The 143,376-nt window shown below is 30.6% G+C and overlaps 12 protein-coding genes across 14 annotated transcripts; 5 read left to right on the top strand and 7 right to left on the bottom strand.

Annotated features, from left to right (window-relative positions):
* Positions 1-1,083: 1,083 nt before the first annotated feature.
* Positions 1,084-4,376, bottom strand: LOC107011661. The gene is made up of 3 exons (XM_015211244.2): positions 4,212-4,376; positions 2,039-2,539; positions 1,084-1,880 (listed from the first exon to the last, which is right to left on the bottom strand). The coding sequence occupies exons 1-3, from the start codon at positions 4,300-4,302 to the stop codon at positions 1,297-1,299; spliced, it is 1,176 nt and encodes a 391-aa protein (XP_015066730.1). The 5' UTR covers positions 4,303-4,376; the 3' UTR covers positions 1,084-1,296.
* Positions 4,377-23,561: 19,185 nt separating this feature from the next.
* On the top strand, positions 23,562-27,396 carry LOC107011306 (potassium channel KAT1-like). Of its 3 annotated transcripts, XM_027914380.1 has the most exons (12): positions 23,562-23,827; positions 23,906-24,124; positions 24,215-24,376; positions 24,471-24,528; positions 24,614-24,931; positions 25,021-25,150; positions 25,586-25,695; positions 25,784-25,882; positions 25,968-26,000; positions 26,269-26,454; positions 26,551-27,004; positions 27,073-27,379. In XM_027914380.1, the coding sequence occupies exons 1-12, from the start codon at positions 23,646-23,648 to the stop codon at positions 27,177-27,179; spliced, it is 2,058 nt and encodes a 685-aa protein (XP_027770181.1). In that variant the 5' UTR covers positions 23,562-23,645; the 3' UTR covers positions 27,180-27,379. The 3 variants fall into 3 exon arrangements, with proteins under 3 accessions (XP_027770181.1, XP_015066224.1, XP_015066225.1); XM_015210738.2 differs by lacking the exons at positions 25,586-25,695; positions 25,968-26,000 and adding an exon at positions 26,144-26,176 and having other exon boundaries at positions 25,021-25,260; XM_015210739.2 differs by lacking the exon at positions 25,586-25,695 and having other exon boundaries at positions 23,563-23,827; positions 25,021-25,260; positions 27,073-27,396.
* LOC107011307 (mannosyl-oligosaccharide 1,2-alpha-mannosidase MNS3) lies at positions 27,246-35,866 on the bottom strand. The gene is made up of 6 exons (XM_015210741.2): positions 35,789-35,866; positions 31,256-32,214; positions 29,727-29,979; positions 28,966-29,163; positions 28,082-28,230; positions 27,246-27,994 (listed from the first exon to the last, which is right to left on the bottom strand). Exons 1-6 carry the CDS (start codon positions 35,864-35,866, stop codon positions 27,742-27,744), a joined length of 1,890 nt encoding a protein of 629 aa, XP_015066227.1. The 3' UTR covers positions 27,246-27,741.
* A 10,594-nt stretch (positions 35,867-46,460) lies between these two features.
* Positions 46,461-52,648, bottom strand: LOC107008899 (proteasome subunit alpha type-5). The gene is made up of 9 exons (XM_015208110.2): positions 52,492-52,648; positions 52,303-52,384; positions 52,111-52,191; positions 51,014-51,127; positions 50,815-50,916; positions 49,557-49,615; positions 47,681-47,783; positions 46,960-47,025; positions 46,461-46,879 (listed from the first exon to the last, which is right to left on the bottom strand). Exons 1-9 carry the CDS (start codon positions 52,503-52,505, stop codon positions 46,787-46,789), a joined length of 714 nt encoding a protein of 237 aa, XP_015063596.1. The 5' UTR covers positions 52,506-52,648; the 3' UTR covers positions 46,461-46,786.
* A 3,991-nt stretch (positions 52,649-56,639) lies between these two features.
* On the bottom strand, positions 56,640-57,377 carry LOC107008822. Its single transcript, XM_015208013.1, has one exon. It carries the CDS (start codon positions 57,246-57,248, stop codon positions 56,805-56,807), a length of 444 nt encoding a protein of 147 aa, XP_015063499.1. The 5' UTR covers positions 57,249-57,377; the 3' UTR covers positions 56,640-56,804.
* Positions 57,378-64,298: 6,921 nt separating this feature from the next.
* Positions 64,299-66,892, top strand: LOC107011124 (pheophytinase, chloroplastic). Its single transcript, XM_015210485.2, has 2 exons — positions 64,299-64,457; positions 65,590-66,892. Exon 2 carries the CDS (start codon positions 65,596-65,598, stop codon positions 66,748-66,750), a length of 1,155 nt encoding a protein of 384 aa, XP_015065971.1. The 5' UTR covers positions 64,299-64,457; positions 65,590-65,595; the 3' UTR covers positions 66,751-66,892.
* A 356-nt stretch (positions 66,893-67,248) lies between these two features.
* Positions 67,249-69,601, bottom strand: LOC107011125 (F-box protein At5g46170-like). Its single transcript, XM_015210486.2, has 2 exons — positions 68,267-69,601; positions 67,249-67,642 (listed from the first exon to the last, which is right to left on the bottom strand). The coding sequence occupies exon 1, from the start codon at positions 69,415-69,417 to the stop codon at positions 68,314-68,316; it is 1,104 nt and encodes a 367-aa protein (XP_015065972.1). The 5' UTR covers positions 69,418-69,601; the 3' UTR covers positions 67,249-67,642; positions 68,267-68,313.
* Positions 69,602-76,158: 6,557 nt separating this feature from the next.
* LOC107011508 lies at positions 76,159-76,738 on the top strand. Its single transcript, XM_015211033.2, has one exon. The coding sequence runs from the start codon at positions 76,307-76,309 to the stop codon at positions 76,538-76,540; it is 234 nt and encodes a 77-aa protein (XP_015066519.1). The 5' UTR covers positions 76,159-76,306; the 3' UTR covers positions 76,541-76,738.
* A 178-nt stretch (positions 76,739-76,916) lies between these two features.
* On the bottom strand, positions 76,917-91,222 carry LOC107011507 (cullin-4). The gene is made up of 17 exons (XM_015211032.2): positions 90,887-91,222; positions 88,242-88,357; positions 87,815-88,161; positions 84,491-84,671; positions 84,020-84,142; positions 82,405-82,692; positions 80,910-81,035; positions 80,701-80,802; positions 80,566-80,619; positions 79,921-80,027; positions 79,745-79,805; positions 79,514-79,645; positions 79,257-79,394; positions 78,524-78,604; positions 78,271-78,351; positions 77,856-77,936; positions 76,917-77,202 (listed from the first exon to the last, which is right to left on the bottom strand). The coding sequence occupies exons 1-17, from the start codon at positions 91,146-91,148 to the stop codon at positions 77,089-77,091; spliced, it is 2,394 nt and encodes a 797-aa protein (XP_015066518.1). The 5' UTR covers positions 91,149-91,222; the 3' UTR covers positions 76,917-77,088.
* Positions 91,223-103,351: 12,129 nt separating this feature from the next.
* On the top strand, positions 103,352-105,715 carry LOC107009624 (glucan endo-1,3-beta-glucosidase 14). Its single transcript, XM_015208972.2, has 3 exons — positions 103,352-103,508; positions 103,599-104,656; positions 105,118-105,715. Exons 1-3 carry the CDS (start codon positions 103,448-103,450, stop codon positions 105,196-105,198), a joined length of 1,200 nt encoding a protein of 399 aa, XP_015064458.1. The 5' UTR covers positions 103,352-103,447; the 3' UTR covers positions 105,199-105,715.
* A 3,041-nt stretch (positions 105,716-108,756) lies between these two features.
* Positions 108,757-117,972, bottom strand: LOC107011382 (katanin p60 ATPase-containing subunit A-like 2). Its single transcript, XM_015210864.2, has 11 exons — positions 117,818-117,972; positions 115,292-115,429; positions 115,175-115,212; positions 114,969-115,034; positions 114,729-114,836; positions 114,111-114,177; positions 111,967-112,051; positions 110,958-111,118; positions 110,282-110,383; positions 109,488-109,710; positions 108,757-109,248 (listed from the first exon to the last, which is right to left on the bottom strand). Exons 1-11 carry the CDS (start codon positions 117,854-117,856, stop codon positions 109,115-109,117), a joined length of 1,161 nt encoding a protein of 386 aa, XP_015066350.1. The 5' UTR covers positions 117,857-117,972; the 3' UTR covers positions 108,757-109,114.
* Positions 117,973-135,771: 17,799 nt separating this feature from the next.
* On the top strand, positions 135,772-137,898 carry LOC107010417 (gibberellin 2-beta-dioxygenase-like). The gene is made up of 3 exons (XM_015209700.2): positions 135,772-136,266; positions 136,830-137,181; positions 137,376-137,898. Exons 1-3 carry the CDS (start codon positions 135,848-135,850, stop codon positions 137,628-137,630), a joined length of 1,026 nt encoding a protein of 341 aa, XP_015065186.1. The 5' UTR covers positions 135,772-135,847; the 3' UTR covers positions 137,631-137,898.
* Positions 137,899-143,376: the final 5,478 nt, after the last annotated feature.

Below are 143,376 nucleotides of genomic sequence, written 5' to 3'. Positions count from 1 at the left end.
CTCTTTGGACTAGGAAGACATCTCTATAAATAGGGATTTTTCTAACCTAGATTAGATTAGAGAATTCTATACAATACTTGCCCACCCAAGTATTGAGAGAGTTCAATTGTTGATTGGGATCACTGTAGAAGACTATAGAACTGGAGTTGGATTTACTTCAAGATATCTGCACACGCTTCAAGAGGTAATCCTGAGTTAATTTTCAGCATACTTTGTATGTGATAACTATTTGTGATTGTTATTTATGTTCATGCAAGATGTATGATTCTGGAATGCTTCCGCTGTGTATGCTATTTTCCAACACTATATATCAGATAAATATAACTTTACGATAACTCCAAGGCTTCCGAAAAAGGAAAAAGAAAACCTACCATGGAACAATTTAACATTATTTAACCCAGATAGGAAAGTACTTCTACATCATATATATGGATTACATAAAACGAGTTGGCAGAATGAGCTCTTTCAGTTAGAAATAAAGTAAAATCAACTCCATGAAGTACAAATTAGAAAAAGAATTGAAGTTGGATCATAAAAAAATGAATAGATTGAGTTATCAACTAAATGAAAAAAAAATCCATTTAGGAGGCAACTGCCAACTAGTATCCTCACATATGCAAAATAATTGTAAATTTACGTGACATTTGGTAAGTGCAATCAATGGCAAAACGAATCCAAAATATAACGAAGTAAGCATACGAAAATGTTAAGGGGGATTCAACATCTATTTAATATAGAAAAAAATAAACGATGGAATTGTCCAGCGAAGAGTTTAGGGTTAGTACAAATTAGGCAAATCGTCCGGGTTCATACCCTGAGTGCAACACTGTGAACTACCAGGAGTGGTTTCTCTACAGGAACCTGAAACTGCCAATTTTCATGTATCTTTACAGTAGTATACATTCCTAGTCTCAACACAGAATCGGACAAACAAAGACAGGGCACCTTACTCTACCTTCGCGGGATAAAGAGGTTGTCTCTCATAGTCATACATCATTATAATTTCAAATATGCAAACAGAGCCAAGTATAACAAATAGATGTGTAGTAGTACTACTATTTGTCATAGCACCACAAAAGATGATGGTGTAAAGGATCCCAAGATAAACAAAATGAAGCACTTTCAAATTTCAATTGCAAAAATAGCAATACATACTACATTGACACGAGAAGACATACATACCTTCTATTTAATACAGCCAACTTTCTTATGCTGGGGCGTCCGATTCTGGACCTCCCTGCTGTAGTACTACATTGGATCCCCATATACGTTGAGTGGAACAGAAAGCTATTCATCTTAACAAAAAACGAAGACTAACAACCAAAACATAAACCCAAACCCGAACACCTTGACTCTGCTAGACCCAGACAGTTCAACCCTCACATCATCCACAACAGGTCCACAAAGAGAGCTCATATCATCACTTCTTGTATTGTAATAGATACTATAGAACGCTATACGTGTCCTGTCCGCCTTGGCCGTGAAATTCAGGTTAGCATTCTGAAATGAAGAATTGAAATTGGGAGTGTAATGTATGTTTTGGGCTTGATCACCAGCAAAGGCCATGATTGCTAGTGGTTCCTTGCATGAATCCCCTGCATGGCCAAACAAAAATGTCAATCTGTATGGCTTGTTAGGCTTGGTTTCAACCATCTGCGATATAATGCCTTCTTTTCCTGAAAGCAATTCTATTGCTCTCTTCCCTTCTGGAACTGTGAAGTGATATGTATCGATGTATCGAACGGCTCGATTTGACTCAACTATCCAACCAGGGAGCGACGATGTTTCCTCGTCTAGGTTAGTCGGGAGAAGAACACCAAGAGAAGCATTCCTGAACATCCATGGACCTTCTTCAAAGTCTCCATTAAGTACTGCATTATCTGTTCCAATAACCAAATTAAATAACAATTACTAGCTTTTATATCTACACGAATGTTTCAAATCAAACTATATCCCATAAATTAAAACGAAATACAATAAAATTTTTTGACCAAAACAGGCTAAACAGCTGGAAGTGGGGAAATAGAAATGACCTTACCTTTTGATTTATCTGGAACGAAAAGCTTCTTGATAGCAATATCATCAATAATGGGTCCACAAGTGGGGTCATCTTCCATGCCAGGATTTGTAAAAACGACCCGCACATCATCTTCTTCAGCCTGAAAGGCCCACGCGTAAGAATCCCAGCCCTGAACATTGTACAGTGTCTGAAGATCAATGGTCTGTGAGGCAGGAGGAACTGAAACGTTGAGTGACTCTAGCTGAGCGCAAGTGCGAGCCGCGCTGAAAGTGATTGAGTAAATGGAGCCTTTCTCTACTTTGAGCTCTTGGCTTATCTCGGCGTCGTTTCCAAGCCGAACTGCGTGTCTACCTTGTGGTACGATGAGGATCATTCCACCCTGTTTTTGCCCGGATTCTACTACCTCGACGGTGCCGTTTGATTTCCAGCTGGGGATTTCAGATGGACCGTCGGAGAATCCATCGCCGGAAGAGAAACCACCTGACGGTGGGGTCTCAAAATTACCGTTAACTAACGGACCTGCAAAATGTAAGGTTGGATTGAAAATTAACGATGTGCTACGAATTATAGAAACACACACTTTAAACTAAGCAATTTAATTAACAATGCTTTCACATAGGCAATAATATTTCATTCGGAATTCTTTCAAAAAATATATATGTATTGATTTTTAGTATCGCCTATCCTAATTGTTTGTTTCACTTCGGTTGTTTATTTTATGGAATCATAAGCTAATTTTTAGAATTGATTTTTAAGATAACATGTCTAAGTTAATGCATACTATTTATATTAATTTTATGAGATATTTATTATATGACACTAGCAATTAAAATTCTACTCACCAACACTAGAATATATGAAAAAAACTATCTAATATTTTGTCTGAATTTAAAAGTGAGAAATGAATATGTGAATTTCATAAGATAGGTTTTAGAAAAGATTTAAACTAAACGTCCATTGTCTTAAATAATAAAAAAGTAGAACTAAAAGCACCAAATATCTAAGATAGGAAAATTATATGAAATAGCAAATAATTAATTTAAATTAAATATTATAGTCAGTTTTTTATTTGTAATTTCCAATATAACATTCCATGTTTTCTGTCATACCACTTGTATATCGAAACATACAACTCAATTGAATTATACAAATACAAGACCCAATTATATGCCGAATATACAAATGCAGGACCCATTAATATATCGAAATATACAAATAGATCAAAATATACAAATGCAGGTTGCATTTGTATACCAATATATACAAATGCCGAATCCATTTATATATTGAAATATATATATACGGGACCCATTTGTATACTGAATATACAAATAAGCCCAAATATAGATTCTTTATGTATATGTATGTAAAATAAACAAATTAATAGTCATAGCAAACATAAAATTTGCTATGAAACACAATTATACAAAGATATAACATACAAATATTACTTTTATATATGCTATAAAATTGCTCTATAAATAAAAGAATTTACTATTGAGGCTACTTGAAAGTCGTACCAAAAGATAATGTAATGATATAGAGGAACATTTCACTCAGAGTTCACGCGGTAGAGGTAACTCTCTAGGCCCTAAAATGTAAAAACGGTAGTAGTATTGATATTAGCTTTGCCTACTTTACCTTCCCAACTCACGAAATTACCAAAAAAAAAGTTACCATAACTAGACATCTACAAGTTGTTAAAAATTTTGTTTATCTCATTTATTTGACTTTATGTGACACTATGTAATTTGACGTAATATTTAGAAGAAATCATACAACTAAACTTTATATTACTAAATTACTATTAATAGCATTACGACTACATAATCATGATTTTTACTTCACGACGATCAACATCAACAAAATGATTAGTGATACTTAATTACAACTAAATGCTATACTAGTACTATTTACTTAAATACCGTGAGTACTATTTTTTATTTGATAACATGTTGCTCTGGTACTTACCAAATTAATTTTGTTTCAGATATCTACAAATATATTATTTGTGATTAAATGTTCATACCAATGAGTCTCAAAAGCTTAAATTAGCATACATTTGAAGCTAAAAATGAAGATAGAAGATATTATTTACCAGATCTCATACCAAACAGAGGTAAGTTGAAAAAAAAGTTTGATAAGTAGGTTCTCAAAGTGAAAAATTGGAAGAGAATAGAAGAAAGCTAACCATCTTGAACTTGTCCAGCGGCAGAGCAAGCAAGTAGCAGAAGAAATGCAGTGACCCATTTGAATTTTGTTGAGCTTGAAGCTATTTCCATGGCGACAAAGAATAAATTTCCCTTTTTTTCTATTCTAACAACACTCTGCTTTGAGTGAAGAAAAGGGGCAACAGCAAAATGTCCTTTTTATCCAAGATTCACGCTCTTTTTTTCTTTTTCATTTTTTATTTTTGTGGGGGGCCTCTTGCTCTTTTTTTTTCAATTTTCTTTTATCCTTTTTCTTTTTCTTTTTTTGTCTATTTAGTTTTCTCCACCAATAGTTAAAAAATTGTTATTAAAGATACATAATTTAATTAAGAACAAATCTTTAAGGTAGTGTGAAGAATAAAAAAAATCCTCACTTTAATTTGTAATAGAAGTAAAATTCTATGATCACGGTTTGATTTAATTGTAACCCGTAATAAATTGTTGTTATTAGTCTCTCTCCTTAGATTCCTCGCTCGCCACTCTCCTGATCTCACTCTGTAGTTTCTTTTTCGTCTCTCTCAATTTATACAAACACAAATGTACAAATTATTTTTGTGTTATATTAAGTGATAGAGAATTATAAATATACATATCTTTTCATTCGTCTCTGTCACCAGAGAATCTCGCTCGTCTCCCTCCTAGATCTCGCTCGTCACACTCCCTTGCGTCTCTCACTTTATACAAACACAAATATATAGATTGTGTTTGTGTTCGTATAAATCGAGAAAAAATTGTATATACAAATATGTATATTTTCGTCGTATACACTTATAAGCATACAAATACAGATCGTTCTTATACAAACGAGAGGCCTGCCAGCGGTTTATTCAAAAATGATGCTTCTGTCAGCGATTTATACAAATCTGATGCTCCAAACGCAATTATATAAACTATAGTTATAGCATACAAACATTTTTATGTTTGCTAAACCTAAAAGTCACTCTTTTTTAATAGCTTAAACAAAAAAAAATGGTAAACATATATCAAATGATGTGTTGTAGTTGATAGGAGTGATGATTCTTTAATTAGAGGTCTTGAATTCGAGCCTTTAAAATGAAAAAATGATTTGTAGAAGCACTTCCTTTCAATAAGACAATTTGAATAAATTAAACTTCAATATGTATATACCAACTTCAAATTTTTTTAAAAAATGAAGAAAACATTATTAAATGTATCTATGATGGAGCATCATATTTTAATTTTCTTTTATAATCTTTTGATTGGTATTGAAGGGGCTAGGGTTTATTGAGGTCGACTTTAAACAGCTAGAGCTAATTTGCTTTTAGGAGTAACTTTTTCTTTTGTTGATCAATGAATGATGAAGGACATATGTTTTTCCTATTACAATAATAAAAAAAAAGGTGTTTCTTAAGAGAGACTTTGCTAAATTAAGATTCTTCTAATTTCATATTACAATATTTTTTTGTTAAGTACATATATATTATTCTTTTGGTTTTTATCTATTAGAGAATAATCTTTTATCAAAGATATTGTTGGTTTTTTTAACAAAACTTTGATTCAAGAAACCAAAATTAAATAAATTGTCTTGTTGTGAGACAAACTTTGGCCTACCATGCTCCTCTTGATCCCACTATCAATGCCAATTTCAGTTGATAATACAAGTCAAAAACAGGAGTAAAATTAGGATCCATTTGAATATGATTGGAAGATGATATTTTATTTGAATATATAATTTAAATTTGTTAACATATTTTTATATAAATAATAAAGAAATATTTGTGATCATGAGTCTTTAGTATATCATTTCATAAGATATTAATAATATATTTATGTTGAACATGATTTTTTAATTTTTTTTAAATATATTTTTATAAAATTTAAATGTATGGGCCAAAAGATTCATTTTTAAAAGATCAAATTTTACTTTTTTGAAGAATTTAAAATTTGAAATTGAAGTTCGAATTTTATGCAAAAAATCATAAACAATATTGATTTTAGATTGAAACTGAGATTAATGTATCAAATCCTTTACTCAAACATCTAGTTAAAGATTATTTCTTTTGTCTTCCACTTTGTGATTTATATATTTACAATGAAACTAATTTAAATTTACATTAAAAATTTCATCAAAAATATTCTATTTTCAAGACTTGAACGAAAACTTAGTGATTAAACTAAGATTTTTATTACAAGATAAATAGACAAAAAAAAAAAAGAAACATCAATATCTACTTTAATAACTTTAACCTTATAGAGAGATTTTCTAAATAAAAAGTAAAAAGTTCACCACCCCTTAGACATCAAACTTATCATCAACACATACTAAATAACTAATCGTAGAATCTCAATATATTTAGTCTCAAAATGTATCACTACAAAAGTAGAATTTTTAAATATGTTTCAAGTTTCTACCCCTTCACACCAAGCTCCTACTCTCACTCCCCATTTCATAATTTTGTCTAGCTCGTCTAAAAATTTATTTTAATTTTTTATATTTAAATATTGAACATGAAAAATATTTTTTTTTGCGATATTACACTCTAAAAAATAGGATATGCATGGTTATAGTTAAGAAATCAAACTGAATCACAATTCGAATCAAACCGATATTTGATGCTTAGGTTTAATTTTAAATTTTGAAAATCGATATTATATGATTTGGGTTTGATTTTACCAAAAACGATCACAAATAATGACTAAATCAAATTGAAAAATTAAATATAAATATTTTACTAAATTTTAATCTAACTTAAGTTTTAACTTACCATTTTCTGAAGCTCAACATTTAAATTTTTAGCCTAACTATTACAACCTAAGTCTTAAGTCCGTCAAAATCTATTATTTTTGTCTTTATCCTATTCTACCTCGTATAAGATAATCACAATTTTTCTTAATTGAATTATTTTATTCGTGTAATAATAACTCTAGCATTACTTAATTAAACCAACGTTAACTAATAGCTTTCCTCTGAATTTTTTACTAAGTTCTTGTGTCTACCGAGATATATTTATCCTAAAAAAATATTATTTTCAAGCATAACAAAATAAGAAAAATAAAATCAAACCGATAGTGACTAAATCAATAGTAATTTTTTCATTTGATTTAATTTTTAAAATTAATTAAATTAATTTTATTTTATTTTTATCAATAATCCAAATGAATTTAAATAAATAAAAAAATGTAAGAGATATAGGGGTTTGTGTTACCCACTTCATATAAAGAAAGCATAAAGTACATTCCGCGTTTTTTGATTTTGGTGTTTCACTTTCTCACCTTTAGTGGGACCCACAACACACGGTAGGGTCACCGCCGAATTTTAGAAATTTGCGAAACTTCAATTATTAATTTCTCATGATTTGTTTAATGAGTTAAATTTTGGGATTTTTTCATGTTAAAAAATCGTAATTAAGGGAATATTAGCACAGAAATCGAGGTAATGGCGGGAAATACTCTATAATGTCAATAGCAGTCAAAGTTGTTCTACTTTATAGTACAACAAGAAGACTTTTAAGATTCGTAGATTTAAATTATTTGAGATGATATTAAATTAAAATAAGATAAAGTAAATTTTAATTGTTTTAATTGGAAGTATAAATAGAAAATTTTAGAGGGAGAAGTATTCATAATGCCTAAGTTTGTTGTGAATTATTAATTTATTTTGGTACAATTGATAGTTTTTTAAAAAATGTTTCTTTACCTGATTAATTAAATTTAAGTATATTTTTCATCTTGCACCACGAGTTAAATACAGTCCTAAATTCTCATCAAGTTTTTAAAATGTTTTTAATTTTTCTAAATTTTTGTTAAGAGTGTTAAAGAATGACAAAAGTCTCACATCGATGTTTAATGAGATAGTGAACTCCTTATAAGTCTTGAACAGTCTTCCTCTATTTGAGTTAGCTTTAGGGTTATGAGTTAGGCTATCTTTTTGGGTGTGAGTTAGCCCTAAAACCTAATTTAACGTGGTATCTATCCGTCTCACCCGATATTAGAGCAATTTTATTAATAAGATGAGTGAACTCCTTATAAGATTTGATCAATCCTCGACATTAATAATTTAAGAATAAAATTAACAATTTACGTCAATTGAACATTATTTTACCGTCCAAAAGAAAAAACAAATGCAGCAAGGATGTTCGCAGATATTTTTTAATTTGAGTGCCATTCAAGTTGTTCATTATTGTCTGATAGTTTCCATGATGCAAATATCGAATAAATTTTTAAAAGAGAGACAAAAATTTCTCTTCTTTTTATTTATATTTTTTCTATTAAGATCCAAATTTTTAATGACTTTATCTTTTTTAATTATTTAAGATTTGCATTGAAGCATTGATAAAATTTTAAATATTTTAAAACTTATTTGGAAGTGGTATTTTTATCGTGATTTTTTTAAAATTTAAGATTCGAATTCTATTATTATACCACAATTATATCAATAATATAGAGATATTTTACATATAAGCTTATATGATACACATATTTTACATTAAAAACATGTCAAGCACATTAATACTGACACAATTTTTTTTTGGCTCGATTGTATTACCATTTACGTTATGGCATTATTTTATTAAATCAAATAGAAATACAAAAAAATGTATATTGTCAATCTCAAGTCATTGTTTAATAAGTTTGAAACGAAATAACGTGATGTGCCAAATTAAACCAAAGATTTTAATTATTTTTTTTCTCCGTATGAAAGATCAGTTCAGTAGCTCAACATTAAATTTTGTTTTGCATAATTTTTTTTTATAGATATTTATATTTATTTCAAAACATATGGTGATCAAATTCAAAAGTTCGTACATTGACTTTTCAATTTTCTCTAATTCACACTCTCTAGAAAAATAAAAGCCTATTGGTCACTCGATCTTATAATCGAAAATAATTACTTCTGAATTTCAAATTTCTATGTTGTTATGCTAAAGTCCTATCTGATATATTATTTATAACTAATATACTCCTCGATATGTTATTGATTCATATATATTTTTGTCGTTATACAAATGACTCACATATATCTTTTATTGTTTCAAAAAAAGTTCACATAGGCCACTTATCTAATGGAAATGAACGGTGGGCCTATTATAATTTAGGTCCTGGTGTGATATTGACTCACATATATCTTTATCGTTATACAAAAGACTCGTATATATCTTTATTGTTTCAAAAGGAGTTTACATATGCCACTTATCTAATGGAAATGAATGACGGACCTATTATGATTTAGGCCGGGGTGACTGGTGATTTTGGGATCCCGTAAAAAATGCTTCAAATTAAAAAATGGGACATCTATAATAAATTTTACAAGAAAATAATTGAAACATAAATAAATTTGATTATTAAAATAATAAGTTTTTATTTTTTCATAGCAAAAAAGTCATAAAAAAATATACGTGTGAGGAGGATCAAATATACCCCATACGAAATATATATTTTTTTAAAAAAAGAATAAAAATTACACTAAAATTAATTATTTTCTTTATCCGCCATAGGAAAACGGTATATCTGAGTCATATATATTACAGTAGGGATATATATGAATAACTTTCATTATGAGGGTATATCAACTTTAAGGGTCTGGCAAACAAACATGTCATTGTAATTACTAGGTCGTGTACCAAATTCAATTATCAGGTGACTTTCTAAACAAACTCTAAATGACAAAGTTAAGGAGAATATCATATCGTTTTTCCCTTTAAAATTCCTTGACAATGCTTGATGCATTTGGGCCGCTCGTCATGGGATAAATGGGCCGGCAAAACGATTCTACGTAGCATAAGGCCCTTAAAGAATGAAAAGCCCAATGACTGTCTGTCGAAGTGGACTCTCTACTTTGTACTTGCTCTAATTTTGTCGTTCCAACTTTATTTATAGCACCAAAAACTATGAAATTAAACCATGAAATTGTGAGTTTAAGTTTTATACGCCACAATTTATTTTAGAATAACTTTCACATATAACAAACATAAAAATCATATTTGTATGCTATAGCTATAGTTTGCATAATTGCGCTCCATAACAAACATAAATATGTATATTTCGCTACACATATACAAAAGGAAACAATTGTATAATTTCGCTATACATATACAAAAGAAAGCAGTTGTATAATCTGCTTGGTATACATATACAAAAGATCAATTGTATAATCTATGTTTGTATAAAGAAAGAAAGAGAGAAAGACAAAAGAAAAATGGGCAGGGAAAGATTGTATTTGTATAATCACAAGTGTATAGGACGAAAATAAATGTATTTCTATTTGCATAAAGCGAGAGAGGCGAGTGAGCGAGCGACAACTGGGAGATTGACGAGCGAGATCTGGGAGAGGGGAACAAAAATATATGTATATACAATTTTCTCTCGCTTTATACAAACACAATCTTTATACATTTGTGTTTTTGTATAAAGTGAGAGAGGGGAGTGAGCGAGCGAGAACTGGGAGAGTGGAGAGCGAGATCTGGGAGAGGGGAGAGAGGGAAACGAATATATATATATATATATATAATTTTCTCACTTTATACAAACACAAACACATTTTATACATTTGTGTATGATAAAAGAGAGAGAGAGGCGCGGGAGAAAATGAGAGTGGTGAGCGAGATTCACCAAGAGAGAGCGAAATAACAACAATTTGCTATGTGATATGATTAAATCAAACTATGGTTATATCATTTAATTTGAATTAATAATTTGTTATTATATATAATTTTTTCTTTATTTTATTCATGATTCTTTATTCAGAAGATATCTTACATATAATTTTTTCTTAATATGTGAAATTTGAAAGTAAAATATATATACCTCCCATGACCCGTAAAGTGATTATTCCTACTTACAAGTCTTACACCACAAGTATAAAATAATTCTGCTAGTTTTTGCTATATTTTCTTTTTTATAATTTGAAATTCTTCTAAATCAAAGTATACTTATTAAAGAATAAGTAATACTTTTGTTGGTTTTGTAAAAGTGCCTTGTTACTTTTCTAACGACATAATATCATTTCATATATTTTTTGTTTCGAATCATATAAATTAAAAATCTTCTTTACTTTTTTTAACTCTCGACTCTGTGTCAATAGGTCGTATGCATTATATATTCCCCCATGTCACCTCATCCTGTTGGGCCCTCATCAATCAATGAAACATTCGACCCTTTGGGTGTGGGAAAAGTCGTAGAAAGTAGAAACTATATATTACTATATATATATATATATACACTATATATAATATAATATTATATTATATGCTTTGTTAATCAAGGGAAAGAGCATACATTATACATATGTGATATGTTATACGTTAGATGAATCTAATTTGTAAAGAGACATGAATATCAAGAAGCACTTTCTTAACATCACACATGTTGTCTACTTTTTCATTTTCCTTTTTTTGCTTATATTCTTCAATTTGATAATTAAAATGCAAATAATCTTACATGGGAATTCAATGAAATATGCATATTGCCTAGTTATCACCTGGGAAAAGAAGTGGCTTATTGCGCTAAATCATTAACACATTTGAATACTCTAATTCATTAGTGAGTGAGGGTTTCTGTTTCAACCTTTATGGAACATTATAACTACTTGTACTAAACATTGTACTCTCTCTCTCTCCATGATTACGAGACACGCTTTGTTTTTAGTTAGTTTTAAAAAAAAAAATTACATTTTTTATATTTGATGATAATTAAATTTTAAAATATTAATGATGAAAAGGTAAGCAAATATTAAATTTCAAAAGTTTTACATCTTTATTAAATTTCGCGTCAAGTTAAATAATTTAACATAAGATTGAGGTGGTGGGAGCAACTAATTGTATTCTCTCATTCTCTTTTTCCTGTTTTGCTTTTGTGGATTCACGAAAAATAGAGCACTAGAACAATCTAGGGGTACCATACGGCATTTGTATTTTTTTCATGATTTGAGGGCTATTTGCGGCGTATTCAATTTTGAATGAAAAATGATTTGATCCTCCTTACAATGTATTTGATCGTTAGGAATATCAGGCGATCAACTAGCGATGTTTTTTTTTAATGAATTTTGTAGGAATTTATGGGATTAAGTTTTTGAAATTTTGAAAATTTTATTCTCCGATTTTTAATGAATACGCAAGAGCTTATGAGTTATTTGAGATCTAAAGTCATTCGATTTGATTTTTCAGCAACATGTTAGCTGTATATATGACTATATATAATCCCAAATCTTGAATGTATATTGGAACATATCTCAACAAAATGACATTTTTCTTATCCGTTTTCATACTTAGGTATAGTTATTCTGATTGATTTAATTTGACTTTTTTTTTTTGTTTGTGTTTTTTTGACCGACACCTATATCTTAATTTTGATATTTCATTTTGGTGCATGCCTCACTAGTATTCTCATGTTCTTTCCTGGACCCACTAGATTTTCTTTTGGTAAATCATTTTCCATTTTGCAATCTTGGCAGGCTGTGGCATGGAAGCTAGTGGAGTTTTGTATTATTTTTACTCTTTTTTTTTTTTGAATTAAAAAAAAAAAGATTTCAAATCTTTATCTTTTTACATTTTATTTGACCTTTATACTAAAAATAATTTTTTTTCTTTTACTTGCTCGTCTTTCAAGTATTATTAATAAAATAACGTTGTAAAATTAATAGAGAGCGTCAAGTTATGACAAGTGTCAAGTAAAATAAAACGGAGGTGTATAATGTGATTGACTACTTTCCAGTGATGTTGCTTTGACCCATTGGTCGTTTATCATGTGCAAGCCTCTCAACGCTTAGTGACTTTGATCGCATTAAATAACAAGTATCTGGTTCCAACCGTCTGCCTTAGACTAGCTTTCTTCATTTGGATTTATTTTTTAAAAAAGAAAAAAAGTTACGCTCAATATTTTTTTAATATTTATTTTGGATTTTTGATTGGTTTAAATTCGTTTGTTTATAAATCTTTTTCAATTCTAAAAACAAGATCTATAGAATCTTATTCATCTCATCATAATATTCAGAGATCTCTATTTATGACTCTTGTTGAGTTTTTGGTATAGGCCATGTGAATTTTGATATGGATTTTATTTTTTAATCGAATATGGGGAGAGGGTTAAAAAAACTCAATCCTCTAATACTATGCTTGTACATTATATTTCTCATTTTATGTATACCTAGCTAGTTTTAATTTCAAAATAATATGTTTTTTGTCAGCACCTAGTTGTGCTCAGTATATTGGCAGTTAGCGCCTTCGAAATATTTTCTATTTTAAGTTAGCGTTTAAAATTAAACTTGACATATTTTACTCTGATATAATGATAAATGCAAGCATATTTCAATCATGTCAATCTAGGTTACAAAATTGAATCATGATGTTTAAGAAATTAAATGTTTAATGAGTGGTTGATTACGAATTACTACTAAATTAGTACTGAAATGAGTTTCAATCAATCTAATATAACTTGCAAATAATAATTCTAATTGGAATACATTGAGACGCATTGAATATACACTAATGTGAAGAAATAACAATTATTATTGTCTTAATTAACTAGTTTACGTGATAACTAGCTTAGTACGCAGCCATCGATGACCACGTACACAAAAAGAAAAGTATTAACACATAACTTTGTGTTTGCATTTGACAGGTAACCCAACAAGATTCCTAATTTTGACATGATAATTAGGCAATAAACCAAGAATTTGAATATTTGTGCAATTCAGCATCATTGCCTAAATATCTGCTTGGATTTTTTTGTACAAGCCACAGTCAAATCAACTACTTATAATTAATTAGGCAAGATAATATTAATCGAACGTAGTTAATTATTAAACCCCCCCCCACCCCCCCCCCCTCACCCACCCCCAAACCTTCCATCACCAAAATGATTGATTTATTTTCGAAATTAATAAAAGTGTATATCTACGTAAGTTTCCAACGAAAGAATCGTTTAAATTAACCTTCAACTTTTCAATATCATAATTTAGCTAACCATAATGAAAACTTAGAGTTTTTAAAAATCACTTAATTTAGCTAATCAAATGAAAAATTAATGAATAAAGTTTTCCGTAAAATAATGCATAATATTCTTCAAAGACTTAATATTGAACATCATCTAATAGTAAAAATGAATGTTTTTTTAATGAATGTACGAAGTTAAACTGTGACAAGTAAAATAGAAAGGAGGGAGTATTTCAAAACTTTAGTGTCCCTTTTTATTAAAAAAATATTTTTTACATGCTCTAATTCAAATTAATGCAAGATCAAATGTGCTAACATAACATAAATGAAAAATGGTCCCACTTCCAATCATTTTCAACTTAAATAGTTATAATTAGTGTTCATTGGTTAAACCAAAGGACCACAACCCATGGGTATGGCTAAACTTAGCCTCAAGAATATTCATTCTTTGTCTTATCTAATTTAAAGAAACAAACAAAAACACTCATTTCCAATTAAGTTAAAAATTTTCCTTGGATGAAAAAAATCATGTATTTATTCTCATCCTAATGATCAGGTAAATTGAACTTGTGTCAAATTTAAATGTGCTCAATGTGCTATCTTAACATATGACATATCACCAGAGATTGTGATAAAGATAGGTATAGTTGAACAAGGAGTACTGATTTTCCCTTTTTATTGTACAATTCTTTTTCTATACAACTTCCTTACTTAATATATTAAGGTTTTCTTATTTGTCTCAACTTGTATTTTCATCATTCTTTAGCTCTTGTACACGTTTTAGGTGACTTCTTGTTGCAACAGATTTGGCGATGAATCTGACAAACTTGCGACAAATTTGGCGATGAATCTGGCAAATCTTTTTTACACATATATTTGCATTTCTTTGTCTATCATCAAAACTTTAATTTTCTCTGTTTGTAGAATTATCAGATTCTAACAGGTAAATCATCTCAACTATATATCTCGAATTTGAATACTAAAAATAGATCATATTCATTTATATCGTTTTAATATAAAACGTTTTCCCCGAATAAAACTTCCTGATATTGATCCAAATAAGTAAGGCCTAAAGTAGCTAGGCAGGGGGTAGAGCTAGTGGGTGGACCATGAAAGTGGCTCTTCACATGAACTGACACTGGAAAACTAAACCAGAATAGCACTAGTCTGTGGGTGCCTTATTCACTACATGCAATAATAGATGAAAGAAGGCAATTGGGTGAATCTAATCTTCATCAACTTGGTCCTTGCCTGCCCTCTCACTTCACGTCGGAGCAGAGACATATTCAGAATTTTAATAATTTATTAATTTTTGAATAAATTATCGATATAACACATAGAGATGATTTTTAACTTGATTTCAGCGGACAATATGTCTTCCAATTTTGAGTGTGCACAAGTAGACACTTAAACTTGTATAAAATTGAACAAGTAAACACATGTGTCCTACATGAAATAATACATATAGGATGCCCACGTAGGACACAAAATTGCCATGTAGGGTGCCATGTAGGACGAATGTGTTTATTTGTTTAATTTTATACAAGTTTAAGTGCTTACTCGTGCACAAACAAAGTTAAATGTCATAGTTATCAGCTGACACCAAGTTAAGGGTTATATTTACGTACTATACCTAAATTATTAATACATATAATGTGAATGTTATTAAGGTTATGAATGTTGAGTTTATAATTAAAACTCTAGCTCTGTGTTTACGTGAACTTAGGTTATTATTTTGATTGAAATCTTTTCTATTGCGTAATTGTACAAGGCAAGATCGATTTCACACTAGAAGTGGATTAAAGAGTGCAAAACAGTACCTTTCTATCGTACTTCAATGATTGAGTTCTAGTGTTTTATTCATCTTATAAAAAAATACATTGTAAAACATGGAATAAATTCTAAAGTTATTTTATTGCGTTTATTATTTGAGTACTAAATGCATGATGTATCTATCTTCATTGATGATTTTTCTTTAATGAAAAAAAAGGGATATTGTTACTTTAGAATAATAAAGAATAAAGAAATATCTTCTTCTAATAATAAGGCAAAGCAAAGGCTCGTGACTTATCTGTATTACTGTCTTTCTGGTACATACAAGTTGATCATCACATATAATAATAGTACTATGAATGGGGACCTCTCCAACAAGGCAAATAACTTATTTTTTTGGTGAATATTTTTAAAATTTATATCGATATTAAATTTAATGATAAGTAATTAATATCGATAAAAATTCTAATATTTTTATTAATATGTATAGTTATTATAGTGTTATATATATATTTTTTATACGCAACTCGCCGATCACCAATATGAGCTCAAAATCCTGATTAAATTTATAATCAATAAATAAATTAACATGTTATTTGCATGATTAAGAAGTTCTAATTAATTAAGAAATGTTATGGTTAGTTTCTTAAAATGATGATTTGAAATTCTAAAATCCTAAAACTATAGGTAGGTAATGGTCAAAAATATTATACCAAGCTAGATTCTCTAAGAGAGCATTTTGATATAGTGAAGCATTTTTTTCTAGTCAAGGACCACAAGACCATAAAGATGAGATATATAGACAAAATTATTGGAAAGTACTTTCATAGAAGGTATATTTCGGAACATCCTTACCGGTGAGTAGTTTTAAAAATTTATTTGATCAAATGGAAGCTAATAAGAGATTTCAAATTCAATTTTTGAAAGTATAGAACTTCTTGACATAGAACGTATTTCAAACTCTAATGTAGTGATCATAAGTAACTTCTGAATTTAAACTTTATTGGTTCTAAATTTTTGGACAAATGAGTTATAGTTAGTGTATTTTTCAAACTTATCTATATATAGAATTTGAATCAAAACTATTGAGTTATATCAAATCCACATATCTGTTTTAAAAGCCACAATCACCTTTGCCTCTGTTAATAAACTTACATAATACAAATTTGAATTAGTCGGATCGAATCATAAAAGGAAAAAATTATGTTAGGACCAACTTTTGCTGAGGACCACGGTGTGCAGCATCCCGTTTTAAGCCCGTAATTATCTGCACTTCACGAGATTTTTTTCTTTTTTTTTTTTGGCAAAAAAGGATTAATAGGGGTTAAATAATCACAAGAATATTGTGACTCTCTTAATTAAATCTACCAAATTAAACTTTAATCATGATACATGCATCACTTTTGACTTAAATATTATATACTTTATTCAACAATTTTGTTAAACTCGTGAGTATGATCCTACTTAACTAAATAATTAAGAGACCTAATCCAGAAAGTTGAAAAAACAATAAACAAACAAATTATTATTGTTAATGAAAGAAAAGTTGAAAGAGACATTATTTTTTTTCAAGTTTATAAATTTGCATTTTGTTTCTTATTCTTTTTGTCCTTTGTTAATTTTGTCTGAACTCCAAATAATTGGGAAGAGATTTTTAAAATGGAAAAAAGACTTTGACTTTCATAAAGAGAATACATAAAAATTTATATTCTATTTTATCATCTCATATACTATATGTGTCTACACATGTAATAAATTAATAAATATAGTTGATTAAAATAAGTTATCTTTAATTAGACTTTTTGGTCTGGTGGTGAGGATTTTTCTCAAAAGTTTTCTTTATTCATCCAATTTAACTAAAAGTCAAGAGAAATTGACTTTCTTGAAACTTCAAGAAAAGGATCAAACTTATTATTTTGGGGACTACCAATCTAGCCTTTTTTTTTTCTAGCATGAAAAAGGCTTAATTAATTAATTAATTAATTAGTATTTAGTAGTACTAATTTCTTAAATGTATTTACTAATTAATTAATTTAAATGGGATGGATTGAGAAAGGGAGATTAAAGGACAATAAGAGACTCCCTAGGTGTGGGGTTGTTTCTCACAAGGATCTTGAGTAGGTGCTACCAAATTGAACTACAAAGTTCAATGAAGATTATGCCAATATGATATGTAGGTGATTAGCTAGGGAAGGGAAAGTAGTTAATAGACAGAGGACAAGAATTTTGACGGAGCGATAAATATTTTTTTATCTTTAACAAAAGTTCTCAAGTTCGAGTTTATAAGGTACAACGCCATTTTTGTTAAAAAGCATTTTACCTCTTAATATAAAACTTTTCGATATAAATTTGAATTTAATCACGTAGATATCGACACCAAACAAGAAAAAAAATAATAATAATATAATTTATGTCTTAAGTTACATGAAACGAATAAGTTTTAGGAGTGATAAACCAAACTTATTAAATACGTCGGAATTTTGATTGCATTAGTAACATGCCAAACACTTTGTTTGGAATTAGGCTTTAGCAATCCAATATAAAGGAGGTGTCGAGGTCACCTTCGTTAGGGAGTCTTTACCTTCATATGACATTGATTTCCTGTTACGAATTTAGATTTAATCAAATTTTAGTATAACTATTAAATTTATATATATTTACGTCTTTTTTTTCCTGTTATTATTTTTCTATGATATTCCATTGCTTCTAGATTTTTACCTAATATACTTGTTATTTCAAAATACGAATTAGCTAATTTATTAATAGCTTTTAATAAATGTTATTATGACTCGAATTTTCGGATCACGAATGAATGGATATGATGTCAAGTGGGCTAATTAAATTGTAACTTAGGAAACAAGTGGAGTGGATGTGGCCAAACTTAGCCAACTCCATGGAACCTACACCCACTAATTCTCACATGTGATGCACGTGGCAGTTATATCTAAAAAATCCTTTTCTTCTAATGCCCAATCTTTTTCAATTTTCACTTTAAAAATATTTTATTTGAATTAAATAATATATCAAAAATATTTTCTTTCATTTGTTTGACCTATATTTTTTTACTCGGATTTTTGAAAGAGTGATATCTTTTAAAGTGAATTTTCAATATATTTAAGATTATAAAATTAAAAAATATTTTAATATATTTAACACATATTTAATTTTAAATTATATAAAGAAAATTAAAAATTGAAACAAAAGGATTAACTTTTTAATTTGTTGGTCTTGTCAAAGGGCAAACTACTAACAAAGTTAAAACGGATTGAAAAATATGAAAATATAAATAAAAGAAAAAGACAAGGATTATTATTATTCATATCTCTTGACATTGACAAAACGAAACTATTTGTATTTAAGATCCAACTTCGTTGGCATAAGCTTAGAGAAAAAATAATAATATTATTATTTTCAAGAAAAGTTACTTTTTGGTATTTGATACTATTAAAAATAGAATTTTTTTTAAATCAAAAAGGTAGAAAAGTTACCCCTCACTTCATTTGAATGTAGAAAGTGAAGTATTTTCATATTATTCTGAGTGAATTTTGAAAATATTACACTTATTTCTTACAATTATACACATCACATTTTTGAGATTACATGAAAACTATGCTGCATATATATCACATGTCCATTATTGGTTGTTATAAAGTTAATAAATTTTACATAATATAAAAATTTAAAATTGGTATATCTATTTCCTTATATATAATTTCTATTTACATATTGGTCTTTTGCTCGTATCGAATAGCAAATTAATAATGTAAAATAAATACAGTAGCTATCGTTTGATTTATTTGTGTTCCTTAGCAAATAATTTGATTTATTTGTATTCCTTAGCAAACTGTTTGTTAGTGTCGCTTGCCTCTCTCGCTTTATACAACATAATTGTATAAATTGTGTTTTCGTTTGTATAAAGCGAGAAAAAATTGTATATACACATGCAAATGCATATATCTCCGTCCTATACACTTATAATTACAGCGAAATGGGCATAGCTTTCAGTTGTATATATACAGCGAATTATATATTTATATATTTGTTATGGAGCGCAATTATGCAAACTTTGCTATAGCATACAAATTTAAATATTATGTTTGCAAGTTGCCGTTTTATTTTTATTAGGCCCATTGCAACTAAAAACAGTTTTTACTTATAATAAATAAATATTAATAAAGAGTGATAAAATCTTTATTAATATTAGTTAACTGATATTGAATTTATTGTCAGTATAAGCTTTGGAGATATTTACAAAAGTTGCTACATATCACTAAAAATTTATTTTTAACAACAATTAAATTATTGCAATTCATCAATTATTTTTCACTTTCCATATCATTGTTTTTTTATTTATAAGGTGGAGTTTTTTGTTCCATATAAGAGGATGAAATTAAACAATAATTTTTGTGTATGTATGGTAGGGTAAATTCCTATATGGATTATACTAGACCACAAATAGAGGATATCCTTTATATTTTACTCTATGGTCTTAGTTAAAAGAGACTAGATTCTTTATACATATTTTAGTTTGTTGTTTTATTTTTTACACAAGAAGAAGAGACTTTACACATTTATTCTTCTTTATAAGTTTTGGACCACTTGTGACGCTACTATTAGGTCATGTAAAGAATTATTTGCATTTTTGCCTTTTAAACGAGTTGGTGTCTTAGTATGTTTCGTAGGGAGGGAGAAAAATATTTTCGAAAAATATTTCTTTGTTTTTTTTTGTATTTGATTGATACATTCTAAGTTTATCGTTTCTTCCCTCAACTCTCACCCCTCGACCGATCCCACCCTTGCCACTCTCAATCTCATTCCGCTTTCATAATATTTTGCTAATAACGCTCTCTTAGAATGATACTTTCTTGCTTACTTATCAAACACTAAAAAATAAATAAGAAATTCACTTGCTTTCTAAGAAAAAAAAAATTCCTCTAAAATATTTTTCTTTTATATAAAATACAGCCTTAATTTTTTATGTTGTCCTTAAAAGTTGGATTTATACCTCTAGCAAAACAATCATTATGAAATATTATAATCTAAAAGTATAAATTACGTCCAACAAAATAATTATATAATTTAATTAGTTTTTAATAGATAAAAATTAAAGACCAGCTTAAAAAAAAGATGAAAATGGAAGTGCAAATGACACTATCTTTCAAGTAAAGGAGAAATATAGCTCCTTAGCCTAAAATATAATACTATTGATACAAGTATTTTTTTTTTTTAATCTTGCCCTACTATTCTATATTCGTGCTAGCTAGGAGTCCATTCGAGATTTGAACTCGTTATCAAAATTATTTTCATATTTAAAATTCGAACACAATATCACTAATTAAAATTAAAATAGTCTCATTCATAACACATGTCAAAACTATTAATGATTTTAACCCAAAGTTTCTCTTAAACTAAATTTGGTTTCTAGTACAAGTTCTTTCGAGAATATAATGATGGCTTGTCTTATTAGAATTCCTCACAAATTGAGTAATTTTATATTGATTGTGATTAGTTTTTTACATTCAAATTTTAAATCGATAATTTGAGCAAATTTATAAAAACCAAAATTTTCTATACTAGAAAATTTTACTTTGACTCGCCAACTTATAGAACCTTATATATTAAAAGCATTAGATTAATAATTAAGCAACCGTACGTGTGATCCTTGGATTTGTATGTCACTATTGCTGATCGATTTGACCATATTATTCCACAATATTTTACAAAATACATTTGGTTACGATTTATTTTTGCATGTACACGTTACGAAGAATTATGACTTTTTATCTTCATTAAAATTAAATAAAAAATATAATTTATATCGAAAAGTCATACGTTAAAAGATAAAATAATTTTTAACAAAGATAACTGTATTCAATAAGATTCAAACTGAGTTTTTTGACTAAAAATAAATATTTACTTACCCTCTACCACAATCTTTTGATAAATAGAGTTCAATTTTGCTACAATGCAAATTAAGTCGGCAAAACATCTTTCCCAAATAATGTGATTTTCATGATAAAATTCCCCCTCCTAAGCCCTACCAAATGGGGTCCTCCCTCCTCCTTAATATTCCCTTTCATCATGATGATGATATCGTCACCACAAAGAGGTGGAATCAGAATTTTTTATTAAAAAGTTTTAGACATATGAAGGAGTTAAAAGTTGTTCAACGTTTATTACATGTAAAAATAATTTTAATTATATATAACGAACATATTTTTTTATTGAAGAAGATTCAGATAAACCCTTTAATCTTATCTGACTTGGCTCTTCCCCTAATTATCATCATTAAATAAAACTTAATAACTATACCCTTTCCATTTAATCTCTCCCACCTACACAAACACCTCATTTTCTATGAAATTTCATGCATGTGGCCGTGTGCTATTAATTGCTAAACCAACCCTTCACCCGTCTCTATCATTTTGCATTCTATACCAACATTAACTAAAACAAAATTTGTAATATATGATACAATTTGTGACTTATAAGTATACAAAAGGGATTCAATGAACTCTAAACATCAAGCACATGGAACCTTATGTATGGAGAAGACACAACAACATTTGTTAGGCATGTACATCATTTCAATTTTCAAATAAAATAATACTACGATTTTATCGACTTTTTACAAGTCCATTATTCCGTCTTCAACTTTAATAGAGAATTTGAAATTGAAAAGGTATAGTATAAATGAGAATATCGTAGTTCCAACGTCATTTCCAATTGTATCCCTAAGACATGATCACAACTTAAAAATCAAACTTACATTGTAACAACAACTACTTTATTAATAACATAAGGTTAGAAAAATTGATTCTTTAAATTTGAAAAGGAAAGGATAAAAAGGAAGTAGATTTTTTTTTGTTACTTATAAAAAAACTAAAGTTTTCTCACATGGAATTTGATTTCTTATTGGTCCACGTGTTTTCCACAAAATAGTTCCCCAAATCCTATTTGTGATTTGTTGGTCCAATTTTAGAAAATGAAATGAAAAACACCTATCTTTTTTTTCACTCAAATTCCATCCTTACAATAAAATGCTTATTCTTAAAATTTCTATCTTGGTGGAGATCCCACCACCATTACCATTTTCCCCCAAAAATCTTACAACATTATTTCCATTTTTCTTTCTCTTAATTCTCTCACAAAATTTCCTTTGCACCTGAATTATTATCATGAAAATCATGTCTGCCACTTCAACAACCGTATAACTTATATCTCGCCACGTCATTTGTTTACTGTGTTTGAATATCTTTCTTCTCCTTTTTACTTGCATTTGCACACTCGAGCTTGAAAACAGACTCTCTATCTCCACTAGGTAACAGTAAGGTCTGCATGCAGTCTACTTCCTCCGGACCCCACAACAAAGTCTGCATACAATCTATCTTCTCCAGACCCCACAGCAAGGTCTGCATACAACCTATCTTTTCCGGACCCCACAACAAAATTTGCATATAGCCTACCTTTTTCGGACCCTACAGTAAGATCGGCATACGGTCTACCTTCTCAAGACCTCACTTGTGGAAGGAAAGATACCATAAGAAGTAGCAATGTCACGTTCTTAAAGTTAAATGCTTTTTCAAAAGAATCACAATAAAGAAACACTTGACCCGTGTATCACCCCAACTACTTCTTCAACTACAACCTCTATATATATAAACGCGCTAAAAAATAACTAGTTTAAATATTAGATATCGCGTTTTCAAAGAAACTCGAAAAATTAAAAAAAAAAAGAAGCAATATATAATAATGTCATTTTCTTATGCTAAAAACTGTTTACAACGGTTCTGTGTGGACGAGTTCCAAATGGATACAGAAACCACACATAGTGGTTTTTTCTCTAGTGATCTTCTCCCATCACTTGGAGCTCGAATCAACTACGCTACTAAACTCCGAAGATTCATCATTTCGCCTTATAATCCACGTTACAGGTAAGATAAATGACTCTGACTGACTGATTGACAAATTATTTTTTCCGCTGCTGAACTTAATGATTGTTATGATTTCAGGTGTTGGGAGATGTTTCTAGTTGTTATGGTTATTTACACAGCTTGGATTTCTCTGTTTGAAGTTGCATTCTTGTCATACAAGAAAGATGATACTCTGTTCATTGTTGACAACATTGTTGATTGCTTCTTTGCTATTGACATTGTACTTACTTTCTTCGTCGCGTATCTTCATCCAGAGTCTTATCTGCTTGTTGATGAACCTAAGAAAATAGCAATAAGGTATAGTTAAAGATTCAATCTTTATGTACATATAAAGAGAGGGAATGAGATTTTCTAAATTTCTAATTATATGTCAATGTGAGTAAACAGGTACTTATCAACATGGTTCATTTTCGATGTATGTTCTACTGTACCATTCCAATCGTTGATACTCGTCTTCACGGATCATAAAGAAAGCGGAGGAGTTGGATTCAGATTGCTCAGCATGCTCAGATTATGGCGTCTCAGACGAGTCAGTGCCCTGTTTGCAAGGTCCAAAACACCACACTGTATTTGGTTTCTACATCATGAATTATGATCAATGCTAAAAAAACTCACATATATAAGCCGGTTTGCTTTCCTTCAGACTTGAGAAGGATATCCGGTTCAACTACTTCTGGACGCGATGTACAAAACTCGTATCAGTAAGTCCTATCCATGCTTAAGAAAAAAAGATGATTTTTTAAAATATGTTTTTGACAAGCAACATGTGGTTTGTTTGGAGTTCAGGTGACATTGTTTGCAGTTCACTGTGCTGGATGCATTAACTATGTGATTGCTGATAGATATCCTGATTCGAAAAAGACATGGATTGGTGCTGTATATCCAGATTTCAAGCAACTAAGTGTTGGGGATAGATACATAACTTCATTGTACTGGTCTATTGTAACGCTGACCACAACCGGTTATGGAGACTTGCATGCTGAGAACTCAAAAGAGATGCTGTTTGATATCTTTTACATGTTATTCAACTTGGGATTGACATCTTACTTAATTGGAAACATGACTAACCTTGTTGTTCATTGGACTAGTCGCACCAGAAACTTCGTATGCTTCTTCTTCTTCTTCCTCCTTCTCTCTCTCCATATATCGCGTGTTCTTCATCTTAAACCTGTGAAGTCTTGTTTCTTTTGTAGAGGGAGACGGTGAAAGCAGCTCAAGAATTCGCGAAAAGGAATCAGTTGCCTCCAAGAGTACAAGATCAGGTTTTGTCTCACATGTGTCTCAAGTTCAAAACAGAAACATTGAAACAAGAAGAGACTCTTAATGGCCTGCCTAAAGCCATTAGAACAAGCATTGCACACCATCTGTTTTTTCCTATAGTTCAAAATGTTCATTTGTTCCAAGGTGTTTCGCGGAACCTCCTTTTCCAACTGGTAATTTTCTCCCCTTCCCTTGCCGTCTCTTTTGTTCTCTCGATCACTCTTGCATTGGTTTTAACAGTTNTGACGTGGCACTCAACCATTGGTTGTAATTTAATTATTTAAAATAATTTTTAACCCACCCATTACTTTCCCATTCATTTTTCCCTTATTACCCTTCTCTCTCCCCACCCCCCCNCATTTTAACTAAACCCACCCATTACTTTCCCATTCATTTTTCCCTTATTACCCTTCTCTCTCCCCAGCCCCGCAAATCCTAAAATATGAAGGGAACAGAAAAGAAAAATGTAAAGGAAAAGCACTATTACTGGTTTATCAAATGGCCTGCCTAAAGCCATTAGAACAAGCATTGCACACCATCTGTTTTTTCCTATAGTTCAAAATGTTCATTTGTTCCAACGTGTTTCGCCGAACCTCCTTTTCCAACTGGTAATTTTCTCCCCTTCCCTTGCCGTCTCTTTTGTTCTCTCGATCACTCTTGCATTGGTTTTAACAGTGTGATATTTTGATTTCTAAGGTTCCTGAAATGGAAGCTGAATACTTCCCTCCGAAGCAAGACGTAATTTTGCAGAATGAGGCACCAACTGATCTGTATATAATAGTTTCAGGAGCAGTGGTAAGTTAGTTTATAGATTTTGTGTATACTATTAAAGCTGTGTTTGTCATGTTGTTAATCAGTATGTTATATGTTATTGTTGCAGGAATTTATAGCACAGATTGAAGGGCTAGAGCAAGTATGTATATTACTACATNGCACCAACTGATCTGTATATAATAGTTTCAGGAGCAGTGGTAAGTTAGTTTATAGATTTTGTGCATACTATTAAAGCTGTGTTTGTCATGTTGTTAATCAGTATGTTATATGTTATTGTTGCAGGAATTTATAGCACAGATTGAAGGGCTAGAGCAAGTATGTATATTACTACATAGTAACTATTATTATTTAGTGTCAACTTTAGGATATATAACTAAATCTCTCTTCTCAATCATGTTCCCAAACAGATAATTGGAAAAGCTGTTGCAGGAGAAATATTTGGAGAAATAGGTGTTTTATGTGGGAGACCACAGCCATTTACTGTTCGAACAACCGAGATTTCTCAGATTCTAAGGCTAAACAGGACATCATTGATGAACATTCTTCGAGCAAATCCAGAAGATGAACGGATAATTATGAACAATCTAGTGATGGTAAGTAAACCAGATTATGTACTGGTAAATTATCCACTGTTGTTATTGCTTAGGGAAAAAAAACGAATTGACAAATCGATTCTTTTCGTTAATCAGAAACTTCAGGGATTTGGAGGTTTTGGTTATGTGGACCACCAAACAAATGCAGGACCAGAAATCAAAAGGCATGATGATATCACACTTACTAGCATAGATATCAATAATTTGGAAGCTAGAGTTAAGAAGCAAGAGAAAGATGATGGACAAGAAGTAAACAAAACCATGAATGATTTGTCAATAAATCTTGAAAATAAGAGTGAGCATAAAGTAGAGCTTATTGGACCAGATGAGGGAACAAAGAGCTGTCAACTGAAGCCTGAGGTCCCCTTTTGTTCCAACTCTTGCCTTAAAAGACCCACATGTAGTACCAGTTCAAGTGGCTCTCAAGGTACAAAATCTACCCACCATAAGAAGAGAATCACCATTCACATGAAGAAAGCATCATTGAATCACCAGTTTGGGAAACTAATCATTCTACCTGATTCACTACAAGAGCTCTTCAGAGTAGCAGGTAAATTACCTTTCATTTTGTAAAAGTTGAAAGAACGCCGATCATTCTTTCTCACTCTCCAACTGCAGGTCAAAGATTTGGAGGTTGCGATTTCAAGAGAGCTGTAAATGCAGAGGATGCTGAAATAGATGACATTGATGTCGTCAGAGATGGCGATCATTTGTTTTTCCTTTAACACAAATGCTTGAGCATAGAATATAGTCATCATTGATCACGAAGGAAAATTATCAAAAGTGTAGAGAAGAGGTTCAAAGCAATTGTATATTGATCTCATTGTGTAAATGTTAGGCTAAATGATTCAATCTTTGTATCTCCAAAGGGAGAAATCAAAGCTGTAGATGTAACACATCAATTACAAGAATAAGTTCCAACTTACTACAGAAGGATTACACCATCCTGTTCTTTCCCTGAATAACAACATAGAGCTTTAAGCCTTGAACTCTTTTTAAAAATTGTAATTATCTCTGTATGCACTACACAAACAAGATGTTCATCGAAAATTCCCCGCCTCAAGTATCACTTGAGTAGAAGTTTCAGGAGCATTTCAGATGGAAATTTCAGGGAGCTTCTTCTAAATGGAACATTTGTGAATAAGCTTCCATGAGGTCACTAGCAACCTAATGAACCTACTAAAACGAATTTAAATGCCATCTGAGATTGCTGAAACATGTTCTTTTGGGTCATCTGAATCTCCGCTAATACTGAAAAAATAGTTCTTCTTGCAAGCAAAGTATCTATCATACACTTCTAGAAATTATTGGAATAGGATGAGCTTCTGTGTTGAATACATACTCATCCAAAGGGATCGTGGTGCTATTACCGAACAGCAAATAGATGTATTTGAGTGTTTCACCCAAGAAAAAAGTCTCCATCTTGTCTCTTCTTTGTGGAGGAATAACAGTTACATCGTCAAGAGAAGTGTAACCTCCAGAATCAATCTTAGTGTACTTCTCAAATGCCTCAAAAATTTGCCAGCCCCATTCACGATACCTGAAGAAGAAAGAGTCCACAAAGTTAACAAACTTAGTTGTTCAAGCCCATAAAGCAAAAGCACACAACTTTAAAATAAGAACATACTTTGAATCGCCAGTAATGCGATACAGATAAAACAATGATTCAACAGTTTCAGGGCGCAAAAGATTGTGACGATCAGCAGGCTTTATGATTATGTCATTCAAATATTTTGAACTTTTGTTCCCACCACCAGGACCACCTTCAGAATTTCCCTGCTCGAAGAAAACAAGATACCAGAAAAACATTTATGATGCAAGAATTTTTCCAATTATGTCATAATAGTACTTCAAGTCAGGGTAGACATACAAACACTATCATTATTTTATATTGCGTCTCATTAATGATGATATTAGATTGTTCCAGTCAAGATAGGCACATTATCACTCTGATTGTTTTCCAGATTTGTTTGATTCCCCCTTTGGATTGGCTTAATAAAAGTAGCTGTTACGTCAAAAATAAAAAGTCAACCTGAATGACTTTTAAGTCAAAAATTAAAAAGTAGGGGATATCTACTTTTGGTTTTTGACTTATTTTAAGTCTGTCAAACCCTTCCCAACTTATTTTAACTCAATTTTGACTTATTTTAAATTACTTTTTATATTTGCCAAACACTTCCAAAAGTCAAAAACCGACATAAAAGTAGGTTTGACCAACTTTTAAGTCAATCCAAACACCCTCTTAGAAGCTACTTTTATTAAGCCAATGCACAAGGGCCCTAATTCTTACATCTTTTACAACTGATTAATCCGTGTTACATCTAGACATAAAAGAGTTAAAACACAGATCAGAAGTTTAAAATATGCAACAGGATTTTTTTAACTTTCAAAAAACTCACCTTCCTCAGAAAAGAAAAGAAAAAAGACCGATAAAAGAAAACTGAAAAAACCACCTTACATAATATGATAGTTGCCAAAAGTGATGAAGGAAATAAAAATGTTTCAACTCACCTCAATATTGAAATAAGCTATTTCTGGAGCAAGGCCAGTAGAGGTTACTGAGTATATTTCCACGCAAGTCTTAGCCAGATCTTCAGCAAGCTTTAGGTTTTCCATATCTTCAAAAGTGAGCAAGTTCTCTCTCATAGCTCTTTCCTTTGTCAACCCCTTTGTAGCACCAAGGGCTAGGGTACCAGGAAGGAAACACACCTGCGGATGATGTCAAATGATATCAAACTTATAAGAGCAGACATCAACATTTAAGATACGGCTTTCATACATTTAGGGAAACAAGTCTCATTGTGAATAGAAAAGAAAGAGGCAGGAGAAGATTAATTTCCTTAATTAAGATTCGAGATTATATACTTCAATAAAAAGCACATTACTAAAATGTATACCCTAGCTAGTGAGGTAAAGCTATATGATATCTGCAACTTGTATTCCATCATAAATCAATGCACTCAGAAGAAGAAAATCAAAGTTACGGCCAGTGATTTTAGTATGTTAGTGAACTCTTTGAGCGAGCAAAATGAATGAAGAATTTGGAGAAAAAGAAAAGAAAAAAATGTTCTATCAGCATAAGAAATTTATAATAGAGAAGGAAAGGATTTCCATGTTGCTTAAGAAGACTAATTATTTTTCAAAAGGAAAAAATAGAATTCTGCGGCTAACTGTGGCATCGTGCAGCTGATTCCCTGTTAGTCCCATTTTGACCTTTTCACTTTACAATGCTGAAGTATATTTGAAAAAGAATAATAAGAGAAATGGCATACCAGGTGATCCATCTTTGGACTGAAACCACCTTCTTGCCCATATGGCAATTCTCCCACAAAGACCAAGCCATTTGGAACAGATTTGCGAACAAGAAGGTGCCTGACACCTTTAATTGCTTCGACATACATATCGTACAAGTATGAAAAGTTAGTTCCTTTCTGCTGAAGCCACACTTTGATAAGATACTCATAATAGCTATCACCACGAGATCCAAGTCTAATATTGTCTCCACTAAACTGTCCGGATTGAGGGCTGACATCATCATAAGCACAAATGATGAGTCAACTGGTATAACAGTTCTGTATTTTCTTAATCCAACAGTAGACAAGTAAGAATAAATAAATATAAGAACCACCCATTCTTAAACATGTAATCTGCAGGGTTAAATTCCAGCTTTTGCTGAGATACTTACATGGCACAAGAAATGGTGAAATATCACTTGAAGTGGCTGAGCATGGAAAGAAAGATGTGGCGGTGAAAGCATATGCTGAAGCAAGTGAACAAGATAATTTCACCTCGACCCATTCAGAGATCCTAACCACAACTAGATGCTAGTCTTTCATATGTTAAGGAAGCATGAATATATATATGTGTGTGTTGTGTGTGTGTGTGTGTACTAATAAAGGTACTCGCTTATTGCAGACATGCCCTTTCTTTCTTTGGTAGTAATGGTGTCTGAGCCAGCTTACATGCAACTCAATGAATCCACCTAGGTACCTACTACCTTACACCTGTACAAGTACCGGTTAATTCTATCCTAATGTACACATCTAGCATGGTTCTATAACAAGAATTAAATGTACTGATAAGGATGCCCATATGTTCTGGTTGTGGAGAGGAAAGTGAAATTTAGGTTTAGACTTCGTTTACGATTAGATAACTTGGAAATCATGAACAAATAGTGAAGACATTTAAGGATCCTTGGCAAGAAAGATTTGTGTTTCAAATTTTGAAACATGTCTTGCAAATTATATGCAGGATTTCTGGAAGAGAGCACAAAAGCATTTTTCTAACATGATACAGTGAAGAAGGAATTGGCAATGGAAAAAATTAGTTTAGTGCAACTGTAAGTAGGAATTTAGAATCAGGAGACAGAAGAGTAACCAGCAATACATATACAACTAGATATAGAAAATACTGTTCTGGTTTTCTTGCATGTTGAATAGTAGAAGTTAATTGGTTCTACAGATATCGAGTGAACTGTAGACCATCTTCATCATAAGATGTTCTTAAACAGTTACTCTTGTCAGGAAAGCTATATTTACTTTAACAATAAAATAAAGAAACAGGCAGAACATAAAGAAGCCTTTTTTAAAATCATATGGTTATGTTACCGTTGCATTGAATGCCCTACATTATTAGAAGTTGCAATATATCTAGCTCCCTAAACAAAAATAACTGGTCAACAAGACGCATTTCAAGATACTGGAATTATTGCAGAACATGATATAATTACTTTTCAGATACTCCGAGGGCAAGCATCTGCCTATACAAGCTGGCATAGGAAAATACGATCTTAGTTACTTACCTAATGTATATAGGGACCAGTCCCTCCACCTTTGGCAAAGTCTTTATATGTTGTAGAACCTTCATGGCTTCTGTGCTATACTTTGGATCACCTGTTAAATAACTAAGATAATTAAATTCAAGCTGTACAGTTGCAACTTCCGCAGTGCTACTCAGACCATCAGGAGCAGGATGTGCAGACTTTTCACGCAGGACTACATCACTGTATGGAATATCGGATGGACTTGCTGTAAAAGCAGTAAGTAGGCGATCAGCCAAGTTCTTAGCATTTTCCAGGTAAATAGATGGATTAGGCCCTTTCTGTTCTGGAATTCTCCCTTGACTTCCACCACTTAAGTGATAAGCACTCAAAAGACCACCTAGAAGTCGTATTGTAGTTTCAAAGAGATTTACTTGGCCTTTCTTTTCAATCCTCTCAGGAAGATGTTTCTCAATCCACGAGCCTGCTTCATGAACGACTTCATCAGCTCCCATAATCATAGCCGTGTCTAAAGCGTCAATAATTGTAGCTCCCAAACCTCCTAAACCATTAACCCCTCTATGGCTCAAGGGCATAAGTTCATCATAACCCATGGCATGGGCTTTGTATCCAGACCAGGCATGGATAAATGCATCTTTCACCTTCTGTTGTCTTGCCACCCATTCTGGCTCCTCTCTTTTCATGGACTCTTGAATGGATCTATTCCTACTAATTATTTCATCAGGAGATAACCGGGGTGGAAGTCTAGGTGGTTTCCTCCAAAATCTCCTGAATTTACCACTTCCATGAGTCATGAGATTTTCTCCTTCCTTTGATCCATCATTTTTTGCTATACCATCAGACACGGGATTGACAGCACTTTTATTAGTCAGTACTAGATATGCTAAACCACCAAGCATCAGTAACACGAGAAGTTTCCCAGTGCTACATTTCAAATAATCTCGTTTCCCATTACTGGTTAATAGAACCTGAGAAATTACCTGAAAAGATAAGCAGAACTATAAAATTTCAGCATACAAGAGAAACTACAAAATTCTGCTGCAGATATACTAAGACCTTTCAAGGAATGAAAATGATCTGGAAGCTATCTCAATTTTAAAAGCAAGAATTTATATGTGCATTACTGGTGCTAGGGAAGATAGTCAGAGATAAAGCACACTTCTAATATGCAAGCTATAGGCAAAACCCAGCATATATGGCCATTTAGGTGCTACAAAAACAAATTATTTAAGTAAAGGTAAAATAGCAAATTCAACATAATTTGGTTCCTGAAGTCATTAATGTCACAAGTCAGGCTCACTACATTGTGGGCAAATACTGACGTGCTCCGAGTCTCAGCCCACTGTCCTCACTCGGGTCTTGGATCCATTGAATTTGTCCTTAATCTTCCTAATGTAAGCTGCAAGTACACGTCTAGCTTTCAAACGACTCCATAGAACCCTCCAAAGGACTTTGGGGGTGTTCGAATTGACTTTTTTAAAGTGGCATATAAGTTAAAAGCTAAAAGCAATAAGTTGGGAACACCCAATTTTTGGCTTTTGACTCTTCTTTTTGTTCTTTTTCAGCCAAAAAAAATGCTTAAAAGCACTTTTTGTGTTTTTCGAACACTTCCAAAACAAACAAAAAGAGTTCAAAAGTCGAAAGCTACTTAAAATAAGTCAATCCAAATACCCACTTTGTCGAAAGCTTTTTCTAGGTCAACAAACATCATATGTTCCCTCTTCCACTCCCTATACTGCTCCGTCAATCTCCTTACGAGATGTATGGCTTCAGTAGTCTCTGGAAAGATGCACCATAAGTACACTATATAAAGGTTGCTGCCCGTTAAGTTAGGCCTTAGTCCTAACTCACACCTCAAAAGCTAGCTCAAATGGAAGAGGATTGCCCAAGCCTTATTAGGAGTCCACCCATCTTGTTAACCACCAATGTGGAACTTTTGTCATTCTTTAACACCCTACTTCATGCCCAGTGCTTCGCATTTAATGCATCAACAATTTTGATTTTGGGGGCCCTCATACCATGTTAAATTAGGCCTATTTCACACCCCAAAAGCTAGCTCAAAGGGAGGAGAATTACCAAATCTTTATAAGGATTCTTCCACACCCAAATTAAAAAAGAATTTTCACATGTTTGACCCATGGAAAAAAATTAGGTCCGCATGTGAGGAGCGTGTTGAGAGTATCATGAACTAATAAAAGTGTGTTCTCTCTAAAATTAGAGAGAACACAATTTTTATTAGTTAATGATATTCTCAACACTGCCCATACCAAGAAGAAAAGAAAATTTTTGTAAGGCACCAAATATACTATTTAGACTACATCAAAGCACTCCGTATTTCTATGAAAAAATCCAAGCTACTCGAATTCATGATATAAGATATGCCAGAATTGACAATAATATGAGAGAAAATGGAAAACTGCTCTCTTTCTAACTTATGAGGTGCAATTTCCATTTGAAATATTCAAGAATATTTAACTGTCTGCCATCATATCAAATCCTTAAGCTAATCTTCAGAACTCCAATTTATTTGAAATTGAAATATGAATGGCAAAATGACACTTTTTATATCACAATTTTATGTTATTTTATTATTATTTTTCCTATTTTTCCTATTTCATCTTTATTAATGACGCTGATTACGTGGCATGAATCATGAACTTCAGATACATGGCAACAGACTTAATTAGAAAGGAACAGCTCAATATGTGAATGAAATACTTTTTCACACTCTTTAGAACAGTCAAATCAGACCATATTAAAGGGGTTAATGCTGTTGTAAGCAAATCGCTACGCAAAGCTGTGAGCAATTACCACTCTTTCCAGTCGAGATTTCCAACTTCCTCCTTTCTTTTGATCATGTCTTAGATTATCAACTAAGCTCTGAAGGAAATTAAACTGGACAACTCTTTAAAACTCAATTCCGTTACTCAAGGTTATTATAAGGAGCAACGTAGATGATAATGAATATATAACCAAACCTATCAGTGAACTAGGCTATTACATGAACACTACCAAGGGTAGTGAGTGTAACAAATTCATCCAATAAACATCTAAAGAATATGGAGAATACATATTAAAAAAGAGAAGACGCACAGAGAAGTATTTAGAAAAAGACTGATAGCTGAATAGAACATTAAGATCCCTTCCCAGGAAAATTCAGCATATTGATATCACATTCCCTCTTTTGTACAATTGTTTTTTTATGAAAAGGTAAAGCTTCTTTTGAATAATGGTTTCACATATCCTTTACCAAGAGTCAAACAGAAGTACCTTCTCTTGATGTAATTTTTTGGAGTTTTATAATTCTTTTTAGTATTGTGCATATGTTTCCTAAATATCAGAGTTTTACAATCAAATCACAAATTCGTCCAGGTCTGATCAAGGTCTTAAAATTGATCGAGTTCACCATCAATAAGCACAAGACTTAAATGATACACTAATCATTAGCTAAACTCCAGCTTTCCACCAATAACCAAAAGGAATCATGTCTCCTTAGGGTAGAGATTCGCCGATTAACCTTTGGGGTTGAGAAGAAAGGAATGTTTAGTAAGAGACAACAATGGTCTTATCCATAGCTACTCTAATTGGTTTTTAATTTAGTTCTCTCAAATATGTTAGCAGTAATATTTTATATTTATCCCATGGCAATGGGGTCCAAATCTTATATTTGAAATAGAAACTAAAATATAGTTATCACCACCTTCAACCAAAGTTGGCTATCTCTTTTTCTTATGTAGCCTTTACAGGCTGAGACGATAATAACGCTTTAAAAGGTGTCCGGATACTAAGATGCACAACATAAAACTTGTTAATTATATCGCGAAAAGGTGGTTTCGTGTAAGTACAACACTGTTGCAGCACCCTTTCATGTTACAAACTGCATACCAAGTCCAAATATTAAAATCCTCCCCCCGAACCCCACCGCCAAAACCACAAAAAGAGGGACATAACGAAAACTTTCAGAATGAGATTGCCGATGGTTAAAAGGCTTTAAAAGAGAACTCAGCTCAAAAAGGAAAGTGGTACATTAATATAAAGATATAGTATACTACTTAGCTCAACAGCTTACTTGAGACTCCTTCAAAAATTAGACAATCTAATATTCAAATCAAGATTTTTTTATGCTAGCTATATACCAAATCAAATTTAAGAACAACCATGTTTGACTTGCATATATTTTATCTTTATTTCCCGTATTCCGAACTGGCTCTTACTTTCTCAAATTGAGTGATTTATGAACATTATTTCCCATTTTAGCCACAATTTCACCAGGGCATACTTCAGTTCACATCAGAGAAAAAATACAAACAAAAAAAAAAAGAAAAGTTATCTGATCATATCTTTCAGTTAGCAAAACGACATTTCATAACCAAAAAGCCCCCTTTTCCTCCTCTCAAACTACGCAAATAGACAAATCAGGTTATTTCCAAGCTGTTCTATGAAGAAAACAAATCAGCGCACTTCTAAACTAATCCTTACTCTAATCAGAGATCGAAATTCAAAAAAAATTAAAAACAAGATTCAAAGGAACGAATTCTGATTGAGCTAGCTGACCTGAGATACGGATCGCTGTCGGAACTTGGCGTTATCGTAGTGCACATCTTTCGTTGAATAGGGCAATGATTTCGACATCGTCTGTTTCTCGATACAAAACAAAAGAGCAACAACTTCAGATTCTCAATTTGGCTCTGCCTTATAGCAGCCGTAAACGCGTGTATATTTCCTACTATAGTACAGTGGCGCGTGCGCGTATATAGGAGTATATTATTATACAGACCCAGATGGATATCAAACTGGGTGTCGCCGGAATCCGGAGGTGACCAACGATGGAAGAGTAATGAGATATGGTATTTGAAAAAACGACCAAATTAGTCCAATTAACCATGGTTAAATTTTACTTTCCACGATATTTATGTCAAATCAATAAATACATATAATATGATTGTAAATACTTTTATTTATTAAATAATAATTCAATTTAGAAGATCGGGTGAAATAATAGCAAACATTTAAACCACATTAAAAGTTATAATTACTGTTTAGGAAAAATCTAATTTGCATCTATAGTTTCGTTCAATTTTATTATTGACTTCGATTTATATAATTCGTCTAATTTATATAAGTCTAGAATTTAAATAATTTGATTTCTGATTGTATAATTAAGAATTTGTATATCTTACTCTAGCTATTTGTATACGATTTATAAAACATTCCTAATAAGTTACCATATTTAAATATTAGCAATCAAAATATATAAACATACTCTAAATAATTTTTAAATGCATAAATATAGAATTCGTATATACTTATCATATTTGTATACTCGCAAGTAAAATACATAAGTAGACAGAAATATACAATTCGTAGCCAACAAACAACCAGAAATATACAACCGCAGCCAAGCAAAATATATAAACGAGTTCTGGATAATTCCTAAATGCATAATTACATAATCTGTATATAGTTGTTATATTTGTATCTTCGCAAGTGAAATACAGACGGAAATATATAACTGCGGCCTTCATATCAAACAGGACTACAACTACGAAGCGCAATTAATGAAATTATACCAGGCTTGAACCTGATACCTCTGATTAAGGGTGAAGCACACCCATGTTGATAGTTATAGAACCTTATTATGTCTATCGTATTTGTTATTTTTTAAATTTTCATTAAATTAACAATGAAAAAAATTACAATTATATAAAAAAATTACTTATTCTCGCACCATTTTGTTTTTCAATAACCTAATCCTTGTATCGCTTATATATGTAATATTTTTGATACAGTGCAAAATAATAAATAAATTCAAGTATGATTTAGATGGTATTTGGGTTGGAAGTATGTTATATATAGATTAATGTAAAAAATAGTTATATATATAAACCGGCTGTGTATGTCAAATTAGTATTATAAATTTATAATGTATGATTTAGATCTTTTTATTAACGTTTAGACAAAATAAAACATGTTCTTACTATTGAGAAGGTTAGTTTTGTTATTTTACCATTTAAGCAAATTTATACTACTCAATTACTTATTATAGCTGTAGTTTGCTATAATTACCAATCAGGACTAACACTATACATTAATTATGTGGGCTAACTTCGAATTTATATAATTAGTCACATTTGTATTTGTATAAGGGTTCGCCGGAATATACAAATATATATGTATAATATACTCGCCTCTCTCTCACTCTCTGACCTCTCTCGCTCGCCTCTCTCCTCCATCTCTCAACCTCGCTCGCCTCTCTCCTCTCTCTCCCAATCTGCTTGCTTTTTATATAAAATGCATATGTATAAATTAATATACAATTATCTAACCAATATACATATACAATTCACCTCTCTCCTACTCTCTGCCCTCTCTTGCTCGCCTCTCTCCTCCCTCTCCCAATATCGCTCGCCTCTCTCCTCCCTCTCCCGATCTCACTCACCTCTCTCATCCATCTCCCAATCTCGCTCGCTTCTCTCCTCCCTTTTCCAATCTCGCTTGTCATATATACAAATACATATGTATAATATACAATTATCTAACTAATATACATATACAATTCACCTCTCTCCCACTTTTTACCCTCTCTATCTATCCTCTCTCCTCTCTCTCCCAGCCTCGCTTGCCTCTCTCCTCCCCATAACATGTAGCTACGAATTATAATTATCAAATTATAGCTATAGAAAATAATTAGACTATTTTTTATTTGCTATATGTGAAAGTTATACATATATATATTTTATGTGGATATCAGTTGGGCCAAAGTCCCATCCAATGTACACTTTAATTAAGTCCAAACATGGTTAAAATACTTTCATCAGCCTATTTTGCTAAATATACTCCTTCACCTACCTTTGTGGCACATTTTATTTCTTCCAAAATAAGTTTTTTTTTTCTTTTTTTAAAAGAAATTATTTATTACTTGTTATTTTCTTATTTGGTTGAAAAAACAATTCCATTCCATCAGATTTTTTTCTTTGTTATTTTTCCGACTCGAAATAATATACATTCTATAAACAATATCTGATTCTACGTACCTTTAATTGTGGGCGATGATACACAAAAAGAAATTGCCATGCAGCTATTTCAATGCTATAATTTGAAAAAAGAGAAAATTTAGTGGGAGGAATAGGAAGTAATAAACAATCAAAATTCAGAAGTACTGATTATTCATTAAAAAGGAAAAAAAAATATATGCCTTTTTAAAAATATCACGTTACTAGAGAACTTCAATCGAATCATTAACGATTAAAAACATATCTTAACTATTATTTTTATAAATTTCATACCTCAACAATGCATTATTTGATATCTCCTTTTCCTGCCTAAGTTATTACTGGCGATGTTATACTAAAACACATACCAAAAGAAGGACCACAATTATCAAGGGATCGGAAAAGAAAAGATATAGCTGGACCCCTTCATCGGAAAATTATGTTAAACGTATAACATTGAATTACCACTTAACACTATTCTTAGCAACTACCTTCACCACTACATATACTCTTAACCATGTGAGTACTTATTAATCTTGTATGTGGCGTTGTTTATACTAAATTTTAAAGCGATTGAAAATAAATTACAATCACAATAAAATAAAAAGAAACGTGTAATTTAATTCATCAATATTACGGGTACAATTTTGTTCTCTTCTCATCAGATTTATCTGTAATGATTTAGATTTGATCTATATGGATATTTCATCGATTTTTGAAATATTCGAGATCTTGATCTTTAAACATATTATGGGATATTTTGAGATATTCAACATTTTGATCTCTTTATAAAAAATTTCGATATGCAAAATTTTATCACGAAAGTGACCGAGCAAGCAGATGATTTCCCCTAAGGCACCGATGAACCAACGCCTTCGTATGTATAGTACCCTTTATATAGGCATAAATTAGGGTTTAAGGTTGAATAACCTACACTTTCTAGAGTCTCAATTCGAATAGAATACGTCTTGTATAGTCCCATAAAATTTCAATATCTACGGGCATATTAATTGAAAGTATCATTATAGAAGGCGCGTGATATAAATGCATTAAACTACTAGATTTGATGTAGTAGAATTTTGGTACTAGTAGTATTTATAATTAGTAATTACATGTATAGAATTGTGTAACCTATCGAGAGAAGAGTTAGGAGTTTTGGAGTTAATTAGGACGCATGATGAATGTGCATGGAGTAAACGGAAAGTAAGAAACTTTGTTTTTAACCCCATGAGGCAAGCAACTTCCCTCAAATGGTGGAATTTCCATATGCTTTTTCTTCCTATTTCATCCCCTATCATTTGGACAATTAACATTTCTGATATGGTACAGTGGTGAGACTGTTTCACCGAGTTTAATTTTGAGTATAGAGAAAATTTTGTTATATATATATATATATATATACTCATTTCCTTCTCTTATATTTTCATCATCACTTGTTTAATTTCTCTATGGTGCAGTGGTAAGTGGTGAGACTGTTTCATCGAACTCTGAGTATATATAGAGAAAATTTTGTTATATATAACTATTCATTTCCTTCTCTTACATTTTCATCACCACTTTGTTCAATTTCTCTATGGGAGCGTCAAGCACTCTGCATCGTGCGATTCAGATTTCACCGAAATTCTAATGTGGATTTCAAATATCGAAAATTTGGACAATTGACTAAATTTTATAGTACTACTCTATTCAACTCTATATAGTCAAACAAGAAATTAACAGCTACACGAAACATACTTACAAGTCAAAATACACAGCAGACATCTTTCTTAAAATCATATCTTTCTCACGTGCAACAATAGAATAAGTTTGAACTTTTGTTGGTGATCGATTGTTCAAAATGATAAAATATTCAAAAACTTAGGTGTATTGAAAATATTTTCTAAAAAAATAAATGGTTTGATTTCTTATTATTATTTTTTTATTGATACGTAAGTAAAAAAATATTACTCCATCGTAAAAACATTTATATATATTTATCCATAATCAAGGCATGTATCTAGTCTAAGTTACTAAGTTACTCTTAATCTTATTTTTAGTGTAGCATTCTGATGAATACAACATTTCTCAATTAAATTCAGTAAAACTCTTCAAAAAACTTAGTTAAAAGTATATAATTTTACTTGAGAATTGCAGAGAAAATTGCTGCTTGTTATTATAAATTTTTTTTCGTTTTACAGTATTCATTATACTTCACTCACCACTCAATACTGTTAAGAGTATTAATTATTGACTTCACTTACACTTTGTTTAGGTTGTTTTTTTTATATATCGTTTCATAATGCACCGTATCGTCAAGTGTTGATCAATACAACATTTGAATAGATCATTTTTCCTCGTCATATAATGTCACATGTATGAGCATTTTAAAATATAATCTTATAAGAACAGTAGGGTACGAGATAGATTTATTAAAAATATGGTATAAAGAATAAAATAGGATTAAGAAGATAAATTGAGAAGATGAAAAAAAAAGGTAATGCAATGCAATCACACCAAAATAATTGCTACACAAAATGGACTTATCGTTATTACCTAACGATGGATTAAAATGACAGACTATAACAAAATTTAAACAACAATCAAAACTAACACGTCATTGAAATTTAAACAATACAATACAATACTGCAATAACCATCCAAACAATTTGTTTTTATCAAAGAAAAGAAAATAGAATCACTTCAATAATAATACAAAAGAAAGATATATACTAGTCATTGATTCAGCACCATGGCAAAAACACAAAATAGTAGCTAAAATTTATATCAAGAGAACTTGTATATGTCATTATAACAAAATAATGAGGAACGATAACAAGAACAAACTCAATATATCGTTTTATATATTTGATGATCAAGAAATTCATCATATGAAATATTAATTGGAATCATGTTACTCTATACATTTTTAGTTGATCTATGGTGTGTAGGGTAATTTATTATTAGGCCTAATAGAAAAATGACAAAAAAAAGTAACAGAATTAGGGTATGTGTTATGACATGGTGAAGATCCTGAAGGAGGCACATAACCTTTTGGAAGCATTGCTCTATACGTTCTTTTTCTATCTGATGAACTTTTTCCCCTACTCTTCAACTTTAATGTTCTTGTATTCATCTTCATCTTCATCTTCTTCGTATTCGTTTTCGTATTCGTATTCATCAACCCTACTCCTTCTTGATTCTTGATCATGTCATGATCATGTAAAGATGATGGAACTTCTGATCCAAGATTCTTGGAATACTCAAATTCTTTTGAACAAGTTAAAGAGAGGTAATAAAAGAAGAAGAAAATTAGAAGAAGATTCTTTTTCTTGATATTATTCATATACATTTTTAAGAGAATTCTAATTTGGAATTAATGGATTGAGAGAGAAAAAGAAGGGCGGATTAATTGATTATCTTGTTTGACTTATATATATATAAATAACGAATGCCTTTTTGGGAAGAGTAGATATTCATTCGTTACGATTAAATCCAACTACATCAGAATCAGAGTCTCGTATTAGATGGACATTTTCTATTTTATATTGATAATTTTAAAAAAATTATTAATAAATTGATAAAAAAGTTAATTAATTTTATTCTAATTTAAATATAAGATAACTATTTTTTAATAAGATATTTATCTAATATCGAACTGATAATCGGAATAATATATGTATAGGTATATGGGAGAGAAGCATAATAGTACAGTTTGACAACTTTAGGCTCGTGGTAATGTTAACATTCCGTGGAACATTCATGACTATTAGATGCGAAATAAATGTAACACTTCTATTTCACTTACCCAAATGATATAACTTTGAATACGACCTATTTATTAAAAGGAAAAATTACTAGTATTCGTTTCGTGCTTCATTTGTGTGAATTATATTTGTTATAATCATTTTTTAATTTTATGATTGGACTATGAACATATTAGTTAATTCGAGTTTTTATAAGTTGTTTGTCTTGCTTCTCGTCGAACATTAGTGATAGTTAGAGGCGGAACCAGAATTTTCGATAAGGGAGTCCAAAATCTGAAAAAATAGACGCATGAAATAGTCGAAGGAGTTTCACATTTACTATATTATACCTAAAAAAATTATTTTAACTAACCATATGAAAATAATATAATTTTCTGCCAAAAAAGGTTTGAAACCCTAAAAATATGATGGCTCCGCCACTGGTGGTCATTGCTAGAGTTTTATCTACTACTCGTATATAAGTGTCAATATGCACTTAACTGAGGGTCAAAATGTCTGCTTCACCTATGTGCTTATTTACATAATCAGTTGTTTGGTCTATTGGTTAGGCTTGACAATTTAGCCCCAAGATTCAAGCCTTGCCAACATTTTATTTTGTTTTTCTGTTTTAATTTCAGCTTTTTTTTGCCATAAATCAATAGTATTTTTGATAATTAAAGACCTCTACATCTACTAATTGATTTACGTGATTTTCAGCTTGATAATTTCTGTTTTACTTAGTAGAGGTCTTTAATTAATTTTATCTTATTTATTAATTTGAGGTTTTTGACATTTCGTATTACGTAAATATTTCTTATTCATATGTTAGTTATTTCATCTTAACCATGCAGGAATGCGTCAACATGTTTGCTTCACATGTGTGGTTCCACACTATAATTAGTAAAATGTTGACTCTTGAAATTTTATTTGTGTTACATATATATATTGAGTTAAGAAAAGTAACATATATTGTATAAAGTACGTAAAGGTTATATAAATTACAATTATTAACAAAATAAAATATTCAAAAAATATATTAAAATTTAATTAACTCGCTAAATTTTACCCATCACATAAATTAATAAAAAAATAGATATTGGACCCCTACTAACATCGGCGCATATGTCTAGTATAACTAATAATGGTACTTTAATTAATATAGTCATTTAAATACTTCTATTATTTTAATAATAATTGTGATAGTTTATGTAATAATTGAGTCAATTGAAAATGTTTTCAAAACTAAAATCAATAAGAGCTTACGTAAGATATCAACATTTGTGGTGTTATATAAAGTATATTAATTTATATATACATATCTCATGACTTACAAATTATTACAAGAAAAGTTATACTCCTAATTGAAGAAAAAGAAAAATTAATAATAAAATTATAATTAACTATCATGTATTTCAAAAGATATATGTTATTTTCTCTCAGATTCCAACAAGGGTTATTTCCAACTTCAAGAATGTTTGTCATTCGTGAAAAGGCATTATCTCTTATCTTTATTTCATGAAAGTTCATTTCTGTAACTTTAAATCTGTCATGATAAAACGCATAAACGATGACTAGTCAAATCAAAATTGTATGTTTTGTACATTTCATAGGACTCTTTGCTTTTCTTTTAGTATTCAGTTACTATGCTATGAAATTCAATGTTACAGTGGTAATGCTTCATTTCCGGAAATCATGAATCAAACTAGGTACATGACTAATTTTAATTGGTATAACATTCGATCTAAAGAAAGTTGAGTTATTTCATGAATGATTGTTATGTATTATTATTTCACAATAGATCATATTATATATATATTTGTATCGTACATTTTAAATAAATAAATATTTGGATAGATTGTATTATATTACGTTGTTTCTAATGTCACACTTTTCATAATTCGAATGATAAACCTACAGGAAAATTAGAAAACGAGGTACAAGTACTATGAAAGATAGAGTAAATGATAAAATAGAATTTTTAAACTATTACGTAAAGACAAAATAAGAAGAAAATAATAAGGTAACATATAATCACACCATATCATATTTACCTAAATACGATATAATAAAATCTAAGTAACCATTAAAATAAATATTATACTTAAACTACCTATACAATATAATAGACAACAACCATCATATGCATATTCATCTGACATAATTTCAACATTGAGTTGATTACGAAGATTGATGAAACAATAAGAACGAGTGTGGAGTTAAAAGGGTAAAAAAGATTGTCAAAAATTTCAAAAGGGCATATTAATTTTTTTTAAAAACCAAAACGGTAAAATCGCTCACGATGTAGCGACTTGTACCTTTTGAAAAAGCGAAATCGCTGCAATAGCAGCGATTTCTTAAATTTGCATTTTCTTTTTTTTAAAAAAAAAATTAAACAAATCGCTCCACACGGAGCGATTTTCAAAATAAAATAAAAAATTTCTATAAGTCGCTGCAGAAGCAGCGACTTCCATCAAATTTTTTTTTTAATTTTTTAAATTTATTTTTTGCTTTATTTAAAAGAAAAATTGCTTCAATTTTTTTTTTAAAAAAAAATCATTGGCAACAATTTTTAATTAGTTTTTTTTTAAAAAAAATCAAATCCATGTAAAGGCAGCGATTTACACTAAATTTATATTTTTTAAAAAAAAAAATCAATTAAACGCTGCAAAAAAATTAGCCGATTAAATTAAGTTTTCAAAAAAAATAAAAATTTAAGTGTAAAGCAAAAAATGTGTTAATTAAGAATTCATAACATAAAATGAATTCTCAATTAACACATTTTTTGCTTTACACTTAAATTTTTTTTTTTTTTAAAAACTTAATTTAATCGGCTAATTTTTTTGTAGCGATTTAATTGATTTTTTTTAAAAAAATATATAAATTTAGTGTAAATCGCTGCTTTTACAACTATTTGATTTTTTTTAAAAAAAAACTAATTAAAAATCGCTGCCAATGATTTTTTTTAAAATAAAATTGAATCAATTTTTCTTTTAAATAAAGCAAAAAAAAATTAAAAAATTGATGGAAGTCGCTGCAGAAGCAGCGACTTATAGAAAAAAATAATATTTTTTTTTAAATTTTGAAAATCGCTCCGTGTGGAGCGATTTGTTTAATTTTTTTAAAAAAAATAAAAATGAAAAGGCAATTTTAAGAAATCGCTGCTATGGCAGCGATTTCCCTTTTTCAGAAGGTATAAGTCGCTAGCGTTTTTACCGTTTTGATTTTAAAAGAAATTGATATGCCCTTTTGGAATTTTTGACAATTTTTTTTACCCTTTTAACTCCACACTCCAATAAGAACAATAGAGAGAAATTTCTTTGTGTTTATAGAGAAAACTCAAGATAACAATGAAGAGGGGTAAATATGAGTTAGTCCAATTTTATTAAATTCATATTTGACCAAATTTATTTTCACTCGTATTTATATATATAAGTAAATCACAATCTAAACATTTTCAATACACTCAAATTTGACAAATTCGCCCATTTGTCACCCTTATGTGTGTCGAAGTCTGAGTTAATAACTCATAAAATTGTTTAGTTGGCAGAGGTATAAAATATCACGAAGAATAATGTTGAATAAGGTGTATTAATAATGCATGTACAATTAATTATACAGAGATTATTTTTTATATCTTATTTGATTTGTGTATTAAAAATAATATCTATTACATAATTTCTAAAAAAAGAACTCCACAAATATGGTGAAAATGATGTAAAAACAGTTTTGAGGAACAATTGTGTTTTTAATCATTTTAATACATGCGTTAAAACTAAGTGCATTACTAATATATAATTTTTCATGTATTAATTATTTTTTATTTTTGGTCCTCTAGCCATTCTATTAATATTGAAGCTGCAAAAGCATTGATGGGACAAAGCCCAGCATCTTGGGTTTGAAAAAGTATTTCAAAAAACATACTACTAATACAAAACTTAATACATGCGTTATTATTTCTAATGCACTCTATCAAACAAATTTCTTTCATGCTAGGATGCACGTGACTTCGATTTTCTATCATTTGTGACAATATAATAATGTTCAATTTTTCTCGTTGTTACTATTCTTTGTTCATGAGGAATAAACCCCAAAGAAAGTAGATTAATAGATAAATTAAACCTAATTTGTCATTTTTATCGTTATTAATTATTATCAAATTTATGATTAAAATAACTACATACTTATTAATCATTGAATCAATTTATAACTAACTAATAAAGGATAAAATTAGAAGAACACTCTAAAAGTAGTATTGAAAACTAAACAATTAAGTTAATTTAAAAAATAAAAAATGTCTCAAAAATTAATTTAATATAGAAGGGAGGGAGTAGTTAACAAAGGCATGGAGCTCATGTTTCAATTTACAAGTCTCTTTACTTATAAATTTGCTTCAAAAAACAATAACTGTAACTTTGTTATACTCATTTAACCATTCTTTAATTTCAAAATTTTGCATATTATGTTTAAAAAGTCGTAAGTTCATTACTTTTTAAATTCCGTATCCAATTAAACTAAGATACATTGGAAATATTTCATTCAAGAAAATGTAAACTCCTATTTATATAATCCTACATAATATTGTACTTGCCTCTTGCTTTCAGAACACTTCAAAACTCCTATTTTCAGAACAAATCCCAACTCATAAAGCAGCAAGAGATATAGATGGACTTAAATCCTTGAAGCAAATAATGTAATGAGCATACAGAAAACACTTGTCTGAATCAATTCCTAGCCTTGGAAGAAGGAAAAAAACAATCCAATGACCTCCAGGGCTGCAGCAACAAGCAAGTATTTGTCATACAAGAAAAATATCATAACGAGCGTGATCACATGCTTTCTTATAGGCGGCTGATAACCTCTTCCACCTCCGATGGTGAGTATAGATGGTAAGTTGGAGATACCCTTGCAATATCAACATTATTGGGAGTCACCTGAATCAAATAGTGGGAGCTTTTTCAGAAACAAGGAACGAAATCATGAAAATGGAAGTGTCATGAGGCTTATTGCTTACCTTCTCTTCCATCACTTGCTTAAGAATGGACAGTGCTATGGTTTCAGCCTCTTTAAGGGTAAGGTCCTGCAGGAAAAGCAGATAATCGACTTTAGATCAGCTTTAAGAACCATATAAAAACTAAACTCCAGCTATTCGGTTCCAGAAATAGCCACCTACAGTTTTAAATTTTAAGAGTGAAAAGTGACTGATTTACTTCCCTCTATTGGAGGAAGAGAAGAGGGGAATGGTATTAGGGGTTGAATAGGCAACGGAAAGCATCAAACAAACCAAGCTGCTGCAGACTGGACAACAGTTATGAAGATAGAACACGAGATTTCTTGAATGCTCGTTTCCACAAACATCTATTTTCGGAAGTGTGAAGGCTAACATGCTTATTTAAAAACGTACAAGTGGGTGAGCGCATCACCAATCAAACTATCTACTCGAACTAATAAGGTTGGACAGCATGTTTGAGCTAAGCAATTTAGGGCGAAAATATGAGGGGAAACCCTCCTCTACTTCTCGGCCATCCATGGAAGATACTTTATATATGCGGAACTCATGAAGTTCACCAGCATTCAAGCATCCAAACAGTTGAAATGAGGGTGAATAAAAAAAGGAACAGGACCTATTATTATATCTTCCACTATCAACATTACCTCCAGCCTGCTGCAGACTGGACCGTAATTAGGACTATAGGGGACATGATTTCACTAGAAAACTAAGAAAACTTAGATACCTTGTTATACTGCTCCTGCAAAGAGCTATCAGCACCTTCAGAACCTGACCCAATAGCTTTAGCATTACATTGCCAGAATGTACCAGAAGGATCAGTATAGTACCTGCACATCAAAATATGGCGACATTCAGCATCTACAAAATTATGTCCCTTGATACCCACAATCAGGGTAGGAAGTAATGAGAGGCCGAGTACTTGAATAAACTATGTGACGTTAACAGTATGCTTATGAAATTCTGAATCCAGTACTTCTCAAATATGGCGACATTCAGCATCTACAAAATTATGTCCCTTGATACCCACAATCAGGGTAGGAAGTAATGAGAGGCCGAGTACTTGAATAAACTATGTGACGTTAACAGTATGCTTATGAAATTCTGAATACAGTACTTCTCTTAGGAATATAGTCAAAAGTCTGATTTTAGCAGCTCATCACACACAATTTATCATGGCCAGTTGGTATCATCATTTCCAGGAATGTGATCTCTTGACCTTTTCAGTATTTAATATTCATTAACAACAACAACAGCAACATACCCCAGTGTAATCCCACAAGTTGGGTCTAGGAAGATAGGATGTATGTAGACCTTACCCCTACCTTTGTGGGGGTAGAGAAGCTCTTCCCAGTAGACCCTCAGCTCAAAGACTATAACAAGGAATTTAGAGATAATATTTGAGCAACATTGTAGTAATTTTGGAGAGGTAGGTTTTAGTGAGCCAGTGCCTAATACATAAGACAACCATGACAGGTAGGTTAATACACAATCATCCTTGTTGAGCTCAGGTCAATACGCAACGACTAATGACCGTTTACCCTTCTCCTGCCGGGAATAGAGAACCATAGTTTATTAAGTAGAGCTTTAAAATGGCATGGATCAAATCGTGGCAATCGGCAGTGCTTCCTGGATAGATTTATGTTAGGCATCTAATTTAAAGCAGATGTTTGAGCACTAAGATGAAATCTCCGTGCTTCTTAATTAACTCTATTTAAGGAAAGTGTATAATTGAACTTACTAAAAGAATGCTTGTCCAGTCTCAAAAAACAAAAACAATACTAGTGCTGAGTAAAGAGCTGTTCTACATGGAGGGGAAGGGACCCTAGAAGCAAGGAAAGACTAGTACTCCCTCCCGTCCATATTAAGTGAATTGTTGGGACTTTTTTCATAGTTCAAAATAAATGAAGTGAATTAAAAGTTCAAGAGAGTTGCTGGGACTTTTTCTATATTTACCCTTCATTTAATGAGGTTCTTAACTACTTCACATTTTCTAGGAGAAAAAATTGGGAATAATCAAAAGGGCAATAGTGGAAAATAGTCTTTGATTTATTAGCCTTGTATATTTTTCTTAAGGTGTGTCATACCTCAACAATTCACTTAATATGAAGTAGAGGGAGTAATATATTAAGTGCTTAATATTCAATTTATATGAAAGCACTTTTGAACTAATTGAGATAGAATTAATTTTACATTAAAAAAAGCTCATTATCTAATAAAAATAGAACTAAAATTTTAGAAGTGATGTTCAATACTATATTAAGATGATTTGTGTAGATTAGAGTGACTTGATGAAATTTATAGAAAACATGGTCAAAAAAGTGTAAAGGAGTTTTTCCCATGAGATTTGGTATTAATGCATCTGAGATGCAGTGGAATTTTAGTCAAATATTTTACACTGTTTTCTCGAGATTCAATATGCATAAGTCCAACTTAGCCGAAGTCAAAGTAGTATTTGAAAGAAAATTTGAGAGAAGAAGAAGTCTCTGAAAGATAATATTCTGGCAGCTCTATCAGACTTGATTCAATACCAAGAGAAGAAAATATTGAAAACAAAATATCATAGTTTCAAATACCATCGTAGAAGAGATGCAAAGACTTACAAGCTGGGACCATTCTCATCATGACCAGCAATGAGAAGGGACACACCAAAAGGCCTGGACTGCATAAAACAAACGAGATAGACCATTAATTCATGAAGGTAGGACATCTAACCTCACAATACTCAAAACATACAATAGGGGAAACTCTAATCCTGCTGAGGAGTAAGTCAACTGTAGAAACTACGGAAGAATATCTATTTCTTCTGACAAACTTCTTCAACAACACTGATAATCTCCAGACATCCAACTTTTTAGAATATGTTATGAAATAAAACAAAAAGGGAATGAAGAAACTAGATCAGCACAAGACAGTCATTAGAGCAAAATGCACACCACAAAATATGATCATGATTAACCAGGTGATTCCAAACAGATTAATTCATACATGATAACATTATAACTTATCCATAAACAACTTAATTAACTAACTAGTTAAATCATAAATAACCATTTGCCCTCTTCCGTTCTCCCCTTTCCTTTTGTCCAAGATAACCAGACAGGCTAAGCATATCTTTTGTCCAGCTTACACTATATAGAATCACCACTCTAACTTCATGAGTTCTTTACAAGCAAGTTCATAAGTATCATGCATCATTTTTCCATAGAATATAGAATGTAAAGAGGAGCAAATGCACTTATATAGCTGATAAACTATGATCCTAGGTCCTAGAACCTAAGAGGATCTCAGACTCAACAGCCAGCCTCTAGATCTATCACTACCCAGCTGGCATATGCAAGAGCATTTGAAATACAACTACAAATTGAGAAACAGACACATATAGAGATGATCACTGCCTAAAAATCTTCACGCTGATCACTGATCTCTCTTTTGGAGGGGGGAGGAGATAAATGTAGTGACCTGTTACCTTTTCATTCTAAAGTTAGCATAGGCAATGTTCGAAAGCACTTGAGATACATGCACAAGTCCTTTAGTGAGACATAAAGAGAAGGGAACAAGGAACTATCACTAATTATATTTATTTTCACCTTGTCACATGAAGTAGTTGCTGGTTTATATGTATTTTACTTATTCACTTGATGAAATTAACATAAATAGCTTAAAATCTAAATTCCACTTCATATAAAGTCATCTTTTTAGTTCCAACTAATATTTTAGACAAAATAACTAGGGAATAGCAAAAGATAATATTGGAAAATGTAAAAAATGCTTTCTACAAAATAAGGCACCACTAATATTTAACTGAAAGATAGTCAGAGAGAAACAAGCAGTACTATACTAAAGTAAAACGAATCTCACCATAGATTCTTCATCACCCTCACCAAATCGCAACGCCAAATCACAGAGAGCTTGGGTAGTGGACTCAACAGTCATGGGCTCGCCATAAGAGAATCTATGGTTCTGTTGAAAGGGGAAGGGAGGACAAACAACAACACAAAATCAGCAATTTACCACTATCAGACAAATACTTGAAGGTTAGAGATGTTTTCCTTAATACCTGAGTTTCAACCCGTGCATGTTCCACAAGAGTCCGTGCATCAGCTATCAATCCACTCATTGCACAGCCAATATGCTCGTCAATTTCCATAATTTTCTCCACACTGCTTGGCTCCTAAAAGAATATCGAAACCGTGTCATGAATGAACAATACAGAAAATAAACTGAAGTTATCAGGCGAGCGTATAGCATGTTCTCTATTATTTAGATGAACCAACTGAGTGCACAAAATAGAGTGATAGCCAAGCAAGCAACAAAAGGGAAATTGGTCTGCAGCTTTTCTAATGCTTGATCTATAAGCCGTGTAGCCTACTATGGATATCTCTGCCACCAAGTTTAACTGTTTCATTTCAATTTCATCAGATGCCCCAAAAGAGACCACCAAGTTTAACTGTTAAAATATAGGTATTACCAATAATATACTAAGCACTAAACAGTGTCAATTTATAGTTAGCACAAATGATTTTTCTAAAATCAAGTAAGGTGAGGCACCAATGATATGGTGACACTAGAAAAGAGACTTCAGAATAGAGACACATAGGGTTGGCATTGCCTTTTGAGGGGTAAAAAGGGGTTTTAATTTTTCCCATTAGTGAACTTGCAACTTTAAACTTCCATTAATCGAGTCAGAGGAAATTTAGGTTGTATAACGCCTCAACGTTCTTCATATTAAACACAACTCCAACCATATTCAAACATGCTTTGTTATTTCCTTATAACGCGACCATTCAATGTTTGTACAATTTATATTTAGAAAAAACGCCACTGCTTCTATGTCGATGTCAATTAAGAAAATTTCAAAGGAAAATGAGTAGTCACAAAGTTAACGCAGAGAAATGTACAATTTGAGTTGTGTTGTGGAGGGGGAATAACTCCTTTCACAAAATTACAAGATTCCCAACAACTAGCAATCATTTCCCCAATCCTGTACCCCACAAAATGCATACTTCAATTTACGTCAGCCAGCATTTCTTATAGGTGTTATTGCTGAAAAATTGAACTTCCCATCCACCTATAACCCATGAACATAATCAATAAACCATACAGAAGTAACAAAAAACCATCCCCAATGGAAAGGGGGAAGCAAGTGTTACAAACCAGAAGTGGTGAAGTAATGCGCTTCTCCACAGCAAGAACAACTCCTTCCTTAGTCTTCAATCCAATTGCAGTTGAACCCAACTTCAAAATATCATAATTTCAAAACCATAAAACCAAAAAAAAAAACACCCATCAGCTATTTTCAGTCCCCAAAAAAAAATTCACACAGGAAGCAAAAATAAAAAAATTTACCTTGATAGCTTCAATAGCATATTCGACTTGAAACAATCGTCCTTCAGGCGAGAAAGTGTTAACACCTCTATCGTACTCAGTTCTTCATACCCAATTTCCAAAATACAGGAAGAAAACAAAATCATTCAATTCCGATTTCATTGAACAAAAAAAAAAGTAGATTAAGCACCAAACAAATGCAAATCTTACCTTGTAAGAAACATCTTTTGTTGAAATTTTGCTACAGATTCAAAAACCCTTTGTTGAGATTTTGTTTGAACTGAAGATCAGTAAGTTTTCTTCTTCTTTTGTTTTTAAACTTGATTAACAAGATATTGTCGCTCTACTTCTTTTTTTGTTGGGCTTTTGACCCGTTGGAGTCATTTGCACTTATAGCCCATTTGCGGGATATGAATTTATATTTTAGTATAGTAATATTTCGTTTGGACATAACTTTAATTTTTAACGAATTTATGTCTCATTCGGAATGATTCCAATTGGTATAGGAAAAAAAATTGTATTGTATGTTTATTGATTATCTTTTTTGTTTATTTAAGATGAATATATAGATTAATCTTTTTATTTATGTATGTAATTTCTAACACGTGTTTGTTTTTTTTAGATAAAAAGGACCAAAAATTAATTGTAAGCACCCCTAATTAGGCATTGTCGTGGTTAGGTTTTTATCTCACACACAAAAATTGAAGTATATAGATCCATTTGGTTCCGATACTTCCGTTTTTAAAAATTATTTTTCTATTTTTTCTTGATTATACTTAAAATATAATTTTTTTCATTTTTTTTGGTCTTTTCTAAAGTCGATATATTTAGAAGGATTTGAAGCAACGATGAGAGAGTTCATTAGAAAGCGAGTTGAGTATTTAGGACGCTCTATTCTTGTTATGGTCTTTGTTACTGGATTATTTTGTGAAATAGTGATTAAAATTTTGTAATCTATGGTCTAATTGAATAATTTTTAATTTGAACATGAGGGTGCAAAGACTAAAAATTCAAAGAAGAACTAATTATATGCCTGAGAAATCTTTCATGATGATTATTTATTCTTGTGAATAAAAGTAAGAATATTTTTGGAGACTTAAACTATTAAAAATATATCAAATTTACCTCTAAATATATATATTTTGGGGTCAAAATGTCCTTGTTATTATATTTTGGCTTAAGATAGTACTCTCTAACTAACCAAATGGACTAAAATTCCTTTCTTCTAATGATTGTTTCAAACAGGGGGCGAAGCTACAGTAGCCGAGGGGGATTCAGCTGAATTCACTGACTTTTTCGTATATTTCATATTTGTAATAAATTATGAAGTAGAATGTATATATATTTCTTGCGAACCAATGATAATAATGAAGCGTTTGGCCCGATGATCATTAAGCACCCTTTGATCGTTATTCTTTTTCAAAATTTAGAATCCACTGATATGAAATTTTGGCGTCACTGGTTCCAAAACAAGAGAGAATGAGAGCCAATTTCACCTTTAAACTATTTTGTATCGAATATTTTTTTCTTTTTTGATTTTCATCGACAATATCCAGCTATTTTTATTAGGAATCAATTAAATTTTAATTTCAAGTAATTACTATCTTATAACAGCAATTTTCAATGCGATAAAAATCAAATTTGACATATAAATAATAATAAAAATAATATTTATTAGGAAAAGACATAGATTCTCCCTTGAACTTGTGTCGAAAAATCAGTTAGAACATTTTAACTATTCAGATGATCTATTACACACCTGAACTTATTTAAAGTGACATGGCAGAGAAAATATTTTCACCTTCCTTTAGGTACGTGAGAAGAAGAAAAAAATGTTAAAATGACAAATTTAAACATGTGGCACTATCTTATTGGTCATTATATAATAAAGTATTATAATTTCTAATATATTAATTATATATTTTTTTAATTTGTGCCCCCAATTTTTTTTAAATGTTTTCACATTTTTCTTTGTTTTGACATCTTCTTCTTCAACAGTTCTTTACAAATTTGTTACCATTAATTATTGTTCATTAGCCTCATATCTATTGACATATATTCAAACTCTTACGGAAAAACTCTTAAAAACTAGAAAGGAGTGCAAAACAAGATGATTTTCATCTAAGTTAATAATGTTTCAATTTAATTAACTTTATAATCTTCATACTCAAACTCATTAGAGGATCCACCAAAAAAGAATATTGAAAAATAATCATTAGAGAGATTATGACTTTTATTGAAAATACAATATGGTTATTTATTCATCAAATTCATGATTATATTTACCTAAATTTTTCAAAATCCATTGAGAAAATGATTACTTTATGTTTGTCTTCACTATTCTTATCAGAACACCAATCACAATGTCATTTTGTCTCAAGCCGCCATCAATAGCATATTTAATTATTCACTACGCACAAAAAACACAAATGAAATGCTTAATTTGCATCCATAAATATCAATAATTTTAAAGAAAAATACAGAGCTGAAAGTAATTTTACAGATCTGGGAGTTGTTTTGTTTCACCGGCAACAATGGTGTTGCCCCCGCCTATTACCATTGTCAACATCTCCTACTTGATAATCATCTTACTATTTTCGTCTTGTTTTCTCTTTTTTTGCTTCAGTTTATGAAGAACAAAGAAGAAATAAATTTAAAAATGTAAAGAGATGGAGAGGGGAGGAAGAACACAAATAGTAGAAATAACTATTTTGGGGAAGTGTGAGAAAATATTGAGGGAAAAAGGTTAAAAGAAATATATAAAATAATTAACGTCATTAAAACGCGTGTATAACATTTTCTCACACAAAAACTGAGATTGTTTTTGGAAGGGATCATTAATACCACTTTAAACAAGTTCAGATGTGTAATAAGTCATCACAATATTCTAAGTGTGTAACTGACATTTCGAGACAAGTTCAAGGGAATCTATGCCTTTTCCCTATTTATTATTCCCTCTGTCCCTATTTACTTGTTTATATTTCCTCTTTTAGATGTCCCTATTTACTTGTCCATTTTGACAAATCAAGAAAGGACAAAATTTATTTTTCTATTATACCCTCATTTAAATTTCTCGAAAATTTCTAAGTTTTAATTCATCTTTTTAAAAATCATATTTAATAAGAATAAAATTATAACTTTATTATGTTAATTATTATTATCTTAATATATATATATATTTTCTAAAGTGGACAACTAAATAGGAACCAGAGATTACTATTCCATAAACCTAATAATTTGAGTTAGAACTAAATCCTTTCTTTTCATGTTCATGCCTTGACTCACTGACACGTTGTAATTTAGGCATCCATTTAGCTGTGCCTATTACACATATGACAACTAAAATTTAGGTCACCTACCTTCTCCTCTCTTAATTGCTATCTGCCCTCATTTGTTTTTCAGAACTTAACTCCAGCTGTTTATCCACGAAGTTATGTGATGGAGTGATAAGTATTATTTCATCCATTTTAATTTAGAGGGCTTTTGAGTATAGAATTATTCATTTTTTGATCAGAAATTTTTAGTTCACGTCCTTTTGAAAATATAAACTTTTCGATATAAATCTAAATTATTTTATTAAACTTAGATACCGACCATCAAGGAAAAAATAAAAAAAAATTTCACCCATTTTATTTCCAAATTCATGACATGTGCCGTCTTTTTCTGCCTTTTCTTCTTATAGGAGTAATAATATCCTCTCTTTTTTTCCCTTTTTTATTTATTTTGGGATGAGAATCTTGTGATTGAGTAGGTGATAAGCATTTATATCGATATTTATTTTAAATTAATAAATAATTGTTATGCATATAAACATACAATGATAGTATATAATCGTGAATACTGAGGGGTAACTCAGCTGGTAAAGGCCTGAGCATAAAGTCCTTCAGTTCGCCAGTTCGAGCCCAGACTAGTGAGACATTATAGATCAATCGCGTTTCTAGGGCTCCGTGAAATTAACTATGATGCACATACTTTGAAACAGCGGGACCCGATGGATCGGATTCGTAAAGCGATATTCAAAAATCGCAGCAAAAAAAAAACTAACAGTACATAATCATGACTAATTGATATTTATACTCATTCCATCAAGTTACATTAACTTGGTCTAGAAGTTATAGTGAACAACTTACGAATTAATCGAAGTTGTTTGAATAGTAAATATCTTTTGTTTGTAAAAAATCTTGAAATGGATTAAGAAAAACTTTGAAATATTTACCTAGTAAAATCATTTTTAACATTCTTACAGTTCAAAATTCACCACATTTTATATTTTGTAAATTTCTTAATTATATGAAAATGAATCAAGATGTAGATTTTATGTATGCAGCTAAAAAGGTCCAAATAGAAAGAGAAAAATATAATCCAGTATAAAATATAGTTCCATTTTCATTTTTAACTTTGGTTACATAGGATAGGATTACAATAGATTATAAAAAAAAACAGTAATTTAATTATTTAAATTGTACTAGTAAAATAAAAAAACACATTATTAATTCCTTAAAATACCCCTGAAACCTTCAACTTCACTTCTTCTCCTCTTCTTCCTCCTCCTCTTCAAAAGCCGACACAGGAAAAGACCTAGAAAGTCCAGTAGGGGTAGCAAAGTTAATCTTCTTACACTCCGGATCGGAAATTGAAATATCAGAAATCGTAACCCAGATGAGGATCTCCTTGCTCTTTACGCCGGTGAGCTTCTTCATCCGGCGATCCTCCACAAACGCCGTCACCTCCGTATCGTACCAGACGAGCTTCCCGATCTTCTTATACTTGTGCTCTTTCGCCTTCTTCTGTTTCAGCCACACGAATCCGGTTTCTGCGTTGCGGCCGACTTCTACGATGTCTTCAAGTGGGAGAAGACCATTAGGCATGTTGATTTCCTTCAGGAGTTCAAGTGATTTCTGCTTGCAAACCACCGGATCTGTGTAAATTTCGGCATTTTCACGGTGGCTTGCGATAACTTGAGACATGTTTTCCGATTTCACAGAGATTTTAATTTTTTAAAGCGATTTGAGGAGGGTGAGGATTGTAATTTTGAATTTGCGAGTACTCGATTTGGGATTTGGGGTATATTTATACAACAAAGGTACGATGTTAAGTTACCAAATTGACCTTTAGATTATTTATTTTTTTATTTTGGAATTCTCGTGACGACTTTTTTTTATGTAATTTAGTAAACGTTCTGCCATACTCTTTGAAATTAATAAAGTCGTTTAACTGCGTACCAGATGCTGACTTTCTTTTTAATTGATATTATATTTTAACATTAATTATTTAAGTATTCTTATTTATAATATTTGAGTGTATTATAAATTTTCTAATTTATAATATTCGAGTGTATAACAAATTTTCTAATTTCGTTGCTTGCACTTATTTCTATTGATATTTTTTATATTTGATAAAAGACCATTATATTAACACTGTCTAATGATAATTTTATGGAGAAAAAAATAATATGTTTGTTCAATTGTAATTGTTAATTAGTGGTGACAAAAAGGGGAATTGTAAATAATACTCTACTTGAGAATTCAATATGGAAAAAATATTTTAATTCTTTTTAGATGAAAAATATTGAAATGCTTTATTTTAATTTTATTTTACGATGAGAGTAAAAAAAAATCCTAACTTTTCAATAAAAATAAATTTATATAGTAACAAGGGAAAAATATTTTTAATTTCAAAGTAAATGAATAGTTGCATTTTAGGACTAAAACATATTAATGCACTTTAATCAATGTCAATACTAATGAATGATTTGCTTATTTTACACTATTATTTATCGTCCAATATAAAACTGAACAAATAAAAAAAATTATAATTAGCAAAAGAAATGTACATTTAAAATATTTTTTTTGACGGGACAAAGATTTCATCTTTTTAATTATAAAGAAAAATAATTAGTTCTATAGAAGAACATAAAAGAAAAAAAAATTTACAATTTTTCTAGTGATATCATTTGGCTAATTCATACTTTACCCATATTATATCCATATTTTTATGGGTTGAACATGAATATCAACCCATATTTTACCCATCGTAAAAAGTCACTCACTCAACCTATTAAAATATAGGAGAGCTAGGCGAATTATCAAAATGTAAACTCATTTTATCGATACTATTGTAAACTATTGATTTTCCACGCTTCTTAAAAAATTATAAATAAAATAAAGAAAGTACAATTGAATATCTTATCTTATCCTATCAAATTTAATGTTACTCTATTTCATGTAATTACTTTAAAAATTATATTTTTAGATCTATAATTCCGAGATAACTATATCCGTAACCCAATAACCCCTACGTAGATTAACCAAATTTTCATTTTTTTAATTTGTGTAGGACCATCCATACCTAGTTTTAGGTCTATCCCTCTACCAAGAAAAAATGGTGGGAGTTTTGAAGGTAGAAGATTAGGGTTTGGGAGTGGGCGGGTGGAGAAGAATGAAGCAACATGTCCATATTTATGAATCTCACCTCAACACTTATTTATTATTTACATATCTCCCAACCAATTCCTCTCCCCTATCAACATTTATCTAAGTCTTTCGCATGACGCAATCGACTCAGTATTCAATAATATTATTCATCGTTGATTTGACGTAGAGATTGATAAGCAGAAAATGATAAGATAATTCATTTAATTGTCATTATTAAATATTAGTCACCTAAATATTGAAGAATGAATAATGAATAACAAAAGCATTTGAAATGATAAAAAAAGTAAAATAGACAGAAAATGATAAAGTATTCATTAATTTTTGAGAAAATACACAAGTACCTCCTCAACCCATGCTCGAAATTCCAGAGACACAAATATATTATATTAAGGTCCTATTACCTCCTGAACTTATTTTATAAGTAATTTTATATCCCTTTTTGGCCTACGTGACACTAGCTTGAGAAAAAAAGTCAATCAGCGTTAACCCCACAAGATAGTGCCACGTAGGTCAAAGAGAGTTAAAAATTATTAGTAAAATAAGTTCAGTAGATAATAGGGCCTTAATATAATATATGTGTGTCTCTGGAATTTCGAGCATAAATTGAGTATATTTTTTCTTAATTTTTAAGTTGAATAATTATTATTAAAAATATCTCAAAAATAATATAGTAGAGATAAGGAAATGAACGAAAGAAGTACTTTTTTATGATTTTTTTTTTTCATAAAATGAAAATGTTAGTAATATTTTGAATGATGAGCTTTTAGAGAAACTCTAGAAAGAAAAAAAATAGTAGTTTATTTTCTTTATCAGAAAAAATAACGGATATATTTGAAACTTATTCGTTGTATTTTAAGCCTCATTAAAATGAAACGACAAGAGAAGCACCCACTATTTGATTAAATGAGGGTGAGACAAGTATTAATTTCACGTATCTTCAAATCTTTTTTTCTTTTTATGTTTCGTTTATTATAAATGGAAACAAAGAAGCTGATAATTTTTTATTATTCCATCTGTACGATAATATTGTTTATTATTTTACATATTTCTTAAAAAATTATAGATAAAAATTAATTTTATTATGTTATTTTTTGAAATATAATAAATGTAATGTCTTAAAAAATAAAATAACGAAAAAATTATAATTAATGATAATTATAAATTATAAATTAAATGTAAAATTATTCATTAATTTCAAAAATTGAAAAAATATTATTGAACATCTCAAAATAATAAAATAAACAACTATCGTTAAAACAAATGAATATTTTTAACTCCAAGATTTTTTAAGTGTTGAATAAGCTAAGCAAGTTTCTCCTTTATCATATTGGGAGTTGAGTATGTTTTTTTTTACGTAACACATAAATATGATCCTTAATTTGTCTTTAATGGATAAGTATGTTCTTCAATTTTTGAATATGCACAAGTAAACATTTAAATTTGTATAAAATTGAACAAGTAGATACACGTGTCTTACATGACATAATACACATAAAATGTCATGTAGGTTACAAAATTACCATGTAGGGTGCCATGTAGAACGATTATGTTTTTTTGCTCAATTTTATACAAGTTTAAGTCTCTACTTGTACACTTTCAATATTAAAAAATCATAATTATCAATTGACGTAAAATTAAAAATTATGTTTATGTATTATACCTTTCTTTTTTCATACTTAGCGGGAAGGAAAGGAACACAAATACACATTTTTGTCTGTGTTTGCATGAAAAAAATATATATTACCTTATCTGTTTCATTTTATTTGATTTTTATATTATATATAAAAAATACTCTACTTATTCATTTTAAAAGTTTAAGAGAGTTTTAATACTTATTATTTATATTATTTAATATTAAATAACTATGTTTTTATTTATTTTTGTATTATATATAAAAAATACTCTATTTATTTATTTTAAAAGTGTAAGAGAGATTTATATAATACTTCTTATTTATATTATTTTTAATAATAAATAACTATGTAAACTTAGTAGTCAAATTTAGAATTCCAAAATATTATTAAAAGTTTAATAAAATAAAAAATGTATTTGAATTAAAAAATTAATACCAAATTAATTTAGTAAGAATATCACAAGGAAAAATCTTTTTGGTCAGAATAATATTTTATCTATGTTATTTTAACTTTTTAAACATTTTTACCCTTTAAAAATAATAAAATATTATAGTATTTTAAAAATACTGACCAAATTTTCTAATCATTTAGCACTTCCCTTTTTAAAAATAAAAAATCAAAGTTATCAAAATTTTCAAATTCTGTACCACTTAGATATAAGAATCCAATATCATGCATAAGTATATGAGATATATAGTAAATGAGTAAATGCTGATGATTTTGTGGTAGTTGAAAGCAATAATATTCCTTTGGTCCTCCATTAAGACTCAAAATTATTGCTTGTCCATAATGAATATAGGTACACTATGTTGCTGTGTTTTAAAAGGCGGAGCATGAGACAAGACATTTTATGTAGTATGGAGCGAGATATAGATATTAGACATAAGTCTTATGAATCTACGAGGCATAGTCTCGTATAGATTCAATTTTATAGTTTTATTATTAAGAATATAAGCAAAAACAGAATTATTTCAATTATCCTTCCATACTAGTCGTAACATTCATGTAGTTTCTTGTCTCTTGATTTTAGTTACTATTTGTTATTTCTTGCATTTTGCTTATGGAATTAGTTTGTTGTAATTATTCTTCAGGATGATTTGTCGTGTGTTTTCTATATTTCTTTGTTGTAAATCTTCGAGTTGTGTTTTCTTGAGTTGAGGGTCTATTAATTAGAAACAGTCTCACTTTTTTTCCAGTAATTTGCTTACACTTTATCCTTTCTCAGCCATGGGATTACACTAAGGGGCAAATTGTTTTTGACATTTTTCAACAACAACAACAAAAATAAACTGATTTAGGGTTTGAGAAGGAAAATTAATGTATACGGACTTTACCACTATCTTAAAAGTAACGAGGATGTTTTACCAAAAGTACAAAATTATAACATACCAATAAGGATTTTGATAGAGTGATAAATATTCCTTCATTCTTAATCAAGAGGTCTCAAGTTTGAGCCCCTTGAAGGCAGATTCACCTTTGTTAGGGACCACTTTACCTCTAATGTAAAACTTTTCGGTGCGAACTCAAATTTAGTCATCTAGCTTTAATGTGAAAACCGAACACGAAATGAAAGAACAAATGTATAAGAGAAGAAGACCAAAGGAGAAAGATGGAAAATTTGGCAAATAAATACCTCAATAACTAGAATTTAAGTATGGAAAATATCAGAACAGTTTGAGGTCCCTCTTCTACTAATTTCCTTTTTCTTTTTCTTTTCCATTTTTGCCCTCAAAATTTCTATTGTTTCACTTGTATTTCTTTTTTTTTCTTCTTCTTTTCAATACTTTAAATTGGATTGGACCAGCTTTGGTACCACTTTGTGTCTATGTCCCAATTCATGTGAATCTGAGTAAAATACTTGAAAAGGATTAAATAAGAGTATGCTTAACGTCTTTTACACCCTTCCCTATTAAAAGAAAAATGGTAAGAGTCCAAAAAATGTATCTAGCGATTAATCATCTTATTTTTAAAACAAATATTAAATCATCTTCTCTTATGTATTTGTCCTTCTACTTTAATACGTATCCTTCACACAACTTTCTATCTACTATTATGACCCTCGTGATGAATTTAAATTCTAAAAAAAGAAGTTCAAAACCTAAATATTGCGAAAGTAAGTGAAATTAATCGAAATGAGGGACCATAACAAAATTTACAAAATTATTTTTAGCGCACTAATTTATTGTGTTATATGACTTTCATTAACTAATGAGGCCTTTGACGGCCATTAAGGTCAATGAACTTATATTACGTAATAAACTAGTGTGCTATATGATTGAAACATTAATGCAAGACTTCTTTTTTTTTTTTTTTGCAGGATTCAGTTTTAAGTGTGTTATTTTGTAAGGTTTACTGTTAGTAATTTGATCATCCATCTTATTTTATGTTGATTATTTAACAAATAATGTTACCAGTTAGTTGTTTAAATAATTTAACTATGAGCTATTGTCAAACATCTCAAGTTAATTATATTACCAACATAATTTTGAGTTTTTGATATCAATGATGAAACTTTATTTTTTCCCTTTTAGAAGAAATAACGAATGTACATGATATTTATTTATCATATTAATCCTTATTAAAACGAAACAACAGAACAAGTATCTATCATTTGATTAAAAAGATGTATATATATATATATATATAACTACATAAAAAGCACTTGAAGTCATAATAATTGACAATTCAAAATATTTAAAGATATATGAAAAATTTAAGGTCAAATAAACTTATTTGAATCGAAATCCAAAATGTTTCACATAAATTGAAACGGATGGAAAAATATCAGAATTGAAGTATGGAAAATATCGGAACAATTTGAGGGAATAATGTCATTAACATGCCTCAAGTTTTATTCACTAATCAAGTATTTTCTCGTAAGATTTATACATATTTTGCAAATTAAATTTCAAATAATTTAAACCTTTAACGATCTAAAAGTTTGACTCGTGGAAGTAAGTTATGTTGGGTTTTGATATAAATTTTGTAACATTGTTTATTGGGATACTTATACATTATTTCTTGTTTATTCGTGGATAATACGAAAATACATGAATATAATATTATTTGAAAGAAGCAAATGAAGAGTTTAGGCAATAAAATGAGAACTCTTCTGTACATATATACACTCCCTAATCCCTATGTTTTACTTTATATAACACTACTACTTTTGGAGAATCAAGCTATATTTTCTGTTTATACAAAAATTTTATAAAGAATTTTGATAGTAATAAAAAGTCAGTATTACTTAATTATTGGATCAAATTAATATTTAAATTGGTATTTCAAGTAAGTCAGGACATAGATACTTTGCCAAACTAAAAGTTTAATTATCCAATTGACGATATGTTTACTATTAGGAGGATATAGTGCCTTTTTAAAATCCCAATTTATTTATATTATATAAAGAACAATAACATCTTATTATATTTAATACTTATTTTACTTGAAAGTAATACATTTTATTTCTAATAAGATGATTTATAGTTATAAACTTTCTATGATTTGTGAGTTATCCGCCTCTTCCTTCTAAAACTAAAATTGATTGGAACACTCTTATTGAAATCTTTTGAATCTTTCTTAGCTCCAATAGAAATGAAATAATTTTCGAACCAGCTGTAAGGCCAATAAAATCAAGAAGAAGGGGATTGAATTCTTTCTTTTATCTCGATCGACTCTAATCGTGATCTTGACTCTATTATGATACATCTCTCTGTCATAATAGAAATCGAGAATGGAGATGATTTCGCTACACTTGTTTTTAGTTGAAAATTCCAACTTGAAGGCCCTAGTAGCACACCCAGTTTGCGAGTTTCTCAACCCGATAAACCCATCATTTATACGCCTGCTATGAGAGGGAGCCTATCTATCCTGTGTAAATTTGAATCGATCGAATTCTAATATACGGAAAATAAAAGAAGAAGAAGTGACATAATAGAAACTTTTGAGGGGAAAAAAATGAAAGCCACAACAATATGGGGTTTAAAAAAAAGAAGAGGCACCTTGTGTCAAATTGAAGACTGACCTCAAACATTTTCTCCCACAGGAAGCTTTTTTCTGTCTTCTTGTGTAAAAAACACAAGTATTCCCACTGTGCTGCTTCTCTCAGGTAATTTCCAAATCTCTGCTTCTGGGTTTCTTCTCTTACACTTGTATTCTTCGAATTTCATGTATGATTTTGAAAGTACTACCTTTTCTCTCTTCGTTAAAAGTTGAAGGATAATTTGGTATTTGGGGTTCATAATTTCATTGTCATTGAGTTCTACACTTGTTATTTTAGTCAAGTAGTTGCCTCTCTTTGATTGATTCAAACTCTAAAACCAAGAAATTTTGCCAATTTTTACTTGTTTCGAAGCAATAGCAGAAGATCAGTACTATAAGAATGCTAGGACTTATGGAGTCTATTAAATATTCAACCAAACAAACTATAAATTTAATCTAAAAAAATCCGGGATATCTATCAAACTTGGGGTTATTTTATCCCACCTTCCGAGCTGAGGCGAATTCGGGATGTACAGACTCTGGGTGCATCAATATTACCTTAGTATTCGAACCCAAGCCTTACGGGTGGATCCTTAATTATATACTAATTTGTAACAGTTCCTCAAAATCGATATACATATATACATGATCTTTTTTAAGTTACTGGGTGCACGTGCACCTCCACCCAGAAGGGTGGGTCCGCCTCTGCTTCCAAGTAGGATAAATTAGTTCAAAGATTATAATCTAGGAATATAATCCCGAGATAACTTAGTGTGCGAACCAAACTGACCCATTAGAGATAACAGCAACCAAAAAGACAAGAAAAATAGGAGTTTAACTATGCATGACTGGTTGGAATGTTTTGGTTAATTCATTTGCTGTATTAAGTATGGCACAAACATTCTTATAGAAGAATATCATGAGAGACTCGATGAATGCAATACCTTTTTTTTTGTGTTTTTTCTAATTACTTATTGTGTCTAACCGGAAAATGTTCATGATTTCATTGAGAAGGAAGTTTTTTTCTTATCGTCATACCACCTTGTTCTTAGTCCAGATGTTCCTTGAATTTGGTATTTTATCGAAATTGTAATTGATGAGAACTCTGTCTCTTTTTTGTGTAAAACTTTTATAGTATGTTATAGAGTATCTTATGCTTGTAGCGTAAAGAGTTTCACCTTGTACATTACCATCCTTGGTCCACTATTATGTTTTTTACGCCCCTCAAAAAGAACGTATCTCGTTTATCTTCCTTGCAGAAAGCAATGGTAGTCGCCGTTCGTGCCTCACCCCTTGTTTTTCTACCTTCATCACCATTTGCTGCCTCCAGGGACTTGAAGAAACAATGTAGTAAAACCATCATCAGTTTAAACATTCATCTTCAAAGTAGTCGTAGCAAGTCCAGCTGTATCACTATTAGCAGCATCAAATGCTCTGCCTCGTCTACCTCGGCCATTGTTTCAAAGGAGGAAGAGCCGTTGCCACTTGAGGTGAATGAGATTAAGACACTGTGCAAAACTTGGGTATGGAGAGGTTACAACATAAATTACTTGAGTTATCAAGGGTGCAACAACGACACTTCTCGCCCTTCTCTACTCCTAGTACATGGTTTTGGTGCCTCTGTCGCCCATTGGCGTAGGAACATTGCCACGCTTGCTCAAAATTACAGAGTGTATGCTATTGACCTACTTGGTTTTGGTGCTTCTGACAAGCCTGAAGGATTTGGATATAACATGGAAACTTGGGCTCAGTTAATATTGGATTTTGTGAACCAAGTTATTCAAAGACCAACCGTATTGGTAGGGAACTCTGTCGGAAGCCTTGCTTGTGTAATAGCTGCTGCAGATCCTTCTCAAACATCCATTCAAGGTCTTGTTTTGTTGAACTGTGCTGGAGGCATGAATAACAAGGCAATTGTTGACGATTGGAGGATTAAGTTGCTATCGCCTTTACTCTGGCTTGTTGACTTCTTATTGAACCAAAAACCAATAGCTTCTTCAATCTTTACTCGGGTCAAACAGAGAGAAAATCTAAAGAATATATTGTTGTCTGTCTATGGTAACAAGGAGTCTGTGGATGAAGATCTGGTGGACATTATTCGAACACCAGCAGATTCTGAAGGCGCGCTTGATGCTTTTGTATCCATTGTGACAGGTCCACCAGGGCCTAACCCAGTGCAGCTGATCCCAAAAATGACATTGCCTATACTTGTATTATGGGGTGATCAAGATCCATTTACTCCGATCGATGGCCCTGTTGGTAGATACTTCTCATCCTTACCTTCTCAAAAACCAAATGTGAGTTTATTTCTTTTAGAAGGTGTGGGACATTGCCCTCATGATGACAGACCTGATCTTGTCCATGAGAAGCTGCTTCCTTGGTTAAGCAATTTACCAGTGGCAGATAATGTTGTTACATGATTATCCTTTTTTGATATGTTATACTTTTTTTATTGATCTTCATGTATAGATGATATTGACTTGTAAATCATGTCACAAAGAATACATTTGTTGGAGCAAATATAATTATATAAGTCACCTTTGTATAAAAAAGGTTCTTTGATTTGAAATAGCCAAAACATTGGGTCATTAATTTGCTATGGCCAATTCCCTGCTAGGGGCTGCATACAGTAGAATTGAGGTCCACCACCTTATCAACATTTAATAGATCCAACTACATAAACATTTGTGTATAGTATAGAGTAAATTTCTTTCACATCTGCATAAGCCTTGGTAGAAGGAGACATCCAAGTGAAATATTCGATGCACGCACAAGCAGACCAACACTATAATTACGACAACATATCTAGTGTAGTCCACTAACAAAGGTAGTGTGCGCATATTTCAGCTGAACACACCCTGGCAATCATAATTTCATATCAATTAACGTAAGCTGCTAATAGCTCCAGCGGCTAAAAATTGAAAAGCACGACAAGGTCAATTTACTGAGTTATCTGGAGCCAGCAGCAAGTTCAACAAGTAAAAAAAGATGCAGCAAGAACGCACATTTCGTAACTCATGAACCCTAAGGTACATGTATGTCATCACATAACATTATGCATAACTACAATATTCACAAAGTCAAAGGTACAAAGCTCTCGTAACATTATCGAGGGGCAATTTGTGCACTCTTAAGAAGCATATGCTCAAAATTAAAACAAAGGCAGATGCCTATAGTCCATCCTTTCAAAGTGATACTGGCTGATCCAAAGCTTATGAATGACTGACTGGTATCTTATCTGCAGAAGCAATGCTGGCTAATAACCTTTTCCTCAGCTTTCAAGTATGAGTTCATCCAACTTCCTCCCGTTCCCTGAAAAACAGAAGAATCAACATACACACTTACGAAACTAGAATTGTTGACATATACGTGTAGTATAATTTTAACAAAATCATGAACAGAAAACAGATCAAGGCCAAAAGGCATAGCTAGTGAATGATCTAGCAGACAATCATTCGACACTCAATCATGGACCAGCACATTCCAACACACGATAATTTAATCAAGAGATGCATTTTCAGTTAGAACTCATTCATTAACACCTTTATAAAGAGAAACAACAGAAAAAGGAACCTAAACATCGTATCTAAAAGAGCTTGAAATACAAATGCTGCTCTGCGAGTCCACGTTTCAAATGCAAGCTAGATATGAAAGTTCAGTTCTTTATCCTCATCAAACAGAAAAATGCTTTGAGCTGAACCTGAAGATCAGGGGCAACATTCTGATGAAACCAAACCATTATACATTATAATGCAGCTGAATTGGTTGGATTGAGCAACAAAAACTACTCTCAAACAAAGACGGATGTAATAAACTTTGAAGTCATTTAAGAAATTATCTCATTGCATTAGCACATATACACTAGTAAGTTGCAATCACATATATATATCATACGAAAATTAAGAATGTATTACTAGCAGCGAAAGATTAAGGTACCCCAGAAATGCATCGACAACGCTATCCAAACAGCATTAATTCTATAATCAAAATGAGTTCATCTCCAAACAGTAAGTCCTTCTTTTCACCAGCATCCTAGCAGCTGTTCCATAAGGCTCCTTGAATGCAGCTCCCACCCAATTCCCATCTGCCCCAACTACCTCTTTCTTGGGCTGTTCACTCGGCCTAATTGCCACCAAAGTGGCCCCTTTGAGCACTGTTCCATCAGGTAATTCCAAATGTGCGGCATACCACAACCGCATATTCAATGCCGGAACCAAAGTCCTTTTGGAGGCCGATGAAGCTGAGAGAGGCTTCACCCTCAGCTCCTCCAGTTGATCTTTGTTCATACACAACACTCCTTGCTCATCTGCATCTGTCAAAACCAAACTATCCAGAGTTTTATGCTCCGCAATTATAGGCTGCAGCAGATAGTGCCTTGCGGAAGCTGCAATTAATGAACTAATCGTCCACACCACCCGCAGCTTCAAACCCCCATTGGTGTAAAACGAATCGGGTATGCTCCCATTATCATTTTCCCCATTTCCATCAATGTTTGGAAGACTACAACCACTGGTACTAGTTACAGGTTGAATCACTGAAGATGCACCAAGTATAATACAATTATCGAGGGTCGATCCAAAATCAGCTCTCCATTTCAGCAACACCCCCTCATCTATCCCGAGCTCACCACTAGGCAATTCGATTCTGAGAAGCTTAATCTCGTTAAAATTCTTCAGAACTTGAGTAGGGGAATGATGGGTCACGGAGTTCTTCTCAAAATCATCACCGTCAACGACAGCTGCGGAAGAAGAGGCAGCACGTCGAGGTGAAATGGAGATGAATTGGGTTATAGATTGAAAGGGTTTGAGTAAACCAGAGAAGACCAAACGAAAAAGGGCAGAGATGGGGTGCCTGGACTTATCAGAAGAGTAACCAGAAGAAGAAGACGGAGAAGAAGACTCATCATCGGAGATAACACAATCCACGCGAACAAGAACGTTGTCAACTTCAGGAACTAGTGAATTGAACCTTCTAGAAACCACAGAACAACGACCCAAAGCCTTAACATCGCCGATCTTGTTGAAGATGAATAGAAGAATTGAGTCTGGTAATCGATCGAAGTGGTCCATGGGTTCGGGGTAAATCATGTTTCCGGTCAGATCTGCAAACTCACCGGCGGGATCTAAGGTAGAAGAGAAAGAAGATGAGAAGCAAAAATGCGGTGCTTGTGTATACCACTCATATCCTTACAGTCTGTGTAGTCGCTATATTGTGATTTTTGAGATGCAACTGCGTGTGGGTCTCTTCTGTCTCTCTTTGGGTGTGTGATGGGTTTACTCCATTTAACATCTAATATGTCATTAACTCCCTCTATTCGGGTCATTATCGTAGACAAATAAAAATAAACGAAAAAAATAGTTTTTTGTTAATAAATAATAATAAATTTAATAATATAAAATTTAAATAATAATCGATCTAAATATTAAATTTGGTGCTGTAGGCCTTATTTTACCATTATTAACAATGTGATTGAGATTGATAAGATTCTTTTATCTCTTTATAAAAGGGAAAATGTATAAGTGTCCCTCCAACTTATGCTCGAAATATCAGAGACACACTTATATTATACTAAGATCCTATTACCCCTGAACTTATTTTATAAGTTATTTTCTATCCCTTTTAAGCCTACGTGGCACTAGTTTGGAAAAAAAAAGTCAATCAGCGTTGGGTCCACAAGATAGTGTCAAGTAGGCCAAAAAAGGATAGAAAATTATTAATAAAATAAGTTTAAGGCTAATAGGATCTTAGTATATTGTAAGTGTTACTCTGAGATTTCGGATATAGATTGAGGAAGTACTTATACATTATCTTTTTATAAAATTAAAAGGTTATAGATCGACGTGATGCAGTTAATGAAGTTGTTTTTGAGTCCTCCTAATCGGCAACTTCTTATTTCGAACCCTTTCTTTTTCTTTTCTGAATGTCCCTCCTATTTCTTTAGTGGCCGTACCCAAAGACTTCTATATCCCTTTAGTATTTAGGCCTACCCAACACGGATTTTGGTGATATAGGCCATGTATTTGTTGTTGTTTTTTTATTTGATATTTGATATTTATGTTAAAATTTAGTTAAATCTGAGTCATATTGGAAAGACGATTTCGTTGAAGAATTGAATCTGAAAACTTTTGATTTTGATTAAGGATGAAAAAGTACTTATCATTTTATCACAACTTTGATCATTTATTATTATCAAATAATATGATGATATAATTGAGATTCTTTTATTTCCTATGATAAATTTTAAGTTCGAATTAGGATAGTTGACAACTTCTTCATAGGAACATCTATATCTTTCCAATAAGCTTATCCACAATTTTCTTCAATCTCTTTGTTAGTAGGCTTATCCACCGCGAATTTCTGTGTTGTAGGCACTATATAATAACATGAAATAATAGAATGGGATGGAAAACATGTAGGCCAGGTAGTGATTGGAATTTAAAGTATTTCATTCCAAGTGTTTGTTGCTAAATTCTATGATTTACCATGAGAGAACATGATATGATTGCGACTTCGTTAGTCCTTAACCAGACATCTCAAGTTTGAGTATTTTAAATACCAAGTCACTTTTGTTGGGAATGCTTTACTCTTTCTCGAGACAAATTCGAATTTAATCGCGCTCCAATGTTGACAGGAAATTCTATGGCAAATGGATTTGATTGTAAAATGGCCCTTTTCTAACTTGAAGCCCAGCAAGTGTATTCTAAAGACCATTTTCTTATGACAAGTAAGCCCAATTCCTAATGCTATTTCACAATCTTATCTCTTTTTATTTATTTGGTTAAATCACTACACAAAATTCTCATAACTAAGAAAATGAATTATCAAGTGTGTAGCGTACAATCAAACCTCTGTATAACGATTCTCAATTAGTGAACTCAAGTAGGGTGAGAGAGTGATTAGAATTTATGAGTTTTAATGCATGCATTGCTTCTAAAAATTGGAACAAGTCTCTATAATTAACATGCATTTAATATATCATAATCAATCATAATATAGAAAAAATTACATTTCTTAGCAACTTCCATTATAATCATAAATGTATTTTTCAAACTAAAAAAAAATGGATATCTTGTTGTAAACATAACTTGTTCTGGTCCACTATTCCTCTTAGTTGTTCAAAATAATTATTGCTCGACATAATATATACTTTCCCTTCCACTCCACGTTGCATTTGCATCTCAACAATATTAATTGCAATAGCTATTTTTTAATGGCCACGTTACGTTACTCTTATAATTCAATAATTTATAGTGTTTTTAATAGCCACGTTACGAAAGTAACGCCACAAGACATTATTAATTTATAGCACGTAGAATAAATAATACTCCATCATAATAATTGTTAGTATGAACTGAAATTACGAATCGCATGCATACAATATATATAAATCGATTCATATGTTAAATATATAATATAAGGAGGTTGTACTCACTATAATAATGAAATAAAGTAAATTCAAAATATTAATTTTATGAATTAATTATCAACAAAAATAAAACAGAACATAACACAAGACGATGAGAATGACAACAACAACAAAAAAAAAAACATAATACTAAAGTATATAGCTAGGTAGATAGCTCAAGTAATTATAGGTACACTATTTATAGATTTTAAAATTTTTCTGGGGATTAGTATGAAAAATTATAGAAAAATAAGTTTTCTACGAATTTTCATAATAATCCCCGCAAATTAAGTTTATTGGAGTTTTCTTTGGAGTCTAATTTGTGTATTAAATCGTTGAATAAACTCCTCGACTCTTTTATTTAATTCCTCTACTGACATATCTGAAAATTCATCATTAATTTCTTCATCTCCATTTAATTGTAAATCATTATATCTCTCGGATTTTGATCTTTGAATCCTTTTCAATTTTTTCTCATTTTTATCCACCGGCATTATTGCTTTTAATTCAGAATTACTCCGATAGAATTTCACTTTACCCTTCTTCTCATTTTTACGATCAGTAATGTTGATTATTTGTTCTTTGTCTTCGTCTTCTTGTTTGTTGTTTTCGACAAGAATTACGTCTTTTATATGTTCTTCTTCATGAGGAATAATAATCTCCTTTTTTTCGATCGTATACGAAGAATAATTAAATGATGGAGTACTAGTAATAGTACTTTTTTCTTGACAAATTTTCATGTAATATTCTTGATCAATTGATGATGAAGAAGAGAAATTAGAGCCAAAATTAAAATCAATAGTAATGATGAGAATAAGGGTGTTGGAAATAAAGAACCAAAAGTTTGTGGTGTTAATAAGAGTATATGGGGAGAGATTGAACATATAAAAGATGGAAATATACATGCAAATTGAAAAAACAAAGGCCCAAAAAGATAACCTTGAATTTCTTTTTTGAGGAATATTAATATTATTATGATTCCTCAATTTGCTATTTTTTATAGGATTTTCTAATAAATTTGGTTGAGGCATGGCCATATTTTTTGAGTTTGGTGGAGGGGACTTATTAGATTTTGTTCAAAGTGAAGAGGGAATTTATAGTGAAAATTATATTCAAAGAGAGAAAGGGACTGGTAAATCATGATTAATCTAGATACTACTATTTCAAGATTGATAATAATTGAGATACTATATTATGGTTACGTATAAACCCTTCATAATTAAAAAGAATTCCATTAAGATCCTGGCCTTTTAATTTTTCAAATATATTTCCGACAATATATACGGTGAAATCTCATTAAGTGGGCTTTGGGAGGGGAGGGTATGCAAAGACCTTATCATATTATCTTGTAGACGTAAAGAGGTTGTTTCCGAATATACATGATACTCCTCCTCTCTCAATTGATATAATGTATTTTTATTTTTAATCAGTTACTAAAAGAATAAAACATTTCTATATAGTAACAATTTAAATTTAAATTTTACTTTTAATGAAATAATATAGTAACACAAACATCTATGCTAGACCACTATTCTCGAAAAACATCACGAAAGAAATATATACGTACTATTCTTTCTATCATTTCTATAGTTATATATATCAATCATCTACTTAATTCGACAAGTCAATCAATTTTCTTGTGAGATTGATATAACTAGCTGGTTCAATGATTTGATTAATTATATTGTATGTACTATGTGACGCCATAATTTTTTTTAGAAAATAGTTGGTTGGTGTATAAAAATATTTTTTTAAAAATAATACTTAACTATCAAATATTAATAATAATATCAATAAATTGGAGGTATATATTTTGATGGCATTTTTGAATACAAAACATAAATAATAATGTGCAGAAGTAATAATTACTTGAACCAGGTAATATGAAATTATTTTTATCGTGAAGAATATGATTTTCCTAAAAGAATTTTAACTAGGCATCTCTTTAATTACTTATTTTCCTGCGTGCTTTCACTCTATTCACAAAAAAAATAAAAGTATAGCACACATGTACTAATTAAATAAGAAAAAAATTCTATAAGAAAAACAACAATTTTGGTAAAATTTTATCGAAATAAAATCTATACTTCTAGAGATATAATTAGAGGTGTCATAAGTAGAGCTAATTAAAACCTTAAAATTAATGGAAAGTCATTTGAGTTAAAATCTTAAATATCTTATGTTACTAAATTTCAATTGGATGAACATTGCATTTATATTACGACTGTCCAATCAAACTCATAACAACTGTCCTAGGAGAATAAGTAAAAATACAAATTTAATGTATTAATATTGAATTTATAGTGATTTGCACGTAGCTCTAATAATTCAAATGATTAGTTGGAAGAACAATATTATAGATTATAGCTTAAGTTTAGACAATATTTTGAAGAAAAATTTATTTATTTCCTCTTTGTTTTGTTCTTAAGAAAAAGTTTAGTAAAAATGAGCAATAATTAGGAGGTATAGTCAAATTACTGTATTATTTATCTCGAATAATTTGAATTGTTATAATAAAATATTATTATAGATAACATAATTGATATTCATCCGTTCTTCTTTAATCGAATTAATGTTTTCTCACAAGTCACAACCTAGGGGGTAGGGACCCCCACCCCAGTAGAAGAAAGATGTTCATGCAAAAGAGAGAAAATGACTATACACTAATACACACATATCATTGAGTTTACCACACAAATTAATTAATTAAAACACCCCATACATATCAACCAATATAGTTCTTTTTAAAAAATTTAATTATATTAAAAGTGTTATATTGCAAAAACTATCTCACAAAACCAAATCAATGCATGGCACTCTTCACACTATATTGCATGCTTTGCTTTGAAAAAGATAATATACTTTATCAATTTCAAGTTATATGTTTTTTACTTTCCATTTTAATTCATTTCATAAAAATAAATTACTATTTTTTTTAGCAATTCTTTAATATTCAGTTTCAACTATTCACAGTATCATAACACTTTGATATATTTGATCATAAGATTTAAAAGTTTTCTATACTTTTTTATAACAAATTCATATAAAACAAACAAATTAAAACGCGCAAAACTTCTTTATATTTGTTTGATTAAATAATGATTGCAATTTGATATGATAGATGGATGTTGTTTTCACAAATGATATCATAAATCCAAAACCTTGTAAGTAATTCATCTCAAATTTGTGCATATCATTGTGTTTGTGGACCCTTTTCCTTTTTTTGCCCCAAACATTGCACTAATTTTTTGACTCATTGCCTTACAAATGTACCCTTACGTGGCAGCCAAGTCATGCCACGTATTTACTTGTGAAAAACATGTCAATTATATAATGTTGAAAATTTTAGGTTTTGATTAATATTGTGATGATCGATTGGTATGGACGATGATATGATCGATTTCATTATCGTTTGATTTTTTAATAAACATAAAAATAGTTTAAACGACAGATATTTGAGACGGGAGGATGTGAAAATGAGGGGAGAGAGTTATTAGTGTCATTTGTCCACTTGTTATTTGTTCTATTGAATTATTTAATTTTTACGTTCTTGCGTGGTCAGATTAATCAGTAATTATTTAGTTGTTAATCATGATTCGGCTAAATAGGTTAGTAAGATAATTAAATTGAATAATAATTTAATAGGATAATCCACAGAAATAAAGACAAACAATTTGGAGTTAAGTAAAAGATGATTAGCGGTGTGAAACATATCACAAGAACATAGGCACGAGTTATGGCGCATTGAAGTAGGATATTTTTTGGCGTTTTGTTTTTCGAAAGTTAATTGATGAATTTTTAAAGTTAAAGTATATTACATTAATTCGATATTTCAAACAAAAAATTTTAATATTAAAAAATTCTATGAAAAGTACTATAAATTTTGAATATCAATATGATTAAAAAAAGTACATTATAAAATATTACTCAGAGTTCTCATAATTTGACTTTAAGAAAATCTATAACAATTAAAAATGTAGGGAAAAAAATATACGTTTTAGCATAAAAAATTAAAAACTTCGTAGATTTGCAAAAGCTAGAAATTTCTCCTATTACATAATTGTAAATAATGTCACTGTTTATTTTTTACATAATTTTCTTTTATCAAAAAAAAATTCTTTAATTTCAACTTTTTATATAATGTTTTAACTTCTAAGTATGTATTAATTAATATGTTAATATGATCTACATCATATTATTGTGTATCATAACAATGTACAAATATTAATCTCATAAATAATTTATTATCATCTATGAATAAATATTATTATTACATCGAGTTATCAACTACCAAGTCACGACGAATATATTTCTTATATGATCTCGTAGATTAAAATTATATAAAAAATAAATGCGTATATCAAAAAACCAAAATACATAATAATTATAAATAAATAACAAAAAGTGTCACGTAAAACGGAAACATAACACAATAAGGTGAAAAAGAAAAAAAGGCCCATTTTGGATCTGGACCTAAGAAATACTTTGCGTGAGTTGCTCTTACTGGTCAACTCTTCTTCTTCAAATCCCAAATCTCAAATATCAGAGAGGGATTGAGAGGTCACAGAGTAATGGGGGCACTAACAACGGCGCTGATAGCAATTGGAGGCGTAGTTCTCGGCTGGATCACCATTGAGATGGCTTGCAAGCCTTGTCTTGAAAAAGGTCGAGAAGCCATTGATCAAAATCTCAACCCAGACTATGACCCAGATGATCAACACAGTATCCGGGAACCTCTAACTGCAAACGCACCTCAAGACTCCGATCCGGATTCCGCTTCTTCAACTGCCGTCAAAATTGTCTGATCATATCCTATTCTCTTCCCTATTTTGCTTCATTGCTATTGCCCCCCTTTACAATTTTTTTTTTTTTTTAGTTTGGAGTCTTAAGAGGGGAATTCGAAATATAAATGCTTTTCTGTTTTTGGGTGTTGTCCTTTTTCCCTATTGTAATATGTTTGTTGAGAAATTCGTATATTAGCTTTGAAGTTGTTTGTTTCTTCAGATGTGATGTTATTGACTGAATCACAAGTTCTAATTAGTTATCGATTAAATTCGAATCGTGCACATGCTAATTTTCTCCAGATTGGGCGTAGCCAGAAATCGAGTGCGGTATAGTCGTATTAACCAACAAAAAAAGAAGGTAGGATAGGAAAAGTTCAATTACTTGGTGATAGAAACATGCAAGAAAACAATTTTGCACATTGTATTGAAAGGATGCACTTGTTCATGTTTTTTTCCCAAAAGAGTAGATATATCTATGTATGAAATAAACGTTAACTTTACAGTTGAATCTGAGAATGGAAGTCATATCTCCAGTCATTTACAAGGAAAATTTTACGCCATGAACGTTTCTAGGCAAGATAGTTGTAAACTTGAGGATTGTTCTTGTCTCGTTCCAGATACTCCCTTTCTATGAGGCTTTCAATCCTTTTCTTCAAGTCAGCTGGTTTCACAGGGAATTTAAGCTGCATCACAAAATAGGTAACAGAGTCAGGGGCGATGCAGTTTGTTCCACAAGATTTGCTCAGTTATGAAAATCACAAAGTTGACACATCAACTAGCAGAGCCTAAACCGTTGTGTGTGGCATTCATAGATGTAGAATTGCTGTTTGAAGTGTACATGAGTTGGAACTCCTATCTTAATCAAATAGTCTAGAATTTCGAATGATAATCAACCACTGAGGCCAATTTGACAACAATTCTACATCTTCTCTTTGTCCAATCTTTAGTGCTGGTATACAAAAGCCAGCTACAATTTATTGGATCCAGAGTTTATGATTTTAACATTTATAACAAATGGAACAAAATGGAGGGTTAAATAGCACAACCTGATAGAGGTGCATCCTGATAACACTTGCATGATTCCAAATGTACTTAAATTCATTGAAACCTTTATTGAAGTTTGTCAAGAAGGAACTTGAGACAGTACTATTTGTACTGGTACTAAATGCAATCACCTGTTTCGATTGAAAGGCAAGACAACCATATGGACAACTGATAGGTTTTAATTAGAAGTCCAGTGTGGAGTTCATGCATCTTTAGAGCTTGAACCATATCCATTTCCCCAAAACAAGATTAAAAACTATCTGTGATACATTAAGTTAAGAAATAACTTCACCTGCTGAAAGAGTTCAGTTATCAAAAGGGTATGACTCAGCACTTTTCTGGTCTTCATTATCCTAACGATAGCAGCATCAACCTGCCGAAGTGGAGACAGAAGACTAGATTATGTCAACAGCAAAGAAGAGGATTAGTCTGAAATTTTCCCTTGGTATCGAGAACCTATATGTTCAAAGAAAATATCATTTCCTAGAGTGATTTCAGCCAAAGACCAGGCAAGGAATCTGAATTTTTTTTTTTATCTGACCATCTATGGTCTTGTAGGAAACAGAAATGTTGATTACCAACAGGAAATTAGATCAAGTTATGACAAAGTTGTGAAGCACTCCAATTAACTTTTCACCAGGTAAAACAGGCTACAGAAAGTTCAACCGAACATACAAGAGTATAGGGGAGGAAATAGGAAAGCAAACCTGGTATTGCCGGTCCTGGAATACTCTTTCTGTGGTGTTTGTGTTCTCCTCAACTGTTTCCTTCATCTGAATGGCATTTACCTGTACACATGGATAAAGGATTACCATTTATATGTCTATGCATTATAGCAATCCAATAATCCCATTATACCAATCAAACTTTTAACTTAAGAAACATGCCAGAATCATTTGAAACAACCTCACATTGTTCTTCTCTTTCTTAGAAATTGAAGCATTAATATTCTCAAAGTACCTTTATCCGATAGAGTGGAGTAGTAAATTGATCATTGAACACAAAGGTATCGTCGTCTTCCACATCTCTTCCTTTTGGAATCTGTAAAACAACTAATTTTTTTCAGCAGCTAAAGGTTGAAACCAGAACGACATTCATGATAAGAGATACATTTTCAATATTTTATTGGGTATGTTGTTGTTGTTGTTGTTGTATATTCTCAATATTTCAAAATGAGTAATCATATTATTATTCTTCTCAAAAATTCAACGAAATTGTCTACTAAGAAACACTCAAATTATATTGCTGTATTGTCTATTGTAATACCTTTCACGTAGTTTCTATTCACTATGTCCTATTTCATGACAACTTATTTGAATATAACTTCTTTTGTTTATGAGGTAGTGTCTGGGCCAGCTTGCGTGTACCTCGACTAATTGCACCGGTTACTTGCTACCTCCTAAAATTATCATTTTATAGTACTTCAGTAAACTTTCTGATTGTGACAGTTAATTTTTCAAAATGTATCAATGTCGAATTCAAGTAAAATAATAGCCTGTTTGAATCTCCCGGTCCAAACCATGTTATTTACTTTGGAATGGAGTAACTATCTTAGTTTTGTTTCCAATGCATCAATTAATCGAAGTTCAATCAATCTTCAATAGCTGGGAAATGGGCCTTCCAAAACTAAATACGTCTTATCAATTTGGGTGATGAAGTAGGTAACAATCTCTACCTAGTAATGACCACCCACCTTCTGGAGAACACGAACTTTACCACATGCAAGAGACTGTAAAGTTCTCCTGAGCTCTTTATCCTCAATTCGAGTTGCTTCCCTCATATCTAGAAAGCTAAGCTTTTCCGCATCATTAAAAAGCATTAAAACAACAGCCTGCAGAAAGAACAGATAGGCAAAAAAACAGCAGACGATTTAGACATCTGTTGCATATGTGATAGAGTTGGCTAGGAGGATAAGTATCTCTGATACATTCAGTGAAAGAGCAAACAAACCTGAAACAGAGACACTGCCAGCTCTTTTTTACCCTTGGGAAACTCTGCTTTTAGAACACAATGTCCCAAAGAATTTTGCCACATCAACCGCCTACCGCTGTATTTGCTCAAGTAGAATTCCTTGAAAATATCCTGCAGTACAGATCCAAGTATAAGGGCATGTGTAGTTTACACAAACATAAATCAAGGCGCAAAGATGACCTAAATTGAAAGTCAAAATTGGCGCAAAACCTGATAGATATTGAGTTCATGGGGAAGCCGAACATCCATGGGCGGATAAGTTGGCCAGTACCTGCATGTCAGCCAGTATAAATGAGTTTTAAATTCAATCAAAATGCAAAACAAAGAAAGAGAAAAGTTTTTCAACTTGGAAAGTAATGGAATGGTTAGTGGGATAAGCAACTTACCCTGTGGTTAATACATGAACACTCATCTCAATTCCTGTTGGGAGTTTTTTCCTGGCTTGAGAAGATTGCTTAAAGGATTCATTTATCTCTTTTGACAATTCAATATCCTGGATAATGGTTTCGAAGATTAAAACAACAAAGTCACTGATTAAAAACAGGCAAGTCCACATGAAATCTAGAAAAATACCAAATTTATTCTCCAATATCAAAGGACACTTCAGACCTCTAGCATAGGTATAACAAAACCAGTTAGAGCCTATAGGATACATTTATTCTGGTAAACTATGGGTATGGGGTAACCGGTCTAACCCTTCCAGTTACATTAGTACACAGAACTGAGAAGCGCTAGAATTAAGGAATTGTGGAGAAAAGGTTATTCTGTTTACCACGCTTTTATAACAATATCTATTCTAGTTCAAGAAAAAAAGGTTATTCTGAACCTGACGTATTTAAAGCCAAGATGAGATGTTCACATTCTAGTAGAGATTTGTCAGTTGGGAACCCAAGATAGATGGACTTTTATCTGAAGCTCAATGAAAACCACTTTTCAGCAGAGCAGAAACCAGGAACTGAAATTATTTCCCCTGACCCACTAATATTTCAACCTCAAAAAACATGATGGGAGATGCATATATCCTTCCATACCTTGAACATTCCTTCCAATTTGTTAGTGAATTGACTACCACATTCAGTCTTCAACTGCACCATAACGAAAAGACTCATTATACAGCAATAAAAACCAAGTAAGAAAAAGCAGAAGTTACACATAAGAGACATCACCTTAGAGATCATGGACTTCTCTGCATCTATTGAAGCACTCTTTCCCAACAATAATCTCTTTGCTAGATCTTTCTTGTAGAATGCCTCAAATACATCCTTACCCTACATAAAGATGATATCATACATAAAGCAATATCTCACATATACAGGTTAATCCGGCTACAGATTCCTTAAGTTCTCTTCAATTACTGCTCATTGTATCCTCTTACCTGTATAAACCTGAACAGAACCAAGACTTTATCAAGTATACCCTCCAATTCCTCTTCCGAAGTACCCTTATTTCCAGCACGAAGCTTCTCGTCCAGAAATTTAGCAATCAGCTCGGCAGGCCGATTCTGTAAATAGCAAAATAATCCAATGAATTTTGTGAATTAATTGAGTAAATACTGCACTTTGGTGTACCAGAATGTATTTTGTATAACAGAAAATAACCGTCAACAGTAATCTGCCCCTTGACCACAAATAAAGAAAGGGTCCAGGAAGACTATTTAGGGGGGGGGGGGGAGTATGAAAAGGATACAAACTGCCCAGAATGGCAGATCTATTAAAGTAGATCAGAACATCTAACATGCTTACTATTTACCACAATCCCGTACAGTAGATCTTAGCGAACAAGCAAGTTGAACAACCAACTTACTGGACTATGATATCACAAGCATGGCTTTAAAAATGTGACCTAGTTAAGATGCTCTGTCCAAATGGTAGGCATGTCCTATAGGCTGAAGCGAGAACTCTAGATAATTTGTAAGATGCAGGTTCAGGTATTTTCAAGTTTTATGCCATATGTTAAAAGAGCGAGAGAACCTGTTAATGGCACATTAAGATTTGCCTGGTATAGCAGATTACATGCAGCAGCTCAGGAACTGGAACAGTGCACCTATTTGCATGGATTGATTGATTTGCAAAGATATGAATAAAGATGAAAAGACTTGTTTTTTCCTAAAGACATCGACAGCTTTGGTTTCTTTGGACCCACTTGTAGTAGTGATATTATACAAGAACTCTATTCTAGCATGCATCATTTAACAAATGAAAAGAGATGAGGGAATGAACACGCAATCAATAGCAGAGTCCTAGACTCCTAGCACGTGTACTTCATTTAAACATGGGCTGAGAGAAAGGAAAACCCAATGATACAAGCAACCTTTTTCACATGAGATAAATCATTCTCATAAATAATTCATTAGATCTATATTCTTTCCATTCCAATACAAACCCAGCCAACTCCAGAAACAACAAATCAGAAGGAAAAAGAAAGGGTAAATGAGGCCTTATTTCAGTGGGGTGATACAAACATAGTGCCTAATTCTTTCATTCTTTCTTAGTTCTTTTTTGGGTAAAAAGACGTACTGCCAAAATCTTACAGACATTGGGATGTATTAAGGTATTCCACAGAGTAAATAAAATTGAGCAAACACGCAAGTCATTACAACTTCACTACCTACTCAGTCGATCAGGAATGGATCAGTTAAATATTCCATTCAGTTGTTTTGGTGTGGTATCAATATAATTGGTCATTCACTTCAAATAACAGGAGTACTTAAATTCCTGTAGACAGCAGCTCGCTAAGTGACACTGACAGTGCTAATATACAGAATGCATGAGATAATCATGAATACAGATATGTGAATGATATGTGAAGGATAGAGCTAGTTGTTGGAAAGCTATATAACAAGGCAGGTGTTACCAAGTGAACAACTGTACCTCACAGACATTTATGAGATGTCCAAACGCATCCTTGATAGTGTTACCAAATGCTTCATTTTTAGAAAAACTTTCTTCCCATATAGTATCAACGGATGCCTTAAATTCTAACAGGCTAGATACCATATCTTTATCTTTTTCATCATCATGCACAATGCTTTGACCATTTCTTCGGATGTACAAGCTAAGAGTTTGCTTCAACGATTCAAGCGCCTCTACCCTAGGGAATAGGGAATACATTCTTCGAAGATCCTCAATACGCTTTCCATCCATCAGCATCATGAAACCCTGGAGATATAAAAACACAATTAAGAAGAAGCATACAGATTGCAGAAGCAGCCCATAACTACATGAGGAATAGAAAAGTTTCTTCTTGTAAAGTAATATCTTCATTAATATGTGGAGGAAGTCCCTACTATAAAGTGGTATAGACAAAGTAAAGAATCTAAGCAAAAAATGGGTGTCCTTGATCTCAACATATATATGCTATCCACAATATCATACTTGCACCCAAAAAGGAGATAGAATGTCCACCTTATTTGTACAAAAGACTTTTCCTCCCTTTCAACGACACTCGATTACTTTACCTCCATAATTTTCACATGGGTGCTAAAGAAATTTCTTCTTACACCGTGCCTCGCCTTTATTCCTTCTGAATCCATTGCTAAATAGCCATACTTCACTTAAATAGTGGCAGGCATAGCCAATTGTATATGAAATTCATTCATAGTGATGTCACATAGAAGGTGTGCTACAATGCAGAAGTAAGTGGCCCATATCCACACAATTTTTTACACACTAAAAAAGGGCAGCTCAATGAACTAAACTCTCACTACTTGCTTATGACCTGGGAAGCACCGGACAACATTGAATCTATTGTACACAAAATTACATTGCACTTCTACAAAAGACTATTTCCACAGCTTGAATCTGTGACTTGGTCACATGAAAACAGCTCTTACTGTTGCACACCAACAATGTTTTTCTTCTCCCTCTCACTTCCTCGGTTGTGAGGATTGCTTCACTTATACTAGTCAAGGGAAGTAAGTGCTCTGGGAATACATACTGAATAATAGGAAAATCTTGACTCCCCTTTCATCAATTTTGTACAATAAAATAATTTTTAATATACTATAATAAAATGACCTAACTGAAAACATCTCGTTTTTCCATCCATTTTATTTTCAGGAATCCTGACATGTCCATAATACCTTTGGCCTATAAAGTAAGGCAATACTGGAAATACTGGAATTCTACAACATCTCAATCATGCAAATTCCTTCTTCACCTCATCCTATTGTGCTTATCCTCTCTCTTTGTTTCACACCTATGCTACCTACCATGTCTTCTGGATTGATACGTTCAAGATCAATGGGGATAAATGGTTCAAATGCTCATCATCACGCCATTAATGTTTGTTTGTTTTTTTGAAAAAGAAATTAGCATCTCGACGTTAATGTTTCCAAGAACTTTATCTACATTGTTCACTTTGAAGCTGATGCATCATTGGAACTCATCTAAACCTTAATTTTCTTTACAGGCCTCCTATAAGAATACTTTTTCCGCATCCCCCTACCAGACTCTATAGTTGTTACAGTTACCTCAGCATAAATACCTTGTCAAGTATTGCAGCAATATGTCGTTCTAAAAGTTGCCTCTCTGTAGTTGATATTAGTGGTTTTCTTGTACTTGAATCCAGGTAGTGCAAGCACCTATCATGTTCTTCATGTAACCTTAGCTGCAAGGCGAAAAAGGACCAGTCAGGTACTTGATCATAGTAAAATCAAAAGGCACGAGTGCATAACAATATCTTAAACTAATAATATATGCCATCTATATGAGAAAAAGATAACCTGGTTGGTTTATGGAGGTTAAATTGACCAACTACAGTTTGATTCCACAAATGGAACTTCTTTTGGAAACACATTTGAAGATTTGAGAAACCAACCAAAGATTTCAATGTACAAATAAAATGTTTTGAAGATCCGCGTGAATAAAAAACATGGTCAGACAATAATTCATTTGACTGTGAGAGAAAAAATAGGTTAACAAAAAGATAGGGAAAAAGGAAGCAGAGAAAGCACACCTCCACATGCTTCAAGTAATCTGGAACATCTGACTGTTGCATGTATTTGACACCTTCAGCAGCATAAAACTCAGAAGTGCGCTCAACAAATGGCTTCTCAAAGCTCTCTGCGTAAATTCCTAAGGCAGTGAACATCTTCAAAAGATGGTTAAGAAGAGTTCTATCAACGGCCTCACCTAATCTGGAAGAATTACACAAGAATGAACAAAGAAAATAAACAAAGGAAGAAACTTGAAGACCTCAGTTTACTAATTAAGCATTAAAATGTTTGTCAAGTCCAACATCGATCGGATGAGGAGAGAGTGATCTCTTCATGTGGTCTTGGGCAGTCCTCACCTCTTGAGCTAGCTTTTGGGGTTGAGTTAGACCCAAGGTCCATAACATGGTATCAAAGTCAAGCCCATCCCACTTCATGATATACCGATGTTGGGCCCCCATATCAAATTTCCACGCCCCAGATGTTTAGCCCTAGACGTGAGGGGGGTGTTGAGTCTCACATCAGTGGGATGAGGATAAATTGATCACTTTATATGGTCTTGGGCATTTCTCACCCTTGAGCTAGCTTTTGGGGTTGAGTTAGACCCGACATCCATAACAATGTTGCAATAATAAAAAAGTATTCCGTTTGTCCCAATTTCTTTGATGTTCTACCCTTTATTGTCGGTTCGAAAAAAAGCTTGGTACACATAACATTTTAAAAAAAAAATAAATAAATTGGTACTATTGGTACACGCTACATCTTAAAACACTAAATATTTACATTTTCATATTACCCGTAATAATATATTCTTATAGGAGTTGGCATTTAAATGCAGTAACATGATCTATTGTGGACCCCACTAAAAGAGTGCTTGCGGTGTTTTTAAAAAAATTAGTGCTCTTTTTTATAGATAAGGTATTTCATTCACAAAAGGGCATCAACAAGATAAATAGTTACAACTTACAATGAAAGAGAAACTGACAAAAGAAACTGGACTTATTTAAAAAAAAAAAAAGGAATCCCTTTACAGTGAGTCAATCTAAGACAAGGGAACTAATAAACTCCAAAAATTGTTCAGTAAATATGGAAGGTTGTAATTATATGTTTTCCTTAATTAGAAATCCTGTAAACACTATTTAGATACCTAATCAAGTCATTCGCTCTCAGAAGCTCTTCTTATCTTAATCCTCTACACTCGGAATCCAAAAAGTAATCAATAAATCTAAAATCTATGAAGAAAAGATTTGGTCCTTCAATTATCAACTTGTAGTCGAGCCCCGACCATCACCTCTCAATTATATTCAAAGCCCATCCAATGGCGACCTCAACAGAGTAAGTGTCCCATCACTGAAAGAAACCTGTGAACATCACAGCTCAGCAGAGCATATCCAACCAACCATCTTCGTCGCCATAACAACAACCAGGGAGTGAGGTCATATCCGACCAACCATCTTACCGGCAGACAGTCTAAGACTCTAATCAATTGGCATCACGCTATAATTGAGGAAACAACGGCTCTTCATGATAATGGCTTCTTTGTAAGATAGCTTTTCATCACAAAAAAAATAAACAGTGGAATGTTGTTGGGTGTTTACTGTTAAGATGGGACCTGAAGGCAAGGTTGATCTTCTTAAAGCTAATCTAGTGGGCAAGGGATACGCTCATACCCATGGTCCAAGATTGCATCAATTCGTCTCTTTATCTCAGGGGTATCTAGGATAAAATGTTGACTGTGCCGATCTCTTTGTGGCTTTGAGCAATCACCGAGGGTATGATTTGGCCGTTTACCACCATTGTCCAACGGTTTGGCATATCTTGAAGTGAGTCTAATCATTTTATGATTTAAGAACATCCCCCCCCCCCCAAAAAAAAATAATTTTTTTTTGTAATTTTGTACACCTTTTTGGCTTACGTGGCATCCAAACATCTCCCACGCACCTCAACAATGTAGAGTCGTGAAGTGTGCCATGTAAGCCAAAAGGTGAATAAAATTACAAAAAAGAAATGAGTTCAAGGGTTAATAGGACCTTAGAGGTGTCTTAAAATTTCGGTCATTGTCTAGGGGGTACTTGTGCCTTATCCTAAGTATTGAAGGCAACTTTGGAACTTGTTTACCAACTTCAGAGGCATAAGTTGGACCGTGCCAGAAACAGACAATATGGAAAGAGAGAAATTTGAGATGCAATGAGAGAATTAGTAGTCCTTTACATAGGATCAAAATATTTGCATTATCACTTTGTGCTATTGGTGCAGTTTTGAGTATGTAGATGACCCGATAGCTAATATAGATATTCTGGTTCTTTGTAAGATGAAGAAGGATCTAGTCCTTTTTTCAGATTTGTTGAATATACTCAACTGTATGTAGCTCCGTGGTGTAAATTTGGGATCTCAGCCTTTAGTGCCGAAGATTTATATACAAACCTTTTACATTTGTCAAAAAAAAAAATATCTTCTAACAGGAAAAAGAAAACGTATTTTAGTTGTTTATGTCAACAACATTGTTATAACAGGTAATGATCACTGTTACATTACCCAACTTAAGCAGTATCTTGACAATCACTTACAGACAAAAGACTTGGGTAAGCTGAAGTACTCCTTGGGATCGAATTGGTAAAATCTAGTAGTGAGATTGCCATTGCAGAAAGGAAGTATGCCTTTAATATAAGGGAAGAAAGCTGTATGTTGGATATGAACAAATTGATACTCCTATGAATCCAAATGTTAAACTCAGTTATCTTACAATCAAACCCAACATCTCATGTGTTGTCACTATGGTTAGCCAATTTCTCCAAGCTCCCTATGACAGTCATTAGAATGCAGCTACTTGGATTCTAAAGGTATATCACCGACTCGTCTGGAGTAGGTCTATTACACGAGGATAGGGGACAAGCAAAGCACTACGGCATATTTTGATGCAGATTTAGAAGGATCTTCTCCTAATATACGGTCCACTTCAAAACAGAGTTTTGATTGAATAAAATCTACTCTTGGAAAGAAAAGGGCAAGATGTAGTGGCTAGGTCAAGTGTAGAGTCAGAATACTTAGCAATTCTTTGAGCAACATGTCAGCTTATATGACTGAAGCTACTTCTCAAAGAGATAAGCTGGGCATGAGGCTCTAAGTCTATTGATATAGTGGGGGAGATCAATAGTTTAGTTGTTTTCATAGGACAATTGTAAAGTTTCCTGTCTAGATTTGGGTCTTGATGAAAACCCTTGGGGTTATACATCCCACCCCATCAGTTTTCACCTTCTGTTGTGAACACAGTTAATCTGTTATCAAAAAAAATTGAGACAAGGAAAACTGCCAATCATAAAATTCAACCAAGAACTATTTTAATTTACCTTTCACTCTCAATCATCTGAAGGAGCCCAAAGACAATTTTGTGTTCTACTTCTGAAGCTAGACAAAGATGTTTGCGGAAAAGCTGCAAACCCATATCCCACAATGAATGGCCATTTGGGGTTTGTTTCACATATGTTCTGTCTAGATACAACGCTATACCACGGATCATCAACATCTGATCACAGAAGTCCTGCCAGCACCTCTGAACAACTGATAGAAAAACAACAAGATCTTCACTTTGGCCAACTAAGGACTGCAATACTGCAACTATGTGTGCCTCACACTCTTTTTCAATCCGTTGGTATAAGCTTCCACCCATCTTGTGCAGACACAGGTCATTGACAGCCTAAGCACAGTAAAGTCAATAAATTAACATTTAGAAGCTAATTTACAGTACTAGAAGGTAAATACTGCTACAAAATGAACCTGATAAAGCTTTTCCAAGTCACAAGGATCAGGCTGCTTTAAGAATATTGCACTGATAGCCGACTTCAGAGTTGCCCAAGTATTTTCTTCAAAATTTGTCGGGAGCGTAGGTTTTGCTTCAAGAAGAAAAAAAATTACCAGAAGTTGAACACATGAGATATTGCTTTGAATACATTAATTTCACAGTATTACATTTACCCATAGCAGTTCTATGCTAATAATTACAATTTCTTGCTCCAGCACTATTAAAGATATGAAGTGATATAGGGAGAAACTTGTCCACAGATCTATACTTCTCTCTTATTTTATTTTTTATAAGCGCCAGATCAAATCTTGGGAACAGTAACACTTGCAGACTTTGCATCAATCAAAACAAGCATATGGGATACAATGGTCTATCTGACCTTACATTTCCACAATGTTATTTTTGTTTTATTTATAACTGTGGCTTACAGGCCAGCTAGTGTACACCTGCTACCTCCCACCAACGCAGGTACCGGGTAACTCCGTCCACCAAGGCTTGGACAGAGGAGAAGAAATTACCTACTCCCACCGTTCCAATTTGTTTGTTTTACTTTCCTTTTTAGTACATTTCAAAAAGAATATCTCTTCCCTTTTTTGGCAATTCTTTAATTTCAACTTTCCACGTAGCATGTTTAAGATCACAATATTAAAGAACATTTTGGTACATTCTACGTATCTTTAGTTTAAGACCACGAGATTCAAAAGTGTTCTTTACTTTCTTAAAGACTTAAACTATGTGCCAAGTCAAAACCAAACAAAAATGGAGGGAGTAATATTTTTGCCTCCGCTGGATTTGAACCTGAAATCATACTTATTACCTTAAGCAAGTCATAGCAAGAAACTTTAGAAAATTACCTACAGGAATGAGAAGTTCCAAATCATGGTTCCTAACATGTAATGCAACTCTTAAATTGTGCATATTCCAGAACTCTGCATAGTTATGTTCCAAATTTATCTTTTGAAACCTCTAGCCCCTTCCCAATAATTTTCTTAACATTCAAGGATTCCAACCATCATAAGAAGCCAAAACATAACTTACCAGAATAATTGCCCCTCTAGGGGACTGTAACTTTTAGGCAACCCTTCAAATACCGAAATGTACTTATTTCAAATCGATAACAGAATGGAAAAGAAAATGAAAAGACACTTCAGGCGCAAAAAAATCCACTCTCTTACGGATATCAAACATGTGTCACAGACCCTTGGGAGTTTCTGGATAATTAAAACAAAGATCTGATAAGGCGTCTAATGTACAGAGGCTTACTAACAAGGATGAAGAAGTTTAAATAGTAGCTTTAGATAAGAGCCACCAAATCCTAAATTCTATAATCGCTGGAACTCGTTGAAATTAGTTTTGAATTGTCCAGACTCCAGACATAAAAAAAAGAAAAAAAAAGCTCGCCATGGTAATTCAAAAGCAATATCAAGCCCGTAAATTTCCGCTTGAATATCAAATAGTTGATCTTCATAAACCTCTTTTCCTTTTCTTCTTGTTGCACAAATAAAATAAGTAAATAAATAAAAGTATTACATTGCTAATAGCGCAAACTTTTAGACAAAACATTCACATGGTTCGATATAGTAATAAAGTTGATCTCTTAGATTCAAGTCTAACCACCACCCATGTACCAAATATTTCCACATACTTCGGCTGAAATGATCAGGCATGCACGTGAGTCGGCGTGCTGCTGAATAAAAATAATTAAATGGAAGTGTATCATCATTACCACTTTAGAAGTTTAGATGAAGCTGTTCAACAACTTAATATTTTTGTGTCAATCCATCTTTAATTTACAATTTCCTTTGACCTTGTATCCTCCTTTCAACAAAAATCATGAGAAATTGCACCCAAGATGTATGTGTCAAGCAAATCAATGAGACTCGCCTACTCCGAACCCTTTCGTCTTTTTAAGCGAAGGGAGTACTTCATTTTGGCATTTTACTTTGATTAAAATGATTGCTTTGGTATATTTTAAATTTTTAAAAGAAAATCAAAAGAGTTTCTAATACTACACCAAGACCATGTAATTTTCAAAAACAAATCTTGTTACAAGTACACATAAAACCTCCAAAATGTAATAAACAATAGTTGCTCGTAATCCTGTTTTCTCTCATTGCTTATAAGAGCCCCCTTTAAGCATTGAATTCGATCTCCCAATATTCAAGTAATCTCACATACCTTATGGCCCCATAAACAAATAATTATAACCCTCGGGTGGAAATCCTTTTTTCCCTTTCTTGCCTATGATATTCGATCAATTACGATCAATTTTCCACTTCTAACCCACAAATTCCACCCCACCCTAACCAGTCAGAATCAGAACCCTATTATCCGTTAATTTCAGGTCAAATGCCTCACTCCCAAAATGCTACATTTAAAATGACGACAAACCACACACACCAGAACAGCTCAAATTCTTCATTCCAGCGAGCGGTCCCCAATTCAGCACTCATTAATTCAAATATAAACCTCCAAACTACACTCCAAAACCCAAATTACAAAATTAAAGCTTCAATCTAGGTCATGCAAATTCAAATCATTTCGAAAAACCCCCAAATGTACAAGAGGAAAAAGAAAAAAAAACAGTAACACAAAAAATGAGTGGAATAAGTGAAAATACCTTTATTGAGCTTAATGACGAGCTGCTTCTTAGGAGGCTGTGGAGGGGTAGCTTTCTTTCGAGACAAATTGGAAGTAACCCCACCACCCGAATATTGGATCATGGACACACAAGGTTCGTCTTTGTGGTGGTGCTGCTGCTGCTGGCCATTCTTGTTGTCATCAGTAGCTGCGGCCTGAGGCTTGGCCTTCTTCATTGAACGGGAAAGTGGAGATGGTGGTGGTGTACTCAGGGAAGAAGATCGCTTGTTCGGTTGAGACATATATAATAAATAAAGAAAAAGAGAAAAAGAGTGAAAACTTGTGAGCTCACACTATTTGTACAACACAAAATGAGAGGCGATTTCTTTAGCCTCAAAATAAATATAGGGAAAAAATAACAACTTTGGTCCTTGAGATATTGGTATAATTTCATTAATTAAATAAAAATAACATACATGTTTAAATTTTTTGACCTAGTTATTAGTAGTAACAAAAGATTAAAGAATGTATTCAAATTTGACCTAATTAGATTTCTAATTTTGTTTACTAATATATATTCTGAAATATAAAAAGTGAGAGAATTAGTGTATCCAATATACATGCACTCTACTTTAGTACAGTATATTAAGAATAAATTACACCTAAATATTATTCTATATAGATAGCTAATATGAATATGATATATTTTTGAAAAATGAACGGAATTTTTCAATAATGATAACCTAATTGATTTAGTATGTTTAGTTTGTTCAAGTATACAAGATACATGTGTTTGGATGCGCTAAATACATGTATTTAGGGATCAAAATTTGGCACAAACGATAATTTTGAAAATATAGGGAGAATTAGTGACATTTATGTTGTTTTCCCAATAAATAATTGGTCTCTTCATGTGTTATTTTCTCTAAGAGAATAGAGTAGAATTTGCAACCAATAGCTCGTTTGATGTTTATTATTTGAAGTATATATACTGAATTATTTTATTTTTTAAGTAGTTTGTTCAAAGTATTATTTGCATTGGGATTAGGTTCATGAACTAGTGCGTTAACTCTATTTCCAAGTGTTATCAAAATAATTGACTTTAATCTATTAGAATTTAGAAACTCACGCATAATGAGATTAAAGTTCTTAGGTTCATGAACTCGTGTATAATTTACTCCGAAGAATTACCAAAACGATTGAGCAAAGCGACTCAAACATAATGAGATTGAAATTCTGAATGAAATCATGAAAAATGCACATTGATATTTACAATAGTATCAAAGATCAGATAATGTTAAAACGTACAAAGTGTACTAATGTCAAAATTCAAATAGCTAAGTCACCTTCAGAACTGATTTATATTTTTAATTTTACACGTCTAATGTTGATTTTGAAAAAACTATATACTAAACATTTTTATAATTTTCAGTTATTCATTTAAATATCATGCTCCAAATGTCAGTTGTGTATATTCCCCAATCATAAAGAGTCTAGACTACCTATGAAGTTGAATAATCTTGAAATTTTTTTTATGTTTTATCGAGATAGGTCTACAGTTCAACTCGTACATGCTACAAAACCATAAAATGATAATATAATTGGGAACGTTGAATATACATACCTTTAGGCAAACTAGTTTAACAATATTACTGAAGTGTATATTATATATATATATATACATATATATACAAAATCAATATATAGTATAAAATATACACTATTCATATACTTTTTAAATATTTTGCACAAATTAATCTAGACAATATTGATTATAAATGGAGAATTTTCCATATAGCCATTCAAAATAGCCTAATTACTTTCATAGCTATAGTTTGATAATTACTATTTGTAACTATATGTTATATAAAGGATTTATAGCTACATGTTATAAAGAGGAGATAGGCGAGCGACACTGGGAAAGAGACGAGTGAGAGAGGGCAAAGAGTGGGGGAGAGGTGAATTGTATATGTATATTGGTTAGATAATTGTACATTATACATATGTATTTGAATATATGGCAAGAGAAAATGAGATAGGTGAACAATATTGATAGAGGGAAGAGAGACGAGCGACAGAGAGAAGAGAGTGGGAGAGAGGTGAATTGTATATGTATAAAGGTTAGATAATTGTATATTATACATATGCACTTGTGTATATGGCAAACGAGATTGGGAGAGAGAAAAGGAGAGGCGAGCGAGATTGGGAGAGGGAGGAGAGAGGCGAGCAAGAGAGGGCAAAGAATGGAAGAGAGGTGAACTGTGTATGTATATCGGTTATACAATAATATATTATACATATGTATTTGTATATGATTATACATATACAAACATGGCTAATTATATAAACTCGAAGTCAACCCACATAATCAATGTATAATGTTACTCGCGAGTGATAATTGTAGCAAACTATAGTCACAATGAATAATTAAGTAGTATAAATTTGCTTAATCGCGTAATTTTTCCATTATAAATTAATCTAGAAAATTTTCCCCCTTTTCAGTTGTATGTTGTTTTATTGGATTAGAATGTCTCTGTTCAACCAACTGGACCCATCCCCTTACGATTAAGACCAGTTGGCCCATTAGTAATATTTGAGCCAAGGCCCGTGGGCCGTGGCCGACATTAATGAATTTGGGACTGTTACTACTTCCCCAGGGAAGTATTTATAGAGGAAACATTTTGTTGATGTTTGATTGGTGGTTATTTTTTCGAGAAATTACATAAATTCCGTTAGTTTAGGTACAGTTACTTAGATACATTTTAGTTTGTAATATTATGTATCCTATTAGTTTTGCTGCTTCTAGAAACGTCGAGATACATGTATCGGGATACATGAGTCAAATTTAAGTATAATTTATTCTAGATACATTGTATGCAAATGGATTCGCATATATATGGGATACATGACAAATCTTGCTCGGCTCCCTCTCATCTTTCCCATCTTGCTTCTCACTCTCTTATGTATTTGTTATATTTCACGTACATGCAATTTCACTCCAAATACATGTATTTAGTATGTATCTAGTGTGATTCGCATGTATCTGATAGATAAAATCTCGCTTGACTCTCTCCATATTTAAAAAATGATTTTTATATCTTCTAGTCTTAAACAAAAAATATATATATAAAATAGGAAAAAAAGATAAATATACCCCTGAACTATCGTAAATGGTATGCAGATATCCTCCATCATACTTTTGGGATATTGATGCCCCTGCCGTTCAAAAACTAGAGCATATATACCCTTTATACTAACGGACATACACATTTGATAATCTTATCCACCGATCCGACATTTATTAATTATTAGATCGACGAATAAGATTGTCATATGTACCTATTTAGTCTTCTGTTAGAGTGAAGAACATATATACTCTAGTTTTTTACTGTAGGGGCACCAATGTCCCAAAAATTTAACATAGGGTATCTGTATACCATTTACTATAGTCCTTTTTTCCGTACAAATTATACCAAAATATTTTTTAACCTTATAATTTTAAAAATGTCATATAAAAAGTTAATACAAAGTGTTGTCAAATATATATATATATATATTTTTAGACAAACCAAAAGGAAAAATAATACAAATAAATTAAAATAAAGCGAGTAATAATAATAATGTCATATATACCATGTTTGTTTACATGTGCCTTACGCCCTTAACACCACAGTACCCTTTGCCGACCACAAAACATGCAAAGAGTATAGTAATTTTGGGGGTGTGGCCGACACTTGCAATGTTTTCAAATAGATTCACTGAACACAAATTGGTATCCTTAAAAAGTATATAATATATATATACTATTCAAAAATTTATGTATCTCTCTAATTAGAATTCTTTTTATACAGGTCCATCAAAAAGGAAGTCTCTTTTTTTCTTTTAAGTAACTTCAATTATCATATCTTTAGAATTTGAATTCAAGTTTTCTGATTAAGGATAGATAGAATTTTATTCATCTCATCGTAACAGACGCGATATTAATGTGGAAAATTTACATATATGTAAATATTTCAAAGTTGAGAGTACTTATCATATATGTAAAGAAAAAAATATTGTGGAATTCTCCTTTTTTTTTTTTGACACATTAAACAAGGTAATGGTTTTCCAGCATAACAAAATCTTGGGATGGGGTCCATGCATCATGATCTTCAACATATTTCAAAGTTAAAGATTCCATTGCAAAAGAAACATGTCTTTGAGGAAACAAATACTAGTGATATATCTACCTCATTAAACTACTTAAATTCTCTCAAAATTTATGTTTTCCAGTCAGCTAATTAATTTGCTCAGTTTAAGAAATACATTAGAGTTTCTACTTCTTAATTAAACAACAATAACACTCCATCTGTTCCTATTTACTGGTTCATATTTCCTTTTATATTTGTCCCTATTTACTTATTCATTTTAACAAATTAAGAAAGGACAATAATTTTTTTGCTAATATTGCCTTATTTAATTTTAGAAAATTTATAGTACTACTAAGTTGTAATGCATGCTTTTTGGAACCAGAAAATATATTTATTATACTTGGGGAGTTTCATAATCTTTTAAGTTAAAGGTAAAAATTGTAACTAATCTATGATAATAATTGGTGCCTTAATATGTGTGTCACTTCTAAAGTGGACAACTAAATAGGAACATAATTTCACAAGTGAGTTTTGCGGATATTAAAGTGTTTTGCCTATCCTATTCGTGCAAAATTAAGTTTTAGGTCTAACTTACACTTATAAGGTAACTCAAAATAAAGAGAGAATGATTAATGCTCAAGCCTTATAAGAAGACCGGTCACCTATCTCAATAATTAACCACCGATATGTAACTTTTTTTCATTTTAACACTCCACTTAACTCCCTGTACTACACATTTAGTAATTTGGGAGCTGACATTGGGTGAGATGGTTCCTGCTCTAAAAATTATGTAATTAGATTTTGAGTTTGTAACTCACATACAAATATTAGCTTAAATGGAGGATAATTATCCGAGTCTTATAAGAAAACAACTCACCTCATTAACCACCAATATAAAACTTTTTCACTATTTCAACCATCCCTACACTGAGAAGATAGCTCATGTAGTCATGTTGTCTCTTACCCTGCATAAAAAAATATCTTCAACCATAATAACTCAATTGCTGCTAAATATATATTTTTAGCGATAATTAATATTTTTTTGTATATATCTTTAAAACGTTTAACAATATTAGATCTAATAACACTTAACTAATGTGGATAAAACTTTAGCAATCTTTATTAATATATATATTTATTATAGATAAAAATTATTTTTATTATAGTGTTATAGACTCGACTCAAAGAAAGATAAAAAGGAGGCAATAACAACAAATAAAAATAAAAATTAGATATTAAGATAAAAAGATAAATGAGAACTATAAAACAAGTCTAAGACTAAGAGCTCTGCGAATAGAAAATAAATATGTTACACACATACTACCTAATTACTAATGTTCTATCTTAATTTTCGATTTTGACATTCTTCTATCGGCGATCATGTTATTGATGAACTAATAGTTCTTAATTAACAAACGATAGAACATTTCAAATATGATTTTCTTTACATAATTAAAAGACACAACTATTGATTTCATTGAAGATAAGATTCATATTAGTAGCAATACTTACACAAAAAACTTCAGATAATTAAAAATTAAAGTTTTGAAACACAGCTAGGTAGCTTGCATGCATGCACCCACTGTGTGTATATATATATATATTAGACATTTTTCCAACTCTCATTTTCTTTTATCAACAAAAGCAAACATTCATACATGCTTATCCAATCCAAAATCTTCTTTTTTCTTTTTCTTTTGTATGCAAAAAAGATATCTAGAGAAAATGAAAAAAAAAAGACATTTATTTGACCAACTAACATGGTATTGTATTATTTGTCAAAAAAATAAAAATCTTTCTTAATTTATATGCTTTCAATCTTTTCACTTTGTTTCACAAGGTAAGTTTATTCGAATAATTTGAGAGTAAAGATATATATATAAAATGAGGAAATGTAACGCGTTTATTCTACAAAAAGATTATAACATTTCTGATCGAACAAATGTAATTTCAATTACTTATATTCTCTAAAGCATTCGATCCTCGATTGATATATTCTTAGAATTAATAGCATAAATTAATGCCACAATTAATTAGAACAAATTATCATCATCATGAGTTTAATTTAATGACTATGAAAAGTGTATATATGTTGCCTTAAAGGTTTTCAATCTTTCTACTGAATTTTCAGTTCATGTCTATATCACATAAGTTCAACAAACTTCCATAATGGTTACTTTACACACCACCAACAATATATTTTCTTTGGCTACTTTAATTATTAATCCACCAACTAATTCTCAAATAAACCTTTAATTATCTTTGTAATAGCTCTTTAAACCAAAATTTTTTGTGGTTTAATTCCTTAAGAACTATAATTAAGCATGTGGCATACGTGTTCCTGCAAAAAAAATTCAACAAAAGTTTATGTGATTTAATTTTTTCAACAAAAAAAAATTGTATTCAAACAAAATATCTACTCATACTATTAAAGTTAAATAACATTTACTTTTATTGTTGTACTAATTTTTTGACAAACTAGGTGGCTAAGGAAAAAGTTTGACAGTGCAAACAGCAATGTTGTCCTAATTACTATTTAAAATTAGATAATTAGCCCACAATATAAAAAGTTTGTGTCATATGGGTCCTAAAACAGTCAGCAAGATCAGATTTAAAATGTGATTTTATTATTGCATCATTATTCAAATATGAATAAATAAATCAATAAATTACATAAATTCCATGTTAAAAATTAATTACATCATATGATTCTGTTTTTTTTTTAAATCCTAAAAATAACTTAAAATTTAAGTATTTTGAATACTTCACTCAACATGTCGATATATCACATCCCGATTATCTTGTTGATATAAGATACATCTATCTCGATATAATGTTCAACGTCTTAATACATTGTGTCGTACATTATATTTCTTGATACAATACACACATATCCTGATAATCGCGTAAGAATGATGTATCCGAAAATATGAGAGAAGGGGAAGAAAATAGGATCTTTTGATTTTTTTCAAATAGTAAGTATTTTAGAAAATGTAATAAAATAAGTCCGTGTACCTAATTAGGAAATTTTCCATAAATGCACTAAGAAATTATTAGAATATCATCAATTTTTCTTAATTAAACGAAAATAAATTTGCATTAATTCTTAGAATAAAATCTATTTTTTTCTAATTTAAAACATAAAAATATACTAAATAAAAAAAAATAGAGATTTAAGATAAGGACGTTCGAAGTCTCATCATTCCCACGTATTTTGACACCTTATCCACTTATCAAAAAAAAAAACTTTTTTTCTTTTCAAATGGTCTGCCAAAACATAAATAAATTGCAATTAAATAATAAACGTAGCCCAACTTTGAATGTTCCACCTAAAGAAAAAAAAAAAAAAAGTTTAACAAATTTACGCACGCCTTATTTGTTATTTCTCATCTTTGTCAAAATTCAAAAAGGTTTCTCATAGCTTTATTGTGAGATAAAATCATAATTAACACTTTACCAATTACTTTTTATTATAATTTTTAACAAAAAAAATTAAAACTTTTATATATTATTCTAGTCTTCTTGCTGTGCTTGCTATAGTCTAAAAAAAAATATATTTGTTTCGGCGATGATTATAATTATGTCATATGGCCTCACTAATACATAAATTTAAAAGACTTTAATTTGCTTTACACTTGGTGGTGTAATTTAAATTTTTTTCGAATCCACCTAGCTAGGATGTGGTTTTATAATAATTAATATCTATTAGTTCATGTTAATTTGAGTAAAATGATTTTGTAATTAAGTAGGTTGAATGGCTAAAATTAGGTCTTTCTGTTTAAATTCCTGGATTTCTGCAATTTAATGGGAACTTTTTTGTTCAAATTATAATAATTAACAGATAATTTGGACGCAATGTCGTCGTAAAAAAAAAAGAGTAGAACAATTAGCATGGTAGGTAGGTAACATAATTTTTTTCATCGCGCGAAAAAAATATATATCTAAACATACTAAATAATTCAGTTAGATTAACCACATTAAATATATTATTTCCTCCTATCAAAGATATGCACTAATTATTTTCTGCTTTATACATGATTTAATTAATAAAAACTTATATATACATACAATGCACAAATAACTTAGAATGTTATAATCGTAAAACAATTGTAGCTAACATAATTTTTTGAATTTTTGAACAAAAAAATCATTATATAAAGTAATTTATCAAAATAATATATTTTTTAAAAATTTTAAAAAACTAGTATAAACGTATTTCACAGTAACATTTTAAGATATTCGTGCAAAAAAATATATATAGACATATCGAAGGATTTAGTTAGGCCAATCATATAAAATATATATAATATTTTTCTCGATCAAAAATATACATTTTCATTGAGTGCAACACACAGATAGTAATATTATTATGTGCGTTAATTTAACTTGATACATGATTAAGTAATGAAAACATTAATATCTTATATTTTGAACTATATATATAATGCATAAATAACTATAAATTTTATAATCTTAAATATGTTATACTATAGATATAGGTAGGGGCAAAGCCAACCTTCTGCTAGAGGTTCATTCAAATGACTATATCCCCTTTGATGAAAAATATTACTATGATCAAAATTATTTTATTATATATTTATAATAGATGTTCAATTCTCTTCAATTAGTTCGTATATTAGATTCTTTAAACTTTGAACCCCTTGGACTTAACTTGACCACTGTTGACATATACAAAAGTAAAAATTCTTTTTAAACATACTGAAACTAAATTTAATAAAATATTTTTCGTGACTTCTTATTCACAGTTCCCAAAAGGTCTACTATGACTATATTGCCCTATCGTTTGGGGTTTTGTATTTTCATTTATACATTTTCTACTTGTTTTATAGACTAATACACCATAACATAATAATAATAATAATAATAATAATAATATATATATATATATATATATATTATCCAACAAGTATTTCATATAAGTATTTTTCGTTATTGTACTTGACTCGTTAAGAGATAAGCTATTTTGAATAATATTTTAACCAACAATTAATAACTCACTTATAATTAAAATTATTAATTTGCCGACTTCAATATATAATTCGAGTTTATCAAATCAGAAAGATACTTTTACTTTCACTTTCACCTTTTACCTTTCACCTTTCACCTTTTATCACTTGGAAAAACTTTTTCTTCGATCTTGTCAATGACTTTGTCGGGTACAGAATATACTTTTCATGTCAAAAAAAACTATAAATCAAATTAAATTATACTTCATTTCTACTATATAATTACTTATTATATTTTTTTTAAGAAATTATAAATAAAAAATATTTCTTTACATTAGTTAACTCTTAATTCTAGTGCAGCGGCGTAGCCACATAGAGGTAAGGGTATCTAATTGGACACCTATCATCCGAAAAAAATAGCATATATACAAATAAAATAATATAGGAATTGATTAGGTAACATATTTTGAATACTCTTAACATAACAAACTGTTATTTCTGAATACCTTTTAAGAAATTTCTGGCTCTGCCACTGCTCTAGCACAACACATTAATATGTTATTTATTTCGATTTCAGCTGATATTTATGTCATTCAATTTTGAATGTAAACAAATAGATACTCATGTCCTATGTAGCATAATACACGTGTAGGACGACACGCAAAACACAATATTGTGAATTAATATGTCTATTTATTCATTTTTATGCAAATTTAATTATCCATTCATATACATCCAAAGTTAAAGATCACAGTTACCTGATAAAACTATGTTAAAGGATCGTACCTAATAATTCCTTCTAATGTAATTAATAATGTTTACTTTGAAAAATAATTAATAATTAGTAATTCTATCTTGTTTCGTAACTTGACAAGTATTTGGAATAAACATTTTTAATAATGTTAGATAAACTATAATATGGGAGGGAGGGAGTACATCTTTAACACGTTATTAGTCTATTATGGTAGACGTTATATATTAAAATTACTTTTCATCCATTAATTTGGATTAACCATTTCATATATTTGTGGAATTGTCTACACTACTAAAAGGTATACATGTCAAAACAAAATATAATAAACAATTGTTTTTCTCTAAATTAGTGCTAATTAATTAATTTACTTTCCGCTTTGCTATATATTGGCATATGAATACGATGTTTAATTCAAAGTTTTATAGTGTGTCAAAGAAAAGTCCATGTTTATCCCAAGGATATAAACCTTTTTATCAATAATTATTTTGACATGTACCTCTTTTAGTACTTCAAAAATAATAAAATTACAACTTGTTTGGTTAATGCTTTTCTTCAGGAATATAGAGCTTCAATTAGTTATATTCTGTTAAAAATTGCATTTCATAAAACAATAGGTTGAAAAAACTATATACAAAAAAAACACTAATCTTTCTTCATATGGATTTACAACTTTCCATTAGAGACATAATCTTTGTCAAAATATTTCTCCCGATTAACTTTTCTAAAGATCTTACGAATCATAAATGAGGTCAGTGTTATAAAGTCAATTCGAAACTTTAAAAGTATCTTTTATTTTATTAACAGTCACTATATTATATACGATACAAGATTAGAATTGAACAAAAACAGATAAAATGGTCTTTTTATCTTTACGCACCGTAATATTTTTGAAAAAAATATTCATTTAATATTTGATATATCCATACTAAAATTCAATTAAATTCGAGTTCACTCATTATATCATCTATTTCTGAAGGCAACACTCCAAATCGAATTTATTCTTAAAAGGGAATTTAAGCCTCAAACAATTTTCATCCCATTGTTGGCTTTGCTTATAAAAGGTGGAAAAATTAAAGGGAAAAAGTGAACCTCTGGTAAATCTAGTGAAAAATATATACGATGAAAAAAAGTGAGACGTCTGGCGTAAAGTAAATCACTAGAATTGTCAAATTAAGGATTCATGAAGACACACATATTTTAGTGCAAAATTTTATAATAGTTTGATATTTATATCAAATTAATAGAATATACATTATATTAAAAATAAATATTAAAATTTAATTATTGCTAAATATATATTTCTATCTGTAATTAATATTTTTTGTATATATCTCTAAAGTCTTTAGCGATATTGTTTTTAATGATATAAAATTAATACCGATAAAGACTTTAGCATTCTTTATTAATGTTAATATTTATTATTGTTAAAAATTATTTTTATTGTAATGATACGTTATCAACATACACAATAATATTATTTTCACTCTGGTTAGTCAGTGATATATTTATTTATTAAATTATTTAAACATGATAAATTAAATTGATTTGGTATTAATTATTTGATTATGATAATAATTGATATTTAAATCTTATTTTGATTGTTATGGACAAAAAAAAGATACATAAAATCACACTTTTTATATAAAAAGGGAAATCTTTTTAATGATAAAAATATTTATTCGTATAATATATATTCTCTCTTAGTATATTATATTAAAGTACTAAATATTCGGCTAGACTTATAAATTAATTATACATAAAAATTAATTCCGAGAAAGAAATAACACTTTTACAATAAGATATATTATATAAAAATATTGTTATACAGAAATATGATCATATACAACGCATTATGCATAAAACTTCAAATGCATTATCGAGAATTAATTTTTTCTTTTTATGAAACTACCTAACTACTTCACCACCTCATCGATCGAGATTAGACAAACATCTTTTTTTTTCCTTAATAGTTGCTACTTAACAAACATCCAAAATAGGTAAATATATGAGATTGCTTTGTTTCTATCTTTAATTTTTTTTTTCATCTGAGGTTCAGTATCTATAATATATTTTAAATTTGTGCCACGTAGGGTTTCATTGAAGAAAAACACTTTGTATCAAGATTTTTTTATATTTAGGATTCGAATGCGAGACCGTTAATTAAGGAAGAGCAGTCTCATCTGTTGCACCACATCCATTTAGTGCCAAATATATAGGGGGGAAACGCTTCGTACCAAAATTTTTTTTATATCAAAATTTAAACTCAAAACGTCTAATTAAGAAAGAAGTAATCTCATCTATTACATCACATTTATCTAGTGCCAAATATATAAAATAATTAATCTAGTTGTTTTCTTTTGAATGAAGAAAGGGGGTATACTTGTCAAGTGGACTAAGGCTGACCTCTTTGAAAAGACAACAAATATGGGAAATAGTGGTAAAACCTAAAAGAACCTATGAGTGAAGAAAAATAAGATGAGGAGACAAAGTCATTCAAAAACTTGTCCACAATTAATAAGAAAACCAAAAGCAACTTATAATATTTTGCCCCCAAAATAAATAATTATTATTACTAAAAAAAAATATATATATACCATATATTGTGTATATATATTAATTCAAACAAGTAAAGAAAAGAATTGTCAAACATTGATCCCTATATATACTTCCCTTCATATTTCTTTCTTCCCTCCCCTCAATTCCCTCTCTCTCTTCTCTCTCTTCTAATAACAAATTCAATCAACAACAATATGGATGCCCCTTTGAGATCAACAACTTCATTGTTAACATTCTTTCTCCTATTCTTTTTAGGTAAGTACTTGAAAAACGTAACGTCTGTTTGAAAATTCACGTTGTCTAATATATTTCGTTGTTAATAATATTGTGAATTTTATGGAACAGGTTTGAATATGTTTAAACAAGTAGAATCACTTGGGATTAACTATGGTCAAGTTGCAAACAATTTACCACCACCAGAGAAAGTACTTCAACTTTTGCATGCTCTAAAGATAACAAAGGCAAGAATATATGATACAAATCCTCAAGTGTTGACAACATTTGCCAATACAAACATAGAGCTAATTGTCACAGTAGAGAATCAGATGTTAGCTACATTATGTGATCAACAACAAGCAGTTCAATGGGTAACAAGTCACATTAGGCCATATTTTCCAGCCACAAACATCACGGGGATCGCGGTAGGCAATGAGATATTCACAGATGAAAACATGTCCTTAATGACCTATCTTGTCCCAGCCATGGTTAGCATTCATGCAGCACTTGTTAAAACAGGACTTAGCCAATACATACAAGTCTCATCCCCTAATTCACTTGCAGTTTTAGCCAATTCTTATCCACCATCAGCTGGTAGTTTTAGGAGTGACCTAAGTGAAATAATGCAACAATTTTTGCAATTTTTAGCCACTACGAAATCACCATTTTGGATCAATGCATATCCTTATTTTGCTTATAAAGACAATCCAAACAAAATATCATTGGATTATGTGTTGTTCAATTCAAATGAAGGGATGATTGATCCATACACAAAGTTACATTATGACAACATGTTGTATGCACAAGTTGATGCTGCTATATTTGCAATTGCAAGAATGGGATTTAATGGGCTAGAAGTGAAAATATCTGAAACAGGATGGCCATCAAAAGGTGATACAAATGAAATTGGTGCTACATTACAAAATGCAGCAATTTACAATAGGAATATTTTGAGGAGACAATTGCTTAATGAAGGGACCCCATTAAGGCCAAATGTTAGATTGGATATTTATTTGTTTGCTTTGTTTAATGAAGACATGAAGCCTGGCCCAACTTCAGAGAGAAACTATGGATTATTTCAACCTGATGGAACTATGGCTTATAATGTGGGATTATTGTCAACAACTTCTTCAAATACAGAGCCAGCTTCAGCTTCAATTTCTCTTGCTTCCTCTGCACCTCCTAAGGTAACATTGTATTATACTTTAAATTTATATATGAGTTTCTCGTCGAATGGTTTAGAATCCCTACATCATTAATCAGAGGTCTCGTGTTTGAACAAAAAAAAAAATCTTATTGAGAGAATCAAATGGGATCCCAATGCAAGTCTATTGAAAAATAGTCATGGATTGCGGTGAGATGATTGAGATTTCTCCATCATTAATTAAAGGTCTCGTGTTTGAGCCACTGAAAATTTAAAAAAAAATCTTATTGAGAGAGTCACTATCAGAGAATAAAATGCAAGTCTATTGAAAAATGGCTCGTAGCTAACATAAATTCTTTTGATAATTTATTTTAGCGATAGAAGTTATTGGCCGCTACTATTTTTTTTTTAGTGATTAGAGTAAATCGATATCAAATAACTATATGTATAGTAAATTATTTATTTATTTATTTATTTATTTTGATCAATGTTATTTTGAAACAGGTGAATAGAGTGGGATATCAAAGCTTGGTCAATTGGATGATGATGATTTTTGTGTGTTTTTGGTGGCTTTGCAAGTGTTAAATGAGATGAAGGCATGCAACATTATTAAGGCAAATTAAGGGGAGTACTTGGCTGTAAATACATTGGCAAGTCTTCTCTATAAGATACAAGGATACAAATAGTAACTCCGAAAAGGCATAATACATAGACAGACATTTAAATTTGACGGAAATATTCATTTAGATATTTCAATTGAGACAACGACCTATCAGATACTGGATGTATGTGCATGCATCGTCAAGAATGGAGCACGCAGAGACTATGAGACATGACAAGAAGCTTTTCGTGTAATAATTTTTTTAAGGGACGATCTAGTTAATTTCTCGATTCATAGAAAGAGTATATATATATATATATAGTTAATGTCATTTATTGTACAATATTTGCGATTTATGTATCGCAAAATAAAATAGCTCATGATTCTTTGCTAGGGAATTGACAAAATCAGATTGTTAATTATGTCTCATTGTGTGAAGATGAAATATAATCTTTTTAATTAGCATTTGTAATATTTGTATCTCTAATGTTCATTGTTCATGATGTATAAAATAATATACAAGTTTGAAATAAAGATTACATCTTTGGACGTGGATTCCATAGTACCATTCACACATGTTTTATATTATATAGTACCATTATTTTTCTCCTACTTTCGTTTTATTTCTCGATTATATTATTATTATTATTGTTGTCATCATTCTTTTCCTTATTATCTTTTACATAAACTGTTCGTCAAATCTCACTTGTGAAATTTTATTATGGAGAACGTGGTATGTTGTTGAAGTTGTTTCTAGCCTCCTTTGCTTTCTTTTCCATTTCCTCTTTTTTCTTGATATTCAAATATTTAATTAAAATATAATGCAACAAAATTAAAGGGAAAAAAAGGGTACCTTTATTTTTTTCCTTTTTCAAAATTTTTAAATATATATAATCTGCTAGATAGGGCAACCTTTATTCCCTGGGTATATAAACCGTCAGCATAGTGCATATCTGCCATCCTTTTATTAAAGTTGCTTTAATATTATTTTTTCACTGTTAAGATATGAAATAAATTTATTAATACATTTGTATATCTTATAATATATGTTCTTTTCACATAAAAGAATCATAAAACTATGTGATCCATTTGGTATCACCTAACATGATGCACATGAAGCCCACATATCCAGTCTTTTAAACAATTTAAAACATCACAAAAATTGAAGGAAAAAAAAAAAGAATCATTCTATGGATCATTCGATGAAAAAGAGAATATCTTTTAACAAACATTGGTGAAATTCTCAAGTGATTCCGTCAGTGTGCAAAATTTTATAAAAAGGTATAGAAAATGCATTGTCTTGTTACTAGTGAATCCCACATACTAAATATAAATATTAAAATATTTTCATAAATTACATTTTTAAAATTACTCACGACCAAAAACTCTCTTTTTTTTTTAATCACATCTTCTAATACTAGCAAATCTTAGTCATGATTGTGACCTTTATTTGTAAAAAATTAAAGTCAATACATACAATTTTTTCGATCTTCATTTGCAAGAAAGTCAGTATATACAATTTTTTGGTACATGATCAATATATCCAATTATATTCGCATTTTGTTAGCTTCCAATTACAAGTATTCTTTGTAATCTTTAAAAATAGGTCAAATACATAAGCAGATTCTTAGATTTGTCGGAATTTTTTCTTCCGGTATCTCAACTAAGTCATTTTTCTATTGAATCATTGAACCCCCATAATTTGTTCCGTTTAAACAAACACCGTTGTCTGATGTGGAACCAGATTTGTGAGGGGTATTGATAGAGGATACATATGTTGTCCACAACTCATTAGTCCAATTGATAGTGAAAATGTTCGAGAATAATTGTGTTTTACTTAAGTCATTTGAACACATTAGAAAACAAATGAGACTAACACGATTTGTCTTCATTCATTTAATCAAAATTATTACAATTCGAACACAATTGAAGGCATTTACAATAGAAAAGCCGATCAAAATCAACCAACAGTGTTTTAAAGGAATAAATTATGTGTGGTTCAATGATCAATAGAAAAATGACGTAGTTGAGGTACCTGAGGGAAAAAAACTAACAAGTTTAGAGATCTGTTTATTTATTTGGCCTTAAAAATAAATCTAATAGGGTGGTACTATATATATTCTCTTTTTTTGACAAGAACGGATAGAATGTTTTCACTCCTAATTTTTCGTATTTCATTTCCTTTGCTAATGTCAAATGCGGTAGCTCTACGATTAAGACTTGAGATAAGTTTAATTTTATTTTACTTGAATATTCAAATATCGACGTTACTTGGTTATCAAAGTATCATCTAGATGTATATATTATGTCCATCATGATCTAACACAATGCACATGGTATCCAACACTAGAGCAAAAAGGAAATAGAAAATTCAATTAAAGTTGTAACATGGAATTTCCTTTTTATCTTTTGGTGCAACATTGTAGCAAGAAAAACAAAGTACAAAAATGAGGTTGCATTGGTTACTTTATTACAAGCAAACAAAATAGTCATAGTAGGAAAGTTGCCTAAGATACCCCATTAACACGTAGGTCATCATGTGCATTTGCCGTCTTTGATGATAATATAGCTATTGAGCTAGAGTTGGCAATTAGGAGATCCCCTTTTCATCTTATTATAACCATATAAAACTTTCAAATCCATCATCATATTCTTCAAGAAAATTATATTTGGTGATCATCTTTCCCATTTTCTTTTGGAACTTAGAATATTCCAACATTGTCTTCTAATTAGACAAATCAATTGATTATAGTAGGTCCATATTAAACGGTTTGTCTGATCTTTAAATTTTTTTTCCTTTAGATGAGTTGATCTTTAATTTTTATCTTATAGCAATCAAACGATGGACATAACTTGTGAATATTATAATACAAAAATATAGAATTATGTCCTGCGAAAAAAAAATATTTGTCACGAGGGGTGTAAATTAAAGACAAATAAAATAGGGGGAAAAGAGTAAAACAATCCACTCTAAGCGCGGACCAAAATTTTAAAGTTATTTATACGAAAATATTATGCAATAATAATTTGGATTCCCAGACGTTCTTTTTTTTAAAAAAAAACTTATATTTTGAACAAAAATTATTAAACTCACGTGAACTCACATGCTACACTATAGAGCCCCTCTTGATAGTAGCTTTTTTATTGAGGGGGGAGGGGAACGGAAAATGAGAAAGGGAATTACAATTTGGTAAATCGAACTTCACTAACAAGGTGAAAGTTCAGATACCCAACTAACTAAGCTACTAAAATTTCCTCTCTATAGTTGGTCAATATTAATAGCAAGTAAAAAAATCTTCAATGACAACTTGTAGTAGACCTTTTATTATTTTGTCTTCTCACATTCATGTAATGCTTAGTAAATACCTAACCTTGTAGAAGACTAGAAGTGCTTTCCTCCAAAAATATAAGTGCTTGATAAATTGCATGAAATGATGTTTGCATTAAAAATTGTGAACTTGTGTTGAAATACGTGCTTAAGCCTTAACGAAGAGAATGAAATCAAAGTAAAATTGACAAGATATTTACAGATGACTATGATGTTAAAGGCCAAATGGGACAACAATTTCGATGATATTATTTGGGAGTAAATGTAGAGACGACATGAGGTAACAATACGAACATTTCTAAATGCTCGTTACAATAGAGTTTCTATAGGAGAAACATAGGCCTAAAGAAAGAAATAAAGAACGACGTTTCCAGTTGTGATAGAACATAGTTTATGCAACCATAGAAGAAAAACATGAATAAGAATTGAGCACACTAAAGCTAAATTGCTCAACACACAACAGAGTCACACATTTTACAAACACAGGTGTTAAAAACTTAACATCTGTGTTGGCACATTGCTGAATAGATCAGGGGACAACAGCAGAAATGAGAGGATACATCAGGGTGCCTTCACTGGAGAGCATGGCTTCCATAATCTGAATTGAACTTATCGTACCTAGGTGCATGGAGGTGTGCAGATGGTCTCGTGTTCTTCAGTGCCACCTCGATATCTGTCACAGTTATTGGTCCAACATTGGGCAACTCTGCAAGAATACAGGAGTTTAGTACAAACAAATGAGATTGCGGACCCAAGGAAGTGCATGTGGCAGTATTGAGAAATAACCGGATAGCCTAGTAGGATCTCATAGAAAGAAGGGCTATAAAGCATATACACAATTATATTTACTGCATGAGAAAACCAGAAAAACAGAGACCCTATTTCCTGACATATAATTGTTACCCCTCTCAACCCAACAAAGTAGTGGATAAAAATATAGCATACCATCCTCAGGCACCAATTCTTCCCTCTTATCAAGTTCTGCCATTAGACGTCGTAATGGTTGCATGGCAGCCTCCTTGCATAATAGCCGAATATCAGAACCGGAAAAGCCTTCTGTCTTTTCTACCAATAAATCATATGGAAGTGGCGCCTCTTCAGGAAGGGATGGTAGTAAATCCTCAAACATCCCGCACCTTGCTTCTGCCTCCGGAAGGGGCACAAGGATCTACAATTACAGTAAAAAAGTGAGTGAAATAGTTACAAGCTCGACTTACGACCTCAGGTGAGGTATCTACTAGTGAATAAGACCACACTAAGTCTGACTGCGTCCTCTTCTTTTTTCAGCCAAGTCTTGTATTACTCACATTGAGCAATAGTCAGCATGAAATAAGAAGTTTACCCACCCAGCCACTCCCATCCTTTTAAAAACAAAAACTAGAGGAAAATTACTACAAAGATCCAGAGTGTAATAATTCAACTAAAACATGAAAGATCATTTAACAACCAGACATGCAAAGGGCAAGCATTTATGGGAATCAGCCCATGGAACTCTAAGCTAAAGTCTCAAACCCGTACTTTACTATCTGGAACAATATTTATTGACTTCAAAACATGTTGTAACTATCCACTTAAACAATTAAATGTTTGACATGATTTACGGATATAATAATAAAAAAAATGGGAACAGTGTGAAGCAAAAAGTAACTGAAAAATAAAATATACTTCCTCTAATTCATTTCTTTCGCGTATAGTCTTATTATCACGAAAAGTATGTTTCAAGCCCACACGAAGCTTACCCGCTTCTCAAGACGTCGGAGCATTGCTGCATCCAGTTCCCAGGGAAGATTTGTTGCAGCAAGAACAAAGACAAGTTCATCTGTCCGATTCAAACCGTCCATCTGCAGTGTATTTCAACAATTACATATTTTGTAGCAGGAAGAAAAAAGCAAGAGCTAACATAAAGTATATTGTACAAGTTTATGGCTTACTTTTATCTATATTATAATTTTGTTTAGAACAATTTGTGGTGATCCAGCATGATTATTAGCTAAGTCCAAAAGATGAGTCAAAACAGTTAGTTTTTACTTAACGGCATCAAGTTTCCTATCCTCTCAAGTGTCAGTGACTTTCCTCTGTTTAAGTCCCAACGGTTATCCTACTCAGTCTATTTACTTCTCACCGACTGTGTAACAACACATAATTCAAATTTGATAGAGCACACCAAAATCAGCTTGAGAACTTTCTAGAGTAACAGCAATATCAAAGATAAAATAATCCGGATAACAATTTTTAAGCTTAGTAGTTGAGAAGGGTAACCAGCTGAAATTCCAAATTTGCTAATTTCACAAGAGGGTTCAGCAACTATAACAAGCTTATTATTGTTTGAGAAATGAAGTGTGGGTTTTTGACTTATTAAGTGCAAAGCATAACTAATCACATGTCATCCATGCACTTCCTAATATCAAGCTTCACCTGTATGAGCAGTTCTGTTTTTAAACGCCTACTAGATTCATGCTCACTGCGCGCTTCCCCGCGTTGACTGATAATGGCATCAATTTCATCGAGAAAGATGGTTGAAGGTGCATGATGCCTAGCGAGCTCGAATAACACTTTTATCAATTTTTCAGAATCACCTGTATACACAAGAAACTTCTAAAGAGTAAACAACACGAAACCTGAAGAACTTTTGTCAACACAAGGTGTCTAATACTTTATTCATCTAGAAGCTGATGAGATACACTGGAACGATCTTGTTTGATATAGATGTTTGGCATTCTAAAAACTTCTTTTTAGCATTGCAACAGAAAAAGATAAATAAAAAAAAGGCAGACGTTGACAACCAAAGACAGAAATTATTACTTCTGATGTGTGCAGAAATCTGAACTGAACCCCATAAACCCCTCGCCTAACATACAGATGTCTTATTAAGTCAGCCACATTAGGGGCTAGAGCTTCTGTCAAAGTTGACACTCATAAAAGAACTGTGTTGACCTCGAAGCAAACAAATACAACTACGTCCACAGCAAATAATGCATAATAATTCTCGTTTGTGTTGCTTACTTTGTTCTAGAAATTTCATGAATCATGAGAAGTCACAATATTACATCATTACATTAGATTGTAAGGAAAAATATAGTAAAGCTTTACAGGGAAAGAAATAGATCAAGCTGAAACAACAGCGAACATTTGAGCATGACCATCAGTGCACAAACCAAGCTAGAATGTGTTAGTTAATTTCAAATTGGATGGTATTTACTTTTGGTTGACTAACATCATTGAATATCAATTAATAGAATGGTGATAATAGTCCTTCCACAGTGCTCTTTTAATACCATTCAAGCTTGGCGTTACTGTCCTCTTTTAAAAGATGGTTGAGTGAATATACACGTCAACCCGTAATCTTCGTAGATTTGCCAAATGAAAACACTCAAGCTGATAAATACGAAAGACCATTATAGTATATTGCAGAGGGAAAACATACCACGCCATTTGCTGACAACTGATGATGCTGAGATATTGAAAAATGTGGTATTGCATTCAGTTGCAACTGCCTTCGCAAGCATGGTCTACAAATTAACAGAATAAAAGTTACACAAGATAAATAGATATTATAGTTGGCCTCCTCTAATATCAAGTCATTAAGCTTTATGGGGTCGTTTGGTACAAACATTGATAGTGCATGGATTAGTAATGCAGGAATTAGTAATGCAGGGATTAATAGTGCAGCGATTATTTTTTGTCAAGTGTTTGGTTCACTACTTTCCACTTAATTTTGTGTTTAATTTATAATTCTACAAAAAAATTCTTTCCTATGATACCCTTGTGTTATTATGAGTGTTTATTTCATGTAATTGGGCCAAGGTATATAACCACCGGACCGGATAATTTTTTTAAAGAATTATTTATTCCATTTAATAAGTTAAATCAAATACATATATATATAAAATTGTTATTAATTTTAAGGTATGATGTACCCAGTGTTTTGGGAGGCGAGAAGCGGAAAAAAGCGACGAGGGCTTGCTTCACAGAAGCGAGAAGCGTGAAGCGAAGCGCGCGCTTTTTTAAAAAAAAGCGACATTTAGTATAAAAACAAAAAAATATTAAATAACTAAATAGAGGTAATATAGTCTTAGATTAAAAGAAAATAGATAGTCAATAATACTCATAAGTAATGACATATAAAGCAAAAAATCAAAAACATAATTAAATCACAAATACTCAAACTCCTATTCTTCAACAAGATCCTCAAACTCTTCAAGTGCCATAACCAAGGGTTATAATTGGTCATCATCTTCTTCATCATCAGAAGTGTCAAAAAATAAAAAAAAGAGCTGCTAGCATACACATTGATCAAAAAATAAAAACGAAAAAAAGAAGCAAAAGAATTGAAAAAAACAGAGGAGGCAGTCAGTAATTGTGAACAGAAATAGAGAAGATCACAGCAGAGATGAAGAGAAGAAGAGAAGAAGAAGAAAAAACTACAGCAGTCGCATCGTGAAGAGAAAAGAAACTCACAGAGATGAAGCAAAGGCGAAGATTGTATATTTCAGGAGAAAAGGAACTCACAGAGATGAACTAATAAACATCGGTTAAAACTTACCTGTAGTCGCGGTCGAGGTGTGAAGAGAGACACAGTCTCAGCCGCGGTTGTGAAGAGAGAAGAAGCGAAAGAAGAGTCGTGAAAGAAAAATTAAGTTATATTGTATATTTCAGATTTTTTTAAAAAAAGACTAGTTTTAAAAAAAAAACTAATTGTCGCTTTTTTATAAAAAGCGCGCTTTATTGCGCTTTTGCCTTAGTGTCGCTTCTCGCTTCTTTATCTGAAGCGAGCGCTTTTTTCAGATCGCATCGCCTCAAGAGAAAAAAGCGCACTGGTGTCGCCTCGCTTTGAAGCGCGCTTTAAGCGCGCTTTTTTGCGCTTTTCACAACACTGGATGTACCACTAAGAAGATCAGTGATGGCACAACGTATTTCTAATTTTTTGTGGGTTAAGTAAGTATATATCTTAAACTTAACATAGATTTAAGACTACTTAAATTGTTAATACCTAAAGCTTATTTTTATTTTAAAACAATAGTTCAAGTGGGTAATTGACAAATTATCTTGAATATAAAAAAAATCAAGAAAAATGGAGAAAAAAATATTAGTAAAATCATTAAATTACACCAAACGAATTTGGAGAATTAAAAAAGAACATTTATAACCACTCTAATATAAATAAAAAGGAAATAAGTTACAAAAGAAATTTAAAAAAAGAATAAAGGGTTAGTTTAGTCATTTAGGGATCTTATCCAAGGTTTAACAAACCTTAGAAAGGTTATCCCTCCATTTCCAAGGGATAAGATAATACCACATATGATGGATAAGCAATCCATGAATTAAATTAAATGAAGTAACCAAACAATGTATTAGTTGGATTAAATTTTAATCCATGGATTATTCTACCTAATACCGCCTACCTAACGGGTCCTGTGTTCAGTTTTTTTTTTTTTTGCTATAACATGAATATGAAACTGGACATATCATCACTAAAGTACCAACAGAAGGAAATTAATGACACATAGTTAAGGATACATAATGTGATTAAAAAGAACCTTTTGCAAAGTAAAAAGGAAGATTACACACCTTTCCTGTTCCGGGAGGGCCAAAAAGGAGGATACCTTTCCAAGGAGTTAAAAGACCTTTAAAATACCTAGAAGAAGAGAGAAAAAGGCATATTGGTTCAGTAATAAAGATTCTAAATGTCACACCCAAGGGTTTGACTTAGTGGTCGATACAGTTGGTTGAGAACCAAAAGGCCTTATGTTCAATTCACAAATTCATAGCAGACACAAAACATTAGGTGATTTATTCCCCTCTGTCCAAGCCTACCGGTACCTATGCTAGTGGAAGATAGCAGGTATCCCATGGAATTAATCAGGGTGTGCATTAGTTGTCCCAGACGCCATGATTATAAATAAAAATATGAACTCCAAATATCATTTTCACTCAAAAAGATGAAGTTGATGAAAAATTACAAGTAGAACGTCAGAAGACATTATTGGATTGAATGTGACACTAATTATTTTGTTCTTTAGCTTGCACCACAAGCATACAAGGGATTTTATTTTTTAACAGAGAAACACCCAAAGGCCAGTGGCTCACGGTACGAAACTTGGTGGCACAACAATATATAGATTATAACCTCTCTATTCAACTTGTTAGACAAACAACACCAAACCAAGTAGTGTTTACAAAACCTACTTTGGATATTTAATAGGCATGACAACTGCTTCTTTTAGTAGACGTTTGGCAGTCTCTAATCCTTTAATGCTCTCCCACTTAACATCTGGATTACCACGAAGAATATCCCTGGAAATTTAAAACAGACAAAAATTTAGCAAAATTAGTTTCCAATCCTAAAAAATGACAGTGAGGGAGATAGAAACTAGGTCCAGTAAGCAGCAATAGCCCACAGAGTTCAGATCATTTTGTCAACACTACCTGGTTAAGCTTTCTGCTAAAGTGCGCATTTCTGCAGACTCGAAAGGAGGAAGTAGAGATTTTTCCCTGAAAAATGAATCATTTAAATTAAGTGAACTTCTTCAGGAAGAGGTAGTAAAGCTTTGGCAGTTGAAAGTCCTTGTATATATGAAGTATCTCTGAGTAACAAAAAACAAAGTTTAAGGTCATCAGGTTTTGTGTCATACGGTTTTCCATCCACTCCGGCAGACTGAACTCCATTAGCCTAAATCAGGAATAAAGATTAAGTGTGTCAGATTGTCAATTAGGATTTATGATGATCTTATTCTTCATAACCAAAATACCTGATTATACTGCTCGAAAATGGATAATTCTGCAGTGTTCCGCACAGATCCATTTCCATTCATAGTTGAAGAATTTCCATTTTGCACAGAATCACCATTCTCAGTTGCATCTCGTGCAGGAACCTTCCTCCTCCCAAACTTAATATCATAAAAAAAAACTTAAAATCCTAAATATGTACACCAAAAACAAGTGTTGTATAGAAACGCTCAATGTCCCTAACCCGATTTAATTTATTCATTTCATCAAGAGGCACATCCAACTTATAATTCATTCAGAAATTTGCAACTCATGTGAACAATAACAACAACAAGGTTTAACAAACTATTCATGTTTACTCTGTTCGCCTCTATCTTAATTTCCTTTAATTATTAGTAGAACTTCAATCAACTAAAACCACTAACTAATGATTGTGTGTCTTCTTCTCTGATCAGTTTGAAATTCGTTGGAAGACAATATTATGACTTACGGCGAGGATAAGAACAATCCGACTAATCAGAAAAGTCTTAGCTTATTCTCCTCATCTATTCGAATTTTTCTTGGACACTAGCACAAAGTTACAATTATCTATACATGAAAGAATCTACTCTAGGACAATCACATACTTTATGTTCTCTCTATAAATTTTAGCACAAACAAAACAAGTAGAATCTACTCTAGGACAATCACATACTTTATGTTCTCTCTTTAAATTTTAGCAAAAACAAAACAAGTTTACTCTTTTTCAACTTCAATAACAATTTATCGCGTTGCAGCTAGTTTCTTATAATTTCCATACTTCTTTGAAGACCATAACTTTATTGTGATATAAAGCAACTTCTCAAATCAAGACCTGTATAATCACAAAATGTCATATCTAAAACTATTAATTTGAACATTCAGTCACTAATTAAAAAGAAGACATAATTCCTTGTTTAAGAACTACATCTCAGTTCCCTTCCACAGTTTCTGGAAAACAATAAGAAACATCATAATAAGGGCCAAAAAGTGTTGGCTAATGCATCTGTTACTACTGCAATTTTTCTAGAATAATTAGTTGTTTAGTTGCAGGAAGAATCTGATATTTAAATTACAAAAATATTCAGTTTCTAAGTTGTACTGATAGTCTAATACTTTTGTTGTACAAGAAGTGCATTACTATGTTATGTAGATGTATAAAACCCTATGATAAATGAAATTGAGACAATTTTTCATTCATATTTTTCATCCTTTCTGTGTGCATCTCTCTTCAAAAGATCATAACAAAAAGGTATAAAATCAATTGGGTGATATCAACCTATTGACAGAGCAATCTTTCTAGACAGATATTTCCTAAACTAAATAGACGTTTGGTTTGGGAGACTTCTCCACGGTAGGATTTGAGATTTCAAATTTTATAAATATAAAACTTGACCTATAAGTTATATTTACAAAAAAAATAAAATAATAATAATTACGTGGTTTTCATATTTATACGAAAAAATACAAACTCAAATATTCAAATTGCATGTCCAAATAAAATTTTGACTAAAAATCAATCAGAAATTAAAAATCTTAAATGCAAGATAAGTAGTAGGCATAAACTAAAGAAAGTGGTGACCTAATTCTTTCTAACTCATGTATCCATAATGGCATGTTCTCCTCGTTAGCTCCTACTAATTGCTCCACTAATCCTCAAATAATTATCCATTTTCTTGACATTTATTTGTGGAAGAAATCTTACACCTATATAAAGCATGTTTTCTTCCTTGTTTTGTGTGTGCCATAAAAAGTGGATGCATAGTATTATATTGTGTTTTGAGGTTAGTACAGCGAAAGAAAGAGTTGAGACAAAGAAAAAACATTATAATGTCTCCAACTTAATACCACTCAAAAGAGAGAAATTTTACATTGAAGGAAGATGTTCTACTGGTGATGTTTTTGAACTATTCAACTAATCCGGAGTTATTTGAGTTACATGATGCTGTTGGTTGTGTTATCTGAGAGGGCACAAGTCAACAGATATTCAACTGTCGGATCAGGGTAGATTATACCATAGTATACTTACAAGAGAGGGAAATATCCGCACCTAGTTTAAATATATTTTTACATATTATTTTCAACTGAAATTTATTATAAATTGTTGTAGGTGCACTCTTTGTCAACTTCACTTCAAATCAGACTGCAGAGTGATGAAAATGCCTCAATCGAAATTCATAAATTTTTTCGACTACAAATAAAAAATCAAGTCACCAAACCACAAAAAACCTCTTCATTTTATACTCTCAACCATCACTCCAAGCATGAATTGATACAATGTTCAGCACAAAAAAAAAATCAGCAAAAGGCAGAGGAAAACAAACAAAATGCGGTAAGTAGAACTCAAACTCAAAGTAAAGCTGAAATTGAAACAAAATTAATCTTAATAAAAATCTCAAAGTAACGCCACAGAATCTCTTCCTTTGATCTGACTATCACTCGAAAATCAAAATCAATAGAGTAAAGAGATCAATCAAAAAAATTAACATCAAAACTGAAAATTCAAAAAATCAAGTGCATTTGAAATTTACCGGAAAGGTCCATCGAGTCAACGCAGGTTCGTCGGCCATTTGTCTGATCTTCCGATTTGAATTGCGGTAGAGAGAGAGAAGAGAAGTTGAGATTCTGTTCTCTCTTTCTCCGTCACATTTTCAACACTGTCATTTTGCAATTATTTATCATTACACCCTCCACCCCCCACTGCCACCCACTCCCCTTGCTCTTTTAAATTACGGATTACACCTATAAGTTTGTCCTTTGTGACACAAAGCTCCTTTACCTTTTTCATAATGTACATAAAATAAAACGATCGCGAAAATAATTTTATTTTTATAAATTTTGTTTTTTAGTATTAAACTTGATTAAAAAGGAAAAATAATGAAAACCTTATGTGGGGAGGATCTATACGTGACAGAGTGGAGCGGGTTGAAAATTAAAAAAAATTATTATATGAGGCGAATTAATATTTTTACAATTTAAACTCAACCTATTCCGTACCCGTCTTGCTCCAATATCATCCCAACAACCAAACAACCCCTTAAACTTAAAATGATAGCGACCTCAACACATATCTCTCTTTCATTTTGATTTGATGTTCCAAGAAAATAGATGATATTTTCTCACTTATCTTCGTTTAAATATATTCATCTTATTTTAACTTGACACAAAATTTATAAATTTTTGTAAGATTTATAGTCTTAAACTATGAATATATAAAATGTGGTGAACTTTTCTTTATTTTGTCGTCAAATAAAAATTTAAATTAAAAAATAATATTTAACTGTAACAAATTGTAAATAAAATATATTTTTGATGTATAAAAGAGAAGTACATGTCAAATAATTATACAAAATGCTATTTATAATATGTCAAGATTCATTCTCATTTTTCTTTCAATTTTTTGTCACTTATCGTTCTAATGAACCATAATTCATGAGGAAATAAAATTATTTTATGAAAAGGATATACTGTCTTTTTCTTATAGATTCTCTCTTCCCTTCCCAAATTTGTAAGTGAATAGTTTGTCCATAAACCTTAAAATTGGGGTTTATATGATATTAATAGAAAGCTAAGGGAGTAATCCTATAAAATTGGAAGAATATCTAGACATGTCTCAAAAGTTCTTTAGTGTGGGGACCAAATATAACGGAGTAATAATTATTTTTATGTGGAATGTGTTAACTCTATCAGCCAAACACCAAAACACGTGCAATATTTGTGATATGCTAAGCAATAATAGGAGGAGAGCTAAGGGAATAATATTATTTGATCATTTCGGTTTCAAATACTCCTTAAAAAGGAAAAAAAAAAAAAACGCACGCTCAATGTAAAAAAAGATTATTTATGTCATATACAATATTTATATTAATGTGAATTTTTTTTTAAAAAAAAATTGTATTTTAGAATTTTGTAACCGTAAGTATTTGTTTATAAAACGAATCTGAAGATATGTGATTTATTAATAAAGTGTTTTAGAATATTCGACATCTTATTTACGAATTATGATTTATTCATTTGAGACCATCTTCAACCCAACATTGAATATTACACCAATTCTATATTTAATGTAAAATTTGGTGTTTTGAGCTCCAACTTATATCAATTTTCACACCAAATTTGATTTAATACTATTCATCATACTATTCACTTTTTGAATATTATAATATTATTTCATTATACAAACTTTTAATTAAACAACATAAATTGTGTTTTAATTAAATCTCTTGAATATTTAATTATTTTTAAGTAATATTTTTACAATATTAATTTTACATATATATTTTATTTTTTATAAATTAATTTTTCTATATGATTTTTAAAAAAAAAATATGTTAATTCTACTTAAAATTATATAAACTATAATTAACCTTCACAAAAATTAAAACTGCAAACATATAAATTTTTAAATAAATAATAAAATGTACTTAAAAATAATCAAAATAATAAACACAACAAAGTAGTAATTGACATACATCAAAATTGAAATACATAGTAATTTTAAAATGTACAACAAAACATAATAGCTTAAAAAAATATAGTAATAACTTAATAATTTGATAGATTCTTTCCGGATTCATCAATACTATTAAAATAAATGAACTGTATGGGGTCAAAAATTATTGTGGTTTTAGTTTTGGCTGCTGAAATGGTTGACTTTTTTTCCATTATTCGACTTTGTTCTTGTCAAACAAATTCACGAACATTTGGATCACTAATACAATCTACATTCATTTATATAATTTTATTTTCTTCTTTTAATTTCAAAGTTTTGTATTTCATTTTGAACTACGTAATACATTGATAGAAAATTTATAGGAGCACCGTACTGATATTGAAAGTTGAATATTTATGTAGAATTTAAAATAATTTTTTCAATTATGTAATTTTTATTTAATTGTATTTCATTAATGATTTCACTTTTATTTGTATTATTCATTGTTATGTATAATGTATAATATTTGTTTGCAATTTATATAATTTAAAAGTTATGGTACTTGATAATCTTATATTAAATGATTATAAAAGGAAATAATATGAATTATATATGGTGAATATTTTAGAAAGAATTTGTTTTATGAAATAGATAATAATAATATAATAATGAAGAAAGAGAATATTTTTTTTTTGTATAAAATTTAGGGCTTTGGTTTGAAATTGATTACACCAAATTTGATGATGACACCAAATTTGGTGTAAAATTTAGCGTTTGGGTTGGAGATGCCCAAATAAGATTATATAATATGCAGAGATTTTTTTATATATATAGTTTTCATGTCTTGTGGGGTTTTCATGTTTAAGAATAAAATTGTAATAAAGAAGTCCAAATTAAATATTCTAACAAAATTTCAACTTCATGTCAATTTGATTTCAAAATTCATTATTTATAAACGGGCTTTTAATTTTGTTGATCCGTTCTTAATTCTGTCATTCGTAAAAATCTTGATAACACAATTAATTAACTATCTAATTTTAATTTTGTTGGTGAAAGTTTGATTCTCCATTTTATACCGTATAAAAAATCTTGCTGCTAGGTTTAGAAATACATAATTCCTCTGTTTTTTTTCATCTTGAAAATAAATCAAACTTGCAAGCGTATAACTTGATTAAAAAAGCTATCGAATTGTTAAAGTGATTTTGAGGAAAGAAGACTTTTAAGCATATAACATGAATCAGGATTTGAATACATATGCTTCATGATATATAATATAATTAGACATATTTCATTATTATATATATTTTAAAAATATTGTGTATCGTATCACGAATAAAAAGTTTTTTACGTATCTTACACTTAGATACATATATTTTTTGTTATCAGATATATAAAAATAGGGAGAGAGAGGTTATCGAGATTGGAGAAGGAGGCGAACGAGATTCGTACGTATCCCAAATACATGAGAGAGTGGCAAGCTAGATGGAGATAGACGAGTGAGATTGTTGACACCCAATTTTGGTCTAAGATTTTCAAAAATTCGTAATTTTGGGCCACAATACTAAGCCCGTTATTTGAGCCCATTTTGTGTTTATTTAAGTTATTAATTAGGTCACAATATTTGGGGGAAAGGAATTTTCAGAAAAAGGAAAAAAAAAACCCCCTCTCCCTCCCTCTTCTCTCCACAGCCGCCTCCCTTCCCCTCTCCCCTCTTCCTCCTCCAAACACCCCCCTACCACCTCATCAGATCGGGTCTTCAACTTCGCTGCCGGACCCGCCACTCTCCCGGAAAATCTCATCCAAAACCCCTCCCCATCTCGCCTCCGACCACCGCTCCAACAGCAAACGCCATCGACCAACCTAGCCCAGCCGCTGGCCGCCTCTTCCTCTACAGCCTCCCCCCTCCCTTTCTCCATTCTCTCCCCTCATCCTCTCGTCTCTCCTCTCTCCAACCACTCCCTCTTCTCTTCTCCTTCGATCCCTCTCTGTTCCTCTCTTCATTTCCGGCGGAAAACCACCGGAAAGCAGCAAGCAGCCACCAGCAACAACAGCTCTTGCGAAGGCAACAACCGCGGATGAGAAAAGCTCCAGTGGAAGCATCGAAACAGCCACCACACCTCCCTTTTCCTCTATAAACAGCCAACCAAACGACTCCAACAAAACCCCAAACCCCATTTCTTTCTTCTCCGACCACACCACCCCCAAAACTCTTTTGTTTCTTTCTCGTATTTGCAGCTAGCAGCGACCCCGGCGAGGAGCTTTAAGCTCCGATGAACCGGAGCCAAATAAGAAAAAATATAAATGTAAAAATGAAACAGTCCCTTTCCCTCTCTCCCTTTCACGATTTTGATTTATTTTGTAGGTATTCCGAACAGCTCCAACAATCTCGTTGAGCTTCAAAGCTGTGGCAAACAAATCAAAACCCTCCATCAAAATGGAGCTAAGGAAGCCATGGAACGATAAGCCAAAGAAGCTTACAAACTCCGACAAATCTCCCTGCCAGATCTGGTCGAGAAAAGGTAACACTCGTGTCCCTTTTTAATTTTACGTTTTTCTCATCTATTGCTTATGAATGCTAGCTTTTAATTTTGTTTATTTATCAATAAATATTGGAATCATGATCAATTAATAGTGGTTTGTTTTCTTTCAATTCCTATAAAATGACACATAGTGTAGCTTTAATAATTAACGAAGGAATATTGGTGTTTTAATTTCTATTACATTGTCATTGATACCTGTCCTCCTTAAATTCTCATTTCATATTGTTACTATCCTTTATTAGACATTAGGATTAAAGAGTGTGATAATCAACAAAAGTTAAGTCAATTTGGTTGTGTATCTATTTTAACTTTGTTTGGTTATATTTAACATAATTTAGATAGTTTAATTTCAATTTGTTTCTTATCTTTGTTTTGACTAGTATTAAATAAGTTATTCAATGTTTAATTTTCTCATTATTTGTTAGGATGTTATCTACTATTTATTATTGTTTTGGATAGTTATTAATTTTATTACTTTTATTTTATGTCTACGTTTATTTGAAAACTTGTTACTACAAATTTTACATTTTCCTCTACTTTTTTAAGCTATTTGTCTTCATTTCAAAGTATTGTTATTTATGAATTTTGAAATATATTTAAATGTTATCCTAGTTTGCATTTTGTACTTGTCAATTTTATATATATATTGTTTATTAAAATTGTTAAAAGGGCCAATGAGAAAACTCTCCGTCGGTTTTGGAGGCCTCCCCATTTTAAAAAGACGGAATTTTAATTTAAGTTTACATATTTTAGTTGTTGAAATGGCCGATGAAGAAATTACCGTCGATTTCCAAGGCCTTCCACGTTAATAAGACGGATTTTTATTTGTAGGTTATTATTTGAGTTATTTATTTTTATTTATATTTATTCTTTACTAACACTTTTACTAAGTGTTTTTACAGGTACACGGAGGTGTCTCTCCTTGAAATTATTCGAAAAAGTTTGAATTATATTTCATTCATTATTTTGTGAATATTGACGTTAGGCAAACTTTAGGCCGATAATTATTGCTTTATTGTGTATATTGTGTGTTTATTATATGTGTTTATTATATTCTTCCTCAATTTGAAAAAAAAAATGAATTCAGACGGGAACCACAATTGTGGATTCCGAAGGGTGCCTAACTCCTTCCCTTCGGAATAACTTGAAGCCCTTACCTAGAATCAATTTGGGTTTCGTAATTAACAATTGGTTTCCTAGTTTTCCTAAAATTAGGTGGCGATTCTTTTTAAAGCTCGTTTATTTTTAAAACTTTGTTAAAATTGAAATAATTAATTATTTTTCGAGTTGCCGCGACGTTTCGCCCTATTTCGAAAGAGTAGGGATGTAAACAGAGATTTTCTACATATTCTAGAAGATACATGCAAATCCACTTGGAAACAATGTATTTAGAACAAATTACATCAAAGTTTGACCTCATGTATTATGAATACGTATTATATATTACGTATTCAAGATACATGAATATGGTTGTATCTAGAGACACCAAAAAAATCTAGTTAGATACGTAATATTGTATACTAGAAAATACTTGAAACAATTCATAAAGCACGTGCACTTCAACACGAAGCTCCTCAAATGAAATTTCCTAAATGGGCCTAGGCTATACTTAGCCCTTTAGATGGCCCAAATTTTTAAACAGATGTCCAATACGAGCCCATTGCTTAACAACTTAGCCTTCCCTTTAATTCATATATTATTCGTAAATAACGTAAAAAGTAAAATAACAAATCACATAGCCTAATAAATAATTAACAACTTACATATAGAGAGAGTATTACTCTCTTCGATTACTATATTAAAAATACATATAGAGAGAGTATTACTCTCTTCGATTACTATATTAAAAATAGACTATCATTTTATTTGTCTAATTTAGGAATCAAAATATAATTAGCTCCGGCAGAACCTACAACCACAAAGAAATATTATAGCGCGTGATATACTCTTCTTGTTCATATTTACACGTTATTAAAAATATATGTTCCTTATATTTCTCATTTCATAAAATCTATAAATAAATAATACTATTATTCTTCCTATTTTATTCTTAAAAACTAGATAATTAATTCATGTTCATTGGTTTATTTAATTAATAAAAATCAATAATTCATATTTATATTGAAAATTTAATTTCAAGATATAATGGTACTTAATTTCTTAAATAGCGTGAAATATAAAATAACAACAAAAAAAGGCTCAAATATATCATCAAACTCTTAGAAAAAGTTTATTTATGTCATCGTTAAAAGTTTGATTCATCTATATTATTGTTATTAAAGAAAAGACTCATCATTGACCATGCTTTTTTTTACTTAACAACACCAAGAACATAAACAACTTTCGATTTTCAACGTCTTTAATTTTTCACAAAATCATTTTTAATTTCGGCTACATCATTAATTTCTTTTTTTTAAATACTAAATCATTCGTAGAGTTTAAAAAATTATCCCGTATTAAACAACGTATATCAAAAAACAAAATTAGTCTCAAAATTTCAAATTTTTGCTTGAATTCGTGTTTTTATCGTTGTTTTTTACATTAAATTATTGTTACCTAGTTTTATTTTGAGTCTATGTTCAAAATTTCAAATAATTTGAAGTTGTGGAAAAAATTCTAGCATTAAAGAAGTTGAAGTTAGAAACTTTACAGAAATTTCAAGAGAGTCTTGTTGAGTTAAGTTGAATTCAAACTTAAAAGATATTGAATCTTAGTATATTAGGGAAATTAATCTTAAAATTTGTGGCATATTTTTTGTACAAAATTGAACAACATTGCAATTTAGAAACTCTTAATGTTCTTTATTTGTTCTTGATTTTCTTAAGAAAGTAAAAGCAAAAAATATATATTTGAACTAAAAAAACCATTTGAAAGTATTAAATCCCGGCTGAGGTGTAAAAACTTATTTGCAAAACTGGAGTTAAAAAAAATGATATGAATAACCCTTTTCTTTAACTATATATGAGTCAAAATTTTTAACATATAACATAATAACGTTTTTCTAAAATTTTGATCTACTATTTAAACATTGAGAAGCGCTAAATGGCCAGAAAAATGTGACCAGAATTTGGTCAGAATAGTAAAAAAAACTATTATAGCCTTTCCCTTCAAAATAAAATTAACTTTTTGATATTTTCAAAATAGTATGAGCATTAATTATTTTGATAAGATGAATTTTGTGGGTCCCATGCTTTATTACTTCTTCGATTCTTTTTCTTTTTGTCATTTCACTTCTCCTTCTTGACTTTTTTTTAACTCTTCTCATATAAAAAAAAAATTAGATTATGGTGAAAATAAATAATTATATTTAAGCATTTAAATTGGTTAAATTCATCCTATGAATGAAACAACAAAAATATTTATTTTATGTATCTATTGGAACTTCATCAATGTAAAATATTTTTTTAAGAGCAAAAAGAAAATCATAATTTCCCGGAAAAAAAGCATAATTTATTTGCTTTAATGTCAAATTCTTTATGTATATATAATTAATACATTAATTACTTTTTTTTTAATATGACTCGGTTTTAAATACACTCTCTATATTTCAAATTTAAACATTTACACTTTTTGTACTATAAGAAATATACAGTTACACCTCCAACTAAGTTTATCTATAACTAATTATATTAAAATATAAATTATTAAATAATAAACTAAAAATATATTAAAAAAATGTTTTTGTGACGTGATTCTTACAAAATAATTAGGATCCATACTTATAAGTAATAAATAATTTATGATTTCGGTATGTTTTGATATTTATCATATATAAAGTGTTTTGAGTTTTGCCTGACTTTTATTGAAATATTTTTAAATTATACTTACAAAATTATTTAAATATGTATTTTAAATTTATTTGAATACAACTTGATAAACTTATTTAGTTAGAACTCATATTAATAATAATAAATAAGTAATAGTTCACATATTATCAAGTCAACATAATATAAGGGTGCAAAACTATCACGTATTCAATATGATTGTTGTTAAATAGAATCAACACTGATGAAATATATGATTTTTATAATATTGTAATATTTGCATCTCTAAAGAGTTTCGATTTGATTGTCGTTATTAATATAGTTTTAGATTATATGTTAAAATATTCAAATAAAAAGCCTAAATTTATTTACATAATAATTTATAAAATTATATACTTTTCATATTAATAAAAAGTATGAGTAATGATCTATAAGTTATCAAATTAACGTAATATAGTGCGGATACAACACTATAATCAACATTAACATGTTACTCTCAGTTCTCAGCAATATGCAATATAAGTAAAATAAATATGGATTCTAAAATTTACAATTGAATGATAATGATTAATACGATTTTTCACTAAATAATTAATTGTTTATACATCGTGCGTGTTTTTCTTTTAGAAAAATAATAATATAATCTTGGGACTTAGATATTTTTAGTAACTATTAATAATAATGCAATTTTCGTAGAGGGAAGAAAAGAAATTATTAAGGCTATCATTTTGTAGTCTTTTTAAAAGAAATTGGAATTAACATGTAATTATGAAATTATGAGAATGTGGGAACAAATCTAATCCCCATACATTGGAAAACTTTTTATGTTTTAAAAAATAATTAATAAATTTAAATTTAAAATAAGGGTAAAATTATCAAAAAATAACCTATTTATAGTGTGAATGCACCATTCTGGTTATTATGATCAAAATTTTCTGGCCAAAAATTTTTTTCCTTAAACATTTTCCCTAATAAAAATTGAAAAATTATTATTCTATTTATTGTTCGGAACTAGCAAATCAATACTATTGGTGAAGCAAGTCAAGATATTTACTCTCAGTTTCATATTTTCCAACACAAGGGATCATTAACTAGATAGAGAGGGGCATGTGCATGGGAAGAGGCAAATAAAAGAATTGGCCAATTGAAGGAAGATTGACATGTGATGGGCTTCAGGGCTAGGCCTTTTTACCCTTATTCCTTGCATGTGAAAAATGAGGGGGCCCTTTTCTTCTTCTCCTTATACTAATATACATAAAATTTTCCATATTTATTGGTACTACACTCCTAGATTTTTTTGGGAACAAACAATATACTACTCTATAGTCAATATTTTGAATTTTTGTCCACACGAAATGATATTTGTTAAGGTATAAAAGCAAACTCAAAGTATTAATGGTTCACAATTGCAAATTTAATATCAATAAAGTGCTATACTTCTTTCATCTTTGATAAGAGATTTTGGGTTCAAGTCATTTGAATACGGAATCATATTTGTTCAGACACCACAATAAAAATAACTTTTAGCGGCATTAAATATTGATAGTATTAATAAAGAGTACTAAGGTCTTTATCGGCATTAGTTAAATGTCATTAGAACTAATGTCGCTAAAAGCTTTAGGGACATATACAAAGAGTGATAATTGCTCTGCTAAAAATACATATTTAGCGACAACTAAGTTTTAATTGCCTCTAATGATCATTTTTGTTGTAGTGAGATTAGTTGGCGAATATAAAATAAAAAAATAAATATTGTTATCAAAGATTGAACACACAATCTCAAACAACTTTTGCAACTCAATCTTTCAAAATTCATTGGTAAATATGTATAAAAAGAAAGTCAATTTTACTATAGTTAAAATTATTTAACTTTAAAATTTTCTTTTTCCTTTAATGAAATGATTCTCAACCATAATATTTAATAAGTTAATTTAAGCGAATACCATTGAGTTTATCGGAATCCCTGACTAGCTAATGACGATTTAGCTACCTCTCTACTCCGAGCTTTATCTCTAATATTTATGGTGGGTAGAAGCGACTTGAATTCAGGATTTGAAAACTTGGGGTTCAAGTTGGATCCGAATGCAGGTCGTATAGATGGTTCATTTAACTTTTGCCAGTAGCAAAATGACATATCTATGTTCTTCATGAGTGCATGATTAATTATATCTTAATTTTTGTTAGTTACTCACAATAGATATACAAATATACATGAATTTTTTTATAAAATTAACGAATACACGTACATTCGTTTAGAAAGATGGATCCACGCAAAACCAAAATACGAATATCAAACACTAATCGAGCAACAATAAAAACACTATTGTGGGTCCAATAACACCTGTGATTCTAGGTTTTAACACGACACCATGGATTATTTTTTGTAAGTAAAATATATGCTTGTGGAGTGACATATGTAGATAGTGTATCAAAATATTGCAAGTTGCATAATATTTCAAAGATTGCTACTTACCAATAGTACTGTCATGTCCTATATATTATCACGTGGTTCTACTGGCCTACGTGTAGGTCAAAAGAATCTGATAATAATTATTATATATCTAGATTCTACTTCCATTTATTATTATATTATTATTATTATACACTTATTTTCATGTGACCTACGAGAAGATAATATACATATTTTTCCAATATTTATAGCTGCTCAGACATGATCAGATGAGATAAAACTCTGGAGCCACTACAAGATTGGTTCAAATATATACATATGTTTTTATTAACTAATGGTACAAGTTTTCACTTGTCTAGATAATGTAATGGGTGATCATGAAGGCTCGTCACCTAGCTAGGTTAGCACTTTCATTGATGGTTAATATAAATAAATGTACGAAAATGTTACACAACTTATATATACAATGTAATTTTCGACGATACATAAATTCTTTTGATCTTCTTCTTTAACTTTGGAACTCATGTTTTTCCCGATGGAAGAGTTATCGTAACTTTAACAACAAGTCGATCAGTTGGAATGACATACATATATATGTTTATTTTAAATGTTCTACACCTAACTTGTCAGGATATATATATACTCTATTAATATATAAGTGATAACCAGGCAGATATGATCGACATGTTTGCTTAGCAGTTTTCCTATATTCACTTATTATCAATTTTTTTGTTTTAATTTGTTTGTTTTGTTTTTTAAATTATTTTTATATTTGAAATGCTTAAAGAAATCTATAAAAAAAGATAATTAACAACTTAAATAATTTTTAAAAAAACATAGAAGTACTCAATGCTTATAAAAAATTTGATTGATATTAATCTATCCGTGTCACATAAAATTAGACAAAAATAAGTAATATCTAATTAATAATATTTGATTAAATCTTGAAATTCTATTTTAGTTAAAAAGTGCTAAATATTACAATCATTAACAACTCAAAATATTTTAAAAAATCATATTAAAATTTAATTAACTTTCTAAATTTTATCTATATCACATAAACTAAAACAAAAAAATAACAGATATCGAATTCTGTTAAACAATGACAAAAGTTTCATATCAGTGATTAATGAGATGGGTCATGGGTAGACTCCTTATAAAGCTTGGACAATCCTCATCCCTTTGAGCTAGCTTTTAGGGTGTGAGTTAGGCCTAAGATCTAATTTCAACTAACTCATTATAAGGCTTGGACAATCCTTCTCCCTTTAAGCTAGTTTTTGGGATGCGAGTTAGACCTAAGACCTAACTTCACATGGTATCAGAGCAGGGCCCATTTCACCCGATGTTGGGACCCAAAATCAAAATTGCTCATGCACCAGATGTTAAGCACTGGGCGTGAGGTGGGGTGTTAAAAAATGACAAAGTCCACATCAACGGTTAATGAAATAGGTGAACTCCTTATAAGGCTTGGACAATCCTCCTCCCTTGAGGTGGGGTGTTAAAGAATGACAAAAGTCTCACATCACTGGTTAATGAGATGGGCACTGGTTAATGAGATGGGTGAACTCCTTATAAGGCTTGGGCAATCCTCCTCCCTTGAGATGGACTGGTTAATGAGATGGATGTACTTCTTATAAGAATTGAGCAATCCTCCTCCCTTTGAGTTAGCTTTTGAGGTGTGAATAAGCCTAAGACCTAATTTTACAAATTCTTACCAACACGGCCACTTGTGTCTAGTATATATATATATATATATATATATATATATATATATATATATGATAATAAATATTTTTAAGGGTGTTTCATTGGCTTAATTATTATACAATGCAATATGGGGGTCGTTATCCTAAATTAAAGATGGGATAACATTACAATTTACAAAGGCATATATTATATGCTACGTGTGGCTTCTATCACCAAAATTGTTTTGTTCTGCTCAATGGCAACTCTTCTCGATTTTTCTCGAGCCTCAACCAACGAACCCTTTCTCTGTTTCACGTATCTTTTTTTTTTCTCAATCAACTTGTATGTATTTCAATTGATTTTGAAAATATTAAATAAATATTTTTATTGATATATATATAAAAAGAAATTATTTAATATTTTTATCTCTGCTAACTGAGAATCGAATATATCAATATGAGATCTCATAAAAAGCATTTCTAATGAAGTCGATTTTACTAACTTATCCTTTTTATACATACTATTTAGGTAGCTTATCCGTCAATCAACACTAAGATTAATAATGGAATTTATTTTTTGAAACTTTAATTTACAATACAATTATACTTTCAAATAATAAACTTAAGGGTCAAAATGAATTTTTTTTAAATTAATTCTATTTTATATTTTGACAAATAATTTTGAGATATATATTTTTAGAGATATCAAATTAGGACTTCGAATATGAAAATATATATTATTAGTCATGAGGATATTGGGGTTTAAATCCTTGATGCTATTGTGAATTTGACTTAATACACTGAATGATTACATTAAATTAAATAAATAAAGAATCAGTATTATTAATAGAGTATACTTTAAAATTGATACTAAGATTCATTTTCCAATATTTTTCTATTGGTATGAAAGGATAACACATTGTTTTTCTAGGGATTCCTTATTATTGGATACAGAGATGGCAATCAAACTATTTCAACCTTTTTTCTTGAAAAGTTTAAACTTTTCACTTGGAATTACTTTCGGTCGTGCAAAAATCGAATCGAAGAAATTGAGTTATTGCTAAATAGAGTTATTGGGTTAATATGTTTTTAATAATTTTATAAAAAATATTTATTGAATTATCAATTCAATTTTGGTTTTTATTATTAGGATTGGGTAAATCGATAACACATTAAGAAAATAAAATTTTATTATTTTACCCATCATTAATTCTATTTCATCCGTGCAATTNTATATATATATATATGATAATAAATATTTTTAAGGGTGTTTCATTGGCTTAATTATTATACAATGCAATATGGGGGTCGTTATCCTAAATTAAAGATGGGATAACATTACAATTTACAAAGGCATATATTATATGCTACGTGTGGCTTCTATCACCAAAATTGTTTTGTTCTGCTCAATGGCAACTCTTCTCGATTTTTCTCGAGCCTCAACCAACGAACCCTTTCTCTGTTTCACGTATCTTTTTTTTTTCTCAATCAACTTGTATGTATTTCAATTGATTTTGAAAATATTAAATAAATATTTTTATTGATATATATATAAAAAGAAATTATTTAATATTTTTATCTCTGCTAACTGAGAATCGAATATATCAATATGAGATCTCATAAAAAGCATTTCTAATGAAGTCGATTTTACTAACTTATCCTTTTTATACATACTATTTAGGTAGCTTATCCGTCAATCAACACTAAGATTAATAATGGAATTTATTTTTTGAAACTTTAATTTACAATACAATTATACTTTCAAATAATAAACTTAAGGGTCAAAATGAATTTTTTTTAAATTAATTCTATTTTATATTTTGACAAATAATTTTGAGATATATATTTTTAGAGATATCAAATTAGGACTTCGAATATGAAAATATATATTATTAGTCATGAGGATATTGGGGTTTAAATCCTTGATGCTATTGTGAATTTGACTTAATACACTGAATGATTACATTAAATTAAATAAATAAAGAATCAGTATTATTAATAGAGTATACTTTAAAATTGATACTAAGATTCATTTTCCAATATTTTTCTATTGGTATGAAAGGATAACACATTGTTTTTCTAGGGATTCCTTATTATTGGATACAGAGATGGCAATCAAACTATTTCAACCTTTTTTCTTGAAAAGTTTAAACTTTTCACTTGGAATTACTTTCGGTCGTGCAAAAATCGAATCGAAGAAATTGAGTTATTGCTAAATAGAGTTATTGGGTTAATATGTTTTTAATAATTTTATAAAAAATATTTATTGAATTATCAATTCAATTTTGGTTTTTATTATTAGGATTGGGTAAATCGATAACACATTAAGAAAATAAAATTTTATTATTTTACCCATCATTAATTCTATTTCATCCGTGCAATTTTATGTTAAACTTCTCGAATTTCAAGATTCAAACAAGTTTATCTTTGATCGTGATTTTTTCATATATCTGTTAAATATTCTGAATTGTCAATTATTGTGACTTATAATACTTTTTACGTGCTTTATAAATATATAAATTTCATTTCAAAAAGTTAAAAAATTTTATGCGCAAATTTGCGATCAAATTTAAACTTTAACTCTCGAAAAATGAAAAGTATCACATAAATTGTAACAGAGGAAATATATATATATAATTTTAACATAACTAAATTACTACATCAGTATATTACTCTACGGTCTACACACTTTACAATATTTCTTACTTTAAATTAAAATTTTCATATTATGTTTTAACTGTAATGTATATGTTTTATCTTTTTTATTTAACTATACTAAAATATTTGCGATTAATTTATTTATTCGAATGTATCGCATCTAATTAATTTATTCCCAATCGACATGTTTTTCAAACAAATATTAGCTTTGAACCGAAAGGGAAAAAGTCTATCTTTTCACGTAATTTAACGATCAAACCAACTATTATTATTTTATAATATTAATACGTAAAAGTTGAAAAGAGTATCAGATTTGTGAAATAAACTTGAGGTATGATTGATTTTCATTCGTTCATTTAAATTACCTTTTTAAATATTCGATTTAATTGACATGTCATATAGAAGCTCTAGCCAACAAAGAATATTTTTAGTGCTATTTTTAGTTTGTGATGTTGATAAATAAATAAAGTCAGCTATGTCCTTTTATATTGACACGTCAACAAGAACATCAAGCTTCACCGTTCATTTGAATTGATTTAAAATTTGATTTAATCGATTTTTAAATTAATTTTTAATTTTTAGGAGTTTTATAAGTATTAAAAATAACTCAAAATAAGTTATGAAAATGTTTGACAAAATAAAAAATATTTTAAAATAAGTCAGAAATCAAAAATTAATCTCCCTCTACTTTTATTTTTTAATTTATCAGTCATTTCAGTTTGATTTTTTTTAAGTCGATTTAAACAGGCTTTTTTAGGTTTTGTTTACAACTGTACTTTTTTCATACTTCATAATACTTTGGTATTTAGGAAGAATCTTACTTTTGGACGATTAACTTAGTGGATGTTTAGACATAAAAAGGTATAATTATTTTAACAGCATATATTTGTTAACAAGTTGAAAAAGACATTAGAAATTGGAGTTGAGATCGAATATATATGAATAAAATTTGTAGTTAATGTTGAATTTTTGGGAATAAAATGAAATGAATATACTTTTTTGAAATTAGAGTTAGGATAGGATATGAATAAAACTTGGAGTTAATTTTGAAATTATTAAAATAATATGAAATGAAAATTTGAAAATTGTCAAATTTTAAAAAAATTCAGAGTTCAACTTCCAGATCAACTTTGAAAAATTATAATGATTTTATTTTAAATATTTTTTTGAAGTAAATAATATATAACAAAATGAAATCAAACGGACATTAAAAGTAACAATATTCTCTAATTGAATTTCTTTATAATCGCTTCAAATTCAATTTCGAAAAATTATAATAATTTAACGGAGAAGGGTTAAAAATACCCTTGAACTATTCGAAATAGCTCAAATATACCCTTAAACTATATTTCGGCTCATATATATACCCTTCCCCTCAAACTATAGGGTCAGAAATACTCTTCTCATTAACAGGATATGTTAAACGCCACTTAAATGCCATGTGGTATGCCACATAAGTCAATAGAGTTCCACTCACACCACGTAGAAAATAAACTTACCCCTAATTCCCCCCCCCCTCCCAATTTTCTCTATTTCCCTTAGAATTTAGAAACGATTTCACTGAAGAACATAGAACCCTTCTCCCTTAGAACTTATGTATTTTGTGAAATCATTCTAAGGAAATGGAGAAATTAGGAAAAGGAGTTCTATGTTCTTCAGAGAAATCGTTTTTAAATTCTACGAAAGATGGAGAAAATTGGGGGAAATTAGGGGTAAGTTTATTAGTCTACGTGGCATGAGTGGAACTCTATTGGCTTATGTGGCATGCCATGTGACATCCACATTGCATCTAAGTGACGTTTAACCGATTCTGTTAATGAGAAGGGTATTTTTGACCCTATAATTTGACGATAAAGATATATTTGAGCCAAAACATACTTTAAGAATATATTTAAACTATTTCTAATTGTTCAAGGATATTTTTAACCCTATTCCGATAATTTAATGTTTAAATAAAAATAAAATAAAAACTACCCATGATAAAACGAGTAATAAACAACAATATTCATTAATTGAATATTTTTAAAGTCGGATTTGACATAATTCAATAACTTTTACTTTTCTTTCTTCCCATATATTTTTTCTATTTCAATTTAGCTATTTTAGTTTTTCCTTTTAATAAAAATAAAAAGATATTTAGCTTAGGATTCAAAAATAACTATTTTTGTCCGAAGAGAATCCACATCCTTCTTACGCCGAAAAAGTTATAGGTCAATTTTTATGATTCAATGTATATGTCAAGTCCTTTTAACACTATTTATCTTCTTTCATATTTTACTTTAATGAAAATTCTGATTTCGGACATATAATCAAAATAAAATTTGTGGTCAAATTAAGACATATGTAACGAACACAAATAATAATAATAGAAATGTAATAAATAGAAAATATTTTTTTCTCAATTTATATGATCACTTTTTTTTTAGTTAGTCTAAAAAAGAGTGTTATATTTCTATGTTTAATAAGAATTAAATTTTAAAATGCTTATTTTATCTTCAATTAAATGATTTATAGTTATACAAATATTTATGACTTATCTTACATCATAATTTTTGAAAGTCTTTCCTTTTTTTTTTTTAAATTCCACAACAAATCAATTTAATACATGAACTAAGACAGAAAGTATACGTAAAGTCCACCCTCAATAGAGAAAGTATCCAAGCAAATAAGATATATTAACTCCCCCTATTCTAATTTATGTGTCACTTTTCGAATTTCAAAATTTAAACAAGTTTATTTTTATCGTAAATTTTTTATGTATCTGTTGGATTATCAATTCTTCTGACTTACAATACTTTTTATATAATTTATAAATATATAAATAGCATTTTAAAAAATTTAAAAATTCCATACATAAATTTCTAATTCTGATCATGTTTTGACTCTCGAAAAACGAAAAATTACCACGTAAGCTAAGCCATATATGGCATGTCCTACATAGTTTCAAATAACTCTGTTCTCATGCATTAGCTAGCTTTATTTAAACTCCACCAATCCCTACCATACCATTACTCAAAATTCATCATATCCAACCAAAAATCTTCTTACTTCTTTTTTTTCAACAGAACAACTATGGTTGTTTTGTCTCAACCACTTGTAGAAAACTTTTCACACATTAAAACATGCAAACATAACAACACAACTAGTGATCATGTTCACACTGGTAATATTATTCCAGTAATAGACTTATTAGACCCTGAAGCCAACAACCTTATGATAAAAGCTTGTCAAGAATTTGGATTCTTTAAGTTGGTGAATCATGGTGTCTCTATTGAAACAATTACCAAATTAGAAAATGAATCTATCAACTTCTTCAACTTGTCCCAAATTGAGAAAGATAAAGCTGGCCCTGCTAACCCTTTTGGCTATGGTAACAAAACAATTGGCTCTAAAGGTGATGTTGGTTGGGTTGAATATTTACTCTTCACAACTAATCCTGAACTCAATCACAACAAATCCATCACTATTCCTGGAAATTCCCTTCTCTTTTGGTAAGTACTAACAATTTTGTTCCAATGTTAATCTTCTTTTTTTTCTCGGAGCCCAGAATTTTCACTAAAAAGTAAACATACGTGGATGCCATTACAGTGGCGGGAGTCAGGATTTTTAATAAGGAGGTTCAAAATTCGTAGAAATAGACACACGTAGTAATCGAAGGGATTCGATATCTACTATATATACATAAAATATTATTTTAATCACGTATAAATACTATAATTTTCCGTCGAAAGAAATTCGAATGACCCCCTTTAACCAAGATGGCTCCGCCCCTGGATGCCAATGAAAGTTGACATTTGTCATATAATATACATGAGTCCCTTGCACCTCCCTTGTTCAGTTAGAATTTTCATTAAAAAAATTATTAAAATAAAAAAAAATAAAACATACGAAAACGTCAAGATGATTTAACATTATGCATAGATACATAAGAAAAAAAGAACCCCTTGTGCTCTTGACGTCATAATGATCTGATTGTGTAAATATTTTTTAAAGCCGTCACATAAAAGATGTAATCTTATATTTTGCTATTAATTAATATTTTTTTTTAATGCAGGGGACTTGTGAAAGAGTATATAAGTGCAATGAGAAATATGGGATGTATGGTGCTAGAAATGATAGCAGAAGGGTTGAAAATAGAACCAAAGAATGTACTAAGTAGGATGCTAAGTGATGAAAAAAGTGACTCATGTTTTAGGCTAAATCACTATCCACCATGTCCAGAGTTGCTTCAAGCATTGAGTGGTAGAAATTTAATTGGTTTTGGTGAACACACAGACCCACAAGTAATATCAGTTGGAAGATGTAACAACACAAGTGGCCTCCAAATCTCTTTGAAAGATGGGACATGGATCTCAGTCCCACCTGACCCCTACTCTTTTTTCATCAATGTTGGTGACTCATTGCAGGTAATTAATTACGAGAATGTCTTAGTAGCTCAGTTGATTTGACTACTTGAATCTGGATTCCCACTTCACTAGTTCATTCCTTTTAGTTTAAGTTTCAAAGTACTTTACTACGTCAGGTTAAGTTATCGTACAATAACATATACATATGTATATACGTACTAATAGTGTAATGTTTTGTGGTTTGTGGATGGCAGGCGATGAGTAACGGAAGGTTTATGAGTGTGAGACACAGAGTGATCGCAGATAGTTTGAAAGCGAGGGTGTCAATGGTTTACTTTGGAGGGCCACCATTGAGTGAAAAGATAGCCCCTTTATCTTGTTTAATGGAGGAACCTAATGAGCAAATCTTATACAATGAGTTCACATGGTCTGAATACAAGATGTCAGCTTATAAGACAAGGCTTGGTGATAATAGGTTGTCCCTCTTTGAAAAGAATGCCCAATCATGACAATATATTGTCAAATATAACCCAAATTAGGAAATTTTACTTAGGAATTTGACACCACTTCCTTTACTTGGAAATGAAAAAAGAATTTAAATCATTTATGACTTGGACCAGGTGTTTACTATCCGAGCAACCTTACTATCAAATATTGTTGTTTTGTTTTGTATCCTTTTTTGAGGTTTATGATTTTATGTCATCACCAACTTTTACTTTTTTGTGCTTAATTTGTAACAACTACCCTTGTGATATAAATGCAATGTTATCATCATTATGTCATCACTTTGTATATACTTGTTGGAAAAAGTTCATTTAATTTTTTATGTGACCCCTAAATTGTGGATATTATCAGATGGGGTGAGGGTTGTAAATTTATGGTCTGATCTCATTGCTTCTGTGACCTATTACGATAGACATTAGAATTGCACATGCTATAGTCTACAAACTAGGTGATTTGAACTCATTTTTAGAAAAAAAATAAATAGGCGCGATGAATTCGCGTTTTAACTATTTTATATATACGTGTTTAGATAAATTTAATTTTTGCTTAGACGATGAATTTGTGTTAATATATAAATATTTAAATTATGAACCTGATACGTAAAATAAGCCATGAGTTTAAAAATACAATAAAAATACATAATATTTAAACTCTGACTCGAGTGACATATCTTTCTTAAGTAGACCTTAGGACTAAATAATTGAAAGGAAAGTTTGTTCTTGATTGTGATCCCAAATGGTCCATAACATGCTAGCTCTTCTTCCACTCCTCTCTTCCTTAAGTTTCTCAATATATTCTTGTCTTTTTTTTTTCTTTTAATGAAAATGACATCCATATTATCAAATTTAATTATAGTGGTCTCTTATTAGGCATTGGAAAAGGTCACAAATAATAGTAGTAAATATATAATGTATATAAGGGAAAGTCGTTTTCAACAGAGTTTGGATTGACCATCCAACTCTAGTTTAACTATCTCAATCCATGTTGTATCTCTGACAAAACATTCTATTGCCATTAAGCAACTTGCTACTGTTTGAGAGTGACTCTATCGGTTCATTTTTACTTGTTCAGTTAGAAGAAAAAAATGTGTTTGTCTTTAATATATTAATCGAAAAAATATGTTGTTTTTTTTCATATTTATTCTTAATGTTAACTACTTATTCTTTAAATTGTTTTTTAAAAAATATCTAAAAAGATGGTACATAAGTTAATATGGATATTATGATAAAATACGCATATTACTCATTTGTATTTCTCATCATGAGACGTGAAAAATTTGAAATGAACAAATAAAAATGATCGAAAAGAGTAATCATAAACCACTTTCCAAGTCTTTTTAAATAGAGGGAAACCTTAACGACACACCTAAAGTATTTCATTTCTTAAAATTTGAATTAGAAGATAGAGATTTCAAGAGATGACAGTATGTTAGGTGTGTAAATAATATTTATCGAAATAAATTTTAAGTCGTCAACTGTGAGTTGTTCACTTTTTCCACTTGAACAATAATGATTTTTCAAGTAGGAAAAAAGAACAATTGATCTATAAGGTGCGTTTTCATAAATAATATAGTTGGTAATAGTTGAGATCGAAAAAATAAACACATGATAATTTTAATTAAAAAAAACTCAAAAAATTAAGACACTTTATGGATGTTTTTGACCCTTCACTTTTTTAAACATATATATAAAAAATATAGATATTATTTCCATTTCAGTTTGCTTGAAATACTTCCTGTTTAATAGATATTAACATCTCAATTGTATAATTAATGACATAATGTGAAATTATAACTGTTCACTAACATGCATATATTTTTTTTTTCGATCCGAAAGACATGTCCCTAAAAACATGCACCAAACAGATTATTTGTTTACTGTTAGGCAAACTGTGAAATCTGTTAATTGAATTAAAGTTTATGTAGATTTTTATTTTTTTGATAGTCTAATTGTTTTTGGAATTATTGGAATGTGGGGCAAATTATCTTTGTGTGTGTAAAGTAATGAGATATTCCATTTCAAAAAGTGAAGATGATCATCTTGACATCCTTATTAAGAAATGACATTCAATTTGTAATTTAGGGAACAAGCTATAATTTGTTACTTTTATAACCTAAGCTATATATAGAATCAACTCATTTTGTCAAGACACACTTGCAATAATTGCATCTTAGTATATGGACATGGGTTGCCCAAAGTTAGGCAAAGTGTAAACACACGATTGAAGATAGATTTCGCAAAACTTTTTAACTTTTATTTCATAAAATATTAAAAGATTTTATGTTACACTTTTGAAAATAGATTTCGCAAAGTTTTTAACTTTTATTTCATAAAATAACAAAAGATTTTATGTTACACTTTTGAAAATAGATTTCGCGATTTTTTTAACTTTTATTTCATAAAATATACAAAAGATTTTACCGTTCTTCTGATACTAAACGAATCATCTATTTTGTGCATTGGATTATAAGAATATACCATTTACATGTCAGACTTGAATTCTCACCATTATTGATCGTAAGCGCAATTTTATATTTTAAGTCCAGTATACATCCTATGTAGTTGAAAAAGTAGTATGTTAAAAAAAACTGATTGAAAAAATATCAACAATTAAACTAAGAAGTAAAATAAATAAGTAATTATTTATTGAATCGAAAGAGTACTATGACACATTCTTCTACATAGTGTTAAAATAAAAGTATATTTATTTGGGAACATTTTTTTATGATGATGTGACAATGTAATTTCCTTTAAGGGAAAATGCACGATTACCTCCTCAATCTATGTTCGAAATTTCAGAGACACACTTATAATATATTAAGGTACTATTACCTCACTGAACTTATTTTATAAGTAATTTTCTATTCTTTTCGGCCTACGTGACACTAACTTGAAAAAAAAATTAACCAGCATTGGACCCACAAAATAGTGTCACGTAGGCCGAAAAGGAGTAGAAAATTATTAATAAAATAAATTCAGGGGTAATAGGACCTTAGTATTATATAAGTGTATTTCTGAAATTTCGGACATAAGTCAAGGGGATAGTTATTCATTTATCTCTTTTTTCTATACTAATGATGTACACAATTTAAACTCAAAAAATAATTAATTAACATACTATCATTTTCAAGTGTAGAATTTCAGTCAAAAATTTCAATACGTATATAAGTTACCTACCTAAAACGTGACGTTATAAACTTATATTTTGACACTTTGCAAAACATCTTTAGATAAATATCCTTATTGTGTCTCCACTAAAAATATAATTAGCAGATAAGTTCAGATTTATGTGGTCAATATAATCTTCATTAGGTCAAACAATTTGACAAGTTGAAATCTTCAATATTTAAACTTGTTCCAAAAATCTCTTGAGTTTTGAAAAGAATATCACTTCATGGTCAATTCATTTGAATGTATTAATGGGTGTCAATTATAATTAAAATGACTAACTCAACAAACTCTAATCTTTAACCTGATCATATTTGTCTCCAACTTAAGAAAGCACAATTATATAAACTCCATCCATTTCAGTATCAGACTATTTTTTTAAATTTTTTTTAAAAAAAATGGTTAAGAAACACCAAGTACAATTAAACAAGTAATTAGTCACGGACAAATTTTATAGCTAAATAGCAAAAAAATCATATTTTAGCTATGAATTAACAACTGATTATATGAAAATATAATTAGCTAGGACCTATGTAGTGACAAAGTAGCTAGAATTACCAACAAACTTCATAATTAATTCATGTTTTCTTGAAAACTATCATTTAACTTAACTTAGAACATCTTAAATTACTTTTGAATATATACGTTTAACACAATGAATTTCAAAAGATTCTGTATTTCTTAAATATTGTATTAAATCAAATACGTTCATATAAAATAAAATCATACTCCCTAGCTATATACATTAAATGATGCAACAGCATATTCATCACGCACTAAAATTTCATAAGTGACGTTAAAAAAAAATAGAGACTATTTCTAATAAATTACACGACTCAAGAACCTCGTTAAATCATCGATAACCAAAAAATATTACTATGATAAATGACAGACAGCTGTATCAAATTCTATGGTTTCAACCTGCAACAAGCAATTGACTATCTTATCAAAGTGGCCGGTCCAATTAGCAATTGGAGTTCAAGTTGTATTGGCTAGTCAAACATTAATTTATTGTTCCATTTTAATTATTTAGTTCAATATGGTATATATTATATTGAATTGAATATTGATTACGCAGACCAAGCTCATCTTAGTAACGACATTATAAAGAAATGTCTATTTAAACAAAATATATATTGGTGTTATGGTTATATAGGTGCTCGAACATCCGTCATATTTTAGTAAATTCATCCTTGGTCTAACATGTAAATGATGTTTAATTTAAAGTTTTATCCTAATCACGTACTCTAGTGTCATAATTATTGATTATTATTTTTTAAAATTTTTATATCGATACGTTGAATAGGAAGTTAAATATTGATGAGTCTTAAAGCCTGGTTAGATTGATTTATAAAAAGTAATTAGTCAAAAATAAAAAGTAGGAAGGTATACTTTTGATTTTACCTTGTCAAATACTTTCTAACTTATTTTAAGTCATTTTGACTGATTTTTAATTATTTTTATACTTACCAAACACTTTCAGAAGTCAAAAACTGACTTAAAATTATATTTGACCAACTTTTAAATCAATCCAAACATCCTCTTATTCTTGTATGACGATGCTTTTAACAATTTTACTAGTATATTTCTTTTTAAACTGTAATTGACCTATAAATGAATAAATTTTCCTTCGATAATTGAATGTCTTTTCTCTTGCGGCGTACAATGAAATTTGATTGAATTATGAGTTTGTTGTGTTGTCCATGTATACACGATTCACATGCAATAAACTGTCTTGTCATATCTTTTATACAGATGGAAATTGCCCTAATTTTTACTATGCATTTGCAAATAATTGCAATTAAATATATAATGCATCAACAGCTCTTTACTATTCTCTCGGTTCATAATTGTTTGATAGGTATACTAAAATTAGATGTCTAAAATTAATAATTAATTTAAAAAATTAATAATTAGTCATTTTTTTTTCAATTCTACCCTTAATAATTACTCCATACTTAATGATAGTGTAGTAATAGTTCAATTGAAAAGTTATGTAAATTTTTTATATTCTTAATATAGTAAGATATATTTGTCAAATTACATCTTGTATTAAATTTTTCTCAAGGGATGTGCATGACCTTACCCTGACAAATAATTGTAGGCATAAAAAGTAGCTAACATGATTGAGTAATAAATAAGTTTTTGTATCAAATAGTTAATTAGTCGATAGTGCAGTATATAGAGTTATTTTTTTCTTGTCCAGAGGTTTCGAGTTATTTGATCTTGGAGTATGGAAAAATCATTGATAGAGAGTTTATCCCTCGAATGGGGCTAATACTCGGCAGAGATTTGAATTAGTCGAAGTTCAATAAATATCGAAAATTGGATGAAGAAAAAAATTCGCGCGACATGCTACGTGCTTGATATTGATTTAAATGGTTATTTGTTAGTAATTACACACTTAGTAGGTCAATAAAAGCAAATTTTGGACTAGAGTACTACTATGATATTCTCCCCTCCGTTCACTTTATATTGATTATATTATACTAAAAATGGATGTTCATTTTTACTGAACGTTTAATTTTGAATTAGATTCTCACTATCTTTTTTTTTAATCTTTTTATATAATATTTTTTTAATG

This window comes from Solanum pennellii, chromosome 2, assembly GCF_001406875.1.
Source record: "Solanum pennellii chromosome 2, SPENNV200".
NCBI classification, from domain to species: Eukaryota; Viridiplantae; Streptophyta; class Magnoliopsida; order Solanales; family Solanaceae; genus Solanum; species Solanum pennellii.
This window is presented reverse-complemented; position numbering and strand designations above follow the sequence as displayed.

Bases quoted from the DNA above. Each gene is read 5' to 3' on its own strand.
- LOC107008822 (XM_015208013.1), bottom strand. From the start codon at position 57,248: ATGTCTCAAGTTATCGCAAGCCACCGTGAAAATGCCGAAATTTACACA.
- LOC107011124 (XM_015210485.2), top strand. From the start codon at position 65,596: ATGGTAGTCGCCGTTCGTGCCTCACCCCTTGTTTTTCTACCTTCATCA.
- LOC107011508 (XM_015211033.2), top strand. From the start codon at position 76,307: ATGGGGGCACTAACAACGGCGCTGATAGCAATTGGAGGCGTAGTTCTC.
- LOC107009624 (XM_015208972.2), top strand. From the start codon at position 103,448: ATGGATGCCCCTTTGAGATCAACAACTTCATTGTTAACATTCTTTCTC. The intron at 103,509-103,598 runs GTAAGTACTTGA...TTTATGGAACAG, and splicing joins CTTTCTCCTATTCTTTTTAG to GTTTGAATATGTTTAAACAA. The intron at 104,657-105,117 runs GTAACATTGTAT...ATTTTGAAACAG, and splicing joins CTTCCTCTGCACCTCCTAAG to GTGAATAGAGTGGGATATCA.
- LOC107011125 (XM_015210486.2), bottom strand. From the start codon at position 69,417: ATGATTTACCCCGAACCCATGGACCACTTCGATCGATTACCAGACTCA.
- LOC107011507 (XM_015211032.2), bottom strand. From the start codon at position 91,148: ATGTCTCAACCGAACAAGCGATCTTCTTCCCTGAGTACACCACCACCA. The intron at 80,620-80,700 runs GTGATGTCTCTT...GTTATGGTGCAG, and splicing joins AGAAGTCCATGATCTCTAAG to TTGAAGACTGAATGTGGTAG. The intron at 79,395-79,513 runs GTTTGTTTGCTC...TTCTTTCTGCAG, and splicing joins TGGCAGTGTCTCTGTTTCAG to GCTGTTGTTTTAATGCTTTT.
- LOC107008899 (XM_015208110.2), bottom strand. The intron at 47,026-47,680 runs GTATCTAAGTTT...CTTTTCCTGCAG, and splicing joins TGCAGGAGCAGTATAACAAG to GACCTTACCCTTAAAGAGGC. The intron at 46,880-46,959 runs GTAAGCAATAAG...TATTTGATTCAG, and splicing joins AGCAAGTGATGGAAGAGAAG to GTGACTCCCAATAATGTTGA.
- LOC107010417 (XM_015209700.2), top strand. From the start codon at position 135,848: ATGGTTGTTTTGTCTCAACCACTTGTAGAAAACTTTTCACACATTAAA. The intron at 136,267-136,829 runs GTAAGTACTAAC...TTTTTAATGCAG, and splicing joins GGAAATTCCCTTCTCTTTTG to GGGACTTGTGAAAGAGTATA. The intron at 137,182-137,375 runs GTAATTAATTAC...TGTGGATGGCAG, and splicing joins ATGTTGGTGACTCATTGCAG to GCGATGAGTAACGGAAGGTT.
- LOC107011306 (XM_015210739.2), top strand. From the start codon at position 23,646: ATGTCATTTTCTTATGCTAAAAACTGTTTACAACGGTTCTGTGTGGAC. The intron at 24,932-25,020 runs GTATGCTTCTTC...TTTCTTTTGTAG, and splicing joins CTAGTCGCACCAGAAACTTC to AGGGAGACGGTGAAAGCAGC. The intron at 26,001-26,268 runs GTATGTATATTA...GTTCCCAAACAG, and splicing joins AGATTGAAGGGCTAGAGCAA to ATAATTGGAAAAGCTGTTGC.
- LOC107011661 (XM_015211244.2), bottom strand. From the start codon at position 4,302: ATGGAAATAGCTTCAAGCTCAACAAAATTCAAATGGGTCACTGCATTT. The intron at 2,540-4,211 runs GTTAGCTTTCTT...TACATTTTGCAG, and splicing joins CGCTGGACAAGTTCAAGATG to GTCCGTTAGTTAACGGTAAT. The intron at 1,881-2,038 runs GTAAGGTCATTT...TTATTGGAACAG, and splicing joins CGTTCCAGATAAATCAAAAG to ATAATGCAGTACTTAATGGA.
- LOC107011307 (XM_015210741.2), bottom strand. From the start codon at position 35,866: ATGTCGAAATCATTGCCCTATTCAACGAAAGATGTGCACTACGATAAC. The intron at 29,980-31,255 runs GTAAGTAACTAA...TGATGATGTCAG, and splicing joins CTGGTCCCTATATACATTAG to CCCTCAATCCGGACAGTTTA. The intron at 28,231-28,965 runs GTGAGTTGAAAC...TTCTTCGAGCAG, and splicing joins TAGCTTATTTCAATATTGAG to GGAAATTCTGAAGGTGGTCC.
- LOC107011382 (XM_015210864.2), bottom strand. From the start codon at position 117,856: ATGGCCGACGAACCTGCGTTGACTCGATGGACCTTTCCG. The intron at 114,178-114,728 runs GTAGGTTTTGTA...CTCTTCTTCTAG, and splicing joins ATGCCTATTAAATATCCAAA to GTATTTTAAAGGTCTTTTAA. The intron at 110,384-110,957 runs GTGAAGCTTGAT...AATACACTGCAG, and splicing joins AAACAGAACTGCTCATACAG to ATGGACGGTTTGAATCGGAC.